Source organism: Pecten maximus, chromosome 2 (genome assembly GCF_902652985.1).
Source record: "Pecten maximus chromosome 2, xPecMax1.1, whole genome shotgun sequence".
NCBI lineage: Eukaryota > Metazoa > Mollusca > Bivalvia > Pectinida > Pectinidae > Pecten > Pecten maximus.
The window spans coordinates 53927908-54072086 of record NC_047016.1 but is presented as its reverse complement, the minus strand read 5'-3'; the positions used below and the strand labels follow the sequence as shown (position 1 = coordinate 54072086).

The 144179-nt window shown below is 36.8% G+C and overlaps 7 protein-coding genes across 8 annotated transcripts; 2 read left to right on the top strand and 5 right to left on the bottom strand.

Moving 5' to 3' along the window:
* Positions 1-23738: 23738 nt before the first annotated feature.
* On the bottom strand, positions 23739-29767 carry LOC117322514 (homeobox protein engrailed-1-B-like). Its single transcript, XM_033877476.1, has 2 exons — positions 29177-29767; positions 23739-26004 (listed from the first exon to the last, which is right to left on the bottom strand). The coding sequence occupies exons 1-2, from the start codon at positions 29628-29630 to the stop codon at positions 25691-25693; spliced, it is 768 nt and encodes a 255-aa protein (XP_033733367.1). The 5' UTR covers positions 29631-29767; the 3' UTR covers positions 23739-25690.
* A 13860-nt stretch (positions 29768-43627) lies between these two features.
* LOC117343924 (extensin-like) lies at positions 43628-68379 on the bottom strand. Its single transcript, XM_033906488.1, has 2 exons — positions 67476-68379; positions 43628-44088 (listed from the first exon to the last, which is right to left on the bottom strand). Exons 1-2 carry the CDS (start codon positions 68377-68379, stop codon positions 43628-43630), a joined length of 1365 nt encoding a protein of 454 aa, XP_033762379.1.
* On the bottom strand, positions 68376-94613 carry LOC117343914 (cell surface glycoprotein 1-like). Its single transcript, XM_033906476.1, has 4 exons — positions 94469-94613; positions 92236-93841; positions 86143-86168; positions 68376-68761 (listed from the first exon to the last, which is right to left on the bottom strand). The coding sequence occupies exons 1-4, from the start codon at positions 94611-94613 to the stop codon at positions 68376-68378; spliced, it is 2163 nt and encodes a 720-aa protein (XP_033762367.1).
* Positions 94614-103666: 9053 nt separating this feature from the next.
* Positions 103667-109373, bottom strand: LOC117322513 (charged multivesicular body protein 5-like). The gene is made up of 7 exons (XM_033877475.1): positions 109225-109373; positions 108588-108692; positions 108274-108320; positions 107387-107480; positions 106481-106552; positions 105329-105550; positions 103667-104856 (listed from the first exon to the last, which is right to left on the bottom strand). Exons 1-7 carry the CDS (start codon positions 109291-109293, stop codon positions 104803-104805), a joined length of 663 nt encoding a protein of 220 aa, XP_033733366.1. The 5' UTR covers positions 109294-109373; the 3' UTR covers positions 103667-104802.
* Positions 109374-118203: 8830 nt separating this feature from the next.
* Positions 118204-122884, bottom strand: LOC117322511. Its single transcript, XM_033877470.1, has 3 exons — positions 122711-122884; positions 121163-121281; positions 118204-118944 (listed from the first exon to the last, which is right to left on the bottom strand). The coding sequence occupies exons 1-3, from the start codon at positions 122821-122823 to the stop codon at positions 118208-118210; spliced, it is 969 nt and encodes a 322-aa protein (XP_033733361.1). The 5' UTR covers positions 122824-122884; the 3' UTR covers positions 118204-118207.
* A 381-nt stretch (positions 122885-123265) lies between these two features.
* Positions 123266-127054, top strand: LOC117322512. Of its 2 annotated transcripts, XM_033877471.1 has the most exons (3): positions 123266-123393; positions 124437-124558; positions 125727-127054. In XM_033877471.1, exons 1-3 carry the CDS (start codon positions 123365-123367, stop codon positions 126467-126469), a joined length of 894 nt encoding a protein of 297 aa, XP_033733362.1. In that variant the 5' UTR covers positions 123266-123364; the 3' UTR covers positions 126470-127054. The 2 variants fall into 2 exon arrangements, with proteins under 2 accessions (XP_033733362.1, XP_033733363.1); XM_033877472.1 differs by lacking the exons at positions 123266-123393; positions 124437-124558 and adding an exon at positions 125376-125380.
* An 8201-nt stretch (positions 127055-135255) lies between these two features.
* Positions 135256-139680, top strand: LOC117322510. Its single transcript, XM_033877469.1, has 5 exons — positions 135256-136238; positions 136762-136846; positions 137064-137198; positions 137804-137984; positions 138554-139680. The coding sequence occupies exons 1-5, from the start codon at positions 135520-135522 to the stop codon at positions 138775-138777; spliced, it is 1344 nt and encodes a 447-aa protein (XP_033733360.1). The 5' UTR covers positions 135256-135519; the 3' UTR covers positions 138778-139680.
* Positions 139681-144179: the final 4499 nt, after the last annotated feature.

Here is a 144179-nt window from a genome sequence, read left to right as displayed (position 1 = left end):
TTGGACGGATTATCCCTGAATGACTGTTTCTATTTTGTTGAAGTTTGGTTTGATAACATCCTGCAATAGTTTAAATGGACCAGAGAACGTCTCTGTATAGTGTCTATAGGCGGGGAAGAAAACTGTCGCCAGCATCTCTGGTGATGGTAACTGTTATATGTAGTTCAGGATCTGACTAATAGTCGTCTAAATGTCACATCGAAATGACAAAAATGTCGTCTATACAATATTGCCAGTTTGGAAATATTTCAGCGTTTACGCAATATCTATCTTTATACTATTTAATCCAAACTCCCTATCTTGTGTGTTCTTATACTTCTGGAACGCTCAACGTTACAAATATCTACAAACTAATTCAAATTAGCAATATTCTATCTTTGATTATAACATCAAACGAAAGGTTCTCTGATTGGTGGACTTGTTCACCCCTGTCCTCCGTTACCTCCGAAATCAACCCGGCATTGTTTATGAGTCCTAGAAAGGCTAAAGAGATGTAGTACTCAGTTTTACGTATTAGACAGGTGATATACAATTGTGTGCTTTTGTACATTATGTTTCAAACAGTTTCATTATAATTTGTGTGTTACACCTATTTATGGGTATAACTAGTGACCATACAGGTATAACTATTGACCATACAGGTGTAACTAGTGACCATACAGGTATAACTATTGACCATACAGGTGTAACTAGTGACCATACAGGTATAACTATTGACCATACAGGTGTAACTATTGACCATACAGGTGTAACTAGTGACCATACAGGTGTAACTAGTGACCATACAGGTATAAGCATTCTTTCTTGTTAGCTCTATTGGAAGTCCGAAGAGCTGGGTATCGAGCCATGGTCACCATTGTGCCAGTATTACAGATCGTCAGTATACTCGGTTGAGAGATAATTAAAAACGTCTAATTTATAAATGTGTTGAATGGGGTTTTTTTAACGCGCACCTCGGAAGATATGTAGATAGCTACAGCTATTAATAGCCGCCATGAAAATGGCAACAGAAATCATATATTTACATTAGGGTGATTTGAAAAAAGACATAAAGAACAAAGTGATTTCTAATTGTTCAACTTTTGATAGCTATATATGATAAGATGCTAAATTGTCGGAACAGCCGGTGATCCCGCTAATGCACCATCATTTACCGTGTCCTTCCGCTTAGCAATTTCAAGTCGATTTTTTGTTTTCTGTTTTTGCTTTTTATTCAAAACAAAAAGACATCAAATAACGACAAAAACAATAATTCGTGTTAAATTAGAATTATTTTATGTGAAAAGATGGCAAAGAAAACACAGTTTATGGAAACGAAATGGGGACTATTTTTAGGCGTATTGTTTATCTAACTGTTGTAATATGTGGAAAATCAGCACGTGAAAGGATGTTTTCATACTGTTTTCATAGTGTTTGTATGGCCAAATGCTGGCTGTTTTCACTTGTGTATGTTCACATAAAGAATCAACATTCAGAATGTAAATATATAGAAACAAAAAATATATAGAACGTTGTTTATAAGAACTAGCTGTGTTTGAATGCTAAGAACAAGTATACTTTAAATGTTGGAATATGGTGTAATTGTAGTCGCAAATTAAAGAGAAAAGCTGATACTGTTGCGAACATGCTGTTTCGGGGTATTTGGGTTACATGTAAAGAAGGAGTTGGGGTCTACTTCATTTGATACCTGATAAAACAAAATGTTGCATGGTTTATGAGAGGGGGATTGTGGTTAAACTATACAAAACAACTCTCGGTACAATTCAACATTTTATTTTATACCAAAATTATTCGTTATACTTGAAGTTGAGATACATACTCTAACATTGTCATTACATACTGGGGTAAACAAAATGAACCTTATCTAGACATGCTCTGGTATTACTTACCAAAGTAACGACTCGAAGTAAAACATATATATCTATTTTAACATAGACTAATTAATCACTAGCATTTAATTCAAAGCTTCTAATGTGTTCATGTTGGAATGTTGGTATATTGAAATATCAACTTTTTTATATTCTTTAGGCTAAAATTTCGCTTCGCCATATCTACATTTCAACAGCTTAGTTTCCTTCCACTCAAATCATGTGCAAGTCATATATTTACGATAGAATTACAGTATTTAAAACTAGAAAAGCACATGTACAATCAAAGAAATCACAGTTTATATTTTTTATAACTGACAGGATTTAAAATCATAAATGTAAGCTAACTTAATTTTGTCATTAGATAATTAAGCTTGATGGAGCCCGTCCTGTGTGTGATACAGGAATGTATGGGTTATAACATGATCTACGGATATACAACTATTCTATTCATGTCGACGGAACGAGGACAATTTATGATTCCTTCACCTAGATAGGTGTCAATGATTGCAGCTTGTAATCTGAGGAATTTTCACCGTAACAAAAGAAGAAAAAAAGCTGGAGCAGTTTATATTTCGTTCATTTTTATTCCTGAAACTGACACCAGAGCTATTTTGAAAGGTGTAAGAACAGCCCCCTACATACATATCAATTTCTATACTACAGTCCCTTATTTGCATATTTGACTCGTCCATGTCAAATAAACTGGGTTTATTATGTTCAAAATAAGGGATGACAGGTAGAAATTTGCCACACATAGAGACATCAACTCTGGGCACATGATATCACACCCTGCTGTGAGAAAGGTAAACACGGTCTTCCACCAGAGACTTTCAGGGGGTACTGGTGCAACCTGTATTTAATTTTCACCATTAACGTTTCCGCGGGTACCTGCTACCAGTTTGATATCCCCTGATTAATTGTTGCACTTTACTCAGCTTCTAATCATACGCTGACTACTTTTTTGGTATCGGATGTCTATTAGCTAAACAAGCGCCGCTGTGAGATAGAATTGTCGCGGAGAGCCGGCAATATATCTCCTAGGCGAAAATGTCAAGTGGAAATATACATCTCTATCACACAGGGAAATTAAAACCCTAAAATGAAATGTATCAATTAAGGTTTCCCGACGGGAAGTGGTCGAAGGTACAAGGCAGTGTTCACGTCCATGCTGGGCGGATATACATCATGTCGACCCTTGGCCACCGGGGTTGCCTGTGACCACATCTGTGCCCGGAAACGATAAAAAACCTATAAAATACTGAAACACACGGGTGGTGAAATTCCGGATTCAGTCTCATTCAACACATAATATACTGCCTGAATAATTTGTACATAGTGGTCTATTTCCAAATGTGGTCTGCATGTAAAAAATACTTTAGGAGATCCTGTAATTTTCAATATACATGTATTTCTCATCATTACTGACATACTTGGTTGACAATAAACCTGTCGTGTGATATGATTATGGTTTATTAAACCTTGTAAAAATGTAATGAAAGTCATGCTATGGGAGTCGACAAAAATGTCCATTCTATATAGTTAATATTAAAAACCGCTGCAGAATTTTATTTAAACTTCACAATATTTAATGTGAACTGCCAGAAAGTACATTTAATAGCAAGTCAACATGACAAAGATACAATTTACGACATATAGGGTTTTCCGAGCACCTGTACCTCTCTACATCGTAAAGAACACGTGGACAATAATTGATTGTGGTCCTCCCGACACTTTAAATGAAACTGGTTAATACGTATATCGAATATATATCGTACATACTACAGGTAACAGATGATATACACCTGATAACGCATGCGCTCAAATGGCTTTCGATCAACGTAATCCCAAGTCGTAAAATCGTATGCAGGAAACTTATGCTGTTGTTGCTTTTCCTTTTCGGAATGTTTTGTTTGTTGACTTGTTTTCTATTGTCGGCTATGATATAGATATATCAATGTATATCTGTGTGTTGTGTAGTATAGTTCACCCTCTGTATGGTTTCCTAACCTTTTTGTTATCTTGTCCCTGTGTGTAGATACCGTAGTAGATGTCCAAGTTTATTCTGAAATATATTGTTTATTCAATAATCAACATATTTTCACATTGGTCTGCGAAGAGAACTGAAACAGCATGATATGGAAGTTATTGTATATAATACGTTTTTCAGTTATAAAATCGAAGTAACGATAAAATAAACTATTTAAACATCATCACCCGTAATTGTTTTAAAAACTATGTGACCGTGTTTGATATATTAAAAGAGAAGTCGTTCGTCTAATCAATTTCAAAATTTATTCTCGGAATTGTACGACCTATTGTGTTATATAAATGTGCTGCATTTCCTGAATTCTAATTACCTTATTATTTCTAAGATAGGCTTCATAACTTTACATGGTTGACATGGTTGGGCGTTCTGTGGAAGATGAATTCCCCTCTCCACTAGAATCATTAACAGGGATAAACAATATCAAATGAACACAATACTCGAGCGTACATACAAAACTCCTTTCTTTTACTGCTGTATAGAAGTAAAAATCACAGACAATTATCGCAATTACTTCATGATCAAAGCAAACAGATTTACACTTTAAGTAACTTTTTCATCGACACAGAACGGGCAGGTTCGAAAAAACGCCTCCGTGTGAGGAATAAATATTCAACCACAATCATAAGCATATATCATAGCTCATTAGTGGGTTGTCTCTCAACAAACACAGGAGCATCGCGAGGTAATTTGTCAATAAAGTGTACATTAACAATTTTGACAGTGTTGCGTTAAGACAAACATTAGTGTTGTTAGCATTATATGTGCTGGTGCAGTAAATGTCAAGACAAAGGTTTACATACGTACATGAAACGTAACTATCGTTATTTTCCTTAAACGACCGATTGTTACTACATACGTATTGGCGTTTACTTAATACTTTGAAATCATCTATAATCATGGATCAATTCTTAGATGAAAATCATGAAATCAATTTTGGAAAATGTTTCCTCAATCATATTTGCGCGCAATCTATTGGTTATTTTTACATACACGTTCTGTCGACCTGAATTCGTCCAGAGTGTCCATAATATATACGTTAATATTGATGAAACATTATTGTGTGCGATAACTCACTTCATAAACATGAATTAAGAAAATTATATAAAACAGATGAAACTGTAATACATTGTCACCTAATAAGACAAATGATACCTAGTAACAAATCAAATTGAAGCTATGAACGTGATAGTTATGTATCAATGTAAAATACTAAACATCTCGCAATAAATTTTCATTATATATGTTCCACCAATATTCTTTAACTGACATTTTATTCCTTGAATGTACATCGTATGGTTTAATACATTCTCGTTTATATTACTACCTATATACATTGGAAAATGATTAAGCAGTTTTGTGACTTGATCACTTTGCTAGATAAAATTATGCAGAACTTCTGAGGGAGATGGATTGATATAAGCTTTCAGCTTGTTTCCAGAGCCTTTTGCAAATTATGTACTGATATTTTATATTTTTGTATGCGATGTCTATGAATAAAATAAAATACTGTTTAAATTTGGGATTTCGCATCAGGTCGAATTCGTAGTTACGGAACGACACAATTTGGAACACGTGAGAAAAAAAAACGAAAAATACCGTCAACCTTGTTGTCCGTATGACCAGACAGCAAGGCATGTAACCGTGTCCAAATGACACTATCCAATGGATGTTGTTGCCGTGATGTCTTCTACATTCTACTTGATTTGTTTTACGATGTTATAAACCCCATACAACGAAAGCATAACCAACCCAGACAAATAGGCTGTGTTAGATATGGTGTCGCGATAACCTTCAATTTCCAAGAAAACAAAGGAGCCGGAATTGTGCTTCAAGTCCATCAGTTAGATCCAGATCCCAACAGTAAATGCCATACTGTAAACTTTCTTATGAAATTCATCCACTCCGTTACCTTTTATTTAAGCATTGATGTCATTTTTTTTAGTTTCATGGGGTATGAAACAAATTTTGTTTGCAAACTTACGCGGATTCATACAGAAATTTGCAAACAAAATTTGTTTCATACCCCGATGAAACTAAAAAATAATTGACATCAACGCTTATAATTAATTTTCGAAAATGATTTTCTAATTTAAAACATGTTTTATGTACAATTTTACTGGTTTTAAATGGGATTCTTTTTCTCAAATCAATATGCAACGTCAATTGTCGTACTGTGACGTCACATATTTCGCGCCATTCTCGAAATTTCTTTCATAAAAGAATGAAAAGAATTTTTCGACCAATCACATTTGAGTATTTACCATGAAAACAAAGAAAAATTAATTATATGTATTATAAACAGTCTGGTTTCAAATTTATATCCGGAAGTGCACTAATGATTTCTTTAGTTCCTATATATTTAGATATTTTCATGTTTCCATAAATTTTTGTTTTGTTCTTTTTCTCACTTTGATGGTTTAGTTAACAGACCTGTGTCTGTATCAGTGATAGTCACCTGAGGTTAAATCATCTATGACATTGAAGTTGTCCTCATTAATCGTCACGGTTTGTGTCAAACAGTTCATGCCAGGCAACATTACTTGTCAGACAAACACATATACTCACACAGATCCTGAACAGTGAGCTTTGATGCTTAGTAATCTTTTATACGCTTAATGGGCATATCTTGGATTTTAAAAATCAAAAATGTTGTCAAATTACCAAATGATTTTGAAATTGAAACTAATTGGTGTTGACGAAAGGACAGGTGCCCGACTGGTCTTATAGTCGGAGTACTCAGTAATATCATTATCACATAATAATAGTTTACGTTAGTTGTTGCTTTCGGGTCCAATTACCGGTGGCGATGATAAGCAGTTGAGAGTGATACCGTGTCAATTTTATGGGCGGAAAATATGTCATTAAATCAATTTCCAAGCCAATAACACACAACCTTAATTGTTGCCGTTTCTTGTTAAATTATTAACAATTACTGAGCTTGGCGGTTGTGAGTTTCCGAGAGAGCGTGTCAACTGACAAAAATTAATTTTCTATTTTTTTTCGCAATGTCTATGGCTTCATTTTGTTCTATTAGCCTTGTCAGCTTAACACAAGATGATTTCAATACAGTTTTAGCATTGACTTAAATTGATACTTTTAAAAATCTTTAAGTTAAATGCGACACTAAGAAACGTGAATTTCAGAAGAAGGACATACAAGTAGAAATAATGCTAATTCATTAAACCTAATTTACTACCAATTTCTGTCACATAATTTATATCAAGTTGTATATAATTTGATTTCCGTAGTCACAATGGCCCAAACTCGAACATTCGGTAAAACTTTACTCTTTGTCCCTCACCCCGTCTGTTGCCCTGTAAAAATGATATTTTTAAAAAATAATAAGTCCCTCTCACATGGCCGGTCTGTGTTACTGTGAATCCCGGACAGGTGTTCCGTGATATTATCGGGTAATTGATTGTAAATATTGTTATAAACTGACAACTTGTTTTCGATACGATCATTTGGGATGTGTTTTATTACAGGGTATAATGACCACGGAGATGGAAAGCCGGTCTCATCAGATAGCGATCTTCACAGGCACAGCCAGTAGATCCACAGCGCCAACAACTTTATTAAATTTTTTTTCAAAAAAGCTTAATAAACATTGAAAACACTTATCATGGTATAAATTCACTTTTAATGAGCTGTACAGCAGAAATGGCAATTTAGGTAACTTCATCAAAAACATAAATATGCATGAGAAGACATGTACATGTTAACAGTTAGTGGGTATAGGGTTACAACACCTGCGAGGATGTACTCAGCAATTGCCTGTCATTGTCCTTTTTTACACGAGCAGGTTCGTCTCAGGACGAAGGAATTCAATCTGTCCCGATGTACCGGTTTATATAAGGTCAGGCATTACCTGTTACTACCCATTTCACGTGATAAAAGTACAAGCAATAGAACTGTCTGTCGGGGCCTTTTACACGAGTTGATTCCTCTCATGACGGCCTCAAGATGCTCAGGAATATCAAAAATCGTTTGCTGTTATCAAATACCTGGAATCAATTTCGTATTCAAATGCATTAAGTAGATACCTAGGGTAATAATGGTAACTGGTGAACTGTCCAGAGGAAGCGGTATGTATTTCTCAATAACCCGGTAATCTACCATCCTACTAATGCGAGGGTTCACGTTTTGTCAGTTGCGAGTTGCGAGTTGGAAAATGCGCAACTCGCATTTTGTAACTCGCAACTCGCAACTCGCAACTCGAAGAAAAGAAATCCTCTACTAATGTTGTATTACCCGGATGTGACGTATATATACATGTCAGGTGTCATCGATGACGTAAACACGCTTACCCTCCCGAAATAGTGACCCGATGAAGGATTTAAGGAATGTGTTATTGTAGACAATGGTTAAGTGACCTGTATTGGGTTAGGGTTAGTGTAGCTCTAACGTTCCATGAATTAGTTTTAATTAGTTTTAATTAAGTCTATTTAAAGATATATATTGTATATCGTTCATGAATCTTAATTTTAAGTACATTTGTATATATTAATGTAGCAACATTCATATTACTCTTAGGTCTGTGGATCTGTTTTTCCTCCTTCCATTCTTCTTTTTGTCTTTATAAATTAATACAATTATAAACTGTACTATGTCGGAATCACAATCTTTGTAATATATGTTTGCCTATCGATTTGATTCTTATTCAAACTTTGACTGGATTTATTGATTTGAAGTGGGAAATGTGTTTATCCACATAGTTTTTTCTTGTTGTGTTTAAGAGAAGAGGAATGATCGATTGAGTTCATTCTTTTTAATTTCCCTCGTACAGAACACCAGATTAAATTATTAGATTCCTGAAGTGGCTCAATGGTTTTAATCCTATTATACAGAGGTATGTGTTATACAACTCGCTAAGTCATTAGATATAGCATGAGATTCTAATCATAAATCACATCTGTAAGATAGATTTAGATTTATGAGTTTGTGTGTTATATTTCGGTATCTACAAATCTGAGTACATAGTGTAATTGTCTCGAGATTTAAAATGGTTTCCGCCCTGTGTTTGTCATATGCATGCTCATTGATGTATGTACATTTTTTTTAATGTCTTTGAGAGTTTTAAGATGAAGTTAATGTTTATTACTACCAAAAAAAGCAAGCTTTCGATGGAATACATGTACTTAAATAGACTGGAGGCGAAAAGCAATGGTGAATATGTGCTGATTTGAATCTCAGGAAAAAAAAATTTAGACGTTTAATCTAATGATAATATTATCAAAATGAAAGTTTATACAATGACGTTCTACTATTACAAGATTAAGGTACACGAAGTACGACAATTAAAGAGTCCATTACACCACTAAGCTATCTACATTGTTGGTATGTTGCTTTAATATAATAATGGATTTTGACTTTTTCAATGATAACTCCTCGAAAGGGAAAGTCCTAATTCATGATAATCCGAAATTATTCTTGCAATGTTCAATGTTAATGTTACCTGTGTTTGGGAGGGATTTAGATTGCCTGCTTTATTTGATCTTTATCGTGGAGAGTTTAATTAATTTTCATCTCAGGTGTTTGGCCTCTATATTGAAAACATAATGAAATTGTGGCCCTGCTATCGAGATCTTTATCGTGGAATGACACTTGTCAGTGATATAAAGACATTGTCATCATTTACGTGAGGGGTTGTTAAGTTAAAATAACATACCTCTCACTTACACACACCCGTAAAATATATATCCTCGTGTTAATGGAATAGGGAGTCTGTTTTTCCTGCCAAAGTAAGATGTATTATCTTCTGGCTAACTCATATCAGGTAACAATATTTTCTAAATACCTGTCCGGCGAAAATAGGTCTATTTCCAGTGATGTATGGTAGCAAGCCCTCTTTCGCTGTTAGAGGCTATTTTAAGTTCACTGTCTGTTTCTATTCGTTTTACAATAATCTACACCAGGTATCATGGTGCTGTTCTGGATTGGTTCTAACGATATTTAGACACCTGAATTTATTCTTTAAAGGGAAATAGTGTGTTTATATTAAATTATATAAAAATTAGTATCTACGCCATCCAGTACACTACTTACTCGATCGTTATTATGAAGAATAGCTCAAAGACACCTAATGAATTATATATTTATCGTTTTTGTGAAAATCCTTTATTTCTGTATAAAACACCATCAATATACCTGTACTTTACTGTTGTACAATGTATAATCGCTTTAACACCTACACTGAATCCTTTTAGATTTCACTTTGAAATCGTCATACATGTTCTTACTACATTTGTACACTTTTGTCAAAATATTTTATATATTGTACTTGTGTGTGTTATCTGAGATTATTTGTATGCTTTGTTATGCATTCATAAATTCGTTGCTTCGTTTTTAGTGTTACGAAACCTGACTAATTTGAAGCTCGTCCATACATAGCAGCAGATAATTTCCCCTTAAGTATTGTCCTTTGTTAAAGCTTATTTTTTCTATCAATTTATTTGCTCCTTCGTCCCTCCTGTTGAATAATATATGCAATAAATTTTCCCGTTTTGTATTTCGTTTATGCCCGCAATAATTGTTGCAGAAGTTTATGAAATATGCATAAGGTGTACCTCATTACCATATGTAATGAAGCCGTTGGTATTATTCTAATGAATCTCATTTAAATATGTAAATTCTTGTGGTGTTTTATTTGAATTAAGTGTTTTGCAACAGTTTTTTTCCCGACAATATTACAATTAACACAAGTGATATCAATTGCACCGGTTTTTTCGGCATAGCCGTATAATTTTCTTTTGGCCCCGGATATGACGCGAAGGTGGCGTTACTGGTCAAGATGAAGTATGTGATTGGCCAATGTAGCGGTAAATGCAAAATGCAGATATGCAGTTAAAAACGAAACAACATTAAGATTAAATGCAAGCTGAATAAGTGGACGTATCTATTCAAATGACACATTAATAAAATTATATTCCTGATTCAAATCCAGTCTTATTATCACCAAAAATGATTCAAACTGATATAACTGTTTCATCCGTGCTGAAATGCATTTATTAATTAGTTCGTTAATTTATTTCACCAGCAGTTTTACATTATAACCACCAGCATTAAACTATGCCGTTTATCTTTTTAAAGCTATTTCTTGTTAAGCATTATGACGTCATAATTTCAAAATGAACTTGACATAATGAGCAATTGGAAAAATATTTCTTCAAAATAACGGTGGTTGGGTAATTCATATTTACGGAAAGGGTATTGGCCCCTCACTTATAGTTTTTTGTTTGATTTTGTTTTACAGAATGTAATCTTAACTGAACAGGATTTTCTGTGTTGAATTTAATTGATAGTTTCTCAATTTTATTCTATCACCGAACAAAATATAGAGAAGAAAATAACCCATCGAAAATAAAAGAAATTATCAACCTGCATTCGTTTAAAAATACCAATCTGTTTCATAGCATGAAAATAACGAATAACGATAATATCTGAAAGTTTGGAAATTGATAACACCGTGTAACAAGCCTACTTAACTCTATAATTTAATGTTTGCTAAGTCCCGTTATGATTTTACTGACTCCCCACCATATTTTTTTGTTTTAATTTGAATATTCGACACCTACTATGTCAATATTTTAAGTATTAAACAGTAAACGTTAAGAAATCTTAATGTTTTTGTCATGTTTCCATTTCTTGTATTTTAGATATACAGTATATGAATGGAATGCATTCTTCATAGAAAATAAATTAATTTGATAATTGACGCGAAAGAATGTTAATTGTTTTATAATACTGCCTTTTCATCATATAAATTTGATAATGAATTCTCAATATCCTTATTACAGATTTTTTTATTGTAGGATTTCCTCTACACGTTAGTGACATAACTCTCTGACAGCGTGAATATGGTGATTACATCAGAGAGAGGTAACCGGTGGATGAATAATGTATAAGATCCCATCATTAAAATGATATGAAAGCCGCGTATGAGAACACTATATAGCCGTATAATATGGTAATATTTCTGAAACAACTTAATGTCTTTTTTCCTTATGAAGTAAAACTGTATTTAATATCGTGTCCCAACTTTGGCCTGGCTCTTACGCAGTTAAAATCCACCAGTATTGGTATCTTAAGATTTATATTATTATTGTTTTGTAAATTGATTCTTGCGTATCTATGTAATCTAATACCGCGAAGATTAAAGATCGTAGCGTGTTCCTTTGTAGGTGGATGACACGACTGTATATATATGCCATACAACTTGACAGTAAAGTTAAAATGTATTTAAATGAGTCCTATTACGCTGATAAAGTTATTGTGGAAAAATGTGATGTTTATTCCGAATTGCTGATTCCCATCTGGCTGAATCATCACTGACTGAAAGTGTGTGGTTTCGTTATGCATCGATAATATTATGTACTTTACTCATTGATAATACTTAATTGAATTAAAATGGACGATAAAATTGGGATATAAAGCGGTGACATAACTTGATAGCCTTTACCCATCTATTCGTATCATCTCTATAGAACAGATTGTGTTCTGGGAGATCCGTCAGTCTGATGATGTCTACACAACACCGACGTTTCATCATAATAAAATTCCTTTACATCCTCCATCATGTTAAAACTTCTTTAATATTTCTTTCTTGTGATTTCTCGATAAAATCTCCATCACAATGAAATTACATTTTTATATAGTTAGATTCCATACCATGCATTTCTATACGTAAATTATATCGTAAATAAAACATCTAAATTATATACTTGTACAAATATACTCTGCAATATTATTACGTTTATCTACGTGTAAAAGTATTATCTAGTACATATAACTGTCTTTTTGGGGGGGGGGGGGGGGGGGGGGGGGAGTGATCAAACGGTACAGTGATAACACACTCACATTTCACCTAGGCGGCCGGGGTTCGATTCTCCGATCGGACGTGAAAAGGTGTGAGGTCACCTGTCCGACCACGTGGGTTTATTCTGGGTACTCCGTTTTCTCCCAACAGTAAGACCCCTCACGTGTTCCTGGTTAATATGGTAAAATATGCAGTCTTCTTAAAGCTTCTTGATGCCTTTATCATTGCCTGTGTTATTCTACTCTATTTCGTCAATGTCTGAGTGAAAATACTAACAAACATCCAACCTAATTATAACTAAAAATTGATCAAACGAGATCCAAATACGAACTTGAAATAAATGTTCATTAAGATCCTTGAAGGCGTTTAACGTTAATGAGACCAGGTGGTTCGCTAGTGTAAGCGCCTTCTTCTTCACCACGACACCAGCAATACAGATCTAGGTCGGTCAAATTCATCATACGTCACATTATCTAAATAGGAACTTGTGTGGTGACAACGGAATCACCAGGCATATCCGATTTCATATTACACAAGGAAAGAGAATATTTCGAGAAAAAATATCATGATTGTTTTCTTATTGTTGTTGTTTTAATTGTAACGTCCTGGCAACAGCCAAGGTCATATGAGGACGGGTGTCAAGGAGACACCAACAGTCAGTCATGTGAGGACGGGTGTCAAGGAGACACCAACAGTCAGTCATGTGAGGACGGGTGTCAAGGAGACACCAACAGTCAGTCATGTGAGGACGGGTGTCAAGGAGACACCAACAGTCAGTCATGTGAGGACGGGTGTCAAGGAGACACCAACAGCCAAGGTCATATGAGGACGGGTGTCAAGGAGACACCAACAGCCAGGGTCATATGAAGACCGGTGACAAGGAGACACCAACAGCCAGGGTCATATGAAGACGGGGTGTCAAGGAGACACCAACAGCCATGGTCATATGAAGACGGGTGACAAGGAGACACCAACAGCCAGGGTCAAATGAGGACGGGTGTCAAGGAGACACCAACAGCTAGGGTCATATGAAGACGGGGTGTCAAGGAGACACCAACAGCCAGGGTCATATGAAGACGGGTGACAAGGAGACACCAACAGCCAGGGTCAAATGAGGACGGGTGTCAAGGAGACACCAACAGCCAGGGTCATATGAAGACGGGGTGTCAAGGAGACACCAACAGCCAGGGTCAAATGAGGACGGGTGTCAAGGAGACACCAACAGCCAGGGTCATGTGAAGACGGGGTGTCAAGGAGACACCAACAGCCAGGGTCAAATGAGGACGGGTGTCAAGGAGACACCAACAGCCAGGGTCATGTGAAGACGGGGTATATAAAAGAAACATTGCCACAGGAAGAGGAAAGAAAGGAAAACACGGACGAGAAAGGAAACGATCCCAAAAGTGTTGTAATGGGGATAGTAGATCCATTTCAGTGTCTCTTTCCAATGCCCTCTAGATAGACGACAAGGTAGCAAATCCCCAATTCTGATGAACACTTTTAGGCATTATGTGTGTCCATGCATATGATAATGGGAGCAAGTGATTGAATGTCGAATCAACAGAGGCATGTAAATACCGAAGATAAGGGAAAAGACGGAATGTTGTTATCTAGAAATGGAAAATTGAAAATTTGTAATTTGAAATCATCATGCTTACTGTCAATAGTCGCTACAATTTACTGTATCGTGTTTTATTGCCTGAGAATTATCTGTCGTTGTCTATATGTACAATTATATTGATGAATAACTATGAACAAAATATTATTTTGTCTGGACTCTCAGTCCGCTATTTTATTATTTACGTAAAATATAATCCTTATTATCATTGTCATATAACACCGTTGCCATCATATTTGAAAACGATAGGACAAAGAATAATCTAATTTAGAGATATCATTTTACATGTTGCTGATAACAAAAACCTAAGAATAACAATTGACTTAATATTGAAAGCCAAACAGCCCGCAAGGTAGCCGCTATATCAAACAGTACAATCTGAGTCCTCTACAGATATTATCTTCAGGAGACAGAAAGATGCCTTTTTCATTTTTTCATTTTTTCTCTTTAAACAGATACTCGTGTTTGAATACTACATAAACATCCTCTTGACCCCAATTTTACGGATTGAATACCGCCACATGGCCAACAGACAGCAGTGATACATTCAGAGACAGCTAGGATGCCCCTACTAGAGACATAAATAGGTCTTTGGCAGGTATTGCAAAGGTACGCTGTTGTGCTTTCTAATCCAGTTCGAGTGCTTGGTATGCCCTTGTGACATTAAGTACCGGTATTATGCAAGCTCGGTTCCACAAATACCATGCCTTAATTCAACACAATGATGCTACTCTAATTTCTAACGCGAATGCTCATGGGACGTCATTCAAGGAGTTTAAATTTTTCATCATGGTTGTTGAAATAGTGTTTTATTTCCCCCGGGGGACGAAATGGATACTCGTTGTTTTGTAGCATTATTACCAACCCTTTATATTGATATCCTGTGTTATAAAAAGCGCGCCACGGGTGAGGCAGTCGTAGCGGCTAGAAAATTGACTTAACTGTTAAGTCGAGAGTTGGTAGTAGATTGATAATGTCGGAATAATGTACTCTCCACAGGTAGTCTGCTCTGTGTATTGTATAGCTGACAGTCTGGACTGATGGCTTTATTGAGTGGGGACAACAGAAGACTGGGGTCTATGTTTAAATAAGGTATTCCTATACACGTCCTACTCGCTATCTATATGCATTGTTCATATACATATATAAATATATATATTGTAAGAAATTTGCAAATAAACAGTGCATTATAATTCTGCATTGCAAATTCAAAATAACCTTTTTGCAGCAAAAAAATAGATTTTTTAGCATACAGTCATTACTATATAATTATCTGAATTTTTTTATGGTATTTCGAAATCACGTCGACTTAGACTGGTGAAACATTCTTGTCGGGAGTCAGTTATTTTATTTTTTTTTTATTTCTAGAACTATATTTCTCTGATACGTTCTAAAGGCGTAACATTGGCGACAAACACGGGTAATTGTTATTTATCATCTTATTGACATATTTTATATTTATATTCATTTTAATTCGAAAGATTTTTAATCGGTTAATTATTAGCTAATATGACAAGCAACGAGAACGAGGTGGACCTAAGATAAGATATATATACCTTAGTATCCACGTAAAAGTATGTTATATGACGCCAGCAATGTCAGTATAATCTAACAAGAACAATAGGATGTACGTCACAACAAGAGGAACGTCAACACAATCAAACGGTACCATTAAAGACAATAGGCCAATATATACACATATGATTATATTCAGAAAGTGCAGTTATTCATTTGGACGCCAAAATATATATAGTATATCGTCTCATTGTATTACTGATAATAGGTGGAAAGGGACAATGTTAAAAATTATAAGTTGATATATGGTAAGAACTTCTGCCAACTTGCCTATTTTTAGCTCAACGGTTACGAGTAACCGAGAGCTAATGCTGTCACCCTGGCGTCGGTGTCGGCGTCGGCGTCGGCGTCCCACCCCTACTTTAAAGTTTTTGGGATCAATTTTTGGAAAGCTTCTAAGTCCAAAAGTATACACCTCACACCCATCTAATTTGGTTTATACATTCATTAGAGGTCTAGGATTGATGTTATGGCAAAATCATGCAGAACAATTTTGTGTTTTTTTCGCATTTTACCATTTTGTGGACTTAACTTTTTTAGCACCAAAATCCACTTTAAAGTTTTGGGGGTAAGTCCAAAAGTATGCACCTAACACCCTTCTAATTTGGTTTATTCATTCATTAGATGTCCAGGAGTGATGTTATGGCAAAATCATGCCGAAAAAAAATGTGATTTTTTTTGGCATTTTACCATTTAATGGACTTAATTTGTTTGGCACAAAAACCCTCTTTGGGGGTAAGTTTTGGAAATCCACACCCTTCTTATTTGGCTTATACATCCATTAGAGGTCTAGGAGCGATATTATGTGGCGTACAATTTCAAAATGACATGCTTATACATGTATACATAAAGAATGAATGCATAGTGTGATTGCTGCCGTCGGTGAGCTTTCGAAATCATTGATTGCACTTGTTTATTGTTACTAGTATTTGAAAGCCTTTCATTGCACTCTGATAGACATATGGATATCGATTTAGGGTTTTTTAAGTGAAGTGTACATTTGTTTAATTTCGGTTTCTTATTTTTACTCTGGCCGGTAAACGCCGACGTTCGGTCCGCTATCCAGAAGACGCCGACGTTCATACCTCTATCCGGAAGACGCCGACGTTCGGACTTCTAACCGGAAGACGCCGACGTTCGGAAAGTGTTCCTATATTAGAAGGGAGCAACAGATTTACACTTTCTAGTCATATTGAAAGTGATGGCAATAACGGAAAGAAACGAAAGAAGAAGAAAAAGACAGCGACCGAAATATAGAGATATCCTAATTAATGATACGCCAAGAGGCAACATAATAGAAGATGACAGATTTGGAGACGACGAATGCAGATGAAACTCATGAAGATGTGACAAACATGTAGATAAAACGATAATTACCCATAATTAACCATAAAACTATTAAATGCTTCCGGGTTCGGTAGGCACGAATGAAGTCCTTTACAATTCTAGGTGATTTTGTAAAAACTATACTATGTCTGTTAGAACTTTGTGATTTGTGTACAAGATTGGTGTTGAAATACTGATGAGATATCATTCTAACATTTACTGTGTCAATTTTGCATATTGTGCATTTCATTTTGGCGCTTAAGTCCTGTCTTTACCCCTACTCTTTGACCCGGAAGTGTATATTTGACGTTGATGACACGGGCAGACGACTATCTCAAGAAAAGGGCCAACATGCAATATTGATTTTTAACTCCCAAGACATTGCTCTTGACAGATAAGAAGGGAAAAGTTGGCTATCGGATTTTGGGAATTTGTTATAAGATTAAATATTATATTGAAAAATTTAGTGAAAATAATTGTGGTCTTAGTCCTGTATGGAGGCGACAAATATGAAAGGGGTACGTGGAAAGGAAGTAACATACTATACAGCATCTAATGGCACGTTGTCCAAGGATTGTGGCAGAGTGTGGCCACAGGAACCTGTCAACATGACCAATTGTCGTTTCTATTGGGTAACAGGAAGTTTTGTACACAAAATGGCGGCAAAAATATGTGACAAATACATTAGAAATTTTAACCTACACGGTCTCAGTAACTGAATGAGGGACGTCAAATTTAGTACTTAATAGGTTTCGTAGAATAGAGATCTTGGGGTGTCGCAGTGTAAACCGATTAACAGGGTTTATACATATATATCATATCTAACCTTTTCGCCATTTCATGTCAAAACTGTTCGCATGTGTATTTTTGTCTGTGTTGTTAACACAGTCTGAATACAGAGATATTGAATATATCTGTTAAATTCTGTGGCATCCATGGTATTGTGATAAAACATATATAATCTCAATTATCACGTGGACGGAATGTTCACAAAGGTAAATGAATCATTACTAGACATGAAGATTGTACCCCATAATGATATTCTTGTTCCATTCGTGATTGTACTTGAACCTTGTAAACGGTTCACATTTTAATCACCAATGGTCAGGGTTTTGAAAAATAAGTCGATGTTTCACAATATTTATATTCAAAGTTGACCAGAAACCATTGCATCAATCAGAATTTAGCACCCCGTTAGAATGGCTGTCCCTGTTCAGTTGTCATTTGTGAGGGGGAAATATTGCCATCTAGGTTCATGTATTATTTCGGTTTTGGGTTTTTTTTCCTCGGCTCACGTTCAAGTCGTTACTTTTGTTTTTATATTTTCGCGGTTTCCATTGTATTGGATTTTGCATTTCATCGGTGTTACTTTTGTTTTGATATATTTCCGCGGTTCCTGATGTATTGGTTTTTTATTCCTCGGTTCACGTTCCATTCGTTATACATACTGTTGTTTTAATATTTTCGCGGTTTCCATTGTATTGGTTTTGGCGTTTCCTCGGTTCACGTTCCATTCGTTACTTTTGTTTGGATATTTTTGCGGTTGGTATTGTATTGGTTCCTTCCTTTTGTTTTCTGTTCCAATTTTTTTGTAATTCTGTTTTGTTATTATCACAGTTCCTGTTGTCTTTCTTATCTAAATCAAGTTGCCATATTTTCTTCATTATAATTTGTATTCTATTGTCAAAGTGTTATTTCCTCTCGGAGAATGAATCTTCTTTCACTAAAAAGGCTAGCAATCTAAACCAATACAAGTAATACTCACAATACCTTTATATTTGAACTTAAATAAATATTTCTATGAACTAGGATTTCATCTTAGCAAAACATGTGCATATATATGCTCAATATTGAATCCTTTAATGACAAGAAATTTTCCATTTTATTTGCAGTCTTCGGGACAGAAGTAAAAACACATCTTCATTAGTGTTTATGAAGACGAACTATTGACTAGTTGGATAGCGGCCTGATATTGTTGTAGCCTAACCCTGTCTAAATCTTGTCGTGGGGTCCTTATAAAGATAGAAACGATGGGTAGAGGACTGTTATTAGGTAACAGATGTTTGTGACGAGCCTTTCCCGCTAGGTGTACAGACGTGAGACATTTTGGGTAGAGCTGCCAAAACGTTTCACGGATTGGTGACCTGAAATTGTCAAAAATTACTTGTGGGGTCATTTGGTTTGGTCCGATTTGGAGTATTCGTTGTGAGAGTATTTAGTAAGTACTAGTTTGTAGAATGAATGATGAATTATGTAAGAGTGGTTGCCTTTGTCCTTTAATGTATGTATACTATGTTATTCAATAAGATGTAAAACTGACGGAATAAAGTTGAATTGAGTTGAAATATATAAGCACTACCATTACCGAAGTAAAGTAAGTGTTTGATAGAATACATACAACAAGGTGTTCGGCTCAGACTAAACTAGTTTGTTGTATGTCTGATGAACTTGTGGTAAAAGAATCACCTTAAGGATTCTTTACCGTAAAAGTGTTATATTTTAACATGATCTGTTTTACTCTGTTTTCGAAAGAATAAATTAAGATGTATAAAGGGATAAATACAAAGATAATAACAAATGGAGATCGAAGAAAAGAAAAAAGTAAAAAAAAAAAAAACACATTTTATGTCCTTATTTTCAATTTATTAAGTATATATGGCTCACATTTTATCAATCTGCTTTGTAAATAGGACATGAAGGGTTAAAGATCAAAAGGTAAACAATTGTTATGTACATAAAGTGATACGCCCGTGTGTAATTAATTGACTTATATACTATATAACATGATAAAAACCACCTCTCTCTATTTTCGTTCAAACCAAATTTAGCATTATTTGAGGTTGTTTTACCACTTTTTATCGTGAATAATAATATCAGCGATGCAAATATCGAAATTACTTTATAAAATCCATAACTTGTCTTAATGTCTAAAATCCGATATTTTGTTAATATCAGTCAATGGAAATTTCTGTTAAATTAATATTGTATTGATTTGATGGATATATTAAAAACACGATAGTGTAAATCTACTCACCACCTATCTACTATTTGTTTTTGAAATAAAACGGAAGTCTCGCGTGAACTTATACGTTATTTTAACCTCTCCCTGAAAGACAAACATTTTTTGAATATAATGTTTAAAATACAATTTGATTTACCTGATTCCACATAACGATGTTGGCCTGTGACATCACAGACAAGTCCTAGAAGGAGGCGACAAGTCTTATGGAGTTTTATATTTATAATTCGGTATATCCTTTAAATTCATGTAAAAGCTGTTATACATTTGACATGTACAATCCTTACACAAATACAGACCTTGTGTACTTCTACTTGATCATGACTATTCATTCTTTAATCTCAACACTATTTTACAGTTTTCTATATACGCCAGTAACAGTACATTTCGTAATCGCCAAATAAAGTATGATATAATGTATTCGGATAGTACAGGACCTCGAGTCTCTGTGGCTATATGTACGGTATAAATATGTCTGTGACAGGAACCAGATGGTATACGTTTGTCTCCTGTACCTCAACAGTTCAGCCATATTCCCTCAAAGTACTTCCCCGGTCCTATCGTACTGGTCGTGTGTTTAATTGGCCATCTTGTTTTAGTATTGATGATAAACAAATGTTGGTAATATTAGGTTATAATCAGATTTCTTTTGTATCTACTTAAATCTATCAGTTTTCTAAATCTACGTCTCGGGTCTGTTTAACACGTGTCGCTGGAGGGTAAATCCGCCGGTAGTTATTGACTGTCCGAGAGGTGGCGCTTTTCAATAAAGAGTGTACATGTCGTTACGATAGAATATAAAAATGTTCCAATTTTGGTAAATATTAATCAATCTACTCCGGGAAAAGTAGTACTTCAAATTACAATGTCTGACGAGAACTCTCAGGTGTATCTTGGTTTGGGGTGGAGACAAAATTATGACGTAACACCTATCTCCAATTTATCAATTAATAAAATACATGTATGTACAGTTGTTGTTTCATTCCGCCATTGCAGTCCATGTCTTTTCACTGTTCACATCTTTCAATGCGTAACTCCCCTGGGTAACATGCTAATTTTATCTTTCAAAACTTAACATATTAATCGTACCCACGAAAAACAGTACCGTTCTTCAGGGGCAATTGCTAATTCAAATAAATATATTTAGCGTTGAAATAGGAATCAGCTAAGGTAATATACTAATATGTATATTTCTATCTGGTTTACCATTTAACATACCGGAACGCTTCCTCTCCAGAACACCTGGTCCAGTGACTTGTGTAGTTTACAAGTCAGTATTCCTTTGTAGGACACATTCATATCCTTAAGATCGTGTTAACGTGAATGTATGTTGTACAGAACTCTATTACTGGCGTTTATTATACTATTGTGTAATATTATTGCATGAGAGATCTAGTCATATTTATGTCAAATGATCTGGCACACTTCTTCTGGACTTATTAGTATGGTATAAGTCAGATTTAGTGTAGATGTTCTGTTTGTCAAAATAAGACGAGGGTTCTCCTTTGCTTTTATATTTCAATTATAAAGTATCCATTAATGTTAACTTTTATGTAATTAATGTAAACATCCAGAATATGAATTGGTCTAATATCAGGTGTTTTCGGATAAAAATATCCCCCTAAAATATTCTTTTTGATAATATTTTTCCGCATTAGACCTCTTGGGGTTGAACAAGCAATAACAACTGCAAAATGCCGACATCATGAAATATTCCCAAATGAGAGATTAGTGCCGACAAGTTAACTTATCATCATCGCTCTAGCCAATGTACACTTGAATCTCGAATATACTACGATATGTAGACGGGAGGTGTTGTGATGTTGCTGTGATTGTCATTGTTTAACGTCCTAACAACACAATACAGTCGTTTTAACGATGGTGTCTGATCGAAGGAGCCAACATCAGAACCGATTTGTCAAAGACACATTGGAATGGAACCTCTCGCGGTCATTATACTGACACAGAACTCATGGACATTATACTGACTCATAACTCACGGTCATTATACTGACACAGAACTCACGGTCATTATACTGACACAGAAATCACGGCCATTATACTGACTCAGAACTCACGGTCATTATACTGATACAGAACTCACAGTCATTATACTGACACAAAACTCACGGTCATTATACTGACTCAGAAATCACGGTTATTATACTGACACAGAACTCACGGTCATTATACTGACTCAGAACTCACGGTCATTATACTGACACAGAACTCATGGTCATTATACTGACACAGAACTCACGATCGACGGAGTCATTAAATATTATTATTTAAGACAACATATCATCGCTCTGTGAACATCTGAATGGCATATCGAAGCACTTTCAGTCCGTACATGTAGTCTATCAGTTAAAATCAGCCTCGTGTGAAAAATCGGCCAACAGAGGAGAACGTTGTGTTTCTTGGGTATGTCAATAGTCTCTCGGAAACTCTTGCTACCAAACTCGACAATGATGGCGTCAAAAAGGAATCCAGTCACTAGCTGTATTTTGATATACCATATATATATATATAATTGGAAAACAAATAAAGTAGGTTTCTGTACTTAATTATACAATATTCACATTGCCGTTGTGTGTTCGTTAGCTTTACTAACGAAAACGTCGTTTACAAGTGTAAAAACATCAAATTGGACGCGTAGTAATACATCGTTCATGGCCGGACCGGTGCATAGATGGACAATTAGTGTGAATGCGCGATGAATAAATTTCATTGCTGTTTTGGCTTTTTTCCAATAACATATGAATGGAATTTGGTATAATTAACTAAATATAACGATGAAAAGATAAAATGTTTGAATTATCTAACAAGAATCGGATAGGAAAAAAACATGCAACTGTGGAACTATATTTTGTTTATTCCTGTAGTTGACAACTTTTCCCGCCAAATTGGAATCGGCTGTTTAGCGATTCCATTATTTGTCGAGCTGTTACGTCTATTTGTATAACGCCAAAAAAAGAATGCGGATTTAATTTTTTGATAACATTAAATAAAAACACAGGTTAAAATGTAAATATAAGGAATACTTCTGCGTTTTCTTTATCGTTCACTGGTGTGCAAACTGCATTTTTTGCAGATATTTTAAATGACGCATATTAAGGCGTCATGTTGAAATAGCTGTAAAAAATGATGAGTTTACACACCAGTGAACGATAAAGTATATAAAACATGGTCAAATGTTAAAATGTGTTTCTGTTTTTTCTAATATACAATATAACTAAAACAAATATTAAAGTTTGTTTCTGTATTTTGATATACAATGTTTATATATTACTAAGACAAATGTTAACGTTTGTTCCTGTATTTTGATATACGATGTATGCATAACTGAGGCAAAAGTTAACGTCTGTTTCTGTATGTTTATACTATGTACATGTATATATTGCTGAGACAAAAAGTAGTTGTTTCTGTATTTTGATTAATATCTTATATATAACTGGAGACAGGTATTAAAGTTTGTTTCTGTATTTTATTTCACATTGGTATTTATACATACAGTGTTCACAATAATAATGAAAAAGAAATAATAAAAAATATCACAGACAGTTTTCTTGTCCTCTCATCTAGAAAACATATAATACCATCCACACTCTCACTTTCTCTTCCTCTCAAACAAACAGGTCATAAAAACTGGAGCCATTGTAACCATGGCAACTACACATTGGGAGGAGACCCCTACGTCTGTCCAACACGCGACACACATCCATAAAATAAAGTCCCAGCATCATAAATATCTATGTAATAGTAATTCATTGTAGGTAGTCTACTGGAAGATCACAATTTATACTTTATAATTCAGAAAATATCTTGTATCTCGTACAAAATATTTAAAAATATTTTCGGGATATTCTCACATTAAAAATTGTTTAAACGAAATTATTTTATAAGTGAAAGTCAATACAGTTTTATTCTCACTTCCCATACATTTCTTTATCAATATCATTTGAATTCGTTTCATTTTATTCTGATTTTGACAGAAATGTTGAACAATCGAGTGTTTAGCCAATCAAAATATATTACAGATTCGTTGCAGCCCTTCACATGACGTCATTAGTCCGTTTACACGTTCCGGTTTCGTGAATACTATGTTATTACCACCGGTAAGATCTACGTCGGCAAAGCTAGTGAACATATTATTTAAATCAATGTGTTAAAGACAACTGCCACGTATGAAGATGTAAACATGTATTACAAAGTTTTAAAATTAAATCTACAATCTCGGTAATTATATGAGTAAGTGTATAATAATGTGTCAGGTTAAATAACGAATAGCTACCGTACATCCAAGACTTCCAAAATAAATTATAAATTTAATTTTATCATATCAGGATTCTTTGAAACTAAATATAAAACATACCTGAAGTAAAAATGGAAGACATATTTGTCTCAATCACAAAAGTTCTGAAATTAAACTTTGAGATTGAAAATCAAACTTTTCCTCAATCTGAACTAGTGTGCAGTTGGTCGCATGTGTGATTGAGAGGATCTGTCAATTTTAGAGGAGCAATGATTGATGATACCACGGAACGGACCAAACACTCCAGGCAAGAAAACGGATCGGCGCTTTAAAGACCGACCGACTCTAGGTGTTATTGCTTATACCAGTTACCATGTATCTGGAATATTTTTGGAATCTGTTAAGTACAGAGACGTAAATAGCGTGGAAATGCCCAATGCATGTCGGTATTTCAATTCTATCCACACACAGGAAAGGCCGAATGTAGATTGATTCGTCCAACCGTAACTAATTGACATATTTTAATATCCCTTGTTTGTGTAGAGTTAAACCGTCGGTGTGGTGCCCCAGTTTTTATTTGCATGTTCATTTAACGTTATAAGTTTCAATACCAATTAATTTTGATTAAAATTCTCCTTAAGAATTGTTTTATAAATATATACTTCGGTAACTGAATATATCGCCAAAGTGAAAATATAGAGATGGCATTATAACGAAACGTTCCGGTAATAGAGATTAATTCAAGTTAGTTTTTTTTCTCGACGGATGGTTCCGTTACAGGGCTTCGTATTGGTGCTGAGCATAGCTCCCTCTTACTGTATAAATATGAAAATATACACCCCGTTTTCCCGCATATTTCAAAAATGAAAATACGATATTCGTTTTATGATAAATCATGACATCATATAAGTATACATATATCATATAAGTATACATATAAACTTACAGTTCGACTAGAGTCCCTAAATAGCACATATTGTCCACCGTGTCCATTGTTTGATGAACCGTATCAAATAATTCTCATCATTAACAAATTCATGACAAAACTAATGTTCTTCGGTAAAATTCATCAACAACAACACAAGACAATGTTTCTTCGGCAAATTCAACAAGTTCGAGCGTCATTCAATAAAATTATGATTATGATGAGTTTGTGGCACTGCATTACGTTTCTTCGTCCTTGATGGATACTGTGGAGTGGTTGTACAGGCCCTGTGCCATTAGACTGAGAGCAAGAGTATTTCTGGGTGCCGAGGATTTCTTTATCTTTGCACGCTTGTTCTGGAACCAAATTTTAATTTGAGCTTCTGTCAAGTTAAGCTCCTGCGCGAGGTCCAGTCGCCTCTGCTCCGTCAGATACCGACATTCTTCAAATTCGCGTTTCAATCTCTGTAGCTGGTCGTTCGTGAATGCCGTTCGGGGTCTCTTTTCATCTACCGTCTTTTCCTTATTCTTCCGCATTTTTCTCGATCTTGGTCCTGTAAAATAAATGACATGAATAGTTATTGGTGATTAATTATATAACACGTGCATGTAAGAAATGTTCCGAGTTTCAAGAACATTTATGAACGCGTTATCGCGATATTTCTCTGTCGACTGGTGCCTTAGTCTTAACTAATGATGTTGTGTAATTATCACAGATGTATAAGATTAATAGTATATACAAGTGTAAATGGACAGACCTATTCAGACTTATATACAACCCTACACTGGGTATTTGATATCGCGACTGCGTCCTGTAACTGTTGTAAATTGTCTCATATACATATTGTTTGGGCATTAATAATAAACAGCTATCATTGGCTGCAAATTTTTTTTTTTTTTTTTTTTCGTCTTCTAAGGAGTGGCGTCTTCATGTTTTTGTAATTTTTACAATAGCAAAGTGTGCAAGCATACGTACGTAGTAATATTTCCATTGTTATTAAAAAATAATTTTGTTGTAATCTGATATTTCGTTAAAATGTCAACACTTTTATTATATATAAATAAGGTAGGCATAGGGCATAGTCACTGACTATTTAGCCCCGTCACAATATTTATCCCTTAGTAAGATATTGTACTCTTTAATTAATCCAAGAATGTTCTGAAACCTTTAATTAAAACATGACGTGTGCCCCCAGCCTTTTAAACATATACTAAGGAAGACCTTTAATTAAATACTGGTAAGACATCCAAGTTCTATTAAAATTAGTTATCGATTATTGAACATGTCATGGAGCGACATTCTTCGATCGAAATTGTCAACCACTTGCCACCCTCTTAAGTTTAGAAAGTTACTTATCTGTCAGGGCCAGAGACAATCCGGAACACGGGCAATTATTTGGTATTTTATTAGATCATTTCATGGCTTCCCATTGGCCGTGTCCTTCTAGCCTGTAGCTTTGACATTATATTGGAGTAATTGATTGTGGGACCCCTATAAATAAACTAATTAGTTATCTATCCAACTCGTTACAGCACTAAATATATTAGCTTTAGATCGCGGGTTTTCATTAGCTCGTTGACAAGTCGGGAGGGCTTATCTATTTTATTGTCCGGATGACGGATACGGCTCGATCCGGACCTACTATCCCATTAGGTAACTCCCATAATGAGGCTGGGGAGATGTCATTCAGAAAATGGCAGCCTCCTACTGAATAAAGCCAGATTTGTTATTAAACAGTAAACATCTTCTCAGCATATCGACCATTGCTTATCGGATTACAATCGGTTTGTAAGCAGTCGTACTTTATAATACACGTTTCATGTAATTAATTATATATGAAGAATCTTTTTGAAACCCAAAATTTTATTAAAAATTTTCTTTCCTTCAACTTTAATCTATTTATCTATTTTGTGTTTATATATTTATTATCTATTATATTTGTCTATTTTTGTTTGTAATATGCGGCTAATGCACGTAGTTTTAATCATACCACATATTTATTAATTTGCACTAACTATATTGTATTCAGTACGTAAGAAATGGCGCCTATCACATTTATAGAATGATATAAAGATACCTCCTGTAAAGCTATTTAAAGTACACATCGATATATATCATACAAAAACGACAAATCGTCCATGTCTTTAATATCCAACAAAATAAACACGTCTATAATTGTAATATAATGAAAAGTAATTCATCCGAAACTCTAAATTGTCCATTTTCTTACACAAATTTCACCGCCGATTTCCTGTTGTACATTATAACACACCATAGTCTGCCATCTTAGATAACTTCTAAACCTCTTAATGTACACATCAATATCATCCTAAGGTTGACAAATTCGGATAATTTCATTAAAAAAGAACACATTAGGTACATTATATTTTCTTTCATTTGAATTATCCTGAACCGGCACACTTTAAGATTCTGTGGTTTTATAACTTTAAGTAAATTATCGTTTAAGTGTTTAATTTTCCGGGGTAATTACCTGAAAAATGACTTACAAACCTTTAAATAAAATCAAAGTCTGGTGTTAATTTAATTACAGGTCGGCCTATTGAAGACTTAGTGTCAGGTATGTAAGTACATTAGCCACAAACTTCAATGATAATGGTATAACATTGCTGCTGATTTCTGAAATATCTCTTTTAAACGTATAATTAATAGCGAAATAGAGGAAACAATTATCCGGCACGATAAAAAGGAAATATTCTTTAATCTATGGAAATAACGCGGTTGTCACTCTGGAAAATTATTTTTATATAGTTATTGTACAGAAATATCCATTAATGTTGAATTTTAAAAAATAATAACTGCAAAATTATGACATCAAACACTTATATTTTGACGAATTATTTCAAATGCATCTTTAGCTCACAATTATCAATAATTGGAGTGATATTAGGGTGCTGAGGGACTGTATTAACATATTAGTTTAAGTAAGTTTAATTTGCTATGTTATATTAGACGGATGTTATTTATCAGTGTGTGAAGTCCTCCTCTTATTATACTTTATTTGATTATAGAAAAAAGAATCTAGAATGAAAGACTGAGGGAGAGTGGATTCCATCTACCGTAAACCAGGCCAGAAAACAATGTATACAGACAACCAACTCTACAGAACCACTTCATTACAAATCAATGGTAAGGTTAAAATATTTTTGACATCCGTTTTGTACAAAAGTCCAATGAAAATCTAATATCAATATAACCAAATAGGAAAATTATCAAGATAACACCAATTCTTAATATTAAATATCTTAGGAATAAATGTATGCTAATTATGCTAAACTATTACATTATTTTATCCCTAAAATACATGTTTAATATGAATAAACAATGGATTACCACAACTTCGTTCTTACTAACGAAAACACTAAATCAAAGATTTGAGATTGATTTTAATTTCACTAATTATTTAAAAGTAATTAAATCTACGTAAGTTTATCAAGTATGTCTATAAAAAAGTTTAAATTACATTCATAGAAAGAACTTGAATAAAAAAAACAATTAAAACAAGAAGATTTAAATAGCAAATAACTCTTTGATACCTTTAATTTAAGAATAATTTGAAACCATTCTGTGGTTTGAAACTGAAACAGAATTTTCTGATGGCAGAGCATTAGAAACAGATTTTGGATATGTCATGTTAATTCTTATAGATAAATATATCACGTGAATTAATCACTAATTAGTAACTGATTAAATAAGACGATAATTACCTGATGAGGGCCGGTCGGAATAACGGGTACAGTAAACCCAGGCTGGCCACAAAGAGGGGCGGTCCTCGTTGTCCGGGGATTTGGGGGTGCGGCCGGAACTTTCTGGGGATGAGGGAACACTTCCACAGGAACGAGGGGACGATGACGACGATGATATTGACGATGAGGCGGAAGCACATCTTGGTAAAAGCTGTTCCTGATGACGAACAGGAGTAAAGGCAGAAAATGCCGACGTCATATTTATGTCCAGTGCCTTTTTCATTCCAAATTCTGGTTTTAAGATTTCGTTGATGGAAAAGTTTGTCACTCTCATCACATTAGACTCCATATTACCACTTACATTGTCATTGTCATCATCGCTGCTGTTTTCTTCCATATCGTTTTCTCGTTTCAAATCCGGAGAATGTTCACCTGTTTCCATTTTGATTTTGTCATGAAAAAATAAAAGCACCATTCTCGATTATAAGTTGTTAAACGTCCTGATAAAAATAGGCAGAAATAACCTATCACTATCGGGCCTGTTTTGATATTCCTGTCTGAATGACAAAGTAAACAACACAGCTCTCTCGACCACTTTATGACACCACGAGTTTTGAAACTTGATCAAATTTTTCTCATCTTTTCTATGTTCGGAGGTGTTGTGGGCGTGGCTTACTTGAATAAGATCGATTTATGCGCCGTCCAATCAAAAGCAACGAAGTGAGAAAGCCATCAACTTTGCCCGGAAGGCGGATTTCTACCCTGGCATTCTCACTACACGGCGCCCGGCGTGGGGTGTAATTTTATAGCATAATTTTAAAGAGGGGAAAAATAACATTTCTAACTTTACGAAGGGATGGCAATATAATTAAGCTACACTTGAGAGAAAAAAGGGCATAAATTGGAATAAAGTTAGTTTGAAAAGCCCGAAGTGAAGCTTTGTACATCAACAACATCTCGCGATAGTAGGCATTGCTATACCGATCTGGGGGTTTTAAAGGTAACAGTTTTTCAGAATAATTTTCATACTTGAAAAGAATATTTAATACACATTTTGTTTTATTTTTTTCCCATTTCCACAACTTTTTGCAAACGTTTCAAAATACTTTTTTCCTTCAAACGGTTACACCATTTATGAGGAAACAACTAAATGTTAAACGAAACACGATTACCAAGCAAATGGCAAAAACTTTAAATAATTATTCTAAACAATAAGAGTGTAATGCAATTAGAGTAAACTAGGACGGACGTGTGTCTGTGTAGAGTGGAGACGGGGCCGGGGAGGAGAAAAATCACCGATACAAAATAATATCTAAACGCATTTCACAATTATGCAGAAATGCTGACCTCAAAAATATAAGTCCATAAAGCATTTTTCTGTATACACTCAACTGCGTTACCTGAAATACACGAAATAAATAAATAATGAGATCGATTTTAAACTGTCTGTCAACTCCCGGATAGAAACCAGAAAGGCACTTCGATAGAAAACAACTGACAAGGCCAATTAACGTCAATGTTTTATTGCATTAATGTTGCAGATTCATCGATAAAAATTGTAACATCTCACAATTGAATGATAATTTGTCGGAGCCAAATTCCATTTACCCGATTACGAAATTGCCATCACCTCATATAAGATTAATTATTATTAACAAGCTGTAATGCATTTCTTCAATTATAATAAAATATACATAGGAAATGTAAGATATCAGCATTTCCTGTAAATTTGTTTCAAACTGAAGTTAATCCAATATCCCAATAATACGATATTATCGCCATGCATATTGATACATTTAATAATTTTCACCGAGAAATGAGGAATTTTTTGACACATGCTGTTGTTTATGTTTATTATACAACCCCCTTCTGCCAGTGAAAAATTGAAATAAAGGGTATTCTCGTGATAAACTCACGAAATTCCCTTTTTTTAAATCCGTACAGGGATCTAACAGCTAAATCAGTTTTAATATCTTATTGATAGGATATGGAGAATGCAGACACGTTTGCCAATTATCAGTGACAACCTGATGTTACGTAATTATTTATATCCGGAACTTCCCCATACAATGGTTAGAGCACAAACTAATGATTGTAATAGAATCAATATCTCTCTAATGATTGGTTAATTATTCATCATATCAGTCTATCTGTAATACATATCGATCCGGAAATATGTTTGTTTACGGAAAGTTAGTTTTACCAGAAATTATTTTATTAGGATTTGAAAATTGTTGTTGAATTGTGATTAGCCTAATCACAGTTTAACAATAATTTTAAAATTCTGATTTTTTTTTTCTGGTAAAACTAACTTCAATTTTTTTTATAAAGCTATAATTCTCCTCAGTCTTTCCCTACCTGCCTTTTTTCAGGAACACACACACTCAGGTTTTGAAGTAAAGGAGAAATGAGATTTTCACTAATCATTGATTAAGCTAATCAGCTATTGAACAACTCGGCCCTGGTGAACAACTGGGCCATGGTCTATAATGAGTTAAAATTTCAATGTCAAGTCCAGTCTTTGTATATGATATAAGTTCTCTACATCCAAAGACAAGTTCGGTAAACGATTATTATATCTACTATAAATGAAACACGGTTTCTGGAATTAATTACATTTTAAGAGTTATTTTAACCAACTATTCCAACATACTTTGTGTTTAAACGCGGGGTTTTAGGAACTGTTACTTAAATACACCGGTATAGTATTGTTTATGACTGTCCAAAACTAATTTGTCATCTAATTCTCTCTCTCTCTTTGGGGACTATTGTTTACTTTAAATATTATGTTACTGATATCATTATACGTTAGAAGTTATGATGTGATATAAAGATCTACGTAATGGAGATTACAGAAGTCGGAAATGTCAATCATTTATGAACTACACTATATCATTAGCTAGGGGACTAAACTTGAAAATAAACTTTAAAATTGAGAATATAATAAAAATATTAAAAGGAAAAATAAAAACTACGGTTTTTTCTTATAACAAAAAAAAAAAATGCAATCCTAGTTCAGGTTAAAGGTCAAATTAATACGATGAATTACTAGTATCTAAATCTCAATTCAAAGTCGGGAAAGCAAAATCAATCGGCTTCAGTCCCCGGTACCGAAAATATTTCAAAATTCCAGAATAATAAATATTTCCAATTAGAATAAAACCTATCTACATCATAATGTAAGTAAGAAACCTATTTACCAGGTGTCTGGGATTTCGCGGAAGGAGACATTAAAAATGCACTATTGGGTCTGGCGCAAGGATACGTACCCGGGAGAGGATGACTAGAATTACAACTGACTGACAAAATAACGAGGAAAAACGAAAATAATAGATGTATCTTGTATGAAAACAAGGTATTTGTTACGACTGTAATTCATCACGTTTGGTGTCCCAAGGACAGGTGTTGACGTTGTACTCTTGTTTGTATTGGTAAGTAATTCTTTATTGACACAATGCTTTATATTTCACTCCTTATTGTGATTTGAATAAGAATTGAAAATAAATATACGGCATCAACTGCCCCTTGTCCCTCTTTCTCTCCAAAATCGATTCACCCCTCGCCCCTTGTTCTCTCCGGAATCAATTGAACACCCCCTCCCCATTGCCCCTCTTTCTCTCTAGAATTAACTTCCCCCTTGTTCCTCTTTCTCTACGACATCAATTTACCCCATCGCCCTCTTTCTCTCCACGGATCAAATGACTTTCTTGCTCCTCTTTCTCTCCAAAATCAATTGACTTCTTGTCCCCCCTTTCTCTCTTTCTCTCTGAAATCAATTTACTTCCTTGCCACACCCCCCCCCCCCCCCCTTCTCTCTTTCTCTCCAGAATCAATTGACCCCCTCGCTCCTCTTTCTCTCCAGAATTAATTGACCCCCTTGCTCCTCTTTCTCTCCAGAATTAATTGACCCCCTCGCTCCTCTTTCTCTCCAGAATTAATTGACCCCCTTCTCTCTTTCTCTCCAGAATCATTTGTCCCCTCGCTCCTCTTTCTCTCCAGAATTAACCGATCGCCTGCTCTCACTCAGCCATACTCTGTGTCAGTTCCTATTTTATATCTGAATTAAAGTTTTAATTTCAAATTTATGTCTTCTTCATTGGTCGTGATCTCAAATAGCATGATTTATCACGTGGCGTGTTTCTAATCGACAGATAAGCTTTTTGAAAGATAACACTATGGAGAATTGTATTAACTTGTTAAACAATGCATTTAAATGTCACAACGGATGTGTCGTTATTTGTGAATTAAGTGTAATAAAATGTTAGAATTTGAATAAATGTGAATGAAAATGGATGGAATTTTAAAATGTTTAAGTAGAGGGTTTGTATTTGAGGACAAACAATGTTGATTGACTCTCCTCCCGATACAATAAAACTCGTCAGGAATACGTAATATAGGTGTGGCGTGTACTTTACTGTGACCTTGACCTTCAATCGTTTCTAAAAGTACTTAAGTTATTGTTCAATTAGTGTCGTATGTTAAAGTTGCGGATCTTTCGAATTGTCTCCAAACGAGAGCTAAGTTATCAACAGTGTTAAGGACCATGATCTGTTGTACAAACGTGTACTTGTAAGAAGAAAAAAACTATGTTTGCTGGTATTAGATAGATAAATCGATATCAAATGACAAGTTAAATCAATTATCGATATGTTAGGGGTTGTTCGGGAGAGCTCGCCAACGTTTACGATGAACATGTGTTTTGCAAGCGAAAAGGGGAAAAGCTCGTGAACATCTTCCCTACCGAACGCACGTTTACTGTCAAAATGATGGCGCTGAAGTCAATCGGTACACGAAAACACGATTTCAAAGATAATTCTCATCTATTATTGAAATGTTTTTGGTTTTGTCTTTAAAGAACGTGTCTTGGTTTATGGCATGCAATGAAAACGAATAATTGTACAAATCCCAAATAATTATAATCGTACTTCTAAAATAAATAATTCCAGTGGCCACGTGGTCCCCGCTGTCGATGACCTTCAGCTATATATGACCTTGCTGTTTCTGTCACCAAAACGTCACACCTATTTTTCTGGCACGTTCCCGCCCATTGGTAACTCTAATCAGAACATAATATCCATTACCATTTTATCTGATTCTTCCATTGTAGTCCGCGAGTTAAATCATCTAACTATTAAAACACTTAATAGGTACTTAAAATGACCCATGTCCAGTGTGGTCAGTTGCCTCCAGCCACCTATCAGGACTTCTCAATGTATACATTGACCCGCAAATCTGATTAATCGAAAGTCCGTCGAGTTTGGTCAACTTTAACCGTTTGTCATGCTCTTGGGAAATCTCCAACATTATTATTACATTATTATTCTCTAACCTGACATTTTAAAGTTACATTTTTTTTTACTTTTGAAGAAAAACAAGGAGAAAGGAAGACACATTATCGTATTGGTTATACTTTTAAATCAACAAATTATGTTTACTTCCGCAAAGACGTTTAAAGATTTTAGGACATAATGGGCAAAAGATCTATTTTGGCAATATTATAAAAATTTAAAAAAATATGTGTGAAAATGGTTGTTATGGATAAGTAAGAAGCATTGCATTGATGGCAAATCGAATTCAAACGATAAATTAATAAATATAATTTTGAATTTCAAACTAACAATTCTTCACCATTTTGTCTCTTAGATTGGTCAATCTGGCGTGATCAGCGAAGGTCAGTTGATACTGGCATGGCCGGAGGCTACAGCTACTGTCCAGTGTCAGATTTAACGGGTTACGGTCAACTTTCTCACGACAAGGTGCCACGGTCAGTAATGGTCACTAATTCGTACTTACGTCTACAAATTTATTGACCGTAGTCAACAGATTGTATAAATGTTGTACCTCGTCCATTGTCTCCGTATTTCACACGTAATGACTAAACTACAATAAAACAAAGACAAACAAACAATAGGAAAATAAAGCAAACGTCACAACATTTATATATATTACGTATACTGTATCTTATTAACAGATACATAGACATTGCTTATTAAAGTATTGATACATAGAAAATACATCAATTATATGTATTTATATTTTATACTAAAACATAAAAAAAAAACATAAATACCCATTGATATTTGGATTGATACATAAAAAAATACATCAATTATATGTATTTATATTTTATACTAAAACATAAAAAAAAACATAAATACCCATTGATATTTGGCTTACGAGACACTATATTACATGTAAAAAGAATATGAAAATTGATTTAAAACCATTTCATACAAAGTTCTGTCTTCTTTGATACATTAACATCAATTAACAATGGGATTGAGCGAAAGTTTACAAAACACAATGAAGTTTTTTCCATTATTATAATAAATGTCTATATCACGGTGCCATGACGAGAAGAATGGTCACATCGAAGATGATGACATTTAGATGAGGAAGAAATGCCTTTGGGAAACGATTTGATTCCATCATAAAATGGTGAACAGGTGTTATTGTACGTGTCTAAACGTGAGAGGTACAGTTATATCCCTGTAGGACCAGGGACACACATGTATGTCCCTGGTAGAATACGATCCCGATATGGTGAAGTCGTCCGTACTTTAACCTCGATGTCCGTGTGTGGTCATAGACGCCATGCCCTAAGTATGTAAAGCATTTGTACTTCAGCATTACAATATGCCAAGAAAAAACATGTAAAAAATTAACTGATGGCTTCGCTGATTATGTTTTGTCTCAAATTGTTGGGTTTCTTAAAGTCTGTTTCAAAGACGAACAGTTCCATATAGCACTAGTTAAAGTATTATAGTTCATTTCCATGAACCTTTTGGTCTATATAGCTTAAGGTTAAACTCCATTAAGATTGAAAGAAAAACTTCTGAATAAATTAGTTGAAGTTGTTTTCGAGTTGATGCCGATACCTGCTTGCATCTTTTCAAAACTGTCAGTAGTCGAAATAATTTCTTACAATAAAGTTTATACTTTGTACATAATGGTATCGACCGTAAAACATGTCTCAAATTATATTCCAATCTAACATGCAATTAACATATTCATAAGATATAAATTAACATATTAATTAAGATATGAATAAACATTATCATAAGTATATCTATCAATTACCATATGAAAATGGATTTGAAGTTGCCTCGCCGGACAATATCACTCTTTGACAGGGAATTATTGTTTCAAGATTCCTGACAAATTCTTGTCTTGAAATTTTAAGAATATTTTGTCGGAGCTGGACCAAGCGTTGTATGATTTTTCCACGAGATTACCAACTTGATTTTTTTTAAACAAAAAGAATTAAGTCAGAAAAATGGAGGCACGTGTACTGTACCAGGCACAAAAGTACGCGTACTTTGTGGAGAGACAAGAAATATTTTCACCAAATTTTCACATGTTTATTTTCCATTGGCACAAGAATGCTTAACGCTTGATGTAAACAAAAGAGTATTACTTCTGAATTCTTCAGGAAATGCGAAATAATTCTTTCCCTAACTAGACTTATGACGTGAGGAACATAATAAAACAAACTCGCGTGATCATATGATATATATGTAAGTAAGAGACTTAGCATGCACGTGCTAATATTGACCAGAAAACAAAATAACAATGCATGGTCTCTGTCTTAATGCAAATATATACACAATTAAATATTTGAACAATTAAATATATACACAATTAAATATATACACATTTAACTTCATATCACAATGTAGATATAATTTTATCCAACACATTAATCAATTTCAAGTGTTTCAATAAGTATTTATATTTTATGTTCGAAATGTAACTATAAATAATAGAATAATATATTGAATTTAGATGAAACATTGAATAATTTAATACCTGTCATGCCATACACGAGCCGGATATTATTTAACTTTATAAAATGGATGATTTTTTTTTAGTTTGACACAGCCATTCCGTTCTTTATAACAACATATTTTAATGCATCAATTTTCCTTCTCCTCGAAAATAATGAGCAGGGTCTCAGAAATGTATGCTGGAGTAGTCGGCGATGACTTTTGATGGCAAAAAGGAACTCCAAACATTCCTTGCAAACTTTTCGGAAAAGATTTTTCTCGCAAAAAAATAAAATGGTGTTTTCCCCTAAAACATGAAACTAAAAAAACATCTGAAACAAAGACGGCATCCATGTTTTCTCTTCCATCAAATCTCCGGCGGGAATTTTTTGACGTGACGTAACAGAAACGTTCATTTTCTCTCTTCATTATAGGGCACTCAATTTGTTTGATAAAACATCAACACCAAAAGAAAATACAACTTAATTGAACGAGGGGTAACTGATGCCAGATTTCTAATTAAAATATTTGTACTGGTTTTTTTTCGGTAAACCGCACACGTGCAGCAAGAGAAATGGATATTTCAAACAAGCTCTCGTCTCGAGAAAGAAATATTGTTGAGTCAAGCAGGAGATGTAAATCTGGCTATAGCTTACTTCGTGACGGGAGTTTGACAGAGAATTAAACAATTTGTGAAAAAGTGCAAATCAACTCAATTTGTTTTTTACAAGCTTTGTCGGAGGTACATAGCATTTCCAATTACTTGACTTGAAAATAAAAGAAAATTGTCATTAACTATTTTTTTGGTTATAACTATCAATGCCACCGCCCGGAAAAAAAAATCCGTGTAGTTGTTTCTGTGATTACATCACAACCGTAATATCCGGTTACGTCGTGTGTTTGTGAGCGAGCGTTGTTTTCTTTTTTACTCGCTGTGGTTCTGGCCGAGCTGTGAAATGTTGGTATTTTACGGTTCACTAGAATACACCTCTGTGTGTGCTGGGTTTGGCTGTCTGCTTTGAAATCGACATTTTACGGATCGACTAAGCAACTAATGATACGCCGTCGCGCGCATGTTCAACGCTGGTAACGGGATTGCACGTGCCGCTTGTCATAATAAAATTCACGTGCACCACAGGAAATTTGTATTCCAGCGGTATGGTATGGTACAGGGTTATATTGGTGATTTAAACATGCACTTGTCATCTCGGTCATAAATTAACCCCCGCTGATCTCTGGAGGGATGAAGTGTCGGGATTTTGATCGACTTTCTACATTTTACGTGTAAAACCAGTGCCGCTACGAGAAGTATTACACGCGTTTAATAGATATTATGAGGATTGAGTAATCAAAGATCATGATATGAGCTTTTCAAATCAAGAGATTGAACAATTGATCATTTGAATAATATGCCTTTTAAATGCTTGTTGATCGAACTTCGTATTATTTGAATGTACTATCTACAATGCTGTCATTTACAATGCTGCCATATTCGTGTTATATATCATATATATTAAAAGGTGAATTTGAATATTTCGGTCATTTAGTATCTTAACATCAACAATTTCATAATACAATCTATTTCATGGATTATATCGGATATTTTTTAATGGAAATAAAACATATCTCCGCCCAGCCAAAAACCGCAAATACGTCAGTTCGAGTGTGAATGTGCTGCAGGTTCAACTAAAGTGTCAAATGTTCAAACATCCGATGTTTCATTTTTATGATTCATTTCTGATGACAGCATATTTGTGTATAATGTTTAGTCTTTCTTAATACAAAATTCATAAAATGTCAATTGTCAATTTGACACTTGGAAATATCTCATTTTTGCAACTGATAGATAAAAATGATAATGATCATAATTTTGTTGTTCGTAATAGCGTCATTCAGACAGAAATGGTTTAAGAGGTTTAAAATGGATTTTGACAACATATCAAAATGCTCACAAATGTCAAAATCTACTTTTAATTTTCTGACTAACATTGTGCGGTTAACCACAGGCGCGGGTATATCGATGCATGATTGCCACATTTTGTACGATACAATAGCTATTTACCAAAACAATGAAACATTGAGGACTCTTATCGGTACAAATATGGCTTGAATATGACAAATCACATTATCTCTGACTTAAATGTATAACATGTATTAAATATATACTACATCTATTGAAGAATTCCAGTGTTTACTAACCGCGATAAAAATATTATCGAACGCGGCCATTTAAATATCCTATCGAACGCACCTGCATGTGTGGAATATATTTTGATTCAATTTTACCTTTCAACGAATAAGTGGTAGTACCATTGTAATTTAACACGGATACTGTATATTTACGTGTAACTTAGTATACATATCTCTGATTTATATCCTTCGAATCAAAATTTATATCTACATGTATTAATGGTATCAATCTTTTTCAATAAACATACAATTTCCGGTCTTTAAGATCGAAAACATAAATTTTAGATACAAATTTGGCCAATCCCTTTTACGGGTAATTCAGCGGTAAGTTCGAATGTTACGATTCTGTCATCATTTGTCAATCAATGTTGGTTGACAATTTTACTGCCTAGTTTCCACAAAAGATTTGCCCCCGAGGAAAGGAATTATATTTTCATCGACCGATCGAATCTGTGATACCCTAAGATACACATCAAGGATTCGCTGATTTTCAACGTGAAGACATTATCGGTTGTAATGATGCAGAACGTAATTCTAACCTTCACACTTGTCCCAAACCTTAAGACGCTGCCTAGGGGAACAAACAAAACAAATTTCTTATAAATAGAATTGAGATATTAAATTGTTTATAAAGATTTCTGAACCATTTTAGTTCCCCATAAAGTGTTCTTGACCGGAAGACCAAGACATTGATCGGACCTGTTGACCACTGATTTAGTCCTATTATGATAAAATTAAAATCACTGGACAGGACAAACAAGAGTGGACATGGTCGAGTACTAAATAAAAAATGGAATCTGTGTGGGCGAGCCCGCCAGTTCGACAGGACTAGGGTAGTCGATTTTATTTTATTTTATTCCAACTTTACTAAACACAGCTTACCTGTACTGTGGCATGATCAGGTGACAACTGCAGGTTCTTCTTATAATGTAATGCATGTTGATTACACTAATATCTTGTGACGTCATCAATTAAACAATTGGTATGACGTCATAGCATTATCACGTAAATTAGATGCTGACGTTGTGCTAAAAGCTGGAGAAAATGTTAGGGGTTTTCCCGAATATTCATATACATTTCTGGTAATTCGATAAGGCTATTAATTTCGTTTTCAATTGATAATTATGAATATAATTTATAAAAAAGGTAGATAACCACAAAATGTATGTAAAGGATAAAAAAAGAGTGGAAAAGATTTTAATGTGCATGTACACTGTAATCAAGTACATGTATGTCTCCGATAAGCGTCTAGCGGTCAAAATGTGTCGGAGTTAGAAACCAATGAAGCTTATTAAACATGACCTTATAATAGTTCCTTTTCAAATTGTTTTTCAAAATGTTTAAAATGTTTTTTGTTTATTTTTTTTTTTTTTTTTTCGTTAGCCGTGATGGTGCATGGGACGCTTACCCTTCCGGGATACCTGGTACTTTGAACGCCTTCAGTATGTTCATACTTTACCATCGTTTATCAATTTGAGTTACAATTTTTGTTTTGACGGTATGTTATTGTTTTACAAAACGGGTAAATGAAGTTTGCTGTATTATATCGATTGACTACCTGTTGTTTGTTCTGCATCATTTTCACAATTACTGTGGAATTTTCTACATCTTGTGCATTTTCAAACGAGCACATATTGTCTTCAGAATGTCATGACACACATTTGAGATTTGTCGGTATTACTGTTCGGATGGTTGCAAATTTTCATATTTGCTGCAAAATATCAATACATTTTCTAAGTCTACATATTTTAATGATTAGGGAGCATGCGTACATGGTGTCCAACACGAGTTCACCACACACACCATATACATGTACATGTAACTGTAAATGTATGTGGCCTGTGGTTACAACCAGATAAAATCATGGCACGTCAACTTCCGGAATTTAGGTACCATACCCGAATTTAAAGTCTCCATTTTATGATAGACATTGGGACTAAATGCGCCCGCGGGCAGGAATACGTACATATACCATTGACACAATGTCAACATCGCTAATATTAACGGGATCTGATAATGTTTTTATGTTGATATGTCAATTTCTATCTCCGTAGATTACTGGACACGTGTGCTGTAACACTGGACAGAGACTGGACACACGGAAGCTTGGACCTCAGAAATTTGATAGATAAATGACCGACAACCTTTTAAATTATTATTACCAATTATGACAACGGGACATCAGATGCAACTAACTGGTCATTTAAAAGCAGTGATTTCATTTTTTATTTTATAATTATTTTACCTTTTTTTAGGATGCGTCTCAGATAAATGAATCCAAAATCATGTCAAATATCAAATGAACAATTACGTTGGTTCTAGTAAATCTGGGAATTGTGTGTAAAACAGTATTTTCTCAATACCAGTCTAACTGGAAATGTTATATCTGGTCCCAGGGTTTAGAAGATACACGGATTCAGTACAGACTGGTTCTACATCTTACACGGCGATCCCCGCTCACTACTGAGAATTAGATAGGTTCGCCATATCAGACAAATCTAAACAGTTATATCCATTGGAACTTAAAAACTATTTAAAAACGGCGTTATCTAGATAAACAAAAATATGTCTCTAATAAGTGTCCCCGTCTGAATTTCAGAACACGGAAAATTATGCATACGTAATTTTAGACCACCTCGCAGAGGTTACAATAAGAAAAGAAACCATGAACTTTTTGTCGAAGGAAGACGATTTTTGTATAGGTGTGCGTGTAATTATAGCGATTTTATTAGGATTTTAGTACGCCACCTAACTATAATTAAGTTTATATCTCTTCATTGCGATTCGGCTGACAGGAGTTTAGGACGTATTTTAATGGTCTAACATACTATTAACTTCCTCGTATCCATCACAAGCTAAAACTTAACTTCACAAGCTTCATCAACTTTCACCAATTTTGAAGATAATATTTAAGTCGGTTTTAAAGTGTCTTTTATAATCTTGAAATACATTTTAGATTTGTTAAAGATTTAAACATTTCAGTATTCCTGTCTTCCATATAGATTGGAGCTAAGTCTATTTAATTGTGATTTGTAAAATATTAATTAACATTAAATACAATAACGATCGCAAAGCTTGGCGAATTGTAACAATGTGTGTCCTTGTTCTGGCAATGATAGTTAAGGTTTGTGACCAGTCTCTAGGTTAGAATACGACTGTCTGTTAGTGATCTTACTTTGAATCACAATAGCGGTAATAAGAAACAATTTATAGCAGTTTAAAAGCTATTAAACTTTACCTGTGCAACTGTACGAAAAGACAATTAAATACAACTACTGGCAGAAAAACAATTCTAAATTTTACATCTCCCTATTTCCCAATGTAATGATAACACATCACTTCATAAAATGTTTTTAATTAACATTATAATGTAAAAAGCTGTGATAATTGGTACATAAACTATATCTGATTTAAATAGTTGTATTCTTATTCAAGCTTGACTATCAATTTACACAATTTCATATACGCAACCCGCGGTGTATTTTAGTGATTTTGCAGAAAATTATATTCTTGCATTTGTTTCAAATGGTTGAGGAGCGTCTAAATGAGGCCGTTGATAATGTGACGAGTATATAAAACATGTAATCACCATAAATAGACGATGATTTATGGATGTATGCACTACACACTTTAATTAATTATTATCTAAATATCTTCAAAAGTTTTTTATTCTTTTCAACATCGCGGTTTTTGCATTTAGTTTTAAATCTTGCAGCGTCATGGACATAGTAATCTATGCCGGCTCTTAAATAAAGATAGTTACGTTATTATTTCTTTTATAATTCCTATGTCGTCATAAACTGCTGGAGTCTCTTTGGGATATTATGTCCGGTTTTCATATGCGTTAATGTAAGATGATAAATGATAATTTATTTTGAGAACAATTAGTGAACGAATGATTGCGTAACCGAAGTGGATAAGGGACTCCTATAAAAGTCAGAAACAATTACGATCAAGAACTATTAAAAATATTTTATTATTTATCTTTAAATGCAAAAGGACAAGAAACACAATACGACCTTGGTAACTGCTACGCAATTTCTATGTACAGGATTATGTATTAATTTATTTGAATTATTAATACATGTATATTTTGTAAAAATGGCCCACTGAGCGTCCAAGCAGCTCAACATACATTATTATTTTGGGATGACTTTTTAAAAATAATACACTTCACACAAAACGAACCTCACGGATTTTATTCTTGTTAACTAAATTAGAATTTCTCGGATACATCTTCATCTAGATTTCTGACTAAAGTAGTCTATTTACCGTCACAAGCGGACGTTGGATGTTCCCGCCAAATCCTCTCTATTTGCGGAACCACAAAATCTATCATCCGCCTCTTCCGATCGTCCATGTTTTATGTGTAACGACTGGGAATCTCACGTTGACATAGCAGTGTACGATAAGGTTGTTTGTCCATAGCATGTTATAGTAACCTTACAGTCTGATCGGGACCCAAAAACAGACCCCATAGTCTGATCGGGACCCGGAAACAAACCCCATAGTCTGATCAGGACCCAGAAACAGACCCCATAGTCTGATCGGGACCCAGAGGTAGACCCCATAGTCTGATCGGGACCCAGAAACAGACCCCATAGTCTGATCGGGACCCAGAGGTAGACCCCATAGTCTGATCAGGACCCAGTAACAGACCCCATAGTCTGATCGGGACCCAGAAACAGACCCCATAGTCTGATCGGGACCCAGAAACAGACCCCATAGTCTGATCGGGACCCAGAGGTAGACCCCATAGTCTGATCGGGACCCAGAGGTAGACCCCATAGTCTGATCGGGACCCAGAGGTAGACCCCATAGTCTGATCGGGACCCAGTAACAGACCCCATAGTCTGATCGGGACCCAGAAACAGACCCCATAGTCTGATCGGGACCCAGAAACAGACCCCATAGTCTGATCGGGACCCAGAAACAGACCCCATAGTCTGATCGGGACCCAGAAACAGACCCCATAGTCTGATCAGGACAAATTATTCCTCTATGTAAATTTATGCAAAAAAATTCAGTTCGCAATAGTAGCGAGTCCGAGGAAAACAAACATATAAACTGTAAATATCTTAATATTGACCTAAAATGAGATGAGTATACCCCCCTGCTCGACAATCCTCGTAAAATGGTGACCTGAAATGCGTAAGCCCTGCGCATGTTCGACAATCCTCCTTAAATTTTGACCTGAAATGAGTATACACTGCTCGACGACTCAGGAATGTCCTATCAACAACAACATGTCACGTAAAGGTCATGTGAAGGTCATGTGAAGAAGATGTTCATGGAAGGTGACGCTTTGTAGTGTCATCCCACTGAATTACAACAACTGGATTTAGTATCGTGACACTCCACCAGGTCACATACTGACAACGGGTTCTATGTCGCCTACTTTAAAACTGAGTGCCTAGCAAAGAACTCTACCAATGTTATTATAAATGTACAAAATGTACGTATTTGTTTGTGAAGAAAGTTTATAACAGTCCTCATCACTGGCCGGAATCGGGATAAAAATGAGGCAATAGAAAAAGAAACTTTTCTGTAGTAAGGAAACAGGGGAAGTGATACAGATACTAAATTTTAGACATATGTTTAGCAGATTTATTTCGATAGCTTTCATGTCCCCTTAGCAGAAGACACGGAATCAAACCCAACTAGGAGTTACCACATTGGTCTCCTCTCGCGTGGCGTGGCTTGACAGAGTGAAGTTATGACTCAGCGACTGCCACTACACTGCCCATCACCCCGATACGGGTGTACAGCGTGTACATTTCGGCCTCAATGATACATTTATCCATCAGGGTACATCTTCCATCCCAGAATCAATTCTGATTTTAATTACACGACCCAGAAGGAGTGCGGAGAGGCACTGGAGGGGAGAACACTCCTTGATACACACGTTTATACAGTGATATCCTGATCAGCGTATCAGTAAACGTCAATCTTAACCACAGCCAGTAAACGTTGATCGAACAATCCATAATTAGCCGGAAGTGATTGCAGAAATCTTGATGGATCACGTGATCGCCAATCATCTCTCAAAACCAATCGAGCCATTTATATAGACAGCAAAGATTTACAAAACAGGGAAGAGAGGGGAAATCTGTTCTATGGATGATTTATCAAATCCTCTTGAAATACATTTTTAAGTTAAAAAAAAAAAACCAAACAAACAAACAAAACAAACAAACAAATTCTTTCCGTGTCTTAGATATCATTATCACTATGAATTGTAGTAAACATATTCAATATCGTCATAGTAAACATATTCAATATCGTGATAGTAAACATTCAATATCGTGATAGTAAACATATTCGATATCGTGATAGCAAACATATTCAATATCGTGATAGTAAACATATATTATATTATTATAGTTAAAGTATTTGATATTATACATAATATGATACGTTATCATGCGTCATTTTACCATAACTTTAAATTACAGCTATTGTAAGGAGAAACAAAGTTCAAAAACAATGATTTAACGACAATGTCGTGATTTCTTTCATTAAATCATCGAAAAAATCTTAACGAAAAAAAAAGCTGTAGGGAACAAAAGCTAAACGCATTCGAAAACGTACAGAGTTTTATAAACTAGGTAGCGTCATCATCACGTGTTTCCGGTGGAAGCCATGTTTGCTCGGGTCGACATTATTTTTGCGATTCTGGATTCATTAAAACGATAAGAACAATGGAGGCCGTATACAAAACATGAACGTCATCTTGAAGCAAAACCGTTGTTTTATTGTTTGGAAAACTTACTCATTATGCTTTTCAATATCCGAAATCATCTATTTTTATTAGCAAATTTGCGCTAGACTATTATAAAGTTTAAACCGACGAACTTTCGTCAATTACATGTACTTGTGACCATTTTTTCCATTTCGGCTCCTAACATCTGTATTACACATACTAGTTATTCAATTATCTGTTGCGGCATCGTAATGTTAAATAAGGAATCTTAATTAATTGATTGGCCTCCCATCGTAAGGTTAAATAAGGAATCTTTATCAATGAATTAGCCGCCCATCGTAAGGTTAAATAAGGAATCTTAATTAATTGATTAGCCGCCCATCGGAACCGACTCTTTAAGCCGTCCTAAAACCATCAAAAGAAAACTTCCCTTTATGCATAGGCGCCATATTTATAAACGTCTTTACGCAATGAATAAGATGCACACTTATTGCGCAAACTAGTAATTCGTGTACATCGTGTTAGCTATGAGCGACACGTGTGTAGCACCGCGGTTTCAGGCGCGTGTCCTTTTTCCGTACTCGTTGCTCACTTGTTCGTTGTTTTGCTTCAGGCTTCTTGCATTCACACAGTCGGAAACATCTGTACGTTTACATCAATTTGTTAAAGTCTAACTAGATCTAGCCTGCAGCTATGTACGGTTGCACTTCTTCACAACTAAAGGTTAGAATATTGCACCATATTCTATCATCGGGTGGTCGGCTGTCGAAGCGGTTCAGACTGTGATGTTGATGACGTCAACAACCATCCGGGTACGTGTACCCAATCAAGCGTGAAGTCGACTAGGATCAGTCGTGCGTTCATCCATCTCAATTAATCATGTCAAATTCTGATCAATCAATCACGCATTGATCATGTATATTAGTCCAGAAGAAATTGACTTCAACATAACAGAATCCCGACCAGATTCCCTAACCTTATCAGTACCCTAACCTTATCAGTACCCTAACCTTATCAGTACCCCACCCTTATCAGTACCCCACCCTTATCAGTACCCTAACCTTATCAGTACCCTAACCTTATCAGTACCCCACCCTTATCAGTACCATAACCTTATCAGTACCCTAGCCTTATCAGTACCCTAACCTTATCAGTACCCCACCCTTATCAGTACCCTAACCTTATCAGTACCCTAACCTTATCAGTACCCTAACCTTATCAGTACCCCACCCTTATCAGTACCCTAACCTTATCAGTACCCTAACCTTATCAGTACCCTAACCTTATCAGTACCCCACCCTTATCAGAACCCCACCCTTATCAGTACCCCACCCTTATTAGTACCCCATCCTTATCAGTACCCCACCCTTATCAGTACCCTAACCTTATCAGTACCCTAACCTTATCAGTACCCCACCCTTATTAGTACCCCATCCTTATCAGTACCCCACCCTTATCAATACCCTAACCTTATCAGTACCCTAACCTTATCAGTACCCTAACCTTATCAGTACCCTAACCTTATCAGTACCCTAACCTTATCAGTACCCTAACCTTATCAGTACCCCACCCTTATCAGTACCCCACCCTTATCAGTACCCTAACCTTACCAGTACCCCACCCTTATCCGTACCCCACCCTTATCAGTACCCTAACCTTATCAGTACCCTACCCTTATCAGTACCCCACCCTTATCAGTACCCTAACCTTATCAGTACCCTAACCTTATCAGTACCCGACCCTTATCAGTACCCTAACCTTATCAGTACCCTAACCTTATCAGTACCCTAACCTTATCAGTACCCTAACCTTACCAGTACCCCACCCTTATCAGTACCCCACCCTTATCAGTACCCCACCCTTATCCGTACCCCACCCTTATCCGTACCCCACCCTTATCAGTACCCTAACCTTATCAGTACCCCACCCTTATCCGTACCCCACCCTTATCCGTACCCCACCCTTATCAGTACCCTAACCTTATCAGTACCCTAACCTTATCAGTACTCTAACCTTATCAGTACCCTAACCTTATCAGTACCCTAACCTTATCAGTACCCCACCCTTATCAGTACCCTAACCTTATCAGTACCCTAACCTTATCAGTACCCCACCCTTATCAGTACCCCACCCTTATCAGTACCCTAACCTTATCAGTACCCTAACCTTATCAGTACCCTAACCTTACCAGTACCCCACTCTTATCAGTACCCTAACCTTATCAGTACCCCACCCTTATCAGTACCCCACCCTTATCAGTACCCCACCCTTATCAGTACCCTAACCTTATCAGTACCCTAACCTTATCAGTACCCTAACCTTATCAGTACCCTACCCTTATCAGTACCCTAACCTTATCAGTACTCTAACCTTATCAGTACCCTAACCTTATCAGTACCCCACCCTTATCAGTACCCTAACCTTATCAGTACCCTAACCTTATCAGTACCCCACCCTTATCAGTACCCTAACCTTATCAATACCCTAACCTTATCAGTACTCTAACCTTATCAGTACCCTAACCTTATCAGTACCCTAACCTTATCAGTACCCTAACCTTATCAGTACCCTAACCTTATCAGTACCCTAACCTTATCAGTACCCCACCCTTATCAGTACCCCACCCTTATCAGTACCCTAACCTTATCAGTACCCGACCCTTATCAGTACCCTAACCTTATCAGTACCCTAACCTTATCAGTACCCTAACCTTATCAGTACCCTAACCTTATCAGTACCCCACCCTTATCAGTACCCCACCCTTATCAGTACCCTAACCTTATCAGTGCCCGACCCTTATCAGTACCCTAACCTTATCAGTACCCTAACCTTATCAGTACCCCACCCTTATCAGTACCCTAACCTTATCAGTACCCGACCCTTATCAGTACCCTAACCTTATCAGTACCCTAACCTTATCAGTACCCTAACCTTATCAGTAGCCTAACCTTATCAGTAGCCTAACCTTATCAGTACCCCACCGTTATCCGTACCCCACCCTTATCCGTACCCCACCCTTATCAGTACCCTAACCTTATCAGTACCCTAACCTTATCAGTACCCCACCCTTATTCGTACCCCACCCTTATCCGTACCCCACCCTTATCAGTACCCTAACCTTATCAGTACCCTAACCTTATCAGTACCCTAACCTTATCAGTACCCTAACCTTATCAGTACCCTAACCTTATCAGTACCCTACCCTTATCAGTACCCTAACCTTATCAGTACCCTAACCTTATCAGTACCCTAACCTTATCAGTACCCTAACCTTATCAGTACCCCACCCTTATCCGTACCCCACCCTTATCAGTACCCTAACCTTATCAGTACCCTAACCTTATCAGTACCCTAACCTTATCAGTACCCTAACCTTACCAGTACCCTAACCTTATCAGTACCCTAACCATATCAGTACCCTAACCTTATCAGTACCCTAACCTTATCAGTACCCTAACCTTATCAGTACCCTAACCTTATCAGTACCCCACCCTTATCAGTACCCTAACCTTATCAGTACCCCACCCTTATCAGTACCCTAACCTTATCAGTACCCCACCCTTATCAGTACCCTAACCTTATCAGTACCCTAACCTTATCAGTACCCTAACCTTATCAGTACCCTAACCTTATCAGTACCCTAACCTTATCAGTACCCTAACCTTATCAGTACCCTAACCTTATCAGTACCCTAACCTTATCAGTACCCTAATCTTATCAGTACCCTAACCTTATCAGTACCCTAACCTTATCAGTACCCTAACCTTATCAGTACCCCACCCTTATCAGTACCCTAACCTTATCAGTACCCCACCCTTATCCGTACCCCACCCTTATCAGTACCCTAACCTTATCAGTACCCCACCCTTATCCGTACCCCACCCTTATCAGTACCCTAACCTTATCAGTATCCGACCCTTATCAGTACCCCACCCTTATCAGTACCCCACCCTTATCAGTACCCTAACCTTATCAGTACCCTAACCTTATCAGTACCCGACCCTTATCAGTACCCCTAACCGTATCAGTACCCTAACCTTATCAGTACCCTAACCTTATCAGTACCCTAACCTTATCAGTACCCTAACCTTATCAGTACCCCACCCTTATCCGAACCCCACCCTTATCAGTACCCTAACCTTATCAGTACCCCACCCTTATCCGTACCCCACCCTTATCAGTACCCTAACCTTATCAGTACCCGACCCTTATCAGTACCCCACCCTTATCAGTACCCCACCCTTATCAGTACCCTAACCTTATCAGTACCCTAACCTTATCAGTACCCTAACCTTATCAGTACCCTAACCTTATCAGTACCCTAACCTTATCAGTACCCCACCCTTATCAGTACCCTAACCTTATCAGTACCCTAACCTTATCAGTACCCCGCCCTTATCAGTACCCTAACCTTATCAGTAACCCACCCTTACCAGTACCCCACCCTTATCAGTACCCTAACCTTATCAGTACCCTAACCTTATCAGTACCCCACCCTTATCAGTACCCTAACCTTATCAGTACCCTAACCTTATCAGTACCCTAACCTGATCAGTACCCCACCCTTATCAGTACCCTACCCTTATCAGTACCCTAACCTTATCAGTACCCCACCCTTATCAGTACCCTACCCTTATCAGTACACTAACCTTATCAGTACCCCACCCTTATCAGTACCCCACCCTTATCAGTACCATAACCTTATCAGTACCCTAACCTTATCAGTACGCCACCCTTATCAGTACCCTAACCTTATCAGTACCCTAACCTTATCAGTACCCTAACCTTATCAGTACCCCACCCTTATCAGTACCCTACCCTTATCAGTACCCTAAACTTATCAGTACCCCACCCTTATCAGTACCCTAACCTTATCAGTACCCTACCCTTATAAGTAACCTAACCTTATCAGTACCCAAACCTTATCAGTACCCCAACCTTATCAGTACCCTAACCTTATCAGTACCCTACCTTGACCTTATCAGTACCCTAACCTTATCAGTACCCCACCCTTATCAGTACCCTACCCTTATCGGTACCCTAACCTTATCAGTACCCTACCTTGACCTTATCAGTACCCTAACCTTATCAGTACCCTACCCTTATCAGTACCCTAACCTTATCAGTACCCTAACCTTATCAGTACCCTACCCTTATCAGTACCCCACCCTTATCAGTACCCTAACCTTATCAGTACCCTAACCTTATCAGTACCCTAACCTTATCAGTACCCTACCCTTATCAGTACCCTAACCTTATCAGTACCCTAACCTTATCAGTACCCTAACCTTATCAGTACCCTAACCTTATCAGTACCCTACCTTGACCTTATCAGTACCGCACCCTTATCAGTACCCCACCCTTATCAGTACCCTAACCTTATCAGTACCCTAACCTTATCAGTACCCTAACCTTATCAGTACCCTAACCTTATCAGTACCCTACCTTGACCTTATCAGTACACCACCCTTATCAGTACCCCACCCTTATCAGTACCCTAACCTTATCAGTACCCTACCCTTATCAGTACCCAAACCTTATCAGTACCCTAACCTTATCAGTACCCTACCCTTATCAGTACCCTAACCTTATCAGTACCCTAACCTTATCAGTACCCTAACCTTATCAGTACCCTAACCTTATCAGTACCCTAACCTTATCAGTACCCGACCCTTATCAGTACCCTAACCTTATCAGTACCCTACCTTGACCTTATCAGTACCCTAACCTTATCAGTACCCGACCCTTATCAGTACCCTAACCTTATCAGTACCCCACCCTTATCAGTACCCCACCCTTATCAGTACCCTAACCTTATCAGTACCCCACCCTTATCAGTACCCTAACCTTATCAGTACCCTAACCTTATCAGTACCCCACCCTTATCAGTACCCTAACCTTATCAGTACCCTAACCTTACCAGTACCCCACCCTTATCAGTACTCTAACCTTATCAGTACCCCACCCTTATCAGTACCCTAACCTTATCAGTACCCTACCCTTATCCGTACCCCACCCTTATCAGTACCCTAACCTTATCGGTACCCCACCCTTATCAGTACCCTAACCTTATCAGTACCCTAACCTTATCAGTACCCGACCCTTATCAGTACCCCACCCTTATCAGTACCCCACCCTTATCAGTACCCTAACCTTATCAGTACCCTAACCTTATCAGTACCCTAACCTTATCACTACCCTAACCTTATCAGTACCCCACCCTTATCAGTACCCCACCCTTATCAGTACCCCACCCTTATCAGTACCCTTACCTTATCAGTACCTTAACCTTATCAGTACCCCACCCTTATCAGTACCCTAACCTTATCAGTACCCCACCCTTATCAGTACCCCACCCTTATCAGTACCCCACCCTTATCCGTACCCTAACCTTATCAGTACCCTAACCTTATCAGTACCCTAACCTTATCAGTACCCCACCCTTATCAGTACCCTAACCTTATCAGTACCCACCCTTATCAGTACCCTAACCTTATCAGTACCCCACCCTTATCAGTACCATAACCTTCTCAGTACCATAACCATATCAGTACCCCGCCCTTATCAGTACCCTAACCTTATCAGTACCCCAACCTTATCAGTACCCCACCCTTATCAGTACCCTAACCTTATCAGTACCCCACCCTTATCAGTACCCCACCCTTATCAGTACCCCACCCTTATCCGTACCATAACCTTATCAGTACCCTAACCTTATCAGTACCCCACCCTTATCAGTACCCTAACCTTATCAGTACCATAACCTTATCAGTACCCTAACCTTATCAGTACCCTAACCTTATCAGTACCCTAACCTTATCAGTACCCCACCCTTATCAGTACCCCGCCCTTATCAGTACCCTAACCTTATCAGTACCCCACCCTTATCAGTACCCCACCCTTATCAGTACCCTAACCTTATCAGTACCCTAACCTTATCAGTACCCTAACCTTATCAGTACCCCACCCTTATCAGTACCCCACCCTTATCAGTACCCCACCCTTATCAGTACCCTAACCCTATCAGTACCCTAACCTTATCAGTACCCTAACCTTATCAGTACCCTAACCTTATCAGTACCCTCACCTTATCAGTACCCTAACCTTATCAGTACCCTAACCTTATCAGTACCCTAACCTTATCAGTACCCTAACCTTATCAGTACCCGACCCTTATCAGTACCCTAACCTATTAGTACCCTACCTTGACCTTATCAGTACCCTAACCTTATCAGTACCCGACCCTTATCAGTACCCTAACCTTATCAGTACCCCACCCTTATCAGTACCCCACCCTTATCAGTACCCTAACCTTATCAGTACCCCAACCTTATCAGTACCCTAACCTTATCAGTACCCTAACCTTATCAGTACCCCACCCTTATCAGTACCCTAACCTTATCAGTACCCTAACCTTACCAGTACCCCACCCTTATCAGTACTCTAACCTTATCAGTACCCCACCCTTATCAGTACCCTAACCTTATCAGTACCCTACCCTTATCCGTACCCCACCCTTATTAGTACCCTAACCTTATCGGTACCCCACCCTTATCAGTACCCTAACCTTATCAGTACCCTAACCTTATCAGTACCCGACCCTTATCAGTACCCCACCCTTATCAGTACCCTAACCTTATCAGTACCCTAACCTTATCAGTACCCTAACCTTATCACTACCCTAACCTTATCAGTACCCCACCCTTATCAGTACCCCACCCTTATCAGTACCCCACCCTTATCAGTACCCTTACCTTATCAGTACCTTAACCTTATCAGTACCCCACCCTTATCAGTACCCTAACCTTATCAGTACCCCACCCTTATCAGTACCCCACCCTTATCAGTACCCCACCCTTATCCGTACCCTAACCTTATCAGTACCCTAACCTTATCAGTACCCTAACCTTATCAGTACCCCACCCTTATCAGTACCCTAACCTTATCAGTACCCCACCCTTATCAGTACCTTAACCTTATCAGTACCCCACCCTTATCAGTACCATAACCTTCTCAGTACCATAACCATATCAGTACCCCGCCCTTATCAGTACCCTAACATTATCAGTACCCCAACCTTATCAGTACCCCACCCTTATCAGTACCCTAACCTTATCAGTACCCCACCCTTATCAGTACCCCACCCTTATCAGTACCCCACCCTTATCCGTACCATAACCTTATCAGTACCCTAACCTTATCAGTACCCCACCCTTATCAGTACCCTAACCTTATCAGTACCATAACCTTATCAGTACCCTAACCTTATCAGTACCCTAACCTTATCAGTACCCTAACCTTATCAGTACCCCACCCTTATCAGTACCCCGCCCTTATCAGTACCCTAACCTTATCAGTACCCCACCCTTATCAGTACCCCACCCTTATCAGTACCCTAACCTTATCAGTACCCTAACCTTATCAGTACCCTAACCTTATCAGTACCCCACCCTTACCAGTACCCCACCCTTATCAGTACCCCACCCTTATCAGTACCCTAACCTTATCAGTACCCTAACCTTATCAGTACCCTAACCTTATCAGTACCCTAACCTTATCAGTACCCTAACCTTATCAGTACCCCACCCTTATCAGTACCCTAACCTTATCAGTACCCTAACCTTATCAGTACCCTAACCTTATCAGTACCCTACCCTTATCAGTACCCCACCCTTATCAGTAACCCACCCTTACCAGTACCCCACCCTTATCAGTACCCTAACCTTATCAGTACCCTTACCTTCTCAGTACCATAACCTTATCAGTACCCTACCCTTATCAGTACCCCACCCTTATCAGTAACCCACCCTTACCAGTACCCCACCCTTATCAGTACCCTAACCTTATCAGTACCCTTACCTTCTCAGTACCATAACCTTATCAGTACCCCGCCCTTATCAGTACCATAACCTTATCAGTACCCTAACCTTATCAGTACCCCACCCTTATCAGTACCCTAACCTTATCAGTACCCTAACCTTATCAGTACCCTAACCTTATCAGTACCCTAACCTTATCAGTACCCCACCCTTATCAGTACCCTACCCTTATCAGTACCCTAACCTTATCAGTACCCTAACCTTATCAGTACCCGACCCTTATCAGTACCCTAACCTTATCAGTACCCCACCCTTATCAGTACCCTACCCTTATCAGTACCCCACCCTTATCAGTACCCCACCCTTATCAGTACCATAACCTTATCAGTACCCTAACCTTATCAGTACGCCACCCTTATCAGTACCCTAACCTTATCAGTACCCTAACCTTATCAGTACCCTAACCTTATCAGTATCCTAACCTTATCAGTACCCCACCCTTATCAGTACCCTACCCTTATCAGTACCCTAAACTTATCAGTACCCCACCCTTATCAGTACCCTAACCTTATCAGTACCCTAACCTTATCAGTACCCTACCCTTATAAGTAACCTAACCTTATCAGTACCCTAACCTTATCAGTACCCCACCCTTATCAGTACCCTAACCTTATCAGTACCCTACCTTGACCTTATCAGTACCCTAACCTTATCAGTACCCCACCCTTATCAGTACCCTACCCTTATCAGTACCCTAACCTTATCAGTACCCTACCTTGACCTTATCAGTACCCTAACCTTATCAGTACCCCACCCTTATCAGTACCCTAACCTTATCAGTACCCTAACCTTATCAGTACCCTACCCTTATCAGTACCCCACCCTTATCAGTACCCTAACCTTATCAGTACCCTACCCTTATCAGTACCCTAACCTTATCAGTACCCTAACCTTATCAGTACCCTACCCTTATCAGTACCCCTAACCTTATCAGTACCCTAACCTGATCAGTACCCTAACCTTATCAGTACCCCAACCTTATCAGTACCCTAACCTTATCAGTACCCTAACCTTATCAGTACCCTAACCTTATCAGTACCCCACCCTTATCAGTACCCAAACCTTATCAGTACCCTAACCTTATCAGTACCCTACCTTGACCTTATCAGTACCCTAACCTTATCAGTACCCTACCCTTATCCGTACCCCACCCTTATCAGTACCCAAACCTTATCAGTACCCTAACCTTATCAGTACCCTACCCTTATCAGTACCCTCACCTTATCAGTACCCTAACCTTATCAGTACCCTACCCTTATCAGTACCCTAACCTTATCAGTACCCCACCCTTATCAGTACCCTAACCTTATCAGTACCCCACCCTTATCAGTACCCTAACCTTATCAGTACCCTAACCTTATCAGTACCCTAACCTTATCAGTACCCCACCCTTATCAGCACCCCACCCTTATCCGTACCCCACCCTTATCAGTACCCTAACCTTATCAGTACCCTAACCTTATCAGTACCCCACCCTTATCAGTACCCCACCCTTATCAGTACCCTTACCTTATCAGTACCCTAACCTTATCAGTACCCCACCCTTATCAGTACCCTAACCTTATCGGTACCCCGACCTTATCAGTACCCCAACCTTATCAGTACCCTAACCTTATCAGTACCCCACCCTTATCAGTACCCCACCCTTATCAGTACCCTAACCTTATCAGTACCCCACCCTTATCAGTACCCCACCCTTTCTTGGATTCTATGCGGAAGAAGTTAATTTAATGTGAGCATTTATGTAGTTTTAACCGTCATCAGTGGTATTATACATTTGGTTCACCCAGATATAACAAATATACCGTTGGAAAAAATGATATCAATTGAAAAAAAAGATATTTTTATTTATAATGAAAATACATATATGTAATTTTGACACGTGGCATTTCATGTATTCGTGTGTCTATTATTTGGCCACAGGGGGCGCTGCTATCACGATCTCTTATTCCCGTGGGAGCTGTTAAACCCCTCACGAAATCCCTCTATTTGTGACAGCTCAAGATTTACTATTAGCTGGGTAATCTTCCACATCGAGTGTGATAAGCCGTAACCATGGTAATGTCTCTACCGGCCTTGTTGACCAAGTCAGTAACGGGCGCGTGTCGCTTGTCGCCATAGCAATGTCTATTTCAGTGCACGTGCCACGGTTGAAAGACGGTATAATTTGCTGACCACGTTTGGGTTTTGTTTTGACATTTATTAATTCCCTGCTTATTTAATGTACCGACAATTCCTCTTTAACATTGGTGTGATTATTTTGCTATAAAAACAAACCACATTAATATTTGTCTATTTATAAATCCCTAATTCTAGAGAACAATGAAATATCTTTCCAACACCTTCACCAACAATATGTTAATTTTATTTGTCTAGTTAGTCGACATATACATTGACCATACGGGATATATTAAACTGACTTACAGGGTCGATTCTTCCTCGATGTTAATTGTAATTAGGTTAAATGTCATTAAATATCAGTTTATGTTTATTTTCGTTTTAGGACATTTTATATCTCCCATTTACATGTACAGCAATCTACTTAGTTTTATCTCAATTGTTTCCCTTAGAATCACTGACGAGGGAGGAAGACAACACTATGATGCAGATTTACATTATCTCCATGTCCCTGGCACATTCCTATATTTGTCGGTATGTAGCCATTTAAAACACACGATCACCACGGGTGGTTTCCTCAAATCACTTTAACATACATGTTGTCCATATCAACACTATGCGCGCGTGTCCGTCTCCTAGGTAGCGTCTGTAGCAGTGCACGTGAAAGATCCCAACAGTGTCCAGTCTACCATTGGTCAGTTTAAAAGTTAGACCAGTTTATCTAAACACGACTTTCTGAATCCGGTGTGAATGAAACCCTGTCTGCCACTAACACATGTGGATTCCTGTACTCACTCGAGACCACCATGGTTACCGGAGAACAGAGAAGTAATTTCACGCATTTTGCTGAATTGCTCCAAAGGGACCAGTAAGTGTGTGATTTCATTGCCCACCACCCTGATTCTGCATCGTAGAAATGAATAGTGCACGTGCTAAGTTTATTTATATGTCAGATCGATGGAGTGTGACGAACTCACGTGCACTATACACACACGTGTAACGAGTCAGACAGTCGTACCGATCTCTTTGGAAAATGATATGAAATAATAAATATATAGGAGTGCCCGCGCGTCCTCTAAATTCCTCGTATAAATCAGGTGATGTCTATTTTTCTGAAAGCAACTTGTGGTGATTGTTTTGTATAAATTTACGACTAAAGGAAAATCTGTGTCAATCAAGGTCAATCCAAGCCCGTGTAATTGCTGTCTCAGTCTTCAGAAAGTAATCCTTTTAATGAATTCACTAAATGTCAACAATCACTATGTACGAGTTCAGGCAAGACATTTCTGCTTCTATTGTCAGTTTTTGACCAAAGAATTCCATAATGGAAGTTCTTGTCTTCATTCCTACTTAACAAAACATGTCTTGGTCCCATCAACGTTCATTAACTTAACTTTTTCCATAGGGAAAGCAGTACAAAGTTAACGGAATGTGCCTTAAACATGACTATTCTCTTAAATTCTGCAATGCTTTCTAATGGGGAAAGTTCATTAAGGAATATTCATCAACCTGGCACTTATGACCATTTATCTGAACAATATCTCGGGTTTGAAATACAATTAAATCGGATATAGGCAGCTTTCTACTAATGATGTTTTACCATATCTCGCAAAGTAAGAGGTTTACCGAGATTTCTGTTGACTGGATCAAAGGCACGAGACATGTTCATCCAGCGAGCGCATGCGCGATAACGATAGTTTCCTGTTTTGTTTATGTTCCTCGTTCACGACAGGAAGCGGTGTTCCAGCTTATTTAATATTGTTGTCATCTACACGACTTGAGTTACTGGCTTGATATTGTTCCGAGTGATTGGATGTGATCACGTCAGTCACAATTTGTCTCTAATATTCTCAATATTTTCATATATCACAATATACGAGGTAATAAACAGACAACATCCGGTCAGACTCCTCACACTTCGGTACACTTAGTGGAGGAATTCACATAGAATTGTCTGTGCAGCAAAGATGACGTAATCATCGCTGACCTTAAAGTTGACCTGGGGAATAACAAAATGGCGATCTCCATAGTAACACATGTCAATCTGATAATTATTCCCGTTGCGAGACAAGTGAAGCATCTTTCAAGTATTGTATTGGGTTGTAAACGTGAGCTCGATATGACATAATAATTTCCACGCCAGAAATATCTATTAACTTTTTGACGTATCTGTTGAAATGATTATTCCTGTGAAGCATTTATCACTTTGTAAATCCAATAACATCGCTATTATTAGGAACGGTTCTAAGAGTTTCTCGCTGTTTGGTGACACTTTATATTTGTCATATTTCCTGTATCATAAGATGTCCGTCACAATGCACAAGATCGCGATATTCAATCCCACAGGCTACAGCGCATATTTGTTTAAAATGAAAGTATTTTTAGCTTAAACATATTTGTCAATTTCCATTTAACAATATACATGTATATACAACATATAAATTATACAAAAAGGAATCAGAAACAAGTGCCAAGACACTTATATAAACCTGACACCTATATGTATATATTTACGTTCCATAACAACATAGACATGATAAAACACAACATCGTAATTAAGAATGATATCCTTTTGAAAAGACAAACTTTTTCGAATGACAAATGAAACAATTACTGATTTACTCTCTGAACAAAAATTAGTTTAAACTGTATTTTATTTGACAATTTCCATTTAATGATATACAACATATATCATACAAAAGGGTGCCAATTATTATTGTTTTATACGCTAACCGCAGGATTAAAACGAGCAAAACTGTCTGTTCTGTTCTTTCTGTGCATTACCTGTTCCATTTTCTTACTGTCTTTGTCACATAAATATGTTTCCCTCAGTATAATAGCGATAAGCCAATTACGTCATTTCGTTATTTCCAACGCAGTTTTGATAATTTTTAAAACATATGAATATACAATGTAAAATGCTTGAATCGTTTCACATTTTAAAATGGATCATGGCTATGCTGTTATGTAACGTCAATATATATATGTGTGTCATATTTCCAATTATAAAAGGATTGGGGATTATTAGGGGTTTTTTTTTTTTTTTTTTTTGTTTTTTTTGTGTGTAAAAAAAATTAATTATACTAACAGACGGATTTTCTCCATCTATGGGTATTTTAACTCTCGATCGTACATTGCGTAGTTACATTTTATGAGTATTACATAACAAATATCATTTAGTTATTAGTTATAATTGTATACCCTCAAAATACATTAGTATATCGGAATGGATATGATTAACTTGTTGTTACTTGTTTTGTATGTTGATATCAGAAAATAAAATATAAGATATCCACGTAACTATGTTAATCCGTCAATTATACCCGTTCCAAAATACAATTTCCCAAATTAATTTATTGGAAAGGACCAGTGATTGAGTGCCGTAGATCGTGAGTTCGAGGCCCGGTCAGGGCACGAGTCAAAAAGTTGTCTTCGTCATTTGTGTTGCTAAGTTAGATATATATATGTAATTGTATATAAATGTATTACTTGATAATAAAATATTTTGAAATAAAATTGATTTATGCTTCAAAACCAGCAGTATTTACTAGAAACTTGAATCATGTGACAGAACACTCCAATATTGAATTAATATATGTACCAATGTCTTAACTCAGCCTCAAAACGGCCAGACACAAGATCGCGTTCCATTTATTATAAGTAATATACATGTATGTATCATCAGTGTCAAAACACAGCCTAACAAAAATTAATCTTATCGTTGATAATCTATATCGATAACCATGACAATAGGTACATAAATTTCACTATTTGTAGAGATATTATCCTGATAAACATATTTAATAGTATTACAAGGGGGCGTGGTCATGACGTAATAAATTATCAGCTGTTAACACCTTCCGGTAAGGCGGACGTTATGCCTCGATTGCGGAGCGATATCGGGATATTATAGGGTCAGTCTGGGCCCCTAGGGACCATGTCTGTGGCTCTTGACATTCCTGCCAAAAACAGGTGCTATAACGCCTGTACGTATCACGGCTTTTAGTGGTCAGCTTCTAGGAACCAGGGGACCGGGAAGTGTTTGGTATCACTGAGGCGAATGACGAGACAATAAACGAGCTGGTCCCCATAGGTTTCAGAGCTGTCACACGACATTAGCTGTGTAACATTAGCTATCTGGTAGTTCACGTGTCAACAGGTCAAGTGTTACACAGCTGACCCCTATACTGATGACACGTGACCGTTTATAATGTCCAATCAATCGAAATTAATTTTAATTTCCTTCTCTCGTTGATTATTTGGCCAATTGCGGTTTTTCACAGCTGAAATATAATTGGCATACGTATGTCATTTAATTAAAGTGAATGCCTTCTTCCAAGAAAATGTCACAGAAAGTAACAAAATATGTCAAAGAAATATCAGCAATAATTGTATATATTAATTTGATTAAGATACATGCATTGATGGATAAAAAATAAGCTAGGTGTATTTGAACCAACGCGCCGAATGTTCACTGTCACCAGTATTATTTACAAAAGATGATTTTATGTATAAAAAATGTTTTAATAGTACGCCCCCATTGTATTATTGTTAAGCAACAGGCTGTCATGTTTTTTTTTGTGTGAAATAAGATGCTAGTAGGTAGGAAAGACTGGAAACAATTCACTGTAGTAAATGGACAATGATGAACGCGACTGTTCTTCAACGAATATCATTCAACATCAAAGTGTTCATTTTCAGCTATTGGAACATTAGGTATAGACAGAACTGACAATAACCTATTGGTATAGAATTAAAGGATAAAACAATTGAATCTGTCGGATAAATTAACATTTACAAATGCTTGATAACAGAAATATGGTGTTACATTTGTATTTTATGTACATTACAATGTTGAATGTGTTGGACGAACCGTATGCGGCATCAGAGACATATATACATGTCTCTGGCGGCATATATGGCAACTGTTACAAAAAAGTGCTTGTTTTGTAAATGTAAAAATGCTTTCAAAAACATACTCATCGTAAGAGATAGAAATATATTTTTTCTTGTGATGTCTGGAAAGACGAAAGTCCAAAACAAAAACAAAAAATAGCTTACCACAAAAACCGAGAATTTGTCAAATGTCAAAGTCATATTTCAGGATTTTGTTTCCGACTTTAATTTTATAGTTGTTGATGTTATCACCACGTGATGCCACATGTCGCTTAGGATAAGTAAAAAAAGAAAATATTAGAAACCATAAAGAAGACGCGACACAAAGGAAACGTCCATCATCCCGAAACAGTGCCATCAATGTGTTTCGCACCATTTCTGTGAAATCTCGAGGCCTCACTCGTCTCCATGACGATAATTAACCGTGAAACAATACGCATTCCATCATAAACGTTTTCCCTCCCATGTCACGCTTCAGTGAATCCCGCCATTCTGATGTCACAGGGGAGTGAGTGCCAGTCAAGATAGCAAGGCGTAGAGGTAGATATATGGTGTTCTTATCAACACCAGTTTCCTTTACTTATATAATATAAACATTGTACCTGTAGTGAAAAGAAAAACAAAGTACGGATGTATAACTAGGGATATAAAATCATACGAAATTATGTAAAATGATATCAAAATATAGAAAAATTATATCAAAATATATAAAACTATATCAAAATACATAAAATTATATCAAAATACATAAAATTATATAAAATACTTCAGATAGAGATGTCATTCAGCATTGTCGTTAACATTTGATCATAGTGTAATTGACGAGTCACAATTTTTGTAACCTTATTAATTTGACGCTATTTTGTTATCCAGATGGTCCGCGCATGATAGTAGAAGTCGTATTAAATCTGGAACTTAATAAGATACTATTTTAGTCGCGATCGTCAATCGGTTTTAAGTTAATACGGACTTTAATAGGTACATATACATGTGACTGCTACAAATTCCAAAGGTAGAAAGTAAATCAGAAACCATACTTGTGAGTACTTATAAGCAGGTTTAAGTTTAGAGTTAAAAATAGAATGTTGAAAATTTAATATATACATGTAGTATACCATAAAATGATTCCTCAAGTAAAATAATATTATTTTTGCATTTTAAGATACTTTTGATTTCATATAGCTCAATTTTAAATTGAATATATCAAGTTAAATATCTAAAAGACAAAAAAATACATTGTTACAGGCATCCGTATGTAACTTCTCCCGCGAAACACCGTCACATTAAAACCCTCGCGACACAACGTCACATCAAAACCCTCGCGACACACCGTCACATTAAAACCCTCTCGACACACCGTCACATTAAAACCCTCTCGACACACCGTCACATTAAAACCCTCTCGACACACCGTCACATTAAAACCTTCGCGACACACCGTCACATTAAAACTCTCTCGACACACCGTCACATTAAAACCCTCGCGACACACCGTCACATTAAAACCCTCTCGACACACCGTCACATTAAAACCTTCGCGACATACCGTCACATTAAAACCCACTCGACACACCGTCACATTAAAACCGTCACGACACACCGTCACATTAAAACCCACTCGACACACCGTCACATTAAAACCGTCACGACACACCGTCACATTAAAACCTTCGCGACATACCGTCACATTAAAACCCTCGCGACACACCGTCACATTAAAACTCTTTCGATACACCGTCACATTAAAACTCTTTCGGCACACCGTCACATTAAAACCCTCTCGACACACCGTCACATTAAAACCCTCGCGACACACCGTCACATTAAAACCCTCGCGACACACCGCCACATTAAAACCCTCTCGACACACCGTCACACTAAAACTCTCTCGACACACCGTCACATTAAAACCCTCGCGACACACCGTCACATTAAAACCCTCGCGACACACCGTCACATTAAATCTTCGCGACATACCGTCACATTAAAACCTTCGCGACATACCGTCACATTAAAACCCTCGTGACACACCGTCACATTAAAACTCTCTCGACACAACGTCACATTAAAACCCTCTCGACACACCGTCACATTAAAACCCTCTTGACACACCGTCACATTAAAACCCTCTCGACATACCGTCACATTAAAACCCTCGCGACACACCGTCACATTAAAACTCTTTCGATACACCGTCACATTAAAACTCTTTCGGCACACCGTCACATTAAAACCCTCTCGACACACCCGTCACATTAAAACCCTCGCGACACACCGTCACATTAAAACCCTCGCGACACACCGCCACATTAAAACCCTCTCGACACACCGTCACACTAAAACTCTCTCGACACACCGTCACATTAAAACCCTCGCGACACACCGTCACATTAAAACCCTCGCGACACACCGTCACATTAAATCTTCGCGACATACCGTCACATTAAAACCTTCGCGACATACCGTCACATTAAAACCCTCGTGACACACCGTCACATTAAAACTCTCTCGACACAACGTCACATTAAAACCCTCTCGACACACCGTCACATTAAAACACTCTTGACACACCGTCACATTAAAACCCTCTCGACACACCGTCATATTAAAACCCTCGCGACATACCGTCATATTAAAACCTCGCGACACACCGTCACATTAAAACCTCTCGACACACCGTCACATTAAAACTCTCGTGACACACCGTCACATTAAAACCCTCTCGACACACCGTCACATTAAAACCCTCTCGACACACCGTCATATTAAAACCCTCTCGACACACCGTCACATTAAAACCCTTTCGACACACCGTTATATTAAAACCCTCGCGACATACCGTCATATTAAACCCTCTCGTGACACACCGTCACATTAAAACCTCTCGACACACCGTCACATTAAAACCTCTCGACACACCGTCACATTAAAACTCTCGTGACACACCGTCACATTAAAACCCTCTCGACACACCATCACATTAAAACCCTCGCGACACACCGTCACATTAAAACCCTCGGGACACACCGTCACATTAAAACCCTCGGGACACACCGTCACATTAAAACCCTCGCGACACACCGTCACATTAAAACTCTCGTGACACACCGTCACATTAAAACCCTCGCGACACACCGCCACATTAAAACCCTCGGGACACACCGTCACATTAAAACCCTCGGGACACACCGTCACATTAAAACCCTCGCGACACACCGTCACATTAAAACTCTCTCGACACACCGTCACATTAAAATCCTCGCGACACACCGTCACATTAAAACCCTCTCGTGACACACCGTCACATTAAAACCCTCTCGACACACCATCACATTAAAACCCTCGGGACACACCGTCACATTAAAACCCTCTCGGGACACACCGTCACATTAAAACCCTCTCGACACACCGTCACATTAAAACCCTCGGGACACACCGTCACATTAAAACCCTCTCGACACACCGTCACATCAAAACCCTCGGGACACACCGTCACATTAAAACCCTCTCGTGACACACCGTCACATTAAAACCCTCTCGACACACCGTCACATTAAAACCCTCGGGACACACCGTCACATTAAAACCCTCGGGACACACCGTCACATTAAAACTCTCTCGTGACACACCGTCACATTAAAACCCTCTCGACACACCGTCACATTAAAACCCTTGCGACACACCGTCACATTAAAACCCTCTCGACACACCGTCACATTAAAACCCTCGGGACACACCGTCACATTAAAACCCTCTCGACACACCGTCACATTAAAACCCTCGCGACACACCATCACATTAAAACCCTCGCGACACACCGTCACATTAAAACCCTCTCGTGACACACCGTCACATTAAAACCTTCTCGACACACCGTCACATTAAAACTCTCTCGACACACCGTCACATTAAAACTCTCGGGACACACCGTCACATTAAAACCCTCGGGACACACCGTCACATTAAAACCCTCGGGACACACCGTCACAGTAAAACCCTCGTGACATAAATGGTATCAACTGCCCATATATGGACATTGTTGAAGAGAATGAATTAACCAATCATGTCAGCATCAACATTGTGGCACCACCACTACGAACAACCAAATCAACAAAGACAACAACAACATTTTCATTAAAACATGTTTAGATAAATATAACATTTGACTTGTTGAAATTAAATGTATATTAACTAAATGTTCAAATCTTAGTTTGATGTTAAGTGTAATTTCATATTAGATACAAAATATATCCAGACAAAATCATCTATGATTATATAATCTGTTATGGAAACGAAAAACTACATCGTACAATGAAATTGCATATTAATTTTATATAAAACTTCACTGTATTACTCTGATTAAAAATATTTGTTCAATTCAAAAATGAAAATATATTATGGTTGCGCAATAAAGCATGAAAGTTTTGAGTCTAATGCCCATTTTGCTAAATCAACTTTCACACGGCTCGTTCGAATGTGGGGCAAATGAGATGTACCAAAATAAAGCAACTTCAGCATCTAAATGCGCAGAATTTCAAGTGACAAATAAATCGTGTCGCTTTTTCCTGGGAAGTGATTTCGGTAATGTAGCGACCAACCCTAAATACAGTAAATATTTATGTCTATAATTAGCCCAGACAACTGTCATACGTGACAACACAAGGTATGTACTGAGACAGAAAAGCGACAGTTTTCACACGAGCTTTGCATTTCGAATGCGCGATATGACGAGCGAAATATATAATTAGATACAACAAACAATGTGCTAAGGGGAGATAAATCTCCTCCTTTATCAAGGAAGTGGTTCATGATTCGTATAGTCCTAAAATACTTCAGCTTTGTTATGAGATGCTTTTGTACCAGAACGGAAATGACGTCACAATGACAAATGCAGATTTTAAACAATGGCAGCAGGTAAATGTGCAGAATGTGTTTGTGACATATAAATCCACAGAAAACGAGTTTTGAAGCCCAGGACTCCACACATGCAACATTTCCATGACAACGTCTATGGCGATTACGTAAGTATCTCTGACGTAGAGCGCGGAAGTTTATTTCTGACGTAGCATTTATGCATGGTCTGGTTATCATAGACACAAATTGCTCTTAGATTTACTTCCTTTCTTGCTTGCTTGTCTTTCAAATAAATAAAATAATAATTTCGTGGGAAGTGGTTGTTGAGGAAACGCGGTCTTGTTTTTTGTTTGGCCGGAACAGTAACTCCGGATGTAACAAGCAGTGCTATTTCTCCAGTATTAAGATTTTTTTTGTTAAACTTGCCTTAAATGCACGAGTTCTTGAATATCTAATTTAAAAAAAATGTACATCTGTATCATCAATATCCGTCTTATATTAAAATCATTATCTGTCAAATAGTACAAATGTAACATTCATGAAGGTGAGGTATGGTGAGGTATGGTGGGGGTATGGTGGGGGTATGGTGAGGGTATGGTGGGGTATGGTTGGGGGGTATGGTGAGGGTATGGTGGGGGTATGGTGGGGTATGGTAGGGTATGGTGGGTATGGTAGGGGTATGGTGGGTATGGTGGGGTATGGTGAGGTATGGTAGGGGTATGGTGGGGTATGGTGGGGGTATGGTGAGGGTATGGTGGGGTATGGTGAGGTATGGTGAGGGTATGGTGGGGGTATGGTGGGTTGTGGCGGGTTGGTGGTGGGGGTTGTGGGTGAGGTGGGGTATGGTGGTTTTGGGTTGGTTGGGTGGAGGTGGGTCTGGTTTGTTGGGTATGGTGGGTATTGGTGGTATGTGCAGTCTGAGGTAGGTGCGGTGGGTCTGTTGGGTTGTGGGGTCTGGTGGGGGTCTGGTGGGTCTTGGGGGTCTGGTCGTTTGTTTTGGTGGTCTGGGTCTGGGGTCTGGTGACGGTGTTGGTGGGGTCTGGTGCGGGTCTGGTGGGGTCGGTATGGTGGGTCTGTCTGGTGTCGGTAGTCTGGGGGTATGGTGGGCTGGGTGGGGTCTGGTGCTGGTAGGTTGGTGGGTCTGGTGCGGTATGGTGGGGTCTGGTGCGGGTCTGTGTGGGGGTCTGGTGGGGTCTGGTCGGGGTCCTGGTGGGGGTCTGGTGCGGTCTGGTGGGGTCTGGTGGTTGGTGGGGGTCTGGTGCGTCTGTGGGCGGTCTGGTGTGTGGTCTGGTGCGGTCTGGTGGGGGTCTGGTGGGTCTGGTCGGGTCTGGTGCGGGTTGGTGGGGGTCTGGTGCGGTCTGGGTGCGGTCTGGTGCGGGTCTGGTGGGGGTCTGGTCGGGGTCTGGTGGGGTCTGGTGGGGTCTGGTTGGGGTCTGGTCGGGTCTGGTTAGGTGGGTCATGGTGGGGTCTTGGTGGGTTTGGGGTCTGTGGCGGTCTGGTGGGGTCTTGGGTATGGTGGGGTATGTGTGGTTCGGTTAGGGGTCTGGTGCGGGTCTGGTGCGTTGGGTCTGGTGGGGGTATGTTGGGTTGGTGCGGTCTGGTGGGTCTGGTGGGGGCTGGTGGGTCTGGTGGGGTTGGTGGTTGGTGTTTGTTCGGGGGGTCTGGTGGGTCTGGTCGGGGTCTGGTGGGGTATGGGGGTGGTTGGGGTATGGTCGGGGTCTGGTGGGGTCTGGTGGGGTCTGGTTGGTGGGTCTGGTGGGGGTCTGGTCGGGTCTGGTGCGGGTCTGTTGGTGGGTCTGGTGGGTCTGGTGGGGTCATGGTCGGGGTCTGGTGGGGTTGTATGGTGAGGGTCTGGTGGGGGGTTGGTGCGTTCTGGGGTCTGGTGTGGGTTTGGTAGGGTCTGGTGTGGTCTGGTGGGGGTCTGGTGCGGGTCTGGTGCGGGTCTGGTCGGGTCTGGTGGGGTCTGGTGGGTCTTGGTCGGGTCTGGTGCGGGTCTGGTGGGGTCTGGTCGGGGTCTGGTGGGGTCTGGTTGGGGTCTGGTGCGGGTCATGGTTGGGGTCTGGTGGGGTCTGGTGGGGTCTGGTGGGTCTGGGGTATGGTGAGGGTTTGGTGGTGTATGGTAGGGGTATGGTAGGGGTATGGTGAGGGTATGGTGGGGGTGGGGGTGATGAACTTTCTGCCTGCCGCACTGGCACACAAGCTGTACGAAATATTCAGACAATACATCTATAAAAGAGATTTTTACAGGAGAAACAACAGGGAATCCATAGATTACAATTGGTTCGTAAGAATAAACGTTTTCAGCTTCATTCACTATTTGCGATATGTACAATGTATATGTAGATCGAATTCCAATAATGCCACTCTCTAAAAATAGAAAGAAAAAAAACAATGATTATGAACATGTAATCACCAGCATCAAAAGCCTCAATCTTTGTAACATGTAAGATATTCTTCACAGTGATACTATTATGACGGCCATGAACAGTTCACAGTTACCACCACCACCTTTCTACCCTATTCACTCCCTGCTGAAATTGGGATATTCGGAACATGTCTTTGAATACAGATAAACTGTGATATGTAAACCGGCTAGGATGGAACGTTGATGATATAATGTATCTAGAAAAAGAGGAAATCGCGTCCTTTTACATCCTATCAAAGTCGCCATGCGTACAAAATCACGCCCGGAGCGTAGTGATAACATGATCGCTGATTCGAATCCTAAAGGAGGTATGTTTATTAGTCTGACTAATACCATAACTTGTTCGGCGTTCAAATCCCGGAACTAGTCAACAAAAGAGGATTACTGAACACGAGATAAAAAAAATGTAAACTGAAGTTTTACAGATAAATTACAGAACAAAAATATTGCCGAAATCACTTTAACTTACGCGTGCAAAACTCACTTATGGCAGTGTCCGTCAGCGTAAAGTTACATTATAACTATGACGTACGTAAATCACCAGACTTAAGTGTAAAGATAATTGTCTCCGACACGGATATTTATCTCCGGACCTGTAACAATGGTTAGGAGCAGTCAGGGAGTCACGCTCACGTGATGCCGTATACAAAGTTGTATAATGTTTGTGACACTTTAACCTCAAAAACGTGTCTTGTCTCATTTCTTGAAATCTAAATCTGAAAGTGTCTATTTCAAAAAGCATACGCAATTACCAATCAAATATCAATAGCAAACAAATCTTAACGTACCGAGGAAAAATATGACAGGATTTTATTTAGGTAATAGAAATTAGTAAAGTTTTGTCCTGTTTGTAATAAAATAAAAACTTTAAACAATGGCATCATGAACACACCGAGTAATATTTATGTAATTTATTTTTGTATCGACAGCGTCCAATCGGGTAAGTTTACAAAACTCTCACTCTCAATAGAGCTTTATTCAACGTGGTAGTTGTTTTCCTTTCATTTGTGTGCGTTTGTGTGTGTGAGAGAGGGAGGGTGTTTGCGTGCGCGCGCGTATGCACGGTACATGATGTAGCCATAGAAAACAATTATGTAACTCGACATGTGCACGTTTTCATGTTTCTCTTTTTTAATGGAGTTTGCAGGTTTTTTAACAATGACACACAGTTCTTGTTCCAGTTATGACGTTATGACAAATCATGTCACTGTTATTTATGTGTTAAAGCCACATACTCCCGAACAACCTAAAATTCTAGTTGCACACATGTATTAAAGGCAATCCAAGATGCTCATTCACGCTCTCCCAACATTAAAATGACCACTGGCCTGGACGCTTGACCGGGGGGGAGTCCTTTTTATATTTATATTTATAGCGAGATTTGTCCCGGAACCGAGAACGAGGCTATAACAACGTGCAATGCGAATAAACTACACACATGGCCGTTGTTTACACATCGAGCATACGTGAACTTTGCCTAATAATGCTTTCATTTAAACATATTAACAGAATAATTGCGTAATACCTAGATTACTTAACAAAATAAACAAACATAGTTTACAATTAAATACTTAATTTTAAAATGTAGCGATATGCATACAACAACCCATCCATAAAATCTTAGCTCGGTTAAGTTGAAAATGTTCAAAAGCTAACCAGCAATCCAATAGACGCCCGGAAAAATCGGAATTCGAGTCTATTCCTTTTTCTACTTTCGTTAATTTCCAACGAATCATTTCCTTTCCTAAGGAAATAACCGAGTTTTGCCGATTTCACATACTTTTGTTAACCTTTTTTTGGCACAATCTGTCTGCGTTTTCGCAGTTCCGCGCTTGCGGAGTTCCGCCATTTTGTATGGACTGTAAAACCCGCCGTTGCATTGTGGGACTAATTTTCAGAGAAACTTGGTCCGGCAGCCACAGTTATTATTTTTGGGAATTCCCCGTATACTTTCATAATTCCCATTTTCTTTCAGTTTCTGATTCACGATAATCTGTTAGGTATGTATCAAGTCCGAAAACTGTAAAAAGTTCAAAATGTAAACATTGATATATGTTTCTTCGGGAGTATGTGACTTTAAAGCCTTTTCATTTTAAAATAATAACATCCAACGTTTTATTTGTAAAAATGTTCGAATGTTTTAAGTTTCGTGTAAATTACGACTTAAGATTATAACGATCCTATCATTTTATAACTAGGACATAAGATTTTAATGTCCCGATCATTTCATCTTGTTTCTTCACTATCGTACCTTAAGATGACTTCGGACACATTTTTGGTATGTCCAAACAAGCAACAATCAAAGGTGGTATTTACTTCTGTACCTGATCTCTGTGTTTTACTGATAAAACAAAATTAATATAAACTTTATTTCATTATAAATATTTAAAACAGTATAGAAGGATCCGGAAACAAGTCTTTATACTTCGAATGATTTTAAACACAGTTTGAGAGTTTACGAGGGGGGGGGGGGGGGGGGGGGGGGGGGGGGGGAGGGGGGGATGTGAGATTGGGATGAAGTTGGGTTGTAGAAGAATGAGAGGAGAGGGGTATGTGGGAAGAGGTTGGGTTGGATGGATGTGGAAGACGGAGGATTGCCCATGCAAATGAGAATATAATATAACTGGCATGGAACAAGAATGGCTGAAAGACCACAGTTTAATCGTTTGGAGTTAACAATGAAAGATTGCACACATGAAAATAGTGTAACATTTTCATCATCAGAAAGCTCATCATTTCCGAACCTAAAGTAAATAAGTTGTTAATGGATATTTTATATCATTAAATATTTGCAGGCTGTGAAAAAAGAAGACGATACAATATATAATGGTCGTTGGGTTCATTTGATTCCATACAAGGACACTTGGGACTATCAATAAGAGTTCTTCGGTGAAGATAAAACTTAAAGAAACAAAATCAAACATTCACTTTCAGATGGTCATTGGACACTTTTCATTCGTGTGTAGGTCGACGTCTCATTTTCGAGTTCTGTTAACTTCTGTGATTTTTGCTTGTTACCATGACTTTGAAGATCGACTGTGTAAAATATATCCGTTATGCTTTCTGACTTCTGTGTTTGACTGGTATACAATCATCAGACATACCTGTTCGACTGACTATCATGACATCGGGCAAGGTAGTTTAAGTTTTGATTCAGATGATAAGCTATAAGCTTGACTTTCCCGTTTCAACTTGAAAACCAACTGTCTCTTTTGTCTTGAACACGAAAGTTTTATATTTGCAAATGTTAATTAACGCGGACGCCTTAATCCTCACGGATATGTCATTTTATGTTTTTTGCCACAGCTATTCGGAAAATAACGAGGATGTCAGCGTGACATACTAATTTGTAAGTAATTAAAAGTAATGCTAGAATTACGAATATACCGGAAGTGGAGTAGTAATGTGTAGGACACAACTTAGTAAGAGTCCATGGTGATATAATGCTTCAGTTTATATTACAATGGTCCGGTAAGTATCATTTGTACAGGAAAGGGAAACGGGAAAAGGAAATGGAAAAGGGCAACGGGGAAAGGGACCGGAAAAAGGAAATGGGAAAGTGAAACGGGAAAGGGAAACGGGAAAGGGCAACAGGAAAGATAAACGGGAAAGGGAAACGGGAAAGATAAACGGGAAAGGGAAACGGGAAAGATAAACGGGAAAGGGAAACGGGAAAGATAAACGGGAAAGGGAAACGGGAAAGATAAACCGGAAAGGGAAACGGGAAAGATAAACCGGAAAGGGAAACGGGAAAGCAAATGAAGTAGAAGGAATAACGAAGAGTTACATGAACTCGGTCTTCATCGTAGAATTATCTCTACCTCCGATATACCTTCACACGTCTGGCACCAAATACCATTGACTTTCGGAACACCTTTCCTTTATATATTGTGACCTTTGTTTATTGGGGTCTCTTTTCTGTATTGTGTCGTTTTTCTAAAGCCATAATTATATTCAAAATATCAGAGTTGGGTCTCTTTGTTTTATTTTGTTTTTGTGTCGTTGTCCTGAAGCAATCTATTCCAAATCTCAGAGTTTGGTCTCTTTGCTTTTTTGTGTCGTTGTCCTGAAGCAGTATATTCCAAATCCCAGCGTTTTGCTGCCAATGTCGATGTTTTGGACTTCGACAATAGTGTGTAAAGATGAATTGCTATATTAATATGGTTTTAATAAATATGTACAATGTATACATAAAGTGTGTGTGTGTTCTGATACACATTCTCTCGTCTAATTATCGTCTTATTTATAATAAAGTGATCAAATCTAAACAAAGGAACATTTCAAATTTTCAATTTTAATTTTACGCAATATTTCATAACATCTTTACAGGCCGATTTGATTGATTTAAAATGTGGTTATGACTTTGTGTAAAATGATGTGGTTTACGCTGGCTGTAAGACCATGTGGTGCTGTCGATGTTATCGCCTCACCAAACGTTCGCTGACAACACGAATCCGGGGAGAGCAATTCCACAAGGATGTATGACAAACTAATGCAACGAACCGTGCCATGTTTGTTTTTTCTTGGGTAAACGATGGACTTCTTTTACAGAAATAAAGGTTTAAATAATGGAATTCTCCGAAATCCCAATAATTGAAACGGTCGCTAGCACGGAGTCCATGGAAATGCAATAATGGGAGACAGATTTTCAGACTCCATTCACGAACGATTTTTACTTTTAGAGAAGAAATAGAGGTCCCAAATGGGGTTTCTTTGTAACCAGGACCATTACTTTGAAACTAAATAAAAACACCTAAACAAACTCATCGAATTGAAACTGTGCTTCTTTTTTTTTTTATAAAATATTTATATATTTATGATACGTTCTGATCCAAACTATTCAGATCCAGTGTTTAAATATTATTATATTAATCATAAAAGCATCATTAAATTTATATTATATTCAAAATATATATTAATGCATAACACATCACAAAAATAAACAAACATATCGAATCGCAATTCGCTCCTGTTTTTTATACACATTTAAATTAGATATGGTCCGTTTTTCTCAATTCTCATTGGCTGAACCATGGTTACGTGGAGGTCAATATGTTGTGATATTTTATCGGTATACCATCATCTTAACCTCACCAGAGGTCCATAATTGATAAATGTCAGGTTCCGATAGAAGATAATTTTGTCAATAATTTAATAACATATGTGAATTCATCGTTAGATATAACAGTATCATTTAATTTATGCTAATAGATAAAATGCTAAATACATATAATAAAATGGTTCTTCTTCATATAAATACGAGATATCTAATAATTATTAGCTTGTATGAATTTCCGTCAACAATAAATCCATCTTAACTCAAGTCGAGTAATGAAAAGACGGAAGCTTCAAGGCGGGATTAATTATCAATCGTTGGTAGTACAATGTCAGAACTCCGGGCGCATGCGCGAGTAAAAAGTACGGGCTATATGTTAGAACATGTAGAGTCGACAGTAAACAGCTTATCGTGTAAGATTTATAGTGAGGTATGTGCCACGGTGGAGTTCTAAATGTAAAGAATAACCTATTTAGACATATATTTGTAAATAATGTTCCCCCATAATGACCGAACTCGTGCCAATGTCCGAGGTCCGATGATTTAACCTTAAAAGGGCGACATTGTGTTTCCCCGTTTTGCCCTTCCTGTTCCCTGATTACATCTTAATTGGCCAATAGGTTTTGACTTATTCTGAAAAGGCGACAAAAATCTGCTAAAATGTTAATTAGTCACTATAAGGGCTTATTGTATCGGACATGAAATGGGCTACTTTAACGTTATACGCTTGTCTGTTGTTGAAAATCTTCCAAATTTACTGTTGACATCATTAGACTACCCTGTATACTGACCAGTACCGGGTTCCATGAAGTCTCAATAGTTCCCAGCGACAGTGGCTGAATCGTCTACATTGCATGAATAATATGAAGAGGCTCGCGGAAGTGTGGGGACAGTCCGAGTTCACCACTGACTCGACTCGGTATTACCACGTGTGACTCTTAAATAATCGGTGGGTGAAGACATCATGGCTAATTATGTTTAATATGTTATGTGCTGAGCTTATTTACACTTAAAATTACCATAGAAACAACAGGTGACACCCACATAATAACGAATCCGTAATTCTAACTCAAAATCGATAACAAATGGGACAAACTTATATATATTTGTATGGAGCCCTAGACAAGTATGTGGGGACCAGGTATTCTGGAGGTTAGGCGTCGTCTGCCTCATTGACATCCGCCAAACTAAATCTAGGTTAAATCCGGTTGTAGTCAAGGTTTAAGTCACAATCTCAAAATGAGCACTATGGTGAAGACTAATTTACATTAATTTTAATATTCGAGTTCATTGGCAAATACATTAAACGTTTCCACGTGTAATTTGAGATTGAAAACATCTCCTTGTATATATATTATCGATATTGTCTTATGTTTGTTGATATGACTGGTAGTTCTAGTCGCCTGTCCGGTTCTCTTGATGAGAAATTGAAAACTCTTAGGTTTACAGTTAGAACTGATCACGTGGCCATTTGTACCTAACTTTTGTTTATCCCTCCTTCTAGTATCTCCGATCAGCCCGAACATTTACCCTATACGGATGGGACATTGGGATCAAATATTAGAAGTCTGCGAGCACGTGATGATAAAATATATATCACTGATAAGTTTGTTTTTATCACGAGGAAAAAGAGAACTTGTCTAAACAATTATCAACAGGGGTACCGGTGTGGAAAGGAGCGGTGATGAGATAAAAAACACTTCAAGGTAAACACAAAGGGTAAATAACTGGAGCAATGAGAGCGATGACAGACGATAACAAAGACACTGGCAATGACAAATATGATAGTTATTATAACATTTTACACCCATAATCGACATCTTCATGAGACATACGACACATCTACGGACACAAAAGATAATTTTCTTATCAGAATAAATTAGAAATTAGAGAAATTTGACCGAATCCACAATGACATTTATTTTTGTGGGTGACTTCGCAATTTTATTTTTTTTCATGTTATCAAATATTCTCCTGATATCATATACGGCAATGCGTGAATGGGAAAATCTACATAGACGTACGATTTCTTATCAGGAGGGACATTAATCTCTTTAAATACACAAACATATATCATAAACGGACCAAACCATTCCGTCATACACCGGGGACATCGTATTACAGCCTATGTGACTTACATACATTCCATGGGCCTACCTTTTCGGCTATATACGTCCCCTTAAAACCCTCACTCGAGTGTAGATATAGACCGTACGAACAGAGTGACGGAAGTATATGTAGCCATATTTCAGAATTATCGGCGATTCAACAAAAGATATACCATGCTCACCTACTATGTATCAGTATAGTCTGCCCTAGATAATCCGATATCTGGATCTCCATTTGTGTAACATTGATAACACTTGCACTCCCCTACGGCCATTATATGGGAGAGCACATCATCAAACACTGTTTTCTATTCCAGTTTTTGAGAGATTGGATTTATATTTTACTCCAGTTCCTTAGCCTACTTTAGTAAAACTATTGTTTAATGCTGTTGTCATCACTGCGATTCTCATTTAGAGGACGTAACATCATATTCCCTTGACTTAGACTTATTTGGCGAATATGATATATTATGAAGCAAAAGACGCTTATCCTTCCCGAACACTCGATAATGCTCTTGTACTCGATTACTCAGTATATATTTTGCTTATATTTCGCCCTGATTTTATTGATTTTGAATTAAATACGACCTTACCTACACGTCGGCATTTTCTTATATATTTATTCATTTATTCTTTTTTCAACATGCATTGATATATACCGAAGACATTTGTATAAACAGTAGAATAGACTAAAGGGAAGAACTGAAAACGAAAACTCCTCACCACGAATTTATAAAAAATTTAACACTGTTTTAGAAGAACAGTTTTGGGACATATGAACTGTTGCAAGACAGGTAAGAATTTATGTTATTTGACAGGAACCATTAGGAATTCACCCCAAAGGTACCATAAGGACTAGTGTTCTGACTGGATACACACCAGTGTACTAACGAAGCCCAAGTGTCTGACCGCTATATCTCACTAACGTGTCGAAATCTCGCAAACAAATTGCCATATTGTGGAAAATCTCTTACGGTTGATTAAAAGTAGCCCTAAGCCTAACATGTGGTGATATGTCTATTTTGTTTCTACAACGCTTTAAGGTGTTAAGGAATGTACACAAAGTTTAAGTATAGCTAAGTTAATAAACATTGTAGATGCTTCGGTATATCTGTCTTACAAAAGTGACTTATTGTTACCTCTTGTACCTACCTCAAAAAGATTAAAAAGATATTTGGTATAATTCTATAATATAGATACATGTATCCTTTTTCAACCCAAATAACACTGTTATATTCTCAATCACGTTAAATGAATCCCTTAGTAAAATTGTTATTAGCTTGTATTGCCACCAAAATCATGAAGTCAATTTATCAGTCAGGATTTGATTCTCCTTCACAGGGCTTCCGTGTGTGTTCCCTGTTGTCCATCTCTATTAATACATCACCTAAATAATAGAATATTACCAAAGAAAGATTGTACAGGGAGCTACAGTTGACCACAGGATGACCAGTGTCCATGGCTTTAAATCTGAATTTATTACTGTCGGTGTCCCTCGTATAAACGGTCATGATCATTTGTATATAAACATTATTGTATTTATAGAAAACAAAATCATAAGTTCATCTTATGCCGATTCCATGTTTACAAATGAATTACATATTCATATCAACTCCATGTTTCATTAGGGCTCAAAGTCACCCGAGGTTATCTTAAGAGAAAACTAGTTCGCATCTAGAAATAGCGAACATCTTTATATGTTAAAAAAATTGAACTCAAATTTCCAATAGATAAACCAGCGACAGTATCAAGATTTCATATTCCTTCTATAGTAAACTGTAAAACGGTCATAATGCGAAGAAAAATAATTATACTACATCAAATACACAGTCTGGCAGGTCCAAACTCAGCGCGTGTGTATGGGGCCAGAGGTCCATGGGGATTAATTACGGTCACGTGATGATCTGAAATAGTTCCGGATCAGCGCATGTTGCCGACTCTTGATTTTACACCCAGTTAATCTGTCATCGAGTTATCTCCCCGTTCCAGTCCATTTGAATTTTAACATCCGGTTTATTTCTTGTTTTGAAAACTTTTCAAACTAAGATTACTGCGAAGTGTTAAAGACTGAAGTTAATTGTCACTATTTCAACATAATGACAGCGTATAATGAAGTTAAGGGACAATGAAAACCTCGCCATGAATTAACAGCCAGAAATATCCCACAACAAATGACAGATATATGGTATTTTATTCAAACTAATTCTAGTTGTAAACCCTTAATTGACAATAAGACGCATTAAGCGTAATCCGTTAACTTAACCTAGTGTATACCCACAATGTTAGTGGCGACAATTAGTCTAAATGAGGATGGACACGAAGCGTCAGACCTACCTTGTGTTTCACACCTTATGTATGATTCATTTAAACGATACATTGTTCTTTCTTGGTTTTTTTTTCTTATCATTGTTACTGTTTTCAGTCTGAAATGATTTTGATATTGGATTTTATATTCTATGTTTTTGTACTGTGGCATGTTTCCAATATTTCCCGATGTTAGTATGTCACTATCATGTTTATGGAGTATTGTGGTGATGGATATCCCCGTCTATGTTGCCTGTCCTTACCTATTGGTGCTTTTAACTTCCCTGACTTTTCTTTAAGATTTTTATTGTATGTTTGGTCTCGGCCATCACTAACGGGTCCTAGACTTTTATATGTTTATTCAGCATATGCTGTATCTGTTACTGGGTTCATACTTAAAGCTACTTTTCTCATATGTGTATTTTGTACAACCCTTGGTAACCAACATTGAGTAAGCAGTTTCTCTTATCAGAAAATATCATCAACGTTTATATTTTATACCAATGTAGTAAAACATTCAATATGATTCGAAAGGTAAATAACATGCAGCATGACTGTTATATTAGTGTTACTTGACGCCGAGGAGAACATCATTGGTCGACTACATTCGATCCCATGGACCAAATACAATATCAAAGCATACAGTTTACTCTCAAAACAACAGTTAAATTACCGGCTAAAGAAAGCGTGAAAATGATTGAGATTCCATATCGTCTCGATCCTCTTTAAGCTTGACACCCTGCCACCTCCACAGTTGGCAGGAAATCGAACACAGCTCCGTGTAGAGCACCTACCGTGAATGTAAACAGCGGAGCGAGCAACATGGCGGAAAAACATGGCGTGTTTTTGTACTTAGTGTGTTGTACGTGTCAACAAGTGTTTTACGTATCCTTTACACACGTAGGGTAAATAGAAATATCCATCACATAGCAAATATACAATCCAACACTAATCACAGGATGATCAAATATAATAAACACAGTCAAAGAACTAAACAAATATATATTCATTTCCGTGAAAAAGCCAATCTAATTAAAATCTAGATGGTCATTCTCACTACGTTACATGAACATCTAACGACATCGCATAAGGGGCCACGTTCTGATGACCTTTGAAATGTGTGTATTTCATTTTTAGGGCAAATTGCCAATTTGTCGATGTCATCGAAGCAAACCTTTTCGTCACAGCAGCATGCATCTGAAGCAAACCATTTCGATACAGAATTACATTATTGCATCGAAGGACGAAATGACTTGAAACAAATTGACAGATCATGCAGCTATGCACGTATGTTTGTAATATTATGTTAGGTGGATAATTAAGGATTGAACTACTTTCTTAAGAAAGTTATGGTTCTGTAATTCTCACAGAATTGCACACAAATTTGATAACGCTTGTTAATCAAACATAATATTTTTCATTTTCACCAGTGAGGCATAAATTATACAAAATCATACAAAGTGCTACACAGGCAAAAATGTATTGAGGTAAATCTGACCAGAAAGAAAAACTTGACATGAAAATGATCTCAAAATGACCTGAAAATGACGTCAATTTCACATAAAGAAAAAAGTAAATGTCATTTAGAGGTGAATTGACCTGAAGAAACCTTAATTGACATGAAGATATTTTTGCCTGTGAATTCACCTTGTATATCCAAAGTCGCAGTAATTTTTTGTAAACACTAATTCCTTTGAATTACGTAACTTGGCCAATAAAAAGTCGTGTTAAATCAAAGACATTGTTTTTGTCAGATGACATGAACACCTTAGCTAATGTAATATAACAAATATACTTGCACATAATGAAACAGCAACAACAACAGGACGCAATTGCTGTGTTATTATGTTTAATATATTGCTAAACATATTTACTAAGTATCTGCTTTTTCTTTTATGCAATCCTTCGTTATGAAGATTTGGGCCCATAATTCAACATGAAATAACATCCTTTAAACTCAAAAGACATGAAATAGCACTTGCAGTACTGGGGACATATAATTGATGTGTATTCTAATATAACAATCCCTTTCTTTGTATAAATTCTGTATTTCAATATAGCAATCCCTTTCTTTGTATAAATTGTGTATTTTAATATAACAATCCCTTTGTTTGTATAAACTGTGTATTTTAATATGACAATCCCTTTGTTTGTATAAATTGTGTATTTTAATATAGCAATCCCTTTCTTTGTATAAATTGTGTATTTTAATATAACAATCCCTTTCGTTGTATAAATTGTGTATTTTAATATAACAATCCCTTTGTTTGTATAAACTGTGTATTCTAATATAACAATCCCTTTCTTTGTATAAACTGTATATTTTAATAAAACAATCCCTTTCTTTGTATAAACTGTGAACTGTAATATAACAATCCCTTTGTTTGTATAAACTGTGTATTCTAATATAATAATCCCTTCGTTGTATAAAATGTGTATTTTAATATGACAATAGAACGTGTATGCTTATTTTAATGAAACAAACAGTGAACACTGCCAATTCAAGTCAGTCAAACCAGATTAAATAATTATCAAAACAATAAATCAATTCAGATCAATCAACCGAGATTAAACAATTATCAAAACAATAACTAATTCGAATCAAGTACAGAACACTGAAATAGAATTATTTATGAATATTTTTTTAACCTACTCTACACTATGATTAGTTTTATTGGCATACAACCCTCGTTATATAACAAAGCAATACTGTTTTGGGTAGCTGAAAATAGTATATGTCACAGCAAAGGGTTGTACAAATAATGAGTTAAGATACAGTAAAGTCATGCATGCATGAATTAAACTGCATCATTGAGCTATTTTGTCCCTCTAGGACTTGAAAGTGATGTTAGAGACGTCACAAAGCTGTTTCGTCCCCCTAGGAGCCGACAGTGATGTTAGGAACGTCCTACAGCTGTTTCGTCCCTCTAGGACCCGACGGTGATGTTAGGAACATCCTACAGCTTTTTCGTCATTCTAGGACTCGCCAGTGATGTTAGGAACGTCCTACAGCTGTTTTCCCCCTCTACGACTCGTCAGTGATGTTAGGGACATCCTACGACTCTTTCCTCCCTCTAGGACTCGACAGTGATGTTAGGGACATCCTACAGCTTTTTCCTCCCTCTAGGACTCGACAGTGATGTTAGGGACATCCTACGACTCTTTCCTCCCTCTAGGACTCGACAGTGATGTTAGGGACATCCTACGACTCTTTCCTCCCTCTAGGACTCGAAAGTGATGTTAGGGACATCCTACAGCGTGTTCTTCCCTCAAGGATTCGACGGTGATAAGTGAATACGTAGGAGGCGAATGAGGAAATTGTATATAGGTCAGAAGAAAAATGTCAAAATCTTGATTTGGGTACAATAGATCCATGGATAAAGAAATTTTATAATTTTCAATACATGTGTATATTCTGAAGGGATATTAGTCAAATGACATTCATGCTCTATATGAAATCATTTTCCATCAGTTGTAAATTATGATAATGAGGGTATAAGGCTGAAAAGAGAGTTTTGGGGAATCCAATATACAGAAAGAAATGTCGAAATAGAATGTTATGTTCTTCAAATAGTTCATCTCCATCCTCCAACTTACGGTTAGTTGATTAACTCCATGTATGCACATTTTTCACAATTAAATATAATACTCTCTTCACGCAATAAAAGAAGCCGTTGTATTTAAATAATCATATTTCAGTTCATGCAGGGAAACAAATCCTTGATATGTTTTACACCAAGCCGTGCACATTATCAAGCTTGCGTGAAACTTTGATTAATTGCTTTCCTGCGTATATCAAGTGTTTTTAAGAATGTGTGTATGCCATAAGAATTTAATTAAAACTTACCGAGGAAACCCAATATGCTGTAGAACTATATGGCACTGTCTTAATTCATAGACGTCGTTTTAAAATATGAGAAAACCTTACAGATCCGTACAGATAAAGGATAATATAGGTTAAACGGTGAATTTTGTTAGTAAAAGAGCTGGGCAAAGGTTATGGAGTTTTTGACAGAGATGTCGCGACAGTGTGTTGTGTACGACGTTCTGATAACTAAAGTTCCGTGCATGGCAAGGTGCAAACGGTCAACCATGTCAAACAACTGTCAAATGACACGTATTCAGGTAGCAGACACAATACCTGTATGCAAATTATCCGTCATTTTATGAGCACTATTTCACTTTTTATTTTCATCTTGACGTAATAATTTACACCAGAAATCTAAATTCCCAAAGACCTCTCTCTATTCAACACTCCACCCCTGTCACATATTTTATGCAGTTCCATATTTTATAGACGGTACATAAGAAACGAATTTGAATTTAATGAAGGTAGTATTTCTATTCATTAAGGTTTTATCGTTATTTTATTTTTCTCTCACAAATTATAAATGAGATACTGTAAAAATGAGAATGCGTTATTGTTATCAAGTAAATGTCAAGCTCTACGTCTGTCTAATATTAAATCAGATTCGTGAGATATTTTATCAGACAAAATCACTTTACAAAGTTCCGCGGAAAACACAAGAACATGAAGACAGAATCTCATATAATAAATAACGGATTTCCTCCTCGTTCAAATTGTTTCGCAGACTTGTTGGTCAAAGTTGTTGTTGTTGTTGTTGTTGTTGTTGTTTTCTTTAATAATGATTATAACTGATATATTTCTCAAAAATGTCTAAAGATCAACACGTGTAATTCTGTAACATTCCGATTGTTGAATTAGATTAATCATATTGGTGATGAGAAACAAAATACAAATGAATGGAACTCGGGCTTTATTTAGAAATATGAAATGTTCAATAGATGAGAAGAGTTTTTAAAGCAGTAATCTTAATAGTATACAAACACAGCTTTTGCTGCGAGGGATAGCTATCAATAATGTATTTTCATACACAGAAGCAAAATTTAACAAGCTTATTACAGAAAGATGAAAAAAGACCTTTCCATGATCTAGTATATTGCCTATAATACCTATAAATAGTCACCTGATTTTCATCTACGACTTTCTCGCTATATCTCAATGTCTTCTTACTTCTTACTTTGAAAGGAAATCTCAATACCATATACTGAATAGGAAACGCCACGACAGACGCCATATTTGGAACGGGAAAAACTTGTCCTACATCAAAGATTATTACTGGTTTATTGTGTAACAATAGTTTTCGTTTTATTATTTTCATTATGTCAATGATTGCTGATCGAGTTTAAGGTATGCTAGCTAGCACTTCAATTAGCTAGCACTTCAATTAGCTAGTTCTTCAATTAGCTAGCACTTCAATTAGCTAGTTCTTCAATTAGCTAGCACTTCAATTAGCTAGTACTTCAATTAGCTAGCACTTCAATTAGCTAGTTCTTCAATTAGCTAGCACTTCAATTAGCTAGTACTTCAATTAGCTAGTACTTCAATTAGCTAGTACTTCAATTAGCTAGTACTTCAATTAGCTAGCACTTCAATTAGCTAGTTCTTCAATTAGCTAGTACTTCAATTAGCTAGCACTTCAATTAGCTAGCACTTCAATTAGCTAGTACTTCAATTAGCTAGTACTTCAATTAGCTAGCACTTCAATTAGCGAATACTTCAGTTAGCCAGTACTTCATGCAATTAGCGAGTACCTGAGTTAGCGTGTACGAGATTGTATTGATTTTATGAATGTTTCAAAAAGGGGGGAAAACGGAATCTGATTTATATTTAAAATTAAACTATATATCTATAGACATCTTTAGTTATTAGATAGGTACATTGGTAAAGTATTATTATAATCTCTGATTCGACGTCAGAAATAATCAAATCCTTTGATTTTTTTTATAACTAGATTGTGGATATCCAGTCATTGTAAGTTTATGAAGGCGTAACCGATCAACTGTCAGATCGTCGTGTTTAAAACATCAGTTATCTCCGGGTATCCGTGCGGTTAGCGCACTAGTGACGAGTAGGCCTTAAAACGGGGCGTATATAATAACCGTCCTAGTACCCGTTTGTGGTCAGGCCGGAGACAGACAACTGGGAGTGTTTTTCAGAGTTTATACCATTCATAAACTTGTGTTTAAATGACGAGCATATCTTTATATCTCTGTCAAATTTAATCCACTATCGTTCTATATAATTATATACTGGGTTATGTTTACAAGTCGTTTGCGGAAACTGTATCTTATTTCGTTGACGTCATAACTTCGAAGAAAACGTCGAGCGTTAAGTTTTAATTATTATTTTGGAAGGAAATGCAAAATGCACGGTCGTCTAGTGACCGGTACGGATTCCGTCAACGACTTCCGGAGAAAACATTAACGATTATTTGTGGTGATATCGATAGATATGGTCTAAAGTTTGCTATGATGTACGATACTCAGCTAAAGATGAAAGGGAGCAAAGGGAAGGATGTCATTGTAGCTTTTTTTTTTTTTTTTAATAATGAGAATCTTCTTTTTAATTTTGAAATGACAGAAAACAGATTGTGATTTACGATATTCCCACATAGCTATTGGATTAACTCTCGCGATCACTAGATCAATGGTTATAATATATTTATGTTACAAACTGTAACATCATTGTATTGGGATCACTAGTCCGTCGGATAAAATTGATATAAAACTCAATTTGTTGGAGTTTATATTCATTCTAAGGCATAAATAGTAACCTTTTATCAAATTCATATTTAAAGCTGCTACTTAAAATGAATTTTGAAACTTATTGGTATAAATGTAATGTAAATACACAAAGAACTAAATCATTTTTATCTTATTACCTCCGTCATTATCTATTAAGAATAACACCAATACCTCAACCAATCTGTTTCATTACAGTACACTTGCCTATGGCCCTGGAGTAAAGTTGAGCCATATACATACAAGATGTATGTCTGTGGTACGTAAGTACTTCTTTCTGAATTCTCTGTTATTCTCTGTTCTCTGTATTATCTTTTTGAACAAATAAATACTGTTTAAACCATTACAGTACTTACAAATATTTACACTTGCGTTGCATTGTCACTAGGTGAAGCTCATCAAGCCCAATATTTTCGATATTTACGCACAGTAATTAGGCTTGCGCATCGATATCGGGCGGCCTAGTTACGCACTTGTCAAAATATAACTGCGCGGTGGTTAATTATGATTTCATGCATTATGATCAAATGAATATACAATGTATATAGATAATGAATTGTCAATTCACAAAACAAAAACAATGTCTAAATATTTCAATAAATATTGCAAAATATGTTGATAGCATGTTTTCCTATTAATTTGGCTGTTCTATTAAACTGACCACTGTTCCAACGATGTGTATAAGGTAACTTTTTTATTTTATTTTGAAAAAAAATACTTTCGTGGTCAAGCGTTAGTTTAAGGGTTATTTTTCACTTTGTATAGCTGCATCGAAATGTACTTACATTGAAGTAAGAACATATATAACGTGTTGCGTTTTCTGGCAACAAGCAATATGTACTTACCCCAATGTAAATACACTTCGATGCAGCTAGAAAAAATATACTTGATTAAACATTTGGTCACTCAAATATGGGCCATACAATTAAACATTTAGTCACTCATATATAGGTCCTATCTTACAATTTAACATTTAGTCACTCAAATATAGGTCCTACCTTACAATTAAACATTTAGTCACTCATATATAGGTTATACCTTACAATTAAACATGTAGTCACTCAAATATAGGTTCTACCTACCCGAAAGTCGACTTGGGAGGTGTGCTCTGAAACATAAGAAAACATCATGAAAAATGGAGGCAAAGTTTTAATAGTGAGGAGGAAAAGTGATATTGACAGATAATGATGGCGACAGCTATAATTCGTCGATATCCTTAACTTCACTTACTCCTGGAGACGTGTTAATTCTCTCAACCATTTATACCTAGCCTCGTGATGCTTTCTCCCATTATTTCTTTTCAGTGATTTTTAAAAGCAAGAACACAGATACGTTTCTCTATAAAGCGAGATTAATCATTTTCAGTGGTTGCTCCTTTCACATGTTCTCGAGAATAAAATAAAATAGGAACTTGCAAATTTCCATATTAGAGAAAATCATGGCTAAGATGATAATTTCAACAAATACACATCATTTTGCCTGAATTTTTTCTTAAACCTCGATAATGTTTCCCTTTCATTGTCAAATACTGGCGCACTAACTTCGGTTGTCCAATATCTTTTAAGACATATTTTTTGTGATTTGATATTAATTTTGTGTCAATTGTTAACTTTGGGACAGAGATGCACATCTTCGTGCGTATCGTATTGAACACGGTTGGCAAGCGTAGATGATTGACACAATGGTAAGATATTGTAAACGTAATGGGTAAAATTCAAAAGTCATTAAACTCATAAAACAGTCGAAATATCGAGCTGTCACTGACAAATATATATAATTGCACATAAGTTCTTTACTTCAAATCGTTTTCTAAATAATCGCCAATTATTAATCAACCACCGCTTTATATGTTTTATGGGTTGATTAATAGTCGACAACATTCAAATCAATTACTTGCTGGGAGAAGTTATCATTTTACCACCGTAAATTAGAGCGAAATAGTTCTCATATTCCAGTTTAACTAAACCACGCTTTCTGTCGCGTCAATTTTCTCATATCTAACAATAAAAGCAAAATGTTGCATTTTCCCTGTCACTTTCAACACGTGCAATCCAACATCAGGACGTTGTACACGTGACGACTTGTGGATAAGGCACGTCACGTGCGGCTCATTTCTTTGGTCTACAAACACTTGTAATCTTCATCCTATCACATCGCATCACATCGATTCCGCCCGACCTGTCCGGGCTCTACACAGCGTGACGGACTCGAGATTGAATTCTGATTCAAACACTCTGCTGCCTTTGATTTATTGCCAAGGGAGATAATTCAGATTTTAGATAATTATGCTCTGTCTTAATAGATAAAATATGACCAACATTTAAGCTAATCGAGTGTACATATGTATATTAAATTTGAGATTTCATTTCTGATATGCATGTTTTCTATTATAAACTTATAAACACTCCGGATCAAAGACAAACTTGGTCAATGGTCGTGTTTATCGGAATGCAAATATATGGTTTCAAACATGCTTAGCTTCTGACCAATTTATAAATTAAGAGAATATTCTTATAGCTGTGGTCATTAAAATGAATTGCAAAATAATATATTCAATTAAAATGTGTTCAGTAGACTTTTTGTACCCCTGCCAAAATCTGTACCGTTGTGTCAAATCAAATCTATTTCAAATCAACTAAACTCCGAATGTCCATCGAGGGCCCAATAGATAGGAACAGTAGGGTTTATTGATTAGATAAACTGATCAACATACTATTCGTGCGACCTTTTAAAGAAAAAAGAAATAAAAAATAATAATAAAACATTAATTATGAATACACGACGGACTAAATGATGCTTTTATAATTTTTATTATATTACTTCCGTAATTATTTAGCTAGCTATTTAATTGTATGGTATGTTTGTTAAGTAGTTTTGTACATTTTGTTTTCTTGTCAAGGTCATGTTACCACGATGTTTGTCTGAAAAAAACTGGAATGAGGTACAAAAATTAAAAGACGTGCTCTTTCGTAAATTAACTCCTTGGCCATGGGGAACTATTTTTTGTTTTATTTATTCATTGATCTATTCATTTTTGAAAGATTCAAAATACATTGTATACAAATTTTACATTAAGATAATCAAAATTTACATATGAGATGTTCGTATGGTAGATAAATATATTTGACATAATCTTTCTTTTGTTTTTACGTATCAGTCTGTGTTCAGTCTAATCGAAGTATGTGGACAAGTGCGTTCCTGACCTTCGTAATATCAAGCCTGGGTTTCCTACCAGTAATGTTTCATTCTACGCTGACAAAATGTTTACGATCATTATCATATCCGGGTACTGTTCTAGCTATGAGTGAGCTATGGGAGCCTAAGTACCTCATAGAATATTAGGTGGAAGTTGTGCATGAAATGTCTGAATTTGTGTGGCAATTTCCTCTTAATTTGAATGGAATTGTTTTGTTGTTGTTGTTGTTGTTGTTGTTGTTTTTACCGAAAAGTAGTGTTGAAGCATTAAGTATCTTAATCGTAGCCAACGTTCCCAATGATATTACCCCACACCGACAATCCTGCTTTAAAAATGACAAATAGATTCAGACGTTTACGTTTTAAAACTTCCGCCTTCAATTTTCAACTATGTTCACAGAAAAACGAATTCTATTTAACGCTAGCATTCCTGATGATCTTGTTTCTAACCCACTTGTCACTTTAGTTTTGTCGTGTTTAAAATTAACACAAAAACTATAGCTCAAACATTTACAAACAGTAATTGGTCTCGTGTGTTTCAAACTGATTAAGTTCTCTCCGCAGGAAAACCCGATACAACCCAAAACGTTACAATTCAACTATTCCACGAGTTACTACGTCTGTACAAACAAATTCTCATTTACAACGGACAGTTTCGTATAAATTCTACATGTATGGTGGTTACCTATAGGCTTTCTATACTACGTAACATATCGAACAGTATGTGGTTGTTACCAGAAATCCTATAATTAACAAGACACGAAAATGGTAGATTTTTGATGCGCACTGTTTTCCTCAATACGACCAAGAAATAGTTGGACTGTTAGAAGATCGATTGGCTTGTCGAGATATAAAATACTTATTCAGTGTGTTTAAAATCTGACAGACTGAACACTTTAATTTACGGACAATGAATTAAAGAATTTTCCAAGCAAGGATATATTATGTGGTTTACTGAGGATGATACGGAACATTCCACGGGGAATGTGGTTTTGCGCTTTCGATCAGAATATTGATAAAGAATCCATTTCAAGAGGAATGGTGTTGCTTACTGCATTGAAAAGACAGACTTCAACTTATATAAAGCCCTTTCCCAAAAACAATATACACAAATATTTACACAAGATGGCATTAGAATTTGAAAGAAAAAAAAAGTGATTTTATTTTTGGAAATGGGAGTTTACGAAGAGTAGAGATGGGATGATAATTAGTGGGAATGGAGGGAGAGAATGTATAGAAGTCTCCTTCATTTACAATTTCTTATTTTTTTAAAAATCGATGAAAAAGAATTAGGAAGTTTTTGACAAGAAAGTTTTTACGTATTTTTTTTTAGACAGAGTGAGTGATCTTACTCGACTCAGCTGACATTTGTTAACATTACGCTATTCCATACTTTCAGCTGTTCAATGTTCATCATATCTCATGCCATGTTTTGCTTTCACCGTTGTCTTTCCTTTCCTTCTGATGGATCGAGAATATATATATATGTATTATCGAAGGGACATATCTGATTGAAGGAAGAGGAAGGGAGCTGGTAGGGAGAGAGTGATAGAGGGAGAGGAATAGTTCGGAGGGCGATATGTTATGGTGTCGCTAATGTGTCGATAGTCTATATATAGAGGGCCTGTTCGTTTATGCGGACAAACCGATTCGTAAATTTTTAAATATAATATTTCAAACATTTATATTGACGGACCTACAAATTTTAATACATGCCTTGGGAGTCTTTGTCAAGGCTCGTCTGAAAACAATATAAAATCACCAGGTCGTCTTTATTTCATAAACGAACAACACAGTTTAACTGGTCCAACCGTTTGGACCGCAAAAACAAAACCGGCCCTGCTTGTGTAACGATGTCCCTTATTATCTAGTAAAGCTAAACTGCTTTTCGGTGTCGGTTCCAGCTTAGAAAAACTATAGGTTGTCATCCAATAATCTGATGTCGTCTTAAGATATGTTTTCGCTTATTACAAAATGATATAGTATCTTGTTGATAACCTTTTCAAATAAAATTACACTCCACAGTTATGGAATGTTCTAATCTACAAGATAATTATAAGATACAGGGGAAATAAGTCTCCTTTACCAGCGCCAGTTTTCTGATTCTGATCACTATAGACATAATGGTCATTCCGGACAACTAATCGTCTGGCCATAGGTCAAGCCTCAAAGTAGGAAGATAACTTCGGACACAGAAGGCGAGACCAGTGAACATATTTCTTACAGAAGGGATGGTAATTACATACAAACAGAAAAATGAAATATGGCGACGTGGATTGTAACTCTAGCTCTCCTTAAATACTGCGTGATTAGCACCTCGCACTCCGAAAATTATTGGCACTGACCCACGTCAATTCATAAATGACCGAAGTGGACATGAGGGCTAAGGGTCAATTTACTTCGGACACTAATCATATGTTGACAGAGTCAGAACTGACCATCGTCTTTGAGACATTTATAAAAGTCGGTGGTCTCATAATGACCAGTTGTACGTCAGAGGAGCAATTATGGGAGTAAGAGGACTGGTCAGCAGTGGCCGAAGTGGACAGCGCTGTAATAACGAATTAAGTAATTTATCTTATCAAGTGAATTGTCGTGATTTCGGAATGAGAATTACAAATCGTTTCCAATGAGGTTTCGTGGGAAATCATTGGATTGCTGTCACAGGGTTAGCTGTGTGGAGTTAATGTCTGTTGTAATATGTGAGTCAGAATTAAACTTATTGTATCACCTACCTAGCGATACCTTCCTATTGTCCTCAATGTATATTAATGTCTCAACACACAATGATATCATCCCTACAGACACTTGGCTCCCTAAGACTGCCTTTTGGCGACGGATTTAGATGAATACTGTTACAAAGGCGATCCTTCAATCTGACAAGATAAAGAAAATGAGAGAGAAAAAAAATAGAGTTAGGAAATGAAACACGGAGTAGGGGACTGAAAGAAAGAGGAAACGGAACTGAGAGAAAGAAGGAGTAGGGGACTGAGAGAAAGATGGAGTAGCGGACTGAGAGAAAGAGGGAGTAGCGGACTGAGAGAGAGGGAATAAGGGACTGAGAGAAAGTGGGAGTAGGGGACTGAGAGAGAGGGAATAAGGAACTGAGAGAAAGTGGGAGTAGGGGACTGAGAGAAAGAGGGAGTAGGGGACTGAGAGAAAGTGGGAATAGGGGACTGAGAGAAAGTGGGAATAGGGGACTGAGAGAAAGAGGGAGTAGCGGACTGAGAGAGAGGGAATAAGGGACTGAGAGAAAGTGGGAGTAGGGGACTGAGAAAGAGGGAATAAGGAACTGAGAGAAAGTGGGAGTAGGGGACTGAGAGAAAGAGGGAGTAGGGGACTGAGAGAAAGTGGGAGTAGGGGACTGAGAGAAAGAGGAAGTAGGGGACTGAGAGAAAGAGGGAGTAGGGGACTGAGAGAAAGAGGGAGTAGGGGACTGAGAGAGAAGAGGGAGTAGGGGACTGAGAGAAAGAGGGACAGCGGACTGAGAGAGAGGGAATAAGGAACTGAGAGAAAGTGGGAGTAGGGGACTGAGAGAGAGGGAATAAGGAACTGAGAGAAAGAGGGAGTAGGGGACTGAGAGAAAGAGGGAGTAGGGGACTGAGAGAAAGAGGGAGTAGGGGACTGAGAGAAAGAGGGAGTAGGGGACTGAGAGAAAGAGGGAGTAGGGGACTGAGAGAAAGAGGGAGTAGGGGACTGAGAGAAAGGGAGTAGGGGACTGAGAGAAAGAGGGAGTATGGGGACTGAGAGAAAGAGGGAGTAGGGGACTGAGAGAAAGAGGGAGTATGGGGACTGAGAGAAAGAGGGAGTAGGGGACTGAGAGAAAGTGGGAGTAGGGGACTGAGAGAAAGAGGGAGTAGGGGACTGAGAGAGAGGGAGTAGCGGACTGAGAGAGAGGGAATAAGGAACTGAGAGAAAGAAGGAATAGGGGACTGAGAGAAAGAGGAGTAGGAGACTGAGAGAAAGATGGAGTAGCGGACTGAGAGAAAGAGGGAGTAGGGGACTGAGAGAAAGTGGGAGTAAGGGACTGAGAGAAAGAAGGAATAAGGGACTGAGAGAAAGAGGGAGTAGGGGACTGAGAGAAAGAAGGAATAGGGGACTGAGAGAAAGAAGGAATAAGGGACTGAGAGAAAGAGGGAGTAGGGGACTGAGAGAAAGAGGGAGTAGGAGACTCAGAGAAAGAGGGAGTAGGGGACTGAGAGAAAGATGGAGTAGGAGACTCAGAGAAAGAGGGAGTAGGGGACTGAGAGAAAGATGGAGTAGAAGACTCAGAGAAAGAGGGAGGAGGGGACTGAGAGAAAGATGGAGTAAGGGACTGAGAGAAAGAGGGAGTAGGGGACTGAGAGAAAGAGGGAGTAGGGGACTGAGAGAAAGAGGGAGTAGGAGACTCAGAGAAAGAGGGAGTAGGGGACTGAGAGAAAGAGGGAGTAGGGGACTGAGAGAAAGGGGGAGTAGGGGACTGAGAGAAAGAGGAAGTAGGGGACTGAGAGAAAGAGGGAGTAGGAGACTGAGAGAAAGAGGAAGTAGGGGACTGAGAGAAAGAGGAAGTAGGGGACTGAGAGAAAGATGGAGTAGGAGACTCAGAGAAAGAGGAAGTAGGGGACTGAGAGAAAGATGGAGTAGGAGACTCAGAGAAAGAGGGAGTAGGAGACTGAGAGAAAGATGGAGTAGGAGACTCAGAGAAAGAGGGAGTAGGAGACTGAGAGAAAGAGGAAGTAGGGGACTGAGAGAAAGAGGAAGTAGGGGACTGAGAGAAAGATGGAGTAGGAGACTCAGAGAAAGAGGAAGTAGGGGACTGAGAGAAAGATGGAGTAGGAGACTCAGAGAAAGAGGGAGTAGGGGACTGAGAGAAAGATGGAGTAGGGGACTGAGAAAAAGAGGGAGTAGGGGACTGAGAGAAAGAGGGAGTAGGGGACTGAGAGAAAGGGGGAGTAGGGGACTGAGAGAAAGAGGAAGTAGGGGACTGAGAGAAAGAGGGAGTAGGAGACTCAGAGAAAGAGGAAGTAGGAGACTGAGAGAAAGATGGAGTAGGAGACTCAGAGAAAGAGGGAGTAGGAGACTGAGAGAAAGAGGAAGTAGGGGACTGAGAGAAAGAGGAAGTAGGGGACTGAGAGAAAGAGGGAGTAGGAGACTCGGAGAAAGAGGAAGTAGGGGACTGAGAGAAAGATGGAGTAGGAGACTCGGAGAAAGAGGGAGTAGGGGACTGAGAGAAAGAGGGAGTAGGAGACTCAGAGAAAGATGGAGTAGGAGACTCGGAGAAAGAGGGAGTAGGGGACTGAGAGAAAGAGGGAGTAGGAGACTCAGAGAAAGAGGGAGTAGGGGACTGAGAGAAAGATGGAGTAGGAGACTCAGAGAAAGAGGGAGTAGGAGACTGAGAGAAAGATGGAGTAGGAGACTCAGAGAAAGAGGGAGTAGGAGACTGAGAGAAAGAGGAAGTAGGGGACTGAGAGAAAGAGGAAGTAGGGGACTGAGAGAAAGAGGGAGTAGGAGACTCAGAGAAAGAGGGAGTAGGAGACTCAGAGAAAGAGGGAGTAAGGGACTGAGAGAAAGGGGGAGTAGGGGACTGAGAGAAAGAGGAACAGCGGACTGAGGAAAAAAATTATTGAATGGAGGAAGGGATGACGGGAACAAAAGAAGTAGCACTCTGAATCAAACGCGAACCATCAGTTGTTCAAACATTTTATTGTTCATTCATGTACAATTGAAAACCATCAACTGTTTAAGTATGTTTCTCGGGTTATATAATAAATAGTGGACAGACATGGATGTCCATGTAGTAATGGATTTATTTAACTTCAAATGTAGTATGTTCATTTTTTATGGAATATCTGTCATTTGAGCAATTATCATCAATCATAATGTATTTCTCACTAAGTAAGAGAAGTTTCTCTTGTTCCGCATGGATCCTAATAAAATTATTTGACTATTAGATTATAAATCGGTCAAGCTGAAATATGATATGTCCGAAATGCTAACTATAAATGGTCATTAATATTGCACTAAATATGCATGTACAATTCCCTTTGTCTGATTAATAAAAACACGAGCAAATTAAAACGCTCCTTTTATACTCTCTTCAGACACTCATACAATCTCGGGTCCAGAAAATTCAACCTCAGGCCAGAAATCGTAGAAACATGACACTTTAATTGTAATATTTTGGACTGTCATGCCATCAAAGGTCCCAAAAGACTTCATTAATTTTATACTAACCAAACACTTCAGAAGTGGGCGTGTCCAGCCTAAACACGAGCACACGCTGACTAAACGCCAAAAGGGAGGACGTGTTATTAGTCCGGAAAGGGACAGCTACAGACATCAGCCGGAACGATATCTCTGGGGTACAATAAAGGGTCATTTTTCTTGAAGCTGATTATATGGATCAAATATGTTATTGGTATTATAAGAAGGTTCATTATACTCCATATATATATGTGTACATGTTTGATAATTGTTCTTATATTAATCGTTTTAAATATGATTCTTGTTTTTCATTCATCGAACGTTTACTCTACCGTATGACATTGTTTGTTCATTCGTGACGTCATAGAAATATATTCCTGTGTTACTACTTAATAAATTGGTAAATTATTAATAATTATATATATAACATAGCTATCGAATGTTAAATACTGACATGTAACATATATAAATCGATCAAGAATTATATTCTCTAAACGGAAACTTGAATCTTTAATTTTATTTTACGAGTGCCCCCTAAGGGACCCCCTGGACAGATAGTAAACCAACAGAACATCCTTGTAATTAAATATAACCAATCAGATAGCGCATTGAGGTATCTCGTTTTTCTTACGGTAAGGGGCCGGTTTGGCGTGGTAATTAAGGGGCACCGTATCATCGGCTCATCCCAGTCAAATTTAATACCGCTAATTACACGTTATCACTTACATGCTCTACTCCTCAAACACTACAGGCGTTTAAACTTATCAAATTTTCAAAACACAATAAAGAATATATAAAAATGGAATTTCAAACATTTTGAATTTACCTGTACATGTATGTATACAATTATTAAAGATTCACCCCGTATTTGTGGCTGTTATCGTGCCTTTGAAGTCACAAGATAAAATCGGTAGCAGAAAATTATTTTCAATTAGGTGTTATCTCGTCTAGATTTTATCAGATATGTGTTAGATTCCTCAAATATCGTAATTAGATGCAAAGTGTTTCCATAAAACTTGAATGCATCACTTTTATTATAATAAATAAGTTCCGTTTTAATTTTTAACCATTCTGGTTTCTATGCTTTAACGATAAGAGATTCGAACGATATGAAGAAAATTATATACGGTATATAACGTGTAATAAAACAAGACACATATGCTGTCATTATCTTTATGGCTCTTAAACATTTTATCACATTACAACACGTCTCGCAGTTTTACACAAGACAAATGTTTAAAAGTCAATAAATCTAGCTTCTATAAATCGGCAGTAACATCAAGTTCGTCTATGGCTGATTTCGGTCATTTCGCGTTGTCGCGTGAGTGAGGACGTCATCGCGGAAACACGACAAAATTCAAATTCAAATTCATTTTATTCTCTTTTCACATATTGATATGATGTATAGAGAAAAACATATTTATAATATAATATATACAATTAAAGTTGTGATCGTAGTTGATACATGGCACAGTTTCAAAACAAAATATTTTCATTCTTGACCAATAGTATTTGTCTATATATAAAATTCTGGGAGTAGATAACGCTGTACATTCAAGTAAATAATGAAATTCATCACAAATTTGTTGACCATTACAATGTGGACATTTTCTTTCCTTATACTCAATCTGGTGCCATCTGCCAGTTTCAACAGAAACTGCGTATACAGAACCACACAAAATTAGTATACGAACTATTTTTACTATATAAATTCATTCGTTTGGATAAATTTTTAAATAAAATTAGTACAGTATACGAAATATTTTTATTATATACATTCATTCGTTTTGATAAATTTTCAATAATTTTTCTGACTACGTTTTCAATGGATTTTATTGAAATTTCACAAAGTTTTGAAAAAAATATTTGATCCTTCTTTGAAAATTGTATAATTTTCCATCGTGAATTGCGAGCGATATTACACATTACATTTTTGTTTCATTTTTGAAAAGGTATTATTAAGTAAGATTAAATAATTAAACACAGTCACATTTTTGTTATAAATATATATACATGTATATTCGTCTAGGTCACAGAAAAAATATCGTGTGAAAGAACTAATAATTTTCTTCTAGTGTATGGAATTTTAATAAAATGCTTTGAAAACAAAGTCATGAGAATACATTGAAAATTAATCAAAATGTATAGTAAAAATTGTATGCACAAGAAAACTTTAGCACTGGTTCATGTACCTCTGTCGCGCTCGCGAAGCAGGCTTACATTAATCACCATATTTGGCCACAAAGGATATTAGACAATGGAAATGCCAAGGTGCCAAAGTAATCCGAATTATTCCATATCCCATTAATATTGCTATTAAACTGGAATCTCATTATGTCCAATTTAACACGTAATGATCTAAATACAACCATGTACCACAACAGTCAGTGAGGCACTGCTTTTAGTGTCGAACTATCAGTGATACTGATATACATACGGCTCTATACACAGGGACCTGTCACGAATCCCTAGCTAGTGTCGAACTATCAGTGATACTGATATATATACGGCTCTATACACAGGGACTTGACACGAATCCCTAGTCCATGATCAATAAAATACACTATCATAGTCCCTTAGGTAGTCTATACACAGGGACCTGTCACGAATCCCTAGCTAGTGTCGAACTATCAGTGATACTGATATATATACGGCTCTATACACAGGGACTTGACACGAATCCCTAGTCCATGATCAATAAAATACACTATCATAGTCCCTTAGGTAGTCTATACACAGGGACCTGTCACGAATCCCTAGCTAGTGTCGAACTATCAGTGATACTGATATATATACGGCTCTATACACAGGGACTTGACACGAATCCCTAGTCCATGATCAATAAAATACACTATCATAGTCCCTTAGGTAGTCTATACACAGGGACTTGTCACGAATCCCTAGCTAGTGTCGAACTATCAGTGATACTGATATATATACGGCTCTATACACAGGGACTTGACACGAATCCCTAGTCCATGATCAATAAAATACACTATCATAGTCCCTTAGGTAGTCTATACGGGGGCAGTCAAAACGCCGTCCTGGTACAAGTTTCTAACCCACGAACACCGATATACTGTTATCAGGACACCAAGACTTATCTGACGAAGAAAATGAAACAATTATTGATGCGGTGCAGAATTTTATTCTTTATTCTAAAAGGTTTGACTAAAAGGAATCTGAATACCCCCAGTAAAAAAATCACATTGAAGCTATGAATATGACAGTTATGTATCAATGTAAAATATTCAAATAACTCTCAACAAATTTTCGTTATATATATTCAACCAATGTTCTTAACCTGGATATCATTCCTTGAATGTACATATTATGTTTTAATATATTTTTAACTACTTATACAAATTGTAAAATGATTAAGCAGTGTTGTGACTTGACCACTATGCTACATAAAACTTATGCTGACCTTTTGAGGGAGATGGATTGATATAAGCTTTAAGCTTGTTTCCAGATCTTTTTGCAAATTATGAACTGATATTTTGTATTTTTGTATGCAATGTATATGAATTAAATAAAATACTGTTTAAACTAATAAAATATATTATTATAGTCCCTTAGGCAGTCTGTACGGGGGTCATTCAATAAATTCTGTCACTATACGACTCCAATATACTGAGACAATAAACGCCGCCCTGGCACACACAGAGCGATTTTTTAACAGTCCGACAAGAATCGAGCAAGTTTGTACTGCTGATCAGTGTTATAATATTGAAAGTTAATTACGTACCACTTTTAAAACTCTCTGTGTGTTACCTGCCACTATTAAAACTCGCTGTGTGTTACGTACCACTATTAAAACTGGCTGTGTGCTACGTACCACTATTAAAACTGACTGTGTGTTACGTACCACTATTAAAACTGGCTGTGTGTTACGTACCACTATTAAAACTGGCTGTGTGTTACCTATCACTATTAAAACTCGCCGTGTGTTACGTACCACTATTAAAACTCGCTGTGTGTTACGTACCACCATTAAAACTCGCTGTGTGTTACGTACCACTATTAAAACTCGCTGTGTGTTACGTACCACTATTAAAATTGTGTGTGTGTTACGTACCACTATTAAAACTCGCTGTTTGTTACGTACCACCATTAAAACTCGCTGTGTGTTACGTACCACCATTAAAACTCGCTGTGTGTTACGTACCACTATTAAAACTCGCTGTGTGTTACGTACCACTATTAAAACTGGCTGTGTGTTACGTATCACTATTAAAACTCGCTGTGTGTTACGTACCACTATTAAAACTCGCTGTTTGTTACGTATCAGTATTAAAACTCGCTCTGTGTTACCTACCACTATTAAAACTCGCTGTGTGTTACGTACCAGTATTAAAACTCGCTGTGTGTTACGTACCACCATTAAAACTCGCTGTGTGTTACGTACCACCATTAAAACTCGCTGTGTGTTACGTACCGCTATTAAAACTCGCCGTGTTATGTACCACAATTAAAACTCGCTGTGTGTTACGTACCACTATTAAACCTCGCTGTGTGTTACGTACCACCATTAAAACTTGCTGTGTGTTACGTATCACTATTAAAACTCGCTGTGTGTTACGTATCACTATTAAAACTGGCTGTGTGCTACGTATCACTATTAAAACTCGCTGTGTGTTACGTACCACCATTAATACTCACTGTGTGTTACGTACCACTATTAAAACTCGCTGTGTGTTACGTAACACCATTAAAACTCGCTGTGTGTTACGTATCACTATTAAAACTCGCTGTGTGTTACGTACCACTATTAAAACTCGCCGTGTGTTACGTACCACTATTAAAACTCGCAGCAAGTTAAATTTATCGATTTATAAATGTACTGCTGATCAGTGATATAATATTGAAAGTTAATTACGTAACACTATCAAAACTGGCTGTGTTTGTTACGTACCACTATTAAAACTGGCTGTGTGTTACGTACCACCATTAAAACTGGCTGTGTGTTACGTACCACCATTAAAACTGGCTGTGTGTTACGTACCACTATTAAAACTCGCTGTGTGTTACGTACCACCATTAAAACTCGCTGTGTGTTACGTACCACAATTAAAACTCGCTGTGTGTTACGTACCACAATTAAAACTCGCTGTGTGTTACGTACCACTATTAAGACTCGCTGTGTGTTACGTACCACTATTAAAACTGGCTGTGTGTTACGTACCACCATTAAAACTCGCTGTGTGTTACGTACCACAATTAAAACTCGCTGTGTGTTACGTACCACTATTAAGACTCGCTGTGTGTTACGTACCACCATTAAAACTCGCTGTGTGTTACGTACCGCTATTAAAACTCGCCGTGTGCTACGTACCACAATTAAAACTCGCTGTGTGTTACGTACCACAATAAAAACTCGCTGTCTGTTACGTACCACTATTAAGACTCGCTGTGTGTTACGTACCACTATTAAAACTCGCTGTGTGTTACGTACCGCTATTAAAACTCGCCGTGTGTTACGTACCACAATTAAAACTCGCTGTGTGTTACGTACCACAATTAAAACTCGCTGTGTGTTACGTACCACCATTAAAACTGGCTGTGTGTTACGTACCACCATTAAAACTGGCTGTGTGTTACGTACCACTATTAAAACTGGCTGTGTGTTACGTACCGCTATTAAAACTCGCCGTGTGTTACGTACCACTATTAAAACTGGCTGTGTGTTACGTATCACTATTAAAACTGGCTGTGTGTTACCTACCACTATTAAAACTCTCTGTGTGTTACGTATCACTATTAAAACTGGCTGTGTGTTACGTATCACTATTAAAACTGGCTGTGTGTTACCTACCACTATTAAAACTCTCTGTGTGTTACCTACATGTACCACTATTAAAACTGGCTGTGTGTTACGTACCACTATTAAAACTGGCTGTGTGTTACGTATCACTATTAAAACTGGCTGTGTGTTACCTACCACTATTAAAACTGGCTGTGTGTTACGTACCACTATTAAAACTCTCTGTGTGTTACCTACATGTACCACTATTAAAACTGGCTGTGTGTTACGTACCACTATTAAAACTGGCTGTGTGTTACGTATCACTATTAAAACTGGCTGTGTGTTACCTACCACTATTAAAACTGGCTGTGTGTTACGTACCACTATTAAAACTCTCTGTGTGTTACCTACATGTACCACTATTAAAACTGGCTGTGTGTTACGTACCACTATTAAAACTCGCTGTGTGTTACGTACCACTATTAAAACTCGCTGTGTGTTACGTACCACTATTAAAACTCGCTGTGTGTTACGTACCACTATTAAAACTGGCTGTGTGTTACGTACCACTATTAAAACTGGCTGTGTGTTACGTACCACTATTAAAACTGGCTGTGTGTTACGTACCACTATTAAAACTGGCTGTGTGTTACGTATCACTATTAAAACTGGCTGTGTGTTACCTACCACTATTAAAACTGGCTGTGTGTTACGTACCGCTATTAAAACTCGCCGTGTGTTACGTACCACTATTAAAACTGGCTGTGTGTTACGTATCACTATTAAAACTGGCTGTGTGTTACCTACCACTATTAAAACTCTCTGTGTGTTACCTACATGTACCACTATTAAAACTGGCTGTGTGTTACGTACCACTATTAAAAATGTGTGTTACATTTTGTGTAGTAGACTGTGACACTTCTGTAGGCCAGTAAGAATGGTAAACCGATATGGAAGGAGAAACACTACGAGATGATATTCAGCATAAAACAGAATATTTCTGCTGTGAGAGCAGTGGATGGAAAAGATGTCCATTACATTATTTCCGAGATAGATCGTGCCATTGGCATTTCAGAAGGCACCACAGAATTTTAAACGTTTTGGGCCAAATGTATCCCCAATTTGCTGACGACTGAACAACTGGCCAAGCGGATAGAGTACAGTAATTGTAATCCGAGACAACTTTTAGTTACATACGGGGGACGAGACATCAATCATACTTTCTTGAACCCCAAAGGTTCATATTCCAGCGAGACCATTGGTTGTCATACATTCCGATTCCAGTAGATCAGTTGTTCAGGTACCATGCAAAGATGAGGTAAAATTCAATGTCAAGTTTTATAGAGGGGACAAAATGCATTAAAATGTCAAAAAACAACAACATATCACTGTACAGACGTTTTCGGAATAAGAGAAAATAGTACTGCGGGTCAACATACCACACTATTTACAAATCCCTGTGGCTATTTTATATATGCATGTATTTCCTTTCCCTTTGCTGAAGAATTATTTTTCGGGAAAAAGAATATGTCAAAATGTGCACGAGGGGCTGCTGCTTCGTCAAATAGAAAACAAAATATGCCACGATTGTAAAAGTGTTTCTGTCGGCGATGAGGGGTGCTTGAAGAATTGTTAATGGAAGAAGATACAGTTTTCTGTAAAATATCGCCAATTGGAGGCCGCAAAAATCCAAATACGTTAAATATCATCTGTAGTAAAATATTTATGAGAGGAAACCCGCATTTCAGAACTAAGAAAGATAACTCTTTCTTTGTCATGTCCATATCCCATTCGGATCATCCTCGGGTTGGCTATACCTCGGATCGGGTGTCCCAAGTGAAGCTGTATCTGCAGCATTTCAATATGATGAACCGTCCATTATATCCTTTACTGAAGATTGCCTGTTTTGATCTTTCAGCGAATTGTGTACATTTGTTAAATTTTCAACACACTGTCATTAATATAACTGTTCAAAAGTATGTAATTTTAAACTAGATAATCCTTGATGAATCTATGGCTTCTCAATCAAAACAATTATTATCAATGATCAAATACATATGTATATGTTTGTCTGCACCTTCTAATTTTCAAATATTTATCGGCACTTAATTCATTTTTTTTTTTTCACTGTACACTTCAATATTTTGCAGGAAATAAAGAATTGAATTAATTAAATAATTAATGCACAATATGTACCGGTATATGTATCCTAATATACAAGTGTACCTCTATTCTGTACATTATGTACCAATGTATGGATCCTAATATACAAGTGTACCTCTGTTCTGTACAATATCTACCGGTTATTGATCCTAATATACAAGTGTACCTCTATTCTGTACAATAAATGTATCGGATTATGGATCCGAATACACCAGTGTACCTCTATTCTGTAAACAATATGTACCGAGTGTATTGTAATACCATAATATACAAGTGTTACCTCTGATTCTGTACAATATGTACCTGTGTATGGATCCGAATATATATATAGTAGCAAGCGTACCTCTATTCTGTACATATGTACCGGGTATATAATCCTAAATACACCAGTGTACCTCTATTCTGTACAAGATGTAACCGGTTGTATTGTATCCTTAATAGCACATGTGTAACCTCTATTCTGTACAATATGTGACCGGGTATATAGATTCCTAATACACGCAGTGTACCGCTATTCTGTACAATATGTTACCGGTTATTGATCCTAATTATACCAGTTGTACCCTCTATTCTGTACAATATGTACTGATGTATGGATCCTAATATACAAGTGTACCTCTATTCTGTACAATATCTACCGGTTATTGATCCTAATATACAAGTGTACCTCTATTCTGTACAATATGTACCTGTGTATGGATCCTAATATACAAGTGTACCTTTATTCTGTACAATATGTACCAGTTATTGATCCTAATATACAAGTGTACCTCTATTCTGTACAATATGTACCGATGTATGGATCCTAATATACAAGTGTACCTCTATTCTGTACAATATGTACCAGTTATTGATCCTAATATACAAGTGTACCTCTATTCTGTACAATATCTACCGGTTATTGATCCTAATATACAAGTGTACCTCTATTTTGTATAATATGTACTGATGTATGGATCCTAATATACAAGTGTACCTCTATTCTGTATAATATCTACCGGTTATTGATCCTAATATACAAGTGTACCTCTATTCTGTACAATATGTACCGGTTATTGATCCTAATATACAAGTGTACCTCTATTCTGTACAATATATACTGATGTATGGATCCTAATATACAAGTGTACCTCTATTCTGTATAATATGTACCAATGTATGGATCCTAATATACAAGTGTACATCTATTCTGTATAATATGTACCGGTGTATGATCCTAATATACAAGTGTACCTCTATTCTGTAAAATATGTACTGATGGTTCGCCTCAATAATCAGCTATTTCTCTTAATTCATCCATGTCCAGAAAAAGTCGAAAATTTTGTAGTAATTAATTTTATTATTTACAATATTTGATGATCAAGTTATCAACACTTAACCCTCTAGAGTTAAACCTACTAAAGATGATACGGCTTTAATAAATAAAGTTTACAATATCATGTATTTTTCTGACGTTTTTTGGTAAAATATCAGGCATCATACATTGTATAGGCAAACAAGATCTGAGATAATTATATTTGCTTGAATGATAAACATCTTATACCAACATGCTCTCCATTAACACTCAAAATAATTATCACCATTTAAAAGTAACGACACTCTAACCACCAATTCTTAATGAATGCTGCACAACATCTGTTAACATTACGGTGATTATTTCAGAATAAGCTGTCAGAATCTTGTAACCCAAGTCATAGACTACAGCTCATAGATCAAATCATTATTATTCATTTTAGTGGATGGATGATTTAAAAACTTATTTTTCTTTCAAAATTTCTTTCAAAATTTCAGAACATGTCTTTGGTATCCTTCAATCATAGATTTTGATTAAGTATCACGCAGGTACTTTTCCCTAAAAAGGCAAAAAATTATCTTTTCCCAATGAATTTACTAAGCTCTGTTTCAAGTGAGTGAAAGTGATATATTGATTTGTATTAAAGCTCCACAATATCATGAGAATCTAAGCATCAAGCTTTTATTTCCCTAATATTCTATTCAAAATCCCAGGTGAAGAAAAGCTACAAAGATTTCTGTGAAATTTTAGAATTTTCCACACAAACTCATCTTAAAATTGCTTACAATTAGTTAAGACTTTCTAACATTATACTAAAAATAATCCTATAAATGTTTCAAGAATTGAAAAAGGATTCTGACAAGAGCTATTTAATGTTTTAAAAACTAAATATCGTTATTGAGGTTAGGTTAGAATAAACTTAATTAAAAAAAAACCAGGATATTGTCTTTCAGGAGTTACTTCCCTTCCATCACGAGCTAGCTGTTAACTCCGGATTTATCTCCCCTATATCACATTCCCTATCCATATTATCACAACATGGTAAGATTGGTTTACATGAAAACCACACTTCATAATTCACATTTTGTCATTTTGTTTTGTTCCAGTTGAAACACAATGGTATTCACATTATACATAGTCATATAAATGTTGTTCACTGCACTATTTTGCCGTCTGAGGAATCTGTGGTAACCCAAACTCGTCCACAGGAACATCCTGAAAACACAAATTTTAACAATTACAGATTCCAGTGGTTAAAACATACAAATACGTGATAAAAATGAATTTATTAGGATGTTATACATATATCTAACTTGTAAAAGAATAAGGAAAATCACATTCCAGCCTAGCTTAGTAAGAACCTAACAGTGTATGCCATGATAATCACAGACTCTACCTCCTGGGGTAAAGAAGCATGATCCATCAGCTGAGGTACAGATTAAAATATTTAACAATATATACAAGTCACATTGACCTTTTACAAACTAATTAAGTGTTACAAACTCTAGTCAGTGCAGACGTCCTTACTCACACATTTTTTTTGTCAGCAAAATGTCAGCATTATAAAAGGAAGGACACTCAATAAAGAATTGCTCACATCAAATGATATTTTATTTATAATTATCAATTTGCTGTTCAGATTGATGTCCTCCACCCAATCCCAGAGGCCATTTTTTGTGTAACTTACCCGAGAACTGTCCGCTCCAGGTTCTGCGGTGGGTATTGAGGGAGCAGACACAGCATCATCAAGATACGAAGAATCTTCATCGAGTCCGATCTCGTCCCCAAGGGCATCTAACTCTGCTTCCAACTCGTCATCGTCCACCTCGGGCATTCCATAACTCCGGCCCATTATCTCTTGGATCTCACTGGACTGTTCTGTAAGGTCTTCTAACTCATCTTGTAAATCCTAACCCAGAGAAAACATTGGTGTTAAAATGGAGTAGGAATCTGTAATTATCTCCCAAGTCTGTCATGTGTATGTCTTATGTACATGTATATATATAGAGAGAATACATGGTCAGTGTCTTAAAATATAAGCTGTATTTTGGCGAGGGTAAAGAAAGACAAAAGTGGCGAGCCACATTTGTCTTGATGTCCTGAGTATTTATCCTGCATGTAGTCATCAAAAATAATCATTTTGAAGTGAAACGGTGTCAAAAAATTAGAAATATGTTCGCCTTTTAAACGTTGTTTCACTTTGAAGTAGGTCAGTCGAATTGACGCACAAGCTAAGATTCCAAAATACAGCTGTTTTCCGTCACTGCCGTATACAGCAAAAATATATACGGTGGATGTATTCCGACAATGCGATGGCAGTTGCAGGATAAATACCTATATATGCTGGTTTGTTTTCGTGGTGTGACTGTATGTGTTTTGTGGATGTGCATGCTTTTATTGCTTAGACAGAAAACAAATCACTTTTTCTTCCTGTGCAGTTAAAAAAGCCCCACTACATAGATTTCCTGACCATGGTATATGTACCACCTTTAATAGATGCTGTACCATAAATTACACCGAAACAGAAATATGTCAGTACAATAACACCACCATACACTGTTACATGTACACCTATTCATAACCAAACATTCGCTACAGGGCTACAACTTGACTCAATTTATTTTAAATATTTACTCAATTTCCATTAAATTTTACTGTCAGCTTTTCATATCTCTACTGCAAAACAAACATGGTGTTTAATGATAATACTATTTTGTGGTTTAAACTATTTCTTTAACATAATTATATGATTGCAATGAAAGTGTTTATTCAATTTCTCACCATTTTTACATAAATTTGTCATCATACAAATTGAAACATGTCTAAGGTATATACTCACCTCAATTTTGTCGATGTTAACATGCTTGTACTCCTTCTTAAACTGTTTCACACCAACCTTCATGGCATCAACCTGATAAAATAAAAGATATGGAAATTCTAGAGAGTAAATTACTAAATTAACGAAGGTAAGTGTTGATAACCCAGGGGTTTATGGTTTGTATCTATACAGACTATTCAACCTTAGTAACGTTTACCACTTTCAATTCATCAGGTATTACAGAACATGACGATACATACTCCAATAATATTAGAGGTTTACACGACAGGAAACTTTTGACAGGCGCAAATATCCACCAATGTAATCAGGTGGAATAAGACCTCATATACGTATAGGAGTAGACGATACAGTGATGTGTCTGGAAATTATACAAGGTGTATCAATATTCACTAAATGGTGTTTGGTTTATTCTGTTTAACGTCCTATTAACAGCTAGCCAGGGTCATATTTTGACAGATTTTGAAGGTGGAGGAAAGCCGGAGTACCCGGAGAAAAACCACTGATGTAAGGTCAATACTAGGCAATATATACCCCATATGGATTTTGAACTCGCAACAAAGAGGTGGAGGGCTAGTGATAAAGTGTCAGGACACCTTAACCGCTCGGCCACCGCGGCCCCTCACTAAATAGCAATAAGAGTGTATTACATGTGTGTATATGGTCATCACCCAACCTCAAACTTTCACCCATGAAAACAGTGGGGAGTTTTACTGGAAAATAAGAAATGTACTTTGATATGACCATGTTGATTCTGACAGCAAATTTTCATATTTAAACAATTTCACTGACATGGTTAACTTAGTTACATCAATAAATCATAAACAAATATTTCTATAATATTTTGTTGAACAAACTTTAATTTCATAAATGAATTCTGTCGTTTTTGAGTAGGTAACAGACACTTACTGTTGTTTTTGTATCCTTCAGAGACTGTATAGCATAGTTTTGTTGTTCAATGTTGAAACTCTGTTGCATTAAATTATCTCTTTGACTTTCATACCTGCAGAGAAGAAAAAAGCATGAAGAAGTTTATGCTGAAAAATTGTAATTTGTGAAGCATCTATTCCATTAAGTGATGAAATGTTAAAGGTACCCTACAGTGTGGCTGTGTAATATATATAAAAGTAAACAGTTCCTTAATAACAGGACAGGTAAAAAAATCAGCATCACTGTTCCTTCGGACAAGTTTGTGTTCAAAAGTACTCTTCCAAATGTAAAACATAGCTGTCCAATTAAACTGAATTAGTAGTATCTTAAATTACTCCCAAGGAAAAGATAAAAGTTACCAGAAATTTCGCACTCGCCAAACAGGCAAGAAGTCATCAATATTAACTTTCTCACAGACCAGATCTACTGGCCTTAGCCATCGGACCTGGATTTTTTCTCGTTTTGTGATATGGAGATTTATAAGCAATAATCTTTGCTCTGAAGGAAACACATTGTTTTCTTTGGGAGGGAGTATGTTTGGTGTATATGTATCACTATCAAAGAGAGATCTCTTGAACCAACATACCTATAGCTCTCTTTCACTTCTGCTTATTGTACTAAAACACCAGATTCGAAACATAACACTTACAGAATTTTATAAATTCACCATCATATTTTAATTTTCCTATCATGAAAATAGTTTGTCATTTCTTAACGAATTGTGATTATATTTTCGATGATGAAACTATTAACTTATTATATAAAGAAATAACAAATTAATGACAGATTTTATTTTTATTATTTCCGATCTTTAGGACATTCAGCAGACAAAAATATAAACAAAACCAGATTATATTGATACTTACATCTTCTTTTGTTTCAACACTCGCATAGCTTTCTGTTTGACCATATTCTGTAATTAGGAACAATTTAGAAGTGTCTTTATCTTGCACAAAACCACATTTTCATTCTATATGTGCTATTTCACATTCCTATATAAATACGTACTCTATATGGTAATCTGTATATGACCATATCTGTTGCAAGAAGGTCAAAACAAGTGAAACCTAGAATATACAAACATTTTGATACCTTTTTCTGCAAAAATTCCATACACCTACATGTATTTATCAGAATTACTTTTAACGTATGTCACAAACATGTCTTCATTGACACATACCTTTGATGGCCCATCTCTCATCTTTTTCATCTGATTTCTATATTTATTCAATTCAGCGTCAAGTCTTGCTACCTTTTTGTCTATAGATTCTCCTCGACTATCAATCTGTGAGATAAAATAAAATACAACAGTTAGTTACAGTAAAGATATAAATCTATTCATGTATATATTTCTTCTTTATAGTTATACAATTTTGGGAACAATTGAACTATTTCAATCTAAAAACTTATCATGCACTTGAAGAGTTAATTGTTCCAACGTTTAATACACCATCCTACTCGAGTTTGATAACTATATTTATACATTTAATTCCAGGCTGGCTATATAAGCTAGCTACGTACAATAAAATGTATTTGGATACGATCTATTTTCACTTTCACCTGTGTTCTGCTTCACTACAAAGTCTTGACCTGTTGACAACACTGCTAGTACGTGCACGTGCGTGACACTGACTATGATTGCCAATTCTACCATGTTAACATATAAAAGACATGTCTTAGCCTATACATATATCGTCTGACATGCATGTCCGTTTGATCAGCTTGCTCTTATCTCTATCTATGCCCCACACTCATAACAATAATCCAGGTCCCATTCCAATATTTCGAAGAAAAATACAAATCCTACGATTACTCACGTTCGATACACAGTCAGTCAGATTCGGTGGGGGAGCTTTGTCCTTGCCTTTCCCAAAAAGTCGGTTCATTTTCGACGATTATTTGTTAAGAAGCTGAAATGAAACTGATTCCTCACTAATGTCAGGAAGTAAACAGAAAAGATTGATTAATAATGACGTCACATCCGGTAGGGAGTCTGCATTACTTGTAAATGTGAAATATTTTTTGTATCCTTAAATTTACAAGATCTTAAACTTATTGATTGCAAATTTTGTCAAATAGTTATTTTTTTATTGTCATAGCACTTGCAAATTATTTATGCAATAAAAATAAATAATGTGATGAGAAAGTTTTATTCAAAATAGATAATTTATGATCGGACCCCATCACGAATCGCTCCCCGTCACGAATCCATCACCTGACTGTGACTCGACCTCAAGTATGACCATGATGCTATATGTTGGTGATAATTGAATTTGTAAAGTGTGGTATAAAAGTAGGAAGAGAAACTGTTGTGATTCTTTAATCTCCGATGAAATGAGTTATCATATTTAAGTCCTGAACTCCAAGAGATTTTGGCCACTCATAAATCTATAAGATATAGCAGAGACCTATATACTAGTATATAGGTCTCTGGATATAGCAATGGATTATAATTACTGTATGATGATCCACAAAACCAATCTTCACCCTAAATCGTCAATTTAAATCCATCTATACAACTGATAGCCTAGGTGGCATCCTCGTTAATTAAAGGTCCAAGCCTATACGGTACAATGATCAACACCACTGGCAATGATGTCCAGAAATTACTTCATGGTGTAGGCCTTTATTGTACCTCCCAAAAATCTACTACACCTGACAATGTCTCTGCTTACATCCTACATAACGAAACTTTTTGCTAAATTATTGATTTCGGAATATTTCCAGAAATGTGGTCACGAGGCATTATAATTATAGTTCCATTTTTCAAAAATGGTGACTTAAATGACACAGGTAAATATAGAGGCATAACTTTGGTAAGTTAATTTTTATATCAGTTCTTAACATATGATAGTAGACTGTTAGTTTAAACAATATTTATTTGAGAATAAGTAATACAGTACAATAAATCAAAAGTATACAAGAGGATTTGGTAACAAGCTTAGAGCTTATGTAAAACCATCTCCTTATTAATGATAGACATAGATATAAAGTAGAGTGATCATGGGAATGCTGACGTTAAACAATAATATTACTGTCCGAGCACTGTTCATGTTTTCATAATTACATACAAATAAATATACAACGCACAATAAGAGACTAATGTAGTAAAGTTACACTATAGGTACAATGTATTTTACATATGAGAAAACGACTGATCTAAGTAAATACTATATAATCACAGGAACTTTGTAAGCTTTGACTAAGCATATCTATATATATATATATATATTGTAAGACATAACAATACACATGTTCGAGTGATGCGATACATACGTACATACATACATGCATGCATCCATCCATCCATCCAGCCATCCATCCATCCATCCAGCCATCCATACATACATACATACATACACACACACACACACACACACACACACACACACACATACATACATACATACATACATACATACATACAATATGACTTGATTACACAAAACGCTCACTCTTCATTATAAATTCTTGTACTGCCAATATAATTTCTTCGTTTTTTTGTACTGTAAGGTCTGGACTTCCCCAGAGTAAACAATCCGTATCTAAGTCATAGTTTAATGTATATATATATTGTTCTCTTATATCTGTATACTTTTCACATGCAAATAAGAAATGAAAGTTGTCCTCGATGTATCCACATGAACAAAAAGGATCATCATTAAGATTTTTTTCAAAAAGATGTGCTTTTAAGCTACTACATTTTAATCGGAGTCTGGTGTGATAAATTTGGGCTTTACGGTTTCCACAGGATAGATAACTTGGCGATTTATTTCTGTCTCTATCAAGATATTTTTTTAGGACTGACACGGATGCATTTTCTGTAATGGTGGAGGGTAAGTTGTTCCATAGATGAATAGTGGTTGGAAGGAATGAGTTTTTGTAGGAACTGGTATTAGTTTTGATGATGGATAATTGGTTTGATTGTCTAGTTCTTTGGCTATGTATTTCAGAATTTCTTCTTGGAAGTAAGTTAGAAAGGGAAGGAGGAGTATGATTATGAACCATGTTATGAAGCTTAATTATCTTATGTTTTTTCCTACGTTCTGCTAATGTGTCCCAACATGTATCTTTATATAATAGTTCACTACTTACCAGTTTTGTTGCTCCCGTAACTATTCTTGCAGATTCTTTGTGAATTAATTCTAGTTTATTTATAAGGAAAGCTGGTAAAGAATCCCATACAACGTCGGCGTATTCGAGTATAGGCATTATATATGAGAAATATATACGTTCCAAGGTATTACGGTCAAGAAGGAATTTAAGTTTGCGGAGAACTGCTAGCCTTTTTGATACTTTAGAAATAATACAATCTACATGGTTAGTCCAACTTAATTCAGAGTTGAAATATAAACCTAGGTGTTTATGTAATAAAACTTGTTTTATATTCGTATTGTCCATACTTAGTTGTGGAAGATTACATTTTGAAATTTTCTTACTGACTAATAACGACTCCGTTTTATTTGTATTAAACGTAACTAACCATTGAGTGGCCCATGTATGAATTTTAAAAAGATCGTTATTTATAATATTTGCTGAATTAATTGTATCATCTATTACGAGATAAAGAGTGGTGTCATCAGCGAATAATTTGATAATGCTGCCAATATCCGAAATTATATCATTTATAAATATCAAAAACAACAGGGGCCCTAATATAGAGCCCTGAGGAACGCCAGATTTAATAGTACTGTAGTTTGAAAATTCACCATTTACCACAACTCGTTGTTTCCTATCAGAAAGATAACTTTTGAACCACCCTAAAATATTTCCCTCAAAGCCTGCTTTCTGTAATTTATAGAGAAGACCCTTGTGCCAGACGCGATCAAACGCCTTACTTATGTCAAGAAACACAACCTGTACCTCCTTCCCAAAATCTAAAGCTTTACCAATGTCATTTGTGATAATCAATAGCTGATTAATAGCAGAATCGCCACATCTAAAACCTGACTGGTGCTCAGTAAAAAAAGAAGAATCACGCAAAAAATTATAAACATGTTTAAAAATGCACCTTTCCATAACTTTGCCTATTATACTTATTAATGAAATAGGACGATAATTGGAAACAGCACTTGGGTCGTCTTTTTTAAATATTGGGATAACATTGGCATTTTTCCATATTGCAGGGTAATATTGATTATGTAACGATTTGTTAAAAATATTACAAAGAGGCCCTATTAATTGTCTTTTCCCTTCTTTTATAAGTTTACCACTAATCTTATCCGGTCCAGAGGCTTTAGAAGCATCTATAATATCAATGGCGTCAGACACGTCTTGATCTGTAATATTTATATTATCTAGCATTCTGGTGTTGTTGTCATTGATAATTGGTAGGTTATGATGTGAATCGTCAATTAAAGTCTGCTGGACAAAATAGTTATTAAGTACATTGGCTTTTTCTTTATCATTTGTGTATTCTATGTCATTGTAAATCAGTGTAGGTATGTCGGTTGATTTGCATGAAAACTGTGTAAGAGAGTTCAACATTTTCCACCATTTTCTAGACGAACTAGACGTAAATTGAAGATTAGAAGACATTTTTTTGTAAAAATTGTTTTTTGCATTGCGGATAGCACCAACACAAGTATTTCTTATTTTTCTGAATGTTTCCCAATGTAGGGGGTTTAGTAGACTGTTGAAATGGGATAAAGAAAACAACATTATGTCTGATGCTCAATTTGGTTTTAATGAGGGCTGTTCTACGGCCGACGCAATATTTGTGCATTAATTAATATAACTTGGAAAGATAAGCGCAGACTTAATTTATTGTTGCTTTGTAGATTACAAGAAAGCGTTTTGATCTCCTCGATAGAAGTAGTCTATGGTGTAAGATAATAAAACAAGGAATACAGCTTGGAAAGTGTAAAATATTTGTACGATAATGTTAAATAGAACTCGCAGTCTCACAGTCTTTTTGTAAATGACTGAAATGAATTTCATAAATGAAAGTTGTCAATTGAATTGGGAATGCTGCTGAAACAGGTAGAAAAGCTTATTTTAGACTGTCAAATAATATGAAATATCACAATTGTAATACTGAAACGTTAGGCTCTGTGTTCGACACATATGTTTGTAGTGTATGCCACAGATGTCGAAATGGTTCACACACGTTTTTGTAAACATATTTTAGGTGTTACAAATAGTACATATCATGACTTAGTATATTATGAATTAGGGAGATTATCTATGCATGTTGTTAGAAAGCTGGACATTTTCAAATATTGGAAAAAAATCAAAGATACGGATAACTGAAAGCGTGCTATGAAGCAAAAATTGCAAGATAATGATAAGTGGATTGTAAATATAAAGTTGGAATTAGATCGTCTAGGATTAGGATACTTGTGGAATATAGTAGTCTTGATAGAAAAATGATATACTTAGTACATGTTCATTGAGAGTTAATATCATGAAATCCATAGTCAAGAACTGCTGTGCAACATGGAAAACTCCTGAAAAGGTTATTCATATCAGCATTTAGTTGACAACTGGGGTTTGCAATTTTATCTAAGGAAACCTATAGAAAATCAATACAAGGAAAAGTATATTAAGAATTAGAATGTCGTCACATAAGTTACATATAGAAAGTGGAAGATACAATAACATAGCCAGGGAAAATAGTTTGTAGTTAATGTGATAATAGAGACGTCGAGGATGAATTCCATTTTATTTTAAAGTGTCCTTTTTATGATGATCTACAGGCAAAATATCTAAAGAAATACTATTTCCGTAGACCTAGTGTTTTCAGACTTAGCCAACTTCGATTTAAAAAAAAAATGTTAAAATAACCTTAGGAAATTTACCCATAATGCATTCAAACGTCGCTCAGAAGCAATGTAATGTGCAGGTAATTAATTTGTATGTGTATAGGTACTGGTTGATTGAATTACGGGATAAATCTTTTTGGATATTTTGTATATCATGCGTGTATTTAAATGAATATTGATGTAATTAACACGAGTGAATACAAACGATTGATATTATGACATGCGTGTATTTAAACCATCATGATGTGATGGACATGTCAGTGGCGTAGGAAGTCGTCAAAAAGTGGGGGGGCACAATTTTTTTTTAACCTTAAATTTTACGCACTAAACAAATCGTATGCCATCTCCGCAAAATTAGGGGGGGTCCAGTAATTTAGCAATAATGCGAGCGCCGTAGGCGCGAGCCAATTTTTTTTGTGGGGTCCGAGGGGCCGCCCAGCGGGTCCAGGACAGCGCCCTGATATGGGGTTCAAGGGGGTCTAAGCCTCCGCGGAAAATGAATATAGCACATTTCCAATAATTCGGGATCAGGCGCGGATCCAGGAGTTTTCGAAAGGGTGGTCCAGTAATTAAGTGACCAAGCGAGCGCCGTAGGCGCGAACCGATTTTTTTTCCTTTTTGCGAGAGGTCTGGGGGCCGCCCAGCGGGTCCCAGGGTGGCGAAGCCCCCCTGTAGATCTGCAATCGAAAGGGGGGGCAGTAATTTAGTGATAAAGCTCGCGCCGTAGGTGCGAGCCGATTTTTTTTTGTATTTTCTCGTACCTGTCGGTAATTAGTATCACTCTATTCACGTTAAAACCGCGCATTCTTCTTCATGTTGAGTTTCTGTCTTTTTCTCATTATGAACTCAATTAACTTCACAGATTATCATCAACTTATTGAATCTATGTGATGAAGTTAAGCAAAATTGCGTATTAAGATATAAATATTGACTTACCAGGCTATTGCAGACGACCGACACACAGGTCTGAGGATTGATATACTAGTATAAAAGTCGGAATGTTCCGGATGTACAAGATAAAGTTTTTACCGTTGCCTTCAAGAAAACATTATCGGTTCGGAAATATACAGATATTTATCGAAATGAATATATAAATTCGCGTTTTATCCCCTTTTTTAGATTTTGGATGTCAAAAAGTGGGGGGGCAAAAAGATATGTTTGCCCCCCCACTGAAAAAAGTGGGGGGGCAATTGCCCCCCCTGCCCCCCCGCTTCCTACGCCACTGCATGTGTATATAGAAATGAACATTGTGCACTTATGGACTTATGTGTATTTAAGTGAAGGATGTAATGTACACATGTGTGTAAAAAGGAATGATATTGTGCGCTTGCGTTTATTGAAGTGAATTATGTTCATAATATTCATGATATTTGAATGTATTTAGTGACTGACAGAGTATCTGCTTGGGTGAGCGAACGTGAATGATATTGGTGGGTGAGCGAACGTGAATGATATTGGTGGGTGAGTGAACGTGAATGATATTGGTGGGTGAGCGAACGTGAATGATATTGGTGGGTGAGCGAACGTGAATGATATTGGTGGGTGAGCGAACGTGAATGATATGGGTGGGTGAGCGAACGTGAATGATATTGGTGGGTGAGCGAACGTGAATGATATTGGTGGGTGAGCGAACGTGAATGATATGGGTGGGTGAGCGAACGTGAATGATATGGGTGGGTGAGCGAACGTGAATGATATTGGTGGGTGAGCGAACGTGAATGATATTGGTGGGTGAGCGAACGTGAATGATATTGGTGGGTGAGCGAACGTGAATGATATGTGTGGGTGAGTGAACGTGAATGATATGTATGGGTGAGTGAACGTTAATGATATGTGTGGGTGAGTGAACGTTAATGATATGTGTGAGTGAGCGAACGTGAATGATATGTGTGGGTGAGAGAACGTTAATGATATATGTGGGTGAGCGAACGTGAATGATATGTGTGGGTGAGTGAACGTGAATGATATGTGTGGGTGAGAGAACGTGAATGATATGTGTGGGTGAGTGAACGTGAATGATATATGTGGGTGAGTGAACGTGAATGATATATGTGGGTGAGCGAACGTGAATGATATGTGTGGGTGAGTGAACGTGAATGATATGTGTGGGTGAGTGAACGTGAATGATATATGTGGGTGAGAGAACGTTAATGATATGTGTGGGTGAGAGAACGTGAATGATATTGGTGGGTGAGAGAACGTGAATGATATGGTTGGGTGCGCAAAGGTGCATGGAAGTGATATCAATGTATATTATCATCCTTTAATTACGGGATATCACTCTCCAAATCATGTATTTTGTATGCTTGTTTTGTATCCATGTTTATCTATGGGCCGTAAGACCCCTGGAATAAAAATTGAAATGAATTGAATTGAATCCTTCACTGTCTGTCTACAGAGATTTCCCCCTTTCTAAGCCATTTCTACCAGTTATCTATCGATACAGGCACAGCCCTTTGGATTGGGAAAAACAAACATTATCCCAGTCTTTAAATATTGACTGTCGCAATTTAGTTCATCGTGACTAATCATAATTAATACTAAAACTGATTAAACTCGCAATGATTAAAGTGTACGATTTTTTTTTTTTTTAATTTCTTTTTGTAAAACAAAATTTAATTTCAAATTTAAGGTCGTATGAGTGTGATGAGATTACATATTTGTATGGTCAAAGGGAGATAATCTGACTTCAAAGTTCTTCCCCTAGATTGTAATTCTTTTTGTTTGCAAGATACTTTTTGGGATTCAGATAAAAGACTTGGAACTGGAAGGACGTGTTTGTGACTTTGTGCGACGATGTAACGTAAAGCGATTTCCCCATACACATGATACCTGTACAAAATTCACCGGTCGGAGTTCGATTCCCCGATCGGACGTGAGGTCCGGCGACAGAGTGGTAACACGCTTGTTGTGGAAAAGTATGTGGTCACCTGCCCAACCACATGGGTTTTCTCCGGGTACTCCGGTTTTTTCCAACACAAATACCCCTCGCGTGCTTCCATTCGGGCCAACAAGCGTAATTAATATAATTTTATATAACTTGTTTCGCAATTGTTGGGAAGATAATCAAATTTACATTTTACAAACTTCATATACACACTCCTTATTCCGCCAATTACTAAATAATCACTACGGAATCAATTCCTGAAATATATTGGCAAGAAACTCCGGACAGACTTTGACCTTTGGAACAGCCTATCGCACACCCTCTAGCCCATACTTACCTGTACACGATAGTGTCATTACAGCAGCAAGATGGCGAATTGTGTGTTACATATTGTATACAACGCGACAGTAATTCTATCAGAAACAAGTTACATATATATAATCAAAATATATTAATTGTTATGGTTTCGCAAATTGCATTCATAATATTTATATAGTGTACTTGATGAGATAGTGTATTGTGTATTTATGCAATTTTAAAAACCATACCAATTTATATATATATGTAAATTATTTATTGACAAACATTCGGGAGACAAGCTATGCTGCTGTAAATTGAATGAATATATTAGATAATAGCTGTTGGACCTATTTCTTTCATTTTTTGACAAAATAATTATCCTAATGAGAGTTGTCTCCCTTGAAAAATGTGGACCCGTATACATTGTCTGATGTGAGCATTTTCACATAGTTTTTTTTCAGTTTCACTCCAAGAAGGGATAGTCTTACTCCAGAGGGACTCTATTGCGAAATATCAGCACCCTAGTACAATTATAAAGTGATGTTTTAATACAGTACCTTTCAACACTTGCACCAAAAGCTTAATGCAAAAATATTCTAAGTCCAAAACATTTAAAAAAATCTGTTGTTTTTTCCCCCAAAAATCTTTTAGTTGGACTCCGGCAGGGGATAGTTTAACCCCAACATGGACCATATTACCATAAATTGCTATGCCTTTCCACACTTGCACCAAAAACTTAACATTTGAAAAACCAAGGCCGACGCCGGGGTGACAACATATAAGCTCTTCCTCATCTCCGAAGAGACCAGCTAAACATCAAATTCTATTTTTTTTCTTCAAAACAATGGTTTAATGAAAAACAATTTTGATTTGACAAATAGACGTTCCTTTGTTGTAAATATCCAACATTAATAAACGATGGTTATCGGGGTCCTCCCATGTATGAACGGTTAATGTGTCGGCCTGAACGCTCTCTCCATAAAAGTATATCTGAACTTTGTGGATACCGTTAGAAAAATTGTCCTCAAAATTGTTTAACGTGCCATTTTGATGACAGTGATGAGCAGCGTCCACAGCAAATCGTGCGTATGTTGTCCAGTTTGTGTGCAAGTTTATGTCCGTATCACTCCAAGCAATCTTGGTAGAATAAGTGCCGGTTTCCTTTGGTTTTTCAAACTTTTCCAAATTTAAACGTTTATGACTTTTTCCAGATTCTGAATACTTTTCCCGCCACCACAGCGGGAATGGCATGGGTCGTCTGCTCTGTTTGTCGATACAGACGACCTGGTTGATATTTGACGCCAAGACGTGTCCTCCATTTTCAGACCTCATTTCCGTTATGGAATTCAATGATGTCTTTCCTACATAGCCCCCTTGTATACTGGTTTTCAGCCAGGGCGTGACCTCGGAGGGTTTGTAGATTTCTTTACTCAACACCACTTCTGACGTGACTAAGAATATCATACAATCCCTTGTCATCTGTTCGTAGTCCCGGAATGTGCGTCCATTATCGTCCAGAGGATAGTGATGGGCAAAAAATCTAACGGACTCCATCATCTTCATTATCATCCAAATATTTGGTTTACCTACAAAAAATAAACATCACGGAATCACGCGAATGTAATATTCCTATTATAACTATAACAATGTAATATTCCTATTATAACTATTACAATGTAATATTCCTATTATAACAATTTCAATGCAACATTCCTATCAACTATTACAATGTAATATTCCTATTATAACTACATTTGTATTACAATGTTACATTCCTATTATAACTATTACAATGTAATATTCCTATTAAAATTATTACACTGTAACATTCCTATCAACTATTACAATGTAATATTCCTTTTATAACAATTTCAATGTAACATTCCTATTAATTATTACACTGTAATAGTCCTATCATTATTTTTACACTGTAACATTCTTTTATTCCGTGATAATGAATCGTGGTGAAAGGTAAAATTGGTGTGTTTGTGTGTTTGTGTGTTTGTGGGTTTGCTTCTTGATCTTCTTCCACCAACAACTGTGATACATGTATGTTGATATAACTTGCTCCGTTTATATATACATGTATGTTGATATAACTTGTTCCGTTTATATATACATGTATGTTGATATAACTTGCTCCGTTTATATATATATACATGTACGTTGATATAACTTGCTCCGTTTATATATACATGTATGTTGATATAACTTGCTCCGTTTATATATATATACATGTATGTTGATATAACTTGTTCCGTTTATATATACATGTATGTTGATATAACTTGCTCCGTTTATATATATATACATGTACGTTGATATAACTTGCTCCGTTTATATATACATGTATGTTGATATAACTTGCTCCGTTTATATATATATACATGTATGTTGATATAACTTGTTCCGTTTATATATATACATGTATGTTGATATAACTTGTTCCGTTTATATATACATGTACGTTGATATAACTTGTTCCGTTTATATATACATGTATGTTGACATAACTTGTTCCGTTTATATATATACATGTACGTTGATATAACTTGTTCCGTTTATATATACATGTACGTTGATATAACTTGCTCCGTTTATATATATATATACATGTATGTTGATATAACTTGTTCCGTTTATATATACATGTACGTTGATATAACTTGTTCCGTTTATATATACATGTATGTTGACATAACTTGTTCCGTTTATATATATACATGTATGTTGATATAACTTGTTCCGTTTATATATACATGTATGTTGACATAACTTGCTGCGTTTATATATATACATGTATGTTGATATAACTTGCTCCGTTTATATCTATGTTATATTGTGACAATATGTACAAGTTTGCAGTTTAGTCAAAGACTAAAACAATAAAGCTCGCCACCAGAATATTCAAATCGTTTTAGATTGCCTGTATACTTTTCAGTAAAAACAACTTGTTTGCGACCTCTATACATTCTATGGTATCCATATTATGCGATCAAACATTACTCGTTTGTTGCTCTCCCCAACATATAAATACCTATTTGTTGTTCTCCCCAACGTATAAATACCTATTTGTTGTTCTCCCCAACGTATAAATACCTATTTGTTGTTCTCCCCAACGTATAAATACCTATTTGTTGTTCTCCCCAACGTATAAATACCTATTTGTTGTTCTCCCCAACGTATAAATACCTATTTGTTGTTATCCCCAACGTATAAATACCTATTTGTTGTTCTCCCCAACGTATAAATACCTATTTGTTGTTCTCCCCAACGTATAAATACCTATTTGTTGTTCTCCCCAACGTATAAATACCTATTTGTTGTTCTCCCCAACATATAAATACCTATTTGTTGTTCTCCCCAACGTATAAATACCTATTTGTTGTTCTCCCCAACATATAAATACCTATTTGTTGTTCTCCCCAACATATAAATACCTATTTGTTGTTCTCCCCAACATATAAATACCTATTTGCTTTGTTGACTTTGAAATCCTATGTATTGATGCCGTAAACAGTAACGTTGACAAGTTTGCCATACAAGATGTCGTTTAAGATCCAGGACCCGAATTTCCCAACGTTCCTTAAAATTTGGGATAAGGAATTTACTTAATTAAAAAAATACTTTAGGACTTTGAACCTAGTGAGTTTCCAAAGTTAAGGAATAATGGTGGTAATGGGCGCTGGTATATTTTGTGGTGCAGTTCTGTATGAGATCATCTGTACAAATATCTTGCAGATCTGCTGTTCTCAGACAAGTATAGTTGGATTATCTTTGGCCTCTGGTGTTAGAATGTCCTACCATTAGAATCGTAGACGCCATACGAGAGTCCCGGATGTTTGACCACAGCCTCCGGTACATCGTTGTCCACGTGGTCGAGGTGATAATTCAGTGACATTAAAACGTCCCTCCGTAGAGACCTAAAACAAACACAGTAATCAGTATGTTATATTTATAAATCTATTCAATAAATCCTTCCTCAGTAAAAATGGGCTTCGCTAAAGTTATACTTCGCCGGATAAAACAAGCATACATGTGAGGCTTAACAGTGTCGCGGATGGCGTAGTGGATAGTTTGCTCTTAGTTCAAAAGCCGTCTGGGGTTCAATTCCCTGATCGGAGATGAAATGGTAGAGTGTCAATGACTTAGAAATTCCTACCAAAAGGTCAATGTCATTTACAGAATACAAATAATTTACTAAAATACCCTGCCTGGGCTCAAACTAGCGACCGCTCGCTCTCTGGGCTGACGTCCTACCACTTGGAAAGGCTAAAGGGAAATTGTGATCAACTGAGCAAGATCACTCATTATTTTTACACAGATTTTCATGAAAGGTACAGCATAACTAAATGTGTCAGGGCGCCGGTTACCAAGAAAGTTGAGGAGTCATTTTAGTGTTATTAGCTTTGCTAAGAGGTGTACTAGCGACTAGAACAGGTACAGAGTGTCACAAAGGTTGGACTTTAACAATGCATTGTAAACAAGAGATTCTACACACGACGAACTTTATTCTGTTAGTTTTCAAATGCACGATGTCTTGACAATGCTCTCAAATGTTGATCACTACTTTGTGTAATTTCTAATAAAAATCCTCAACTCTGGAAAGTATATGAAGTGACCATGATCAAATCAGATTTTTTACTTTTGAACTCTCAAACCCACCAGCCTTCTATGGTCATTACAATGGAAAACAATCTACATGTCTTGGTGTGCATTTCGTTTATTTTATATCACCGACTATATTGTTTCAAACTCCCTTTTTGAATTGGTTTAGCACAATAATTCTTAAACATATGCAGCCATATACAGGCTCATGTAAAAAGATCAAAATCCTGGATCACTTCTGCATCATACTCGGTTTCAAGCTCTAATTACGCCAGATCTTGAATGCTCCAAACGGCTTCTCTGTATTTACTACCTGCCACCGGAGACACCTGTGCTGCGCACTTCAGGTAGGCATATCGGGGCAGTACGATCGCCAGAGTCCAAAGGCCACTCAGTGACTCACTATACATCAACAGAAGGGCTGGACGATTTTAGATTCTACATTATCACCAGACTTTGGGGCCAGCTGACACAATTTTCCCGAGTAATATACAATAAGATTTGCTAATTATAGAAGCTATACTCGCATAGAAACCAGTTTTCGTGTCCCTGTGTATCTAACTGTGTGCACAGGTGCCTGACTCGTTTTTATAAAATATGTACTCTATATGTTATTATTTTATAAAAACGAGTCAGGCACCTGTGCTGTGTGATAACGTTATATGCTGATGCACACATAGGCGTTACCAGATACAAGTGTCTTTGAGTACACACTGCACCCTATACTCCGCCTCATTTACGTACCTGTACTTTTCGACATTATCAGTAGAATACAAAAGTTTGTGAGCTGGTAAACAACTTCTGTAATTCAGTAATCGCTTCGTCAAGAGCGTACTTCTCCAAACTACCGGTAGCATCGTGCCCGTTTGTTGTGAAATATGTGACCGGGTAATTTAATGTACACACTAAATATATCCGGGCGGCACAACCAAAGTTACCAATATATTACGTAGTAATTAAAAGGACTGCGTAATTCTTTTCATTCCAAATAAATTGAATGGTGTTATAATTCACACACTATTTACCATCAAACTTTTTCTATAACTTCATAATATATGGAAGTAGAGCATATGTATAATTCTATCGAGAAACCCAGACGAAAAGAGTCCTAATTATCTACGATATTGTATCGGGATCATATAATTATGGTGATAAGGTGGACTGGATAATATCTGAAATATCTTCATTTTGACACGCCTCTTTTATCTACTATAGTCTTGGTGTATTCGTCATATCCGGAACAAATGTCGTCACTTAAAATTTCCATCAACACCACATCACTGTGCAGGGGTCAATATCTAGGACCATATCCATGAGGCTACAGATCTAGACCGTCATACATTGCCACCTGACCAGCTCACCAGAAGTTCTGTTTGACAGAAATCACAACCGACAGATATGGATAATGCCAGGGCCGAGAAACTGAGGTTTGTAAGTCACGATGAGAGAATTGGTTTCACTGTGAATGTTATTTTTATAGAAAAATGTGTATAGGGTATCAATAGTTTTAATACACGTACGTATATCATTCACGTGTATCCTGAGATTTTTATATTCTAGTATTATGTTCTCCCAGAGGGTAGTTTACAGTATATAATGTTCAGATTCTGATGAGGATTATTCGTGACAGATCATAAGGAGCCCATACAAGGTCGACTGAGAGTGATGTGATGTAGACTCGATCGTTTCTGATCTATATGTTTACAAATGTGTATATATATGCGAAGCAAATTTGCATTTCAGTTCTAAAGGAAATATACACTGAAGTTTACAGAACCAAAGGAAATATATATATATTATTCGTTTTTTTTCTACAAACATCTCGTCTGACATATGCGGATGTATCATTATACACATTGGGTATTGAAGAGCGCATACTCAACAAGAGCTTATAATTATAATCAGTAAAAATCTCAAGCGTTTAAAGTACCGATTACGTGAATCAACTGTACATGATTTGTGTAAACGACTCCTATACTTTTTTAATTTACCTTCGAAAAAAAGTGCTGATTTCTGTCAATAAATATTACAAAATGTAGACGCATGTGTTCAAATGAACCCAACTGATGAGTGGTCTGTGGTTAATACATTCTTCTCGATAAGCTAGGGAAACAAATATGGGAGTGTCGAACCCCTATAGGTAGGTCTACTCAAGTGGTGGCACAGGGGCTTGACACGTTCCGATGACCCAGAATGAAAAATCAACTCCAGGGGCACACCCCCTACATCACTTGCTTAACACGCCCCACTGCACACTCACTGGAATGAACATTGATGACATTGGGATGGAAATCTGAGTAGAACCGAATTGTCGATAAAAACAAACATGTCACTCCCTGTCCATAACTACAATTTATTTATATTAATTAGAGGCCTCGACTATTGAATCACAACATTGAATGCAAACGGATTTCTAAAATATGATCAGAATTGGTTTTCATCAAATACTTGCACTTTTTATAATTCCCAGGGAGATCAGGAAGTCAGCGTCCGTCCACATCCTTGGTTGCAAGTTCATCTCGGAGGACCGGGATGCGGTTAAGGCTGTAATCGAACATCCGGGTATGGTTTCCGGTGACTATGACGTCAATGGTAAGTTTTACCAATGCTACCGGGCATGGTTTCTGTGACTAATGCCGTCAATGATAAGTCGGGCATGGATTCCGATGACTAATGACGTCAATGATAAGTCGATCATGGATTCCGATGACTAATGACGTCAATGATAAGTCGGGCATGGATTCCGATGACTAAAGACGTCAATGATAAGTCGGGCATGGATTCTGATGACTATGACGTCAATGGTAAGTCGGGCATGGATTCCGATGACTAATGACGTCAATGATAAGTCGGGCATGGATTCCGATGACTAAAGACGTCAATGATAAGTCGGGCATGGATTCTGATGACTATGACGTCAATGGTAAGTCGGGCATGGATTCCGATGACTAATGACGTCAATGATAAGTCGGGCATGGATTCTGATGACTATGACGTCAATAGTAAGTCGAGCATGGATTCCGATGACTAATGACGTCAATGATAAGTCGATCATGGATTCCGATGACTAATGACGTCAATGATAAGTCGGGCATGGATTCTGATGACTATGACGTCAATGATAAGTCGGGCATGGATTCTGATGACTATGACGTCAATGGTAAGTCGGGCATGGATTCCGATGACTATGACGTCAATGGTAAGTCGGGCATGGATTCCGATGGCTAATGACGTCAATGATAAGTTTTTACCAATGATAAGTCGGGCATGGATTCCGATGACTAATGACGTCAATGATAAATCGGGCATGGATTCCGATGACTAATGACGTCAATGATAAGTCGGGCATGGATTCTGATGACTATGACGCCAATGGTAAGTCAGGCATGGATTATGATGACTATGACGTCAATGGTAAGTCGGGCATGGATTCTGATGACTATGACGTCAATGGTAAGTTGTACCAAAGTAAGCCCATATATACCGGTATCAAGCATACAAGTAAAAAAAACAACAAAAAAACACTCGAAGCCGGTTGTTGTGTAATAGACACACATTTTGATAAATGTTCGAGTAGCGGAAATTACGTTAGACTGTTCGTTGAGTGTAACGTAATCAGAAGTCTTGGCTAACGATGATGCTAATTCTTATGCAATGAAACAGAATACGGACAATGATTTAGGATATTGGTGGTCACAATATATATTGTATATTGGTATAACACGGTTGTGTTCATATAACGGTTCCACTTATTTTTCAGGTCAACCTAAACTCTGGCAGATGATGAAGCTGATGGGAGCGGCCAGATTCTTCGCTTATTCCCACCCTCTGGACCAAGAAGGCAGAACATTCAGAGATTTTTCAAAAATGACCAGTGATCGGATGACATTCATGGTATCGTCGGAGATCACATTCTACAAAGAACTTTACGACTTTTCCATTAAAAAAACACCACTTCGAATGCATGTCATTGGCGGATACATTGGCAGCTCGTCATTAAACACTATCACAAACATGTATGATTCGACAGAAAAGGTGTTATTAGCTTCAAATATTACTCAGGTTGTTAGCATCGACAAAGCGACCCGGCGACCGAAACCACTTCCGGATTGGTGGCGGGAAAAATACGCGGAGTCCGCGAAAAAGTATGTGTCTCTGAAATTTGACAAACTGACGCGTCCAGACTGTGCTAGTGTATATGAATGTCACGTGGCCTGGAGTGATACAGATGCTTATTGTCACACAAACTGGGCGTCGTACGCTAGATTCGTCGTCGACGCGGCACACTATTCGTCACGTAAAGGCGACTTGAAACACTTTGACGACAATTTGGCGAGAGGTCTACATAGAGTTGAGTTACACTATTGTGGTGAGAGCTTTATGGACGACACCGTCACGGTATATACTTGGGAAGACCAAAACAATTCAAATAATCTTTACTTCGATATGTGTAAAGCCGATAAATCTATATTCCAATGTAAATTCCACTTTTTCGATTGCTAAAACATCAAAGGGTCCAAAAAATTCAGAAACCCTATCAGTATCTTGGGTATGTCTATCATTTTATCCGAAACACATATATACGCAGAAATTGTTCTGCTTCATAAACAACCACAAAGAGCTAGTAACTGTCGTACATGACGAACCACCAAACAAAATGGCGTCACGTACATTTCTGATCAGGAAATACAATGCAAGACAAAATCAAAATATTCTGATTTTTACGAGACTAATTTCTTATATGTGTATAATTTTTCTATGAGAAGTTATCACATTATATATTAAAAACATTACTTAAGTCTCCGGCAGATAACGCTTAGGTACATCGGATTAATATCTTAACCAGATCGTGCAATATAATGAGTTAATTTCTTTGTTATGATTAAGAAACATCTTTGTTTATTATAATAGCAGTTTCTCTGGCGTTTTCTCCTTTAAGGCTCAGTCACTGGTGCTATGGATATATACAGACTAGCCTACCATAACGAACACGCCCAGCATCTGTAACAGTAACACTTTATTGACATAAATGTCTTACAAATGATTCTCTTATGATGCACGTTATTTATTAAATGATATATTTGTTTATATTAGTTTTGTTTTTATATAGGTACAATCATAGGTGCTTAGCACGTGTTTAAGTCCAAGACCGACAATATTGTCTCTCTATATATTAGTTTATAATTGGCCTTGGACTTATAAATTTGCTAAACACTTATGGTACAATGTATACTTTTTCAAAACATCGGTCTGGGATCAAGGGAGCTAACTCTGGAAAGCTTGTATATAATGTTAGAACAATTTAGATCAGACAGTGTATGACGAGTTGTACCAGGCTGACAGAACAATGGCTTTAGTTGATGAGACAAAAGCTAGTAATAGGTGGAGACATCTATACACTAACTCTATGCTACAGAGGAACCAAAATCATGGAAATCAATAATGAGTAAATACATTTAAAATAAGAGACAAAATAAAAGTTAAAATGAGAAAGGATGGTCCGGACTGTTCCCGTGATAAATGGGTTTGATTTATTTTGGATATATACAAGTGTAGCATACAATGTAAAAGATTTACATTTCTTGCGAATTCAGAACTGGTGCCATCATACGTCATGAAAAGTTGGAACAAAATTAGGGGACGAACACATCAAATCTTACCACATCAATTTCAAGGGTTTCTTTTAAACAAGGTCCCGTACGTTTCAATCTGACATTGACCTCAATATAATACACAGGAGAACAACTTGCGCAGATTACAAGTGTACGTGAATACTTTGATATTTTAAGTATTAATTAGGTCTGAAAACTTAATATTTGGCCATGAATAATATTTTTTTTCGAAAAATAACTTTCTTTCGTTAGCAAAAAATGGACATTGTAACAAATAATGAAATTCGTCACTCATTGCACGAATATATCACAGTTTGAACATATTCTATTTTGATGTTCCACATTACTCCATCTGCAGTTTCCATTATAAATTTTGACTTTTTGATTATTGGGTACAAATCATCAAGGTTTCTGCTCGTGATATTTGTTTAATTTCCCGTTGTGCATTTCTGGAGTTATACAGAATTATCTATACACTGCTAATTTCAGTGCGACGCCATTTTTCTACATTGTTTGTTTGTTTTTGTTTAACGTCCTATTAACAGCCAGGGTCATTTAAGGACGTGCCAGGTTCTAGAGGTGGAGGAAAGCCGGAGTACCCGGAGAACTTACCACCGGCCTACGGTCAGTACCTGGCAACTGCCCCACGTAGGTTTCGAACTCGCAACCCAGAGGTGGAGGGCTAGTGTTAAAGTGTCGGGACACCTTAACCACTCGGCCACCGCGGCATAGTGCATAGTGCTACCAAAATGACGTCAAAATGGCGTCCCAAAAAATGGATGGTGTAAATAAATTATGATTTCTCTAGTCATGCACAACAGAAAACGGTGAAAATGAGATGGAACAGGAAATAATTCTCTATAAGTACACAGAATTTCATTAAAACTGATCAATTATCAAAGTCGTAAAATTTCTTTTAAAAAAGTTCGAAATACAAAAGAAAATATAGACAAATGATAAAAACGTGGAAGACTTTTGGCACGTCACTTTATATATTAATACGTACGGATCTGTTAAAGTGAAATGAAGAAGATAACATAAAATCCGCATTAATTATTATCCAATGTTACAAAAAGAATGAAGTGTGTTATAGTCCCCTTGTTCATACAAACTGGTCGTGCAGTGGTCGGATAGCACAGAGACATAACCGCCTGTCGCCTAAGAATTGTAAAATAAACAAAGTTTGCATTAAATTAAGTTCCATTTATTGTTAGTGGCGTTTAATTACACAGCATATTTTTTTATTATTATTATTAATTTGTTAAATATGATATCCCAATACGAATTTAACCACATAAAACTGAACGTAAATTTAGCATTTTAATGGCATTCACTCGATACAGGAAGACATTGTAGTCATCGGGTTGATGGACACAAGACTAGGACTTCATGTATCACGTTACGGGTACAGCATGTATTACCTATATAGCGTATCCAAGGTGACATTGAACGTATGCCCTATGTCGTCTGCTCGTTCATCAAAAGTCATATCTTTATATATTGTACCCAATTCACGACCCAGTATAAAACTCCATCAAAGTCGACGTCGCTTGCTAAATAAAGAGTCTATCATTGACGTCTGATGAGATCACCCCTATCACTAGAAAATAGATTTCTACGGCAACGTAAGTACGTAGTTTGTGATTAACCAGGATGTCAATTTAAAGTCAGGGTCTACATACGATATACGACGTGAAAAAGTACATGTATATCAAATGAATCTGAAAATACCTTGAATTGTTTTGTTTTCACTCTCACAACCGTAATAAAGACAACTGCTTTCCGCCAACCGGGATCACTTATATATTCCTAACGATCCCGATTTTCAATATACAATAGCTTCATTTCTCGAGGATAGTAAAAGAAATTAACGTGTTTTTTTCATTAAACATTATACGGAACAAGAAATCGATGAAAACGGACAGATTTTGTTTGTTTGTTTGTTAGGATATATCATGGTTCTATGTACTTAAACAGAAAAAAAATCGACCGAAACCATTTAAAATCCTACCATAGTTTTGTACAGGGGTCTGTTGGTTTATGCGGACAAACCGGTTCGTCAGTTTTTAAATGTAATAAATTCAATCAAATATCTAGACGGACCTGAAAATGTTAATACAGGCCTTGGAAGTCTTTGTCAAGGCTCGTCTGAAAACAATATAAAATCACCAGGTCCGTCTTTATTTCATAAACAAACAACACCGAACCGTTTGGACCGCAAAACGAAAACGGCCCAGTATAACGTCTCTTTAAAGTTATAGCTTACCATGCCCCTTTAATTTAAATTATAATTACACAAAGAATACCTTTAACCGGAGACCTATATATAACTACCTTGTCATATATGTATATAGAATGTTAAAATATCGACGACAGCAAAGATCTCGGGCACCTGTTGTACAGTGTTTCATATTAGTACCATTTTGTCAGTTTCGCGGTTTATTCCCTTCTGTGGCACTCTTCTGTTTGGAGGGAAGAAAGGACAACAGCTAATTAGCATACATACGGCAACATGAGTCAATGGCGCTCTCTGTCAAATTAGAGCGGAAGAAAAACAATGAGAACTCCAACACATCAACGGTAAGCCAACTTGCCAACTGTATAAAAAGTTAATATATACACTTTTAAAACATATTTTATTCAATTTGCACGCTGGCATTCTTTTCTAAATTACGAAAACATCCACCCAGGAAATGTCTGTTATGTCAAATTCACTGTCTACTGCGTTATGCCGTATGGGGTCGTATGCTCACATTTATTTCGCTCTTCTTGTTCAATATTGGCTCGAAGCAGTGGATTTTTGTGACAGAATGTACATTATTTATATTCTTTTTAGTTTTAGTTGTACTGCTAGTTTGTTTGTTATCGGAAATTTGTTGTTGATTAAGATTTTGCCTGTTCGCAATCAGTCTGCTGCAGTGCCGATATGTCAATAACAGCAAAGCGCACAACCACCGGGTTCAATCGTACTGACCGGGCGCCGGTGTTTACACCTGGGCGTCGATAAATTTTACCCCCAGGGCAACGATAATTTCTATAGAAAATGAAATATGAATAAAAGACGGGATCGGAAGAACGGTTGAGATATTTTTTTCTCTTTTTTTTTTTTTTGATGTGATAATGCTGTCCTTCAAGGAAAATAAGCCGACCACGGAACAATATATGATAAATTGGCAGCTATAACTTGCAAGGATAACGGACAGGAAAAACACTCATTTTTTTCTAATTCGCCCACAGTGTAGGCGGGTATGACCAAATTATGCTCCAATCCACGAATTATGATTATGAAACATATACAGCAAAATCCGCGATCGAAATGACTTAAATCTCACAGTTTATCGGAATTATATATTTTGACATTATCAAGTCTTATTGGATTGATTGATAAAATAGTTGAATAGGAAAATTAAACATTTCGGTATTTTATACCAGTGGCAACGAAGACGCTCTGGAGCCTTACACCCGGACGCCGCAATTTGCTGACGTGGTGTAGTGATGTAAAAATTACCTCCCACAGTTAGGCCTCATACACGCTTTGATCCAATATGTGTGATTAATATAGGTTGATATAACTTGTTTTGCAATTGTTTTAAACTAAATAAAGTTTATATTTATTAAATAATCAGTGAATAAATAATGAAAGCTTTAGTAATCTTCAAAAGAGATGATCAGAACTTCTCCTGATGTTAGAATGCTACAGTACTTTCCAATGGTTTGGACACTTCATGAAACTAGAAATATGTATCAAGGCAATGCCGCATGATACAGGAATATATACCCATTTTAATATCTTAGGGGAATAAATACTTGAGTTCCATGGGGCCATGGGTGCTGTTCCCCATCTCAGAAGCATATGATTTTCAGGTTTTTCAAGATGATTCCAATTTATATTTTGTAAGCATAGCATAAGGGATTCATAATCTGTTTGAATGAAGATAATGTAAATGAAGTTGACAGGCCTAATTATTGAAGATCACTGGCAAAATAACTGCTATAAAAAGACAATTAATGCTTTCATGGGGGAAAATAAACCAGTCAATTGGGTAATTTTTGCAAGGTTATAACTTCTATCAGAATTTTTAAGAACGGGGGAAACCAATTCAGCTGAAGAAACTACCCATAAATGGTAAAGAAATGGGGCTTGATTGACCCATGAGAATTTTCAGATTTTGGAATGCATCACATTGAATGTTTAAATTATTGGTCAAAAACGCTTCATTTATAATCACAAGGAGACAAACAGGAACATTCAGGCCTGTTGGACTTATCCATACCAATACCAATCATTGTTGATTAGTACACTTTAACTAAAACCATTCAAGAGTTTTAGCTGAAAGATGTTTTCAAAAATGAAAAATGTTTTTTTTTTAGATGCATTCCTCAAATTCTTATGCTGCTGTAAATTGTTTCAAAAGAGATTGAACTAAGACACACAAATATCAGATATTGATTTGCTGGAAGTAAGTTACTAATTGACTTATGTTAGTAATATATAAAATTATGGGTGTTTTGAAAAAAATCTATAAATATTTCCGTTGCTTTTGTAGTAGATGTTTTTGTCAGTAAAAGCATTTCAGTAGAAAATAATACATTTTTGCCAACTGCTAGTTTGATTGCGTTAGCTCTACAAGTTGAATTTAACAAAACTTTGATCCCAATGCAATGTCTGTTTAATATGATTTATTTACTTGCACTTCAGCCTTAATAATAAGACTTGCAAACATGTCAAAATGTAATAGGACATTAAACAAAAAAAATGGAAAATAGAAATTGTCAGTCCAAAAATGGGATAATTTCATGATTATAATAAATGTGTTCTAACTGTTGTAACTGTTCTGTTTTTGCGTTTAATAACTTCTATTTAACTGTCAATTTCTTTTATTTATTTATTTCAGAATCATGTTTTCAATTCCAATGTAAAAGGAGTCCATGACTGCCACAAATCTCAACTCCACCATGATTGATTTCTCCTCGTATAGGAATCAAGAGGTATGTTGTCAGAATCCTGAATCTATTTCAGTTTTGTGTGTCATCACGGCCAGGATCAAGGTGATTCATTGACAATAATTTATAACAGGGGGATATTTGATATACAGGATTTAGAAAATGCCAGCTAAGGTTAAGTCTAGGTTTCTAGCTAAGCTGGTCCAGAGGTTATTCAGATTACGTCTGTACATTGTAGCTTTATTGGTTGAAGGAGGTTAATATTGTATAAATAGAGGGTCTGGTTCCTCAAGTAGTGGAGGGGCAGGGCCCAATAGGGGAAATAAAGGACTACATGTATATATATATACTTAAAGTCAGTCTCACACTGTAATTATAAGGGTTTTTATCTAATTGGTCTGCAGCATTAATGTCATTTGGTGAAGGGAAGTGAATACAAATGTCATGATATTGGGCCAGTCAGTAATATACTAGAAGGACTACCAAGTTCCAAATGATTGACCTCAAACTCAAGGTCATATGGGTAAAATGTGTTAACAAATTAATATAATCTTAGTAATAATAGGTGACTGATACAAGCCCATTGGGTCTATTTTTTCGTTGTAGGGTCCTCACCAAAATGAAAACGTGGGATTTTTTAATTTTTTGCCACAACAAAAGTCCAAGACGGACCAAGTTTCCCCACACAGCATGGAAAATGGAAACAACTACTACCTTTTTGCAGACAGCAGCACACCTAACCGAATACCCTGTAATCATGTGGACTCAGGATATTTTGAGCAGGACAGTTTCAGTGACCCCTTAAGTCCGCCTTTGGTGCCCAATGACAAGTTCTCTCAATTTGACTCCATTGTGTCCGAGATTGTTGATGAAGATAAGAATTGCTCCCTGTTTTCTTTCGATGGTTGCCTAGATGACAGCTCCCTTAGAGACAAGTACACTACTGGCTATGCCTTTCATGACAGGTAAATATCAAAATCATTGTAAACACTTCGTAATGTCTCATTTGACAATTTTATATGTATTGCATAAGAAGCAGATCAGTGTGGGATGAACAATGTTAAATACCAAATATTTTCCATGTAACTCAGTACCAGTCAGAGCATGCTTCTTTATTTCTGTTCAAGAGTAAGACTATTGTGCTAAAGAACCTAGTTAAGTGAAAAATCAACGATAATATACAGCAATATATTTACATTCAGTATGCTTGAAAGCATTGGCGAAAAATTGTATTCATTTTTCATAACATAAGCCTGATCACAGTGTGTACAATGTAGTAACTGTCCACAAGTAGTCCTCTCTGCTGTCGGATTTCTTCTTGTTCTTGTATTCTTTTAAATAAACATGATCTATGTATTATTTACAAAAATCCAATGTTGTTATGGTTTTCTAAATGTTTAAAACTTAAAAATCACTCCAAAAATCTCACGGAATAAATATTGTTGATGAAACTGCATTTTGTTCGCATTGTTGGTATGACGGTTGCTAAGACCGTGCTAAGAACTGTCGGACACATACTTTCCCGCAAAAATGACTGATGTCACTTCCAGGTAAACCCATGAAAAAATGCATTTTTTTTTTATCATCGGGTGCTTTAACAGATAAAATGAAAAATGATTATAATGTAAATATAAGGAATGAAATTTATTTTTCCAACATTCATGAGGTCACACCATCATTGGCTTTCTGGACATATTTACCTAGAAATACTGTTGCGATTCATGGAATATGTCCAGAAGCAAATGTTGTTATGACCACATGAATGTTGAAAAGTAAATTTTACTCCTTAAATACCAACAAACCTGTACAAAATTAACTTTGTCTGGATCTGATGAAGAGACTATAGTTTATAGCTCTGGATACTCCTTAAAATCATGTATCACTGTTACCACTACTTTTGTGATAAATGTCAAATATTCTGTAATTTCAGATCTGCTGGACTCCAGGGTACGAATATTTCTACAGCAGGTCAACCAGCCTCTGATCATGGCCATTACAGTTTTGACCAAGGTGGACAGACACGCCTGAGAAATGATCGCTGGCCTGAAGGAGGAGGGTCTCTCAGATCAGAAACGAATCCTCACAAACTAGACATGCATTCCTCTGCACTTCAGTCAAATCTCAGCTCACTTTCCCACCCAGTGCCTAATGCCAATTACCCTGGAATTGGAGGAAATGTAAATTCACAATGTTTGGAACCTTCTTTAAGATTTTCACGAAGACAGACCAATTCACATGAGAGACATGCATGGCTATCTAACAACAATCAGTCGTCTCCGAAGGAATATAATGTAGTCAACCACGACCAAGGCATTCATTTGAACATGTGTAAGCCTGCAGACTTCTCACAGGAGGTAAATGCCAATGTCTTATCACTTGTGGGAAATGATAGATATTTGTTAGATTTGAACGGAAACCACCCATACACCAGATCGTCCAACTGTGGCCCCTATAATTCTAGAAATTCGTCAGTGAAGAATGGTGACACTATGAAAAGTACTGCTGACAATGCCAACATAATCAATCAAAACATGAATCTTGATGTAGATCCTAGTGGAATCTCAGGGAGTTATTGGAACCAGACAGCGGGAGGAAGTTTTCCTTGCTATTCTGAGCATGGCAAACAGATGACCTATCAAAACGATAAATCCTCAAATGAGTCTGGACACCATAACATCAATACCATCAACTACCTAACGCAGAATGCTCTGCACAGGAACAGTCAGAGTGAACATGGAACATTTGACTCCTCTTCCCATCTGGCTGGTCTCTATCCCAGCGGCAATATGGTAGGGGATGATGGCATCATCAGAAACCAGTCTATTGGGAAAGTTGGGACCACAGGCAGCAATCACTTGAGTCCATCAAGCCATGGGAGCAATTTTTTGAGTAATCAGAAACCAGGTAATCATTTAATGCGCCAAGACCTTGATAACAAATGTTTACATAACCAGTCGACTGCACAAAGTAAGGCGATTGGGAATAGGTCTGTCAGAAATGGTCACATATCGGAAAAAGGTGATGCAGCCGATATACAAGTGTTCAGGAAGTGTACCGACAAGGACAAGTCCAAAACAATCGACAGTAGTCAACAATTTACTGTCTACAGATAAATCCCATTGTGTGGGAGTTAATAGCCTACTGTCCTCAAAAAGTAACACATCGGGAGACAACACAGCGTTTCTCAACAATGCTCAAGTCAGCGTCTCCCCTGAGGAACTGCTTCAGTGCTTAAGTAAGCTACAAACATCTGTTGCCAACTCCATTATCCAGCAGCATCACTTCCCTGGTCCGAAACAGTCTACACTTCACAACAGTAGCACAACAACAGCGCAGGATAAATCACCGAGAACTAGAGAGGACACTCGGCATAACAAGTCTGTTGGTATATACACCAGCTCCACAGCAGTGAAGGGAATACCGTCGGTGTTACCACCTAATGATCGACCTAAAGGTCCACACATACCCAAGGGCCCACAAGAACTGTATCATCCTTCCTTGACACACCCTAACCATCACCATTATCTTCCCACTCCAGGCCTGGTGTCTGGACACTTCCTGACCGGACACCCAACATATCCCACAGAACTAGTGGAATATTATCCTATGGATCCATATGCTTCCTTTGCTCCTGCCTTCATACCATCTGAAACCATCTATGATGTCCCAGCCTACTATGGTTTACCTCCCTTTATACACGGATTCAAACAACCAAGGTATGTGATGTTTGTAAAATCACATTACACAACAGTTTGATGAAATGTGCTGTATAACTCTTAACCTATATACTTATACACAGGTAAACACAAAGTCTAGTTTATTACTTTAAAAACTGAATACAATTCATAAAATATTGGTCCAAGAAATACTGATAATGGGAACATATTACAGAAAATATCAAAGAACTTTTACCTTACCAAGATAATCAAGGAAATGCCAGGAAAATGTGATGATTTGAAATGTGCAAATTCCATCCTAGCATGATTGTCCTTGTCACGTACCCCTTAGCCGATCAAAATTTGCGGCAAAAAAGTTTGGCAAATTAGCTTTGATAACAAAATTCACAAGAGTAAACTGTACGTGTAAAAAAGTTAGTTTACTCCCAATCTTTGGCAATCTGGTAATTTAAATACATGACTTAATACTATTAAGCAGTCATTACTTTGGTGATGTTTGTAAACTTCTATAGTTTTTTCATGTTTAAGTTTGTATTTTTACATTTCTGTTTGTTTTAAAAAGGAGGAGTGGACCTTCCATTGAACTTCACTTAAAACTTGAAGAATGTTATGAACAGTACAGAAATACAGAAAAGGAAAGAAAAAAGGTATATTTGTTTAGTTGTAGCAGAAAATCAGTTAGACAGACAGGGAATTTGTTGACTTTTCTTTTGTTTGAAATATTAAGCATTATAGATCTACTAGCTGTGTGAGAAATTAAAAAGTATTCGCGTTATACATTGTATTGAGAAAGCATTGTGGATCAGGTGTCTATCAAGTATGTTAAAACATGAAATAAAGTAATTGTTTTGTGTGTTTGAACAGACTGAAGCAGAGCTGGCAAGACAACACCCAGGGAAGAGGATTTCTAGTGCCAATAACATTGTAGTGCCACGCTTGCCTTCCAACCCCTCACGTGTGGACAGACTAGTTGTGGACTCCTTCAAGGAGCATGCTAGGGTCAGTTCACAACAAAACATTTTTTCCTTATTCCTTCCTGTAGTTTGAAATTTAACACTACAAATTGACGTGTTTATATAATATCACAAACCAGGAATTTTCAACCTATTGGAGCTCTTTTGGTCTGACATGGAAGCCAACCTTATTGTAAACCGTGAATAATGTTCACCTTATTACAGCTTAGTTCTTTTCCTGTTATGGCTTTTGGTTGGTTGAGCTGAAATATAACAACCAAATAAGAGGAGTAGCATTCAGAGTAAACTTGTTAAAATCATTTAAATGTTTTCGCAATAGCCAAGTTGCCAAGGGTGATGCTATCAGGTCAATACCTCCTGATAGAGCAAAGGGATGATGAAGGAGTATTAATTTGCAAAAAAAAATAAAAAATCCACATCAGTATATTCAAATCATCTTTATCAGTTCTTTTAAGTCATCTCTTCATTTATAATGTAGAATAGGTGAGCAAGCAATACAACAGGCCCATTGAGCCTCTTGTTTTTGGAGCAAACTGAACAATATGTATAGTGTTTACATTTTCAACACAATCTTTAAAAAGATTGTGTTTTTTTTGCTGTGAATAATCATTAGATAAATTATTTTGGTAGATTTTGACACTAATAGACAAGATGGAAAGATTGATGGGTGCAGGGCTCCACCCGAACATCCACTCTGCCTTGGAACGCTGGCTGGAGGGGGTCCGAAAGGTTCAAGCACGCCGTAAAGAGGAGATAGTGAACGCTACGAACAGGAACAGAAATGGAGGACCACGACACCAGGACGATAAAGGTACACACAGAGCCTCTTGATTTGACTCCAATGTCAGAATTTGGATTTATACTATATATAACCTTTTAAAGCATAAAGATTGAAAAGGGTACCCTAATATTATATAAGCCCACCGTTCGATGGTGATCAATTCAAATTGCCTTTAATACATGTGGCTGGCCATCTTAGACCGTCTAATTACTTTTTATCACTGTTTCTTGAGAAGTACAGGAAGGATATATTTCTCAACTTTCAGTTTCCCTTGGTCCCATTCAATTTTGAGTCTGATGGGGAAAACAAAATGACCAACAAGTGGCCATTTTCAATATCTTCTTATTATACCCAGCTCTAAACAGGAAGTGGAAACCATTAATTCACTGATTCTTAAATCACATCAATTTTGTCAATTTACAGTATAGAAATAACAACATCCATGAAAACCTCTTTTTGCAGTTGTTAACAAGTTTAGTTCATTTAAAGAAAAATTGGTTTGGTTAAAAACATCGGTGTATGATTTCCATTGTCTGTGTTTGTGATAACATTGGTTCAGTGTTTGTGGTAACAGTATTTATTATATGATTGTATTGTAGATGTGTTAGCACTTGCTGCCAGTATAAGTGAGCTGACAGCTCTAGCCAGGAAAGCTCGGACTGCCACCTGGTGTGCCTTGCAGATTTCAGACAAAGACAATCCCACCCTGTGTAAGTTGGGCATTGATATGAGGATGCCGTCTCTACCTCTCCACTTCCAGCAGACCTCCACGACTGCATTACCCACGACAGAAACCACCACTGCCACCGTCACAAAAGATTGAGGAAATGTTTCTCTGCTGTTAAACTGATCACCCTCTGTTTGTATGTTAAAGTTTACGTATAGTGCTGATAATTGGTGTATAGATATAAATGACATCCACTTGTCCATTTGTTAATTTTATGCTTGACTAGTCACTACTCACCATGAGCTGAGAAACAAGAACAAGTTGATCACCCAACATGTAATTGATGGCAGTTCTACACCAGGTTTTTAATTTTTTAAGATATTTCAAAATTTGCAATTGATTTTCAGTTGTTACTTCGGATAAACTAACTTAAATGCTTGTGCTATTTTTAAATGGCTTTGTGGATTTTATTCTTGCTTCTTTTGAAAAATGATTTATGCTATTCAGTATTAGTCTAATCAAATATGGTCAGGAGAGCTGTCACCTTAAGCTTTCTTGGGAGAGATTTTTTCAAACCAAAATTATCACAATCAAGCAACAGTAGTTGACTATAGGAATGACTGGAGTAACACACTAAATGTTTCACAATAAAACTTGGATGGAAATCACAAATCATAACAGGAAAAGGTCAGTATATTAACATAGCTTCCTTTGTTACCTGAAGTCCAACTGACTCTAAAATGGCTCTGTTACTTTTTTGTGTCAATATTGTATTTATGTGTGTATTTTGACATAATTGATTTTTTATGTAGTGTTGATTTTTGCTATGTTTGCATATATGTTTATATTAACTATGTAATGGAGGAAAAACAAAAACACAGTCAAAGTGAGTTGTGTACCAAGTCATGGGACCTATTTAGTGAGTTGTTTACCAAGTGAGTCATTGGACCTGACGAATTGCAATGTTTCAAATTCTATTGAGTTGATAAAACAATAGAATTATGCAATGGAGAGAAAATATGCATTTAAACTGCAATTAATGAACTTATTTAATTTTTCTATTTTTAGGTCATCTGACCCGAAGGGTCAGGATGACCTATAGTCATCATGCTTCGTCCGTCGTCGTGCGCCGTGCGCCGTGCGTTGTGCGTCGTGCGCCGTGCGCCGTGCGTAAACTTTTCACATTTCAATCTTCTTCTCAAGTTCCACCAGTGGGATTAAGCTGAAACTTGCCTGAAATGATCCTGAGATGGTCCTGACCAAGTGTTGTTATTTTTCGGGTCAGTCCGAAATCCAAGATGGCCGCCATAGCCGCCATTTTGAAAACACATTTTAAACTTCTTCTCAAGTTCCACCAGTGCTGTTGGGCTGAAACTTGCCATAAATGATCCTGAGATAATCCCGACCAAGTGTTGTTATTTTTCGGGTCGGTCCGAAATCCAAGATGGCCGCCATAGCCGCCATCTTGAAAAACACATTTTAAACTTCTTCTCAAGTTCCACCAGTGCTTTTGAGCTGAAACTTGCCTGAAATGATCCTGAGATGATCCTGACCAAGTGTTGTTATTTTTCGGGTTGGTCCGAAATCCAAGATGGCCGCCATAGCCGCCATCTTGAAAAACACATTTTAAACTTCTTCTCAAGTTCCACCAGTGGGATTAAGCTGAAACTTGCCTGAAATGATCCTGAGATGGTCCTGACCAAGTGTTGTTATTTTTCGGGTCTGTCCGAAATCCAAGATGGCCGCCATAGCCGCCATCTTGAAAAACACATTTTAAACTTCTTCTCAAGTTCCACCAGTGCTATTGAGCTGAAACTTGCCTTAAATGATCCTGATATGATCCCGACCAAGTGTTGTTATTTTTCGGGTCGGTCCAAAATCCAAGATGGCCGCCATAGCCGCCATCTTGAAAAACACATTTTAAACTTCTTCTCAAGTTCCACCAGTGCTATTGAGCTGAAACTTGCCTGAAATGATCCCGATATGATCCCGACCAAGTGTTGTTATTTTTCGGGTCGGTCCGAAATCCAAGATGGCCCCCATAGCCGCCATTTTGAAAACACATTTTAAACTTCTTCTCCGGTTCCACCAGTGCTTTTGAGCTGAAAATTGCCTGAAATGATCCTGATATGATCCCGACCAAGTGATGTTATTTTTCGGGTCGGTCCGAAATCCAAGATGGCCACCATAACCACCATCTTCAAAAACACATTTTAAACTTCTTCTCAAGTTCCACCAGTGCTGTTGGGCTGAAACTTGCCTGAAATGTTCCTGAGATGATCCCGACCAAGTGTTGTTATTTTTTAGATTGGTCTGAAATGCAAGATGGCCACCATATCCGCCATCTTTAAAAACACATTTTAAACTTCTTCTCCAGTTCCACTGGTGCCATTGAGCTCGAAATTGGTGAGAATGTTAAGGAAGGAGTGCCAACAAAGTGTTGTTATTTTTTCGGCCTTGTAAAAACTTTGAAATGGCAGCAATGGCGGCCATTTTGTAACATGATTGCGCAATCATGGTTTTCCTGAACAACACCTATTTCAAACTTCTTCTCAAATTCCACCGGTGGGATTCAGCTCTTACTTACCAGAAATGATCCTTAGATGGTCCAGACCAAGTGTTATTATTTATTGGGTCGGTCAGATATCCAAGATGGCCACCATGGCCAACAGTGCCACTATATACTTGCTACAGAGAATGCATACTACAATAATATAAGGGTTTTAATTAAAAGTCAGATGACCGTTAAGGCCCCTGGGCCTCTTGTATTGTATTGCCTTAATAAGCCATAGTATTTGTGAGTTATTTTTATGCTGAACAGATGTTACAGTAGTATAATACAGTAGTGGTTGATTGCCTCGTTGTCTTGACATGGAAAATATATCCTGGATAGTTTCTTTGGTAGTCTGGAATATCCAACTTTCTGTCACTATTTTTCCAGCAGTTTATATTGTTTTTGGTATGATATAAGAGGTTGTGGTTAAATTTAGGTGGTCTTGTAAAAGAATTGATGGGAGGAAAGTCAGGGAATGAAATGTGGTGTAGTATATTTGGAGGTTGTAGTGCTTTAAGAAGTGAAATACCAAGCGATTGTTTTGATTGACCTGTCAGTAGTTTTGTCCATCCACCTGGAAATGTTTTCAACAGAAAATGATGCATCTTTTGTGAAAATCCTTATCTGCTGAAAATTGTGAAAATATTCAAACTATACCAAAACAACTTCCCAAATGTATCTACACACTTTGTTGGTCTTCTGTTTGTTCTTGGCTTGAAGAAAATGTCCCAGTATCAAAATTTACCATGAAATTTAAAATTTCAAAAACACCAGGATGAATGAATTGGTTTGATCTCCAGCTATGTTACATCTGACAAGAGGAAAGATTGACGCTGCTTTGTAGAGTGTCTCAAACGTGTGATATTTTATGTGTTCCAAATGAGAGCTGTATATAGGGCCTAAAGTATACACTGGTATGCTTGTTGATGTCAAACAAACTTACAGACATCCAAACTATTTATTTTTAATTAGCTGAAGTGTTGAATCAGACTGTAGAAAAGTAGCAGTATTTCATATCTGGAGGAGAAATATTTTTGTTGTTTAAAGATGTATACGCAGTCTTTGTAAATATGAATCACAGCCGAGACAAGAGGCATTATTTATTTTGTATATTAATGTATATATAAATATTTAATTGACACAAAGTGTTACTTTTAAATTGATGATCTGACATGCTGCCACGTTGGTTAAACTAATATCATAGGCTTTTATCCCCAAGTGCTATTTATAATTACTGGTTGTACTTGCTGCAGATTTGATTGCCAAGTTAATGGATATCCTGTCACCGTGCACCTCAGCACGAAGAGAATAGGGCTAAACTGACGATCGCTAGTTTTCAAGTTTCTACATAAGAAAATTTGTGCATAGTAATGTTTCTGAAAGTAATGTGCTATTCTTATTCGTAAAAAAAGAAACGCAATATGATTTGATATTGTTTCAAATATGAGCCTCAGCTCGTACCTGATAGACAACTACGAACCTGAGCTCCTACCTTTGCATTACTAATAATTGGTACACTCTGTGTTTGTTTCTCAGTTTATAGTTCTATGCCTCCAGGTCTGTTTTCACTGACTATGTAAAAGCAGCTTAGCTCTAGGTGAACAGATTGTAGCATTGAATCTGTTTTGTTAATTGGTATATAGTTTATACATGTCCTTGTGCTAAATGTTTCTAGAGGTTAGTGAATATTTTATCAGGTACAGAGATCATTACTCTATAGTGAAATGACAATAATTTGTTATATCAACTGTTTTATGTAAAACATTAAGAACAAAAGGATGATTTATTTGATTCTTATCCCATAATATTGAGTAGTTGATTGTTGAATGTTTTCATTTTGCTTTGTGGTGTTAGGAAGGACAACTTTTCAATGACCCAGAATCTCTTTAAAGGACAAAGAACAAATGACTCAACTATTTTTAAAACAGTGGTAAATGAACTGTACATGGACATGTCCTTCCCAGTCCCTGTAACTTCATTATTCACTCACCACGAGTTGAACGCTAAGGATCCTAGAAAGAAATCAACTTTCTGTAGTTTTTGTGAGAGTTTGTATTGTTTTCTACAAGACAGGAGAGTAGAAAGTCTTTGTTTCCTTGTACTTTCTTGATTTTATCTTTCAGATACGGTATAGGAAAGTAAGTTAAGTTGTTGACCGGCCAGTGTAGGCCATTGTTCCTGTTTTCATATTCAAACCCGAGTTTGATGTTGAACTATACATGTAGATGTTGTGGGGCCCCTCAGGCCTCTTGTTGATTATATTGTTGTAGATCTGCAATTATTTGTAGTGAATGTTTATTTATTGTCATTATTTAAAAGTAAAACTGATATAATATTAACAGGATAATACAGGTATTTAAACATAATGAGTGCTGTGGTTCATTAGAAGGAACAGTCGACTAGAGTTGTTAATGTTATGTACTTGTAAAACTATATCAATATTGTTTTGCTTTGTTCGATGAATACCATTTGTCTCACCAGTTTGCATTGTTGGGAGAATTTGCAATTTTAAAGATAAATCAATGTTTTTGTTCTTTTCCTGAACTTTGGTATGTGATAAACGTTGTATTTATTTCCTTTACATCTATAAAACAGTTGTTTTTGCCACCATTTTAAGCCATGTTCTTTTGTTAATGTACACCTACAGTTAATCAAGATTTTCTCTCATGTTCAAGTAATGAAGACGGCTAAAATGAATCGGAAATGATCTTAGCAGAAACTGTTGTGATCCAGTATAGACATGACTGGATCCAGTGATACTAGAGATTAAATGTTAACATTATACTCAGGTGACGTAAATATATGACATTATATATAGTACCAGGCTTATACTTCATGAATATTCATAGCTTAAGATACAATTATTACTTTAAGTAATCAAAACGATATATTGAGTTCATACTGAAATGATGCTGTTAAATTACTGCAATAAAGATAACACATGCAGGTCTTGACGATTAATGCAAATACATTTTATATATAGATTGTGCAATACTTTGAACTA

Bases quoted from the DNA above. Each gene is read 5' to 3' on its own strand.
- LOC117322513 (XM_033877475.1), bottom strand. From the start codon at position 109,293: ATGAACCGACTTTTTGGGAAAGGCAAGGACAAAGCTCCCCCACCGAAT. The intron at 108,693-109,224 runs GTGAGTAATCGT...TTTATCTCACAG, and splicing joins TGACTGACTGTGTATCGAAC to ATTGATAGTCGAGGAGAATC. The intron at 107,481-108,273 runs GTAAGTATCAAT...TCTTCTCTGCAG, and splicing joins GTGTTGAAACAAAAGAAGAT to GTATGAAAGTCAAAGAGATA.
- LOC117322512 (XM_033877471.1), top strand. From the start codon at position 123,365: ATGGATAATGCCAGGGCCGAGAAACTGAG. The intron at 123,394-124,436 runs GTTTGTAAGTCA...TATAATTCCCAG, and splicing joins GCCAGGGCCGAGAAACTGAG to GGAGATCAGGAAGTCAGCGT. The intron at 124,559-125,726 runs GTAAGTTTTACC...CTTATTTTTCAG, and splicing joins CGGTGACTATGACGTCAATG to GTCAACCTAAACTCTGGCAG.
- LOC117322510 (XM_033877469.1), top strand. From the start codon at position 135,520: ATGGTCACATATCGGAAAAAGGTGATGCAGCCGATATACAAGTGTTCA. The intron at 136,847-137,063 runs GTATATTTGTTT...GTGTTTGAACAG, and splicing joins CAGAAAAGGAAAGAAAAAAG to ACTGAAGCAGAGCTGGCAAG. The intron at 137,199-137,803 runs GTCAGTTCACAA...TTATTTTGGTAG, and splicing joins CCTTCAAGGAGCATGCTAGG to ATTTTGACACTAATAGACAA.
- LOC117322511 (XM_033877470.1), bottom strand. From the start codon at position 122,823: ATGCTACCGGTAGTTTGGAGAAGTACGCTCTTGACGAAGCGATTACTG. The intron at 121,282-122,710 runs GTACGTAAATGA...TGTTTGTTTTAG, and splicing joins GATAATGTCGAAAAGTACAG to GTCTCTACGGAGGGACGTTT. The intron at 118,945-121,162 runs GTAGGACATTCT...TATTTTTTGTAG, and splicing joins TGGCGTCTACGATTCTAATG to GTAAACCAAATATTTGGATG.
- LOC117322514 (XM_033877476.1), bottom strand. From the start codon at position 29,630: ATGGTGCTTTTATTTTTTCATGACAAAATCAAAATGGAAACAGGTGAA. The intron at 26,005-29,176 runs GTAATTATCGTC...TTTATTTTACAG, and splicing joins TTCCGACCGGCCCTCATCAG to GACCAAGATCGAGAAAAATG.
- LOC117343924 (XM_033906488.1), bottom strand. From the start codon at position 68,379: ATGACCCCACCAGACCCACCAGACCCACCAACAGACCCGCACCAGACC. The intron at 44,089-67,475 runs GCACATACCACC...TGTCCTGATCAG, and splicing joins CACCGCACCTACCTCAGACT to ACTATGGGGTCTGTTTCTGG.
- LOC117343914 (XM_033906476.1), bottom strand. From the start codon at position 94,613: ATGACCCTTTATTGTACCCCAGAGATATCGTTCCGGCTGATGTCTGTA. The intron at 86,169-92,235 runs GTCCGCTACTCC...CTTATGTTTCAG, and splicing joins CCTACTCCCTCTTTCTCTCA to AGCACACCTCCCAAGTCGAC. The intron at 68,762-86,142 runs GTAGGTAGAACC...TATTTCGTACAG, and splicing joins CCTCCCAAGTCGACTTTCGG to CTTGTGTGCCAGTGCGGCAG.